This window comes from Mesocricetus auratus, unplaced genomic scaffold (assembly GCF_017639785.1).
Source record: "Mesocricetus auratus isolate SY011 unplaced genomic scaffold, BCM_Maur_2.0 Super-Scaffold_100011, whole genome shotgun sequence".
Classification (NCBI taxonomy): domain Eukaryota; kingdom Metazoa; phylum Chordata; class Mammalia; order Rodentia; family Cricetidae; genus Mesocricetus; species Mesocricetus auratus.
The window spans coordinates 74,204,040-74,345,728 of record NW_024429195.1 but is presented as its reverse complement, the minus strand read 5'-3'; the positions used below and the strand labels follow the sequence as shown (position 1 = coordinate 74,345,728).

The 141,689-nt window shown below is 45.3% G+C and overlaps 5 protein-coding genes and 1 pseudogene across 8 annotated transcripts in view; 3 read left to right on the top strand and 3 right to left on the bottom strand.

Annotated features, from left to right (window-relative positions):
• Window positions 1-22,118, top strand: part of Lta4h (leukotriene A4 hydrolase) — a 31,773-nt gene extending 9,655 nt beyond the window's left edge. The window contains exons 4-19 of one of the 2 annotated variants that reach the window (XM_005068000.4): window positions 1,978-2,046; window positions 3,512-3,616; window positions 4,510-4,562; window positions 7,669-7,741; window positions 7,969-8,109; window positions 9,911-9,934; window positions 10,393-10,463; window positions 10,919-11,030; window positions 11,554-11,698; window positions 12,414-12,517; window positions 12,939-13,009; window positions 14,913-14,967; window positions 17,473-17,568; window positions 20,292-20,374; window positions 21,205-21,309; window positions 21,900-22,118. In XM_005068000.4, the coding sequence (XP_005068057.1) occupies window positions 1,978-2,046; window positions 3,512-3,616; window positions 4,510-4,562; window positions 7,669-7,741; window positions 7,969-8,109; window positions 9,911-9,934; window positions 10,393-10,463; window positions 10,919-11,030; window positions 11,554-11,698; window positions 12,414-12,517; window positions 12,939-13,009; window positions 14,913-14,967; window positions 17,473-17,568; window positions 20,292-20,374; window positions 21,205-21,309; window positions 21,900-22,017 (1,425 nt within the window). In that variant the 3' untranslated portion in view covers window positions 22,018-22,118. The remainder of the gene's footprint in view (window positions 1-1,977; window positions 2,047-3,511; window positions 3,617-4,509; window positions 4,563-7,668; window positions 7,742-7,968; window positions 8,110-9,910; window positions 9,935-10,392; window positions 10,464-10,918; window positions 11,031-11,553; window positions 11,699-12,413; window positions 12,518-12,938; window positions 13,010-14,912; window positions 14,968-17,472; window positions 17,569-20,291; window positions 20,375-21,204; window positions 21,310-21,899) is intronic. The other variant, XM_013111920.3, reaches the window with a different exon arrangement.
• Window positions 22,119-27,179: 5,061 nt separating this feature from the next.
• Window positions 27,180-54,752, top strand: Hal (histidine ammonia-lyase). Of its 2 annotated transcripts, XM_005068002.4 has the most exons (20): window positions 27,180-27,821; window positions 28,353-28,413; window positions 28,517-28,544; window positions 28,845-28,919; window positions 29,011-29,083; window positions 29,191-29,257; window positions 29,790-29,827; window positions 30,426-30,551; window positions 32,544-32,683; window positions 34,603-34,650; window positions 35,279-35,426; window positions 36,593-36,688; window positions 36,795-36,853; window positions 38,236-38,316; window positions 40,640-40,705; window positions 40,823-40,988; window positions 45,040-45,174; window positions 51,988-52,096; window positions 52,198-52,267; window positions 54,061-54,752. In XM_005068002.4, the coding sequence occupies exons 1-20, from the start codon at window positions 27,575-27,577 to the stop codon at window positions 54,199-54,201; spliced, it is 1,974 nt and encodes a 657-aa protein (XP_005068059.1). In that variant the 5' UTR covers window positions 27,180-27,574; the 3' UTR covers window positions 54,202-54,752. The 2 variants fall into 2 exon arrangements, with proteins under 2 accessions (XP_005068059.1, XP_040610978.1); XM_040755044.1 differs by lacking the exons at window positions 27,180-27,821; window positions 28,353-28,413; window positions 28,517-28,544; ... (2 more) ...; window positions 29,191-29,257; window positions 29,790-29,827 and adding an exon at window positions 29,834-30,324.
• Window positions 54,753-59,222: 4,470 nt separating this feature from the next.
• On the bottom strand, window positions 59,223-73,796 carry Amdhd1 (amidohydrolase domain containing 1). The gene is made up of 9 exons (XM_005068005.4): window positions 73,189-73,796; window positions 71,687-71,793; window positions 71,044-71,108; window positions 69,131-69,408; window positions 66,409-66,634; window positions 63,093-63,217; window positions 62,686-62,779; window positions 61,642-61,802; window positions 59,223-60,588 (listed from the first exon to the last, which is right to left on the bottom strand). Exons 1-9 carry the CDS (start codon window positions 73,323-73,325, stop codon window positions 60,501-60,503), a joined length of 1,281 nt encoding a protein of 426 aa, XP_005068062.1. The 5' UTR covers window positions 73,326-73,796; the 3' UTR covers window positions 59,223-60,500.
• A 108-nt stretch (window positions 73,797-73,904) lies between these two features.
• On the top strand, window positions 73,905-127,110 carry Ccdc38 (coiled-coil domain containing 38). 2 transcript variants are annotated; one of them, XM_040755041.1, is made up of 16 exons: window positions 73,905-74,107; window positions 79,262-79,315; window positions 83,086-83,186; window positions 84,667-84,832; window positions 89,585-89,649; window positions 95,977-96,140; window positions 96,287-96,367; window positions 101,821-101,972; window positions 104,024-104,116; window positions 105,695-105,752; window positions 108,809-108,881; window positions 115,446-115,597; window positions 117,327-117,462; window positions 122,889-123,094; window positions 124,565-124,658; window positions 125,270-127,110. In XM_040755041.1, the coding sequence occupies exons 2-16, from the start codon at window positions 79,276-79,278 to the stop codon at window positions 125,381-125,383; spliced, it is 1,695 nt and encodes a 564-aa protein (XP_040610975.1). In that variant the 5' UTR covers window positions 73,905-74,107; window positions 79,262-79,275; the 3' UTR covers window positions 125,384-127,110. The 2 variants fall into 2 exon arrangements, with proteins under 2 accessions (XP_040610975.1, XP_021081624.1); XM_021225965.2 differs by lacking the exon at window positions 73,905-74,107 and adding an exon at window positions 78,071-78,233.
• On the bottom strand, window positions 98,697-100,862 carry LOC110340519 (annotated as a pseudogene).
• Snrpf (small nuclear ribonucleoprotein polypeptide F) lies at window positions 126,214-132,152 on the bottom strand. Its single transcript, XM_040755042.1, has 4 exons — window positions 132,022-132,152; window positions 130,197-130,322; window positions 126,838-126,902; window positions 126,214-126,351 (listed from the first exon to the last, which is right to left on the bottom strand). The coding sequence occupies exons 1-4, from the start codon at window positions 132,022-132,024 to the stop codon at window positions 126,285-126,287; spliced, it is 261 nt and encodes an 86-aa protein (XP_040610976.1). The 5' UTR covers window positions 132,025-132,152; the 3' UTR covers window positions 126,214-126,284.
• Between the last annotated feature and the right edge of the window lie 9,537 nt (window positions 132,153-141,689).

Genomic DNA, 141,689 nt, shown 5'->3' with positions numbered 1-141,689 from the left:
ATTAGTTGACTTGTAGGAACAGCAAGAGTGACAAGTGCTTTTTAATGCATCTCTCAGTCCCTCACGGTTGTGTTTTTAAGGAATCCTCTAGATACAAAATGAAAGACTTGAATTTTGTTTGCTGTTGTTACTGTTACGTGTTCTTGTGTATGTGTGCGTGTGTGTATAATTTACTTTCATTTTCAAAATTAACATGCCAAGTTTTATCTACCACATTTTCTATTTTTTTCTTCTTCTTTTTTTTTTTAAGAAAGGGTTTCTCTGTGACTATCTTGGCTACCACATTTTCTATTTTTTTCTTCTTTTTTTTTTTTAAGAAAGGGTTTCTCTGTGACTATCTTGGCTACCACATTTTCTATTTTTTTCTTCTTTCTTTCTTTTTTTTTTTTTTTTTTAAGAAAGGGTTTCTGTGTGACTATCTTGGAACTCGTTCTATATACCAGGCCGGCCTCAAACTCAAGAGATCCTCCTTCCTGCCTCTGCCTCCCGAGTGAGTGCTGGGAATAAAGTCATGTGCCAGCGTGTCTGGCTAGCTATGACATTTTGTTTTGTTTTTTGTTTGTTTTTGTTTTTTCGAGACAGGGTTTCTCTGTGTAGCTTTTGGAGTCTGTCCTAGAACTCACTCTGTAGACCAGGCTGGCCTCGAACTCACAGAGATCCGCCTGCCCCTGCCTTCCGAGTGCTGGGATTAAAGGCTTGCGCCACCAACACCCGGCTAGCTATGACATTTTCAAACAGTGTGTTTTAGTAGAGTCTGGGGAGTTTTCAAAATTTTTATATTATTGTTCAAATAAGCACATAAACTATGTTAGATATCATGATGGCATTTTTTTTTAAAGGAAAATGTATTTAGTAGCATCTGGGGATTTTTAGGAGGACTAGGATTTTTACCACTTCAGAGAGAGTTGTTAGTATGAATACTCCCTTAAGCACGGCACGGTGTCCTAATGATACCTGGCTTATAAACTTGCAGACCCTGTGGCCACTCTTTGTTGGAATCATGTCTCTGGCTGATGTGGGCACAAAGGGACATTCCAGACATGTAAGAATGGGTCTGTCTCGGTGGCCCTGAACGATCTGTTCTCCTGCTTTTTCCTTGTTTTGACTTTCCAAGTCTGTTGCACATGGAACTGTCAAGACAATAACTTTCTTCAAGTTGTTTTCTTGAAGACACTGGCATCCTATTAGATTTTAACTAGAGAAAATGGGTTTCTTGGGGAAATGAGTGTGAGTTATCTAATAGCTTATCGTAAGCTATTTAGAGCCCTGGGGAGGTTGATGTTCTAGGGACACACCTAGACAGTGTGCTAAGTTTACACATTTGTTTCACAGTAGATCCCTTTTCCCTCAGGGCGCCTGAGTCTCTCAGATGACTGTCTACAGTGCTGAACAGTTTATGGCACGTTTCAACAGAACTGTGAGGGTTCACCAGCTATAAAGTGTGTGTGGGGAGAGGTGTTGCATGCATGTATATGTGATCTGCATATGTACATGTGGAGGATATTGTTTACATGTGTATGGTGTGAGAGTGGGTGTGTGTATACATGGAGGTGTTGTTTCCGTGTGTATGGACGCCAGCGGTTGTCCAGTAATCCTCCTGCCTCCACCTCCCCAACACCAGGATTATTGGAGTGTGCAACAGGACCCGATTTACAAAAAGAAAACAACAGTAACCAAAAGAAAGAAAGGAAGGAAGGAAGGAAGGAATGGATGAAAGAAAGAAAAAAATGGGTATTCAGGTCTCAGGCTTGCCTAACAAGCATTTTACTCCCCGAGCCAGCTTCCCAGTCCTGAGATCTGATTATTTTAAATCCACAAATCTTTTTTTTTTTTTTGCTTCTTGCTACTCTAAAAGATCCCATGAGATACAAATACGATATTAATCTTTAAAAAGAAGATGTTGTGATTTTAATTATTTCAGTATAAACGGATTTGTGAGAAAGGGAGTAGCTGTTTCCTTATCTTTCTCCCCTCCAGGCCATCCACTGCAGAGCAGTCCTCCCATGCCAAGACACTCCATCTGTGAAACTAACCTACACCGCAGAGGTAAGCAGCACAAACCGATAACTGAACTAAGTAAGTAAATGTGGTATAAAGATGAGTGGAGCCGATTCAAGTTTCAGAGATAGAAACGACCCACTGAGTCTGTGGACCTCACTTTGAATCGCTAACGAAAAGGTAGTTTTAAACATTCTAAGTATGAGAATGGCAAATCCTCGTTTAAAAATTAAAATTCTAGATCTAAAGAATGCACTCTGCAGCCGCGGCATCCTTGTGCAGATGCCCCAGGCAGCATCTGTCGACTTGTGTGTGTGTGTGTGTATGTGTGTGTGAGTGTGTGTGTGTGTGTGTGTGTGTGTGTGTGTGTGCAGTTCCCTCTGGCACTGGCCCTGCTCCTTTTGGTGGGAGATGGATGGTATTTAATGAACACCATTCCGGAGACTGGGTCTCCTTAGACCAAGCCAATTACCCGTGGGAGCTGCTTCATTCCCCAGACTCTCCGTGGACCAAACATACTTTTTCAGTGCTATAGAATATTGCACTCGGAGGCACAGGACCTCCAAGTGCTGAACTCTTCTCTACCACCGAATTGTGTGACCTTGAGCAAGTCCAAATGAATTGTCTGTCACTGAGTGCCACTGTTGTCCCATGAATGTGTCATTACCTAAATGACGAGGGCAGCCGAAACCAACCTCTGCTGATTGACTCTGGCTCAAAAACTCTGTTCTGCATCTGTCTCTGTTGGATTTGGGAGGCCTGATCCATACAAGAACAGGCGTGTCAAACTTGTGCTAGGCTGGGCGCCTGCTAGATCACTTTCACTCGGGGGTTTCAGGGTTCAGGGGCTAAGGGACACACACCAGTGACCCTCTGTTTTGTGATTTCAAGAGAAAATGATTTCATAGTTTTCAGCCAAAGTTGTAGTTACTCCCCTTCAGAAAGTATTGTTTGTGTCCCCAAGTTCTAAAAGTAAGATGGCCAAAGCCGTATCCTTTGCCTTGCCACCATCGTCTTTTGAGTTTGTTTTAGGGGCATGGGAGGGAGCAGTTGTTGGCCATTTTCACTCATGGTGCTGCTGGTCTCTTCATTTTTATTACTGATTTCTTGCAGTAAGCATTTTGCCCATGTTTGGTAGGGAAACGAGACTCAGGGAGGTCACCCATCCAAGTCCCTACAGTTAGTAGCTGACAGGACTGATGTCCTAATATAATTTCTCCCCAAACCCTGCTCTTAGTATTCCTGGTCAGTGGAAAGATTCATCACATTTCATTGTTGAGATGGTTTCACATGTTGCTGATCCTGTTTACAAAACTCGTGTGTGTGTGTGTGTGTGTGTGTGTGTGTGTGTGTGTGCGCACGCGAGCACTCGCGCACGTGTGTTTTTAAAGTTCTGAGTCTGTGTTGTGGAGATAGTCAAGAAGTGGTGAAAAAATCATTTTACATTTTTAGGTTAAGATGCATAGACCCCAACTTTATAATTAGAAGTGACTTTTTTTCCCCTTCGGACTAGGTGTCTGTCCCAAAAGAACTAGTGGCTCTCATGAGTGCAATCCGAGACGGAGAAGGGCCTGACCCAGAAGACCCCAGCAGGAAGATCTACAGATTCAACCAGAGGGTAAGATCAGACCAGTGTCTGCGTTTCACCTCAGTTGGTAGTGAACTTCAAAGAGCCAGCACCTGTCCAAGGAATATGGAAACCCCGTAGACGTTAAACAGAAGCCCCTCCTCCCTGTGGTTGCACTTTCAAGGTTGCTGGGTGGACGCGGCGGGAGTGCCCAACTGCTCCTCCTGAGTCCAGTCCTGGAGGCTTGCCATTCTTTTAAGTCCTTATCCTTTGGCTCCGTCCTCGTCCCAGTGTGTGCTGTGACTGCCTGGAGTATCTGTAAACGGGGGAGTTAGCAGAAAAGAGCAGGGTTACTGCGCTGCAAGCTGAAATTCTGACACAGCCGGGAATGAATTGGACTTGTGTCTTTGACCTTGAGCGGACAGAATGGACCTGTCTGTATACTTGTGGGACTTGTGGGACGTGTTGTCTTCATTGATCTTCATAGTGGACAATGTTGCTTCCTTTTGGGACCTGTGTTATCATAGCATTGGTGTCTACTTATTGCTGGTTTAAAACAGGAAGGAGTTTAGGGGAGAAATGTTTTAAAAGTTGGAAGAAAAGGAATCTAAACATAAGGGAAAAGTATCTGGTACTTGGCAGTTACTCTTTGAGAAATGCTTAATGTTGCATGTATATTTGTGAAGCCCTGGTTTTTACATGTCAGTAACCTTCCTTTTTGTAGAATAAAGTGGAAATGGATGTTTTGATGTGTTTTTTTAATCATACATTTGAACTATTTGCCATTTAAAAATAGAACTATTTGGGAAGGACCAAAAGCAAGTCTGTTCATAGTAACGCTTGGAGATTTAAAGGAGAATTGCATAATTTTAAATTTGAACTGTCTGCCTACACCATTTCTATGCATTGACGCAACATGTGCCTTGTGTGTTTGTCTCCTATAGGTTCCCATACCGTGCTACCTGATCGCGCTAGTTGTTGGAGCTTTGGAAAGCAGGTGAGCTTGTACGCAAACTTTGAGGTTTGTGAAAGGACCAAAACTTAGATAAGTTGAACTGCTGGCAGGGTTGATGGGTAGAACATTGTGTGCTGCCCAAGATGGCAGGCTGACAGCTTTAGGGAAATTAAAATAGAATTATAAAGTGTAGAAGAGTTAATTTTGACTACGGAAGTCTTTACCATTGCATGGTAAATTTTCCAAATGTAAAAGGAGCACACTCTTACTCGTAGATTGAGAGCAGGAATTGGATGTGATCTTGAACAAGCCATGTCTCATAGTCTCCATTTCCTTCTTGAAATTATAACCTGCCCTCCAGCCCCCTAGGTAGCTTCGTGAAGCAAGGAAGGTCCATAAAGCCCTTGGAATCCTAGGAATAGTACAGAGATATGGGATTTTGCTTAACGGCTTACCAATAGTAAAGTGCTCTCTTCTTTTTTTGGTTGGTTGTTTTGTAGACAGCCTCAATATGTAGCCCTGGCTGGTCTGGAACCCACTTGTATGCCAGGCTGACTTTGAATTCAGAGATCTACCTGCCTCTGCATTCGCTGTGATTAAAGGCATGTGTGACCACACTTGAGTTTCTTATTTCAAATTCTTATTCATGTGTGTATGTGGTGGGTACACTTGTGTGTGTGTGTGTGTGTGTGTGTGTGTGTGTGTGCATGGGTGTGGTAGTGCACGTGCACTTGGGCATGTGTGTGGAGATTAGTGGATGACTTCAGGTAAACTGTCCACCTCCTTTGAGACAGTGTCTACTTACTGATGGTAAGGCTGAACTAGCTGAACTAGCTGGCTGGCAAGGGTCATGTGATCCTCTGCCTCCACCTCTCCAGCAGTGGGATTGCAAGTGCACAATATCATACTTGGCATTTTTACACAGGTTCTAGGATTTGAATTCAGGTCCTTGTACTTGCTAGGCAAGCACTTTACTGACTGAGCCCTCCTCAACCCTGTTCTTACTTCTAGACTACTGAAAATTAGAATGTTTATAATAGTCATCGTCTTTTAGCTGCTAAAAATGTGGACACCATAGAGAAGTTGGGCAACCCAGAGCCAGGTTTCAGCTCTGGTAGTTACTAACTCCATCTTTGGAAACCTCACTGCCTCTGAATTTTATTTCCTTCCTCTGGAAAAAGGAAGGAGTGCACTCAAAGGTTGTAAAGCTCCAGGCCTGTAGGAAGTGATAATATTTTCAGTAAGTGATAATAAGATTGTTTCGGCAACTGTTGATGAAAGCTGTTAGTAGGTGCTCATTCTCATGCACTTATCTCCTGGACTCCTCAGCTGGGGTATCTATGAATATTTGTCCTTGTTTTACCAAGGAGAAACTGACAGTCAGAGTTTTTAGGAACTTGCTCAGTCATATAGTTAGGCCTGTCCAAGCCAGGACCTATGTCTTGTTCCTTTTAAGCCCGCATAGAATAGCCTGTGTTGTCTGTTACTGACTTGCATGACACTATTGAGTGTTTGAAACACAGCTCATCCAAACTGCAATGCTCTATAAGTAAAAATACAGGCTGGATTTCAGAAGACTGTATGAAAATGTTTTCACTAATAGTTTTTATGCTGGCTGTGTGTTTAAATAACAATTTAGATCTACTGGGTCAAATACATAGTTTTGAAATTCATTTCATTTAGTTTCTTTTGCATTTTTTAAAAAAATTGCTATCAGGAAATTCCAACCTTCATCATAATGTGTGTGTGTTTGTAAACCTTTCCTAAATGTTTGTTGGGTATCATTTACAACTCACTCACTCTACAGACCATAACCTGGTAGTTCACAGAAATGCAAATCTGGGTAAAGGCTCTTGTAGGCAAGCCTTGCAGGCTTGAGTTCCATCCCTGGAGTAAGGGTAGACAGAGAAATCCAACTCTACAAAGTTGCCCTCTGACCTCCCTGTGTGCATGCTGACATGTGTGCATGCACGAACATGCACACACAATAATACAATTTTAAAAGTAAAAAATGCAAATGATTGGGCCTTCTCTCCAGCCTTCTAAACCAAAATTTGTATTTTAAGAATTCTCCAGACACTCAGTCTGCCCAGTAAATGTCTAGAGAGTTAAGTTAGAAGGAATGTTCTGTTGTCTCTGTGGCAGAATACCATGGTGAAACCTTCTTTGGGGGCCTAGTGTCACAAAATTTTAAGCTGAAGTGATGATGCACAGTTATAATTTATGATTTCTTCTTGATTCTATAATTAAGGTAAAAATCACACAGTTGTTACAGTCTTGGCCATTTTCAAGTGGGGTTCAGTGGCATGAAATATAGCTACCTCATTGTAAAACAGATCTGCTGAACTTCATCTTGCAAAACTGAAACCCTGTCCCCCTTAAGCATCTCTACCCCACCCCAGTCCTTGGGAACCACTGTCTTGTTTCCATGCTGTGATATGACTATGTGAGTTACTTTATATAAATGGAGTCATGCAGCAGGTGCATTTTGATGACCAGTTTATTTCATTGAACATGGTGTCATGATGGTCACCTATGTACTTCTTGCTTTTTCTACTGATTTCTTTGAGGGGGGGCGGGGTTCAAGACCGGGTTTCTCTGTGGCTTTGGAGCCTGTCCTGGAACTAGCTCTTGTAGACCAGACTGGTCTGGAACTCACAGAGATCCTCCTGCCTCTGCCCGCCGAGTGCTGGGATTAAAGGTGTACGCCACCACCGCTCAGCTCCTACTGATTTCTTAACATGGTGTCCAACATAACTAAGTGTGTAATCTATCTCTATTTTAGATTTATTGTTGTTAATTGTTGTTGTTGTTCAGTCTCTGACTGGGTTTCCTGCATCGTGAGATTGAGAGAGTAACCCATATCCCCAGAGGTCTTTCTTAGCTTGCAGCCAGGAAGCTAACACCACAGTTTTCCTTTAACCTGGACTGTGTCTCATGGAGTGTTACAGATAAAGCTTTTGCTGTGTGTTTAACAGCACATTTGTTATCTCAAGTTCTTTGACTTTACCCCTCCCGGGGAGCACATGATCAGTCTTACTTTGCAAGGGTTTGTTATTACAAGATGTCTAGGTCCTTCTTAGAATCATGTGGATAATTGACTTGATTTTTTTTTTTTTTTTGATGATGATGCTTTTCCGTTTTGTAGGCAAATTGGTCCAAGAACTCTGGTGTGGTCCGAGAAGGAGCAGGTGGAAAAATCTGCGTTTGAATTTTCTGAGGTTGGTCATAGATAGCCTTCCTAATAATTATAGACAGGAGATGTAAGGCTTGAGAATACTGCAGTCACTTTGAGGAATAATAGTGCAAGCATATTTGCAGTTGCTCCTTTCTGTTTAACCTTTCAGTAAAGATTCTTAACTTGCAAACTTCACAGAAAGCTATTTGCACTTTCAAGAAATTACCGTTGTGACCATTAAGAGGAGATATGTACACATTCCTTTTTCAGACGGAATCTATGCTTAAAATTGCGGAAGATCTGGGAGGGCCCTATGTGTGGGGGCAGTACGATCTATTGGTTCTGCCCCCATCTTTCCCTTACGGAGGCATGGAGAACCCTTGCCTTACATTTGTGACTCCTACTCTGCTGGTAAGAAATATTTCTTCATTTGAAATGGAGATCTCAAATATAAACCTAGATGAGGGGCTGAGGAGTAGCTCAGTGGATAAAGTGCATGATTAGAGAACTTGAGTTTGACCTCGCAGAAGCCATGTAAAAAGGCAGGGCATGGTTGTATACATTTGCAATCCTCAACTAGGGAGGTAGAGACAGGCAGATCCCTGGGGCTCAATGGCCAGTGACCCTAGCTTTCTTGATGAGCCTGGAGCCAATGAGACACTGTCTCAAAATCCAAGGTAGTCAGTACTTGAGTAATGGCAGCTAAGGTTGTCCTCTGAACATACACAGGCACACACACACACACACACACACACACACACACACACACACACACAGACACATACACACACCTTAGACTCCTAGTAATGTTTTTAATTTTCTTGTCTATATAACCCAGTTTCTAATTTTTTAATGATTCATTTATTATGTATAAGGTGTTCCTTATGCATATATGTCTGCAGGCCAAAAGAGGGCACCAAATCTCATTACAGATGGTTGTGAGCCACCATGTGGTTGTTGGGAATTGAACTCAGGACCCCTGGAAGAGCAGCCAGTGTTCTTAACCTTTGAACCATCTCTCCAGCTCCTCTGTTTGTAATTTTATTACTGGTTGTGGTTAGCAAAATTTCATTTTTCAAAGGAGAATGACTTGGTTGTTGGAAAGGAGATATTATATTTAGGGTATTTTGAAATGTTGAGGGTAGCGGTGCTATGCAACAGCAATCCTGTGATGAATTATGTGTCTAGATAAAGGAGCCACATTCATACGTGGTAGTCGGGTACTAGTCAAACAAAAACTCATTGCCCATCATCTAGGAGAAGATTAGACTACCACATATCACTGTTTTATAGACCTTGTAAGCTACTTTGACTACTTAGAATCAAGCAAGGACTTAACTAGCAGCTAAGTAAGTAGACTGTGATATACCATAGAACACATTGGGCTGTATATATTTTCTTTACTATGTTGTGAGTTATAAGAAAGGAGGGAGTGGGGAGTTGGTCAGTGCTTAAAGTCCTTGTGTGAAACAGAGATCATAGCTACTGAAACCCACGTCAGTGTGCTTGTCTATAGTCCAGCCTCAGAAGGCAGAGTTGAGATCCCCTGAGCAAGCTGCCTATGAAGACTCTCCATAACAGAGAACTCTGTGTTTGATTGACAGACTCTGCCTCAAGAAAAAAAGTAGAAGAGCCTTTGGGTGTCTCATGTGCATGCATGTCTGCAAATACACATGCACCCATAGACACACACACACACACACACACACACACACACACACACAAACCAATAAGGGATAGAAAGTGATAGACATACAAGATGGACACGGGGACGTGTTCTCTGGAATTAGAGAAAAGCCTTTTAGCCCTACTGGTATTGAAAAGTTTTTGTAGTCAGGGAAAGAAAAAGAATGCCACTTTTTCTTTCTCTATTTGTTTTGTTTGTTTGTTTGCTTTGTTTTGTTTTGTTTTTAGAGACAGGATTTCTCTGTGTAACAACCCTGGCTGTCCTGGAATTTCACTGTGCAGACCAGGCTGGCCTCTAACTCACAGATAGCCATGTGCCTCTGCCTCCTGAGTGCTGGGATTGAAGGTGTGCGCCACCAGTGCCCAGCTACTTGTGCTTCCTCAGCCCCTGTCTCTTGAACCTGTTACCCCAGGACACAAACAGCGGCCCATCAGGCCAGTGTCTGAGATGTGAAGTTGGTGTCATTTAGAAGCAGCTCATCGTCTGACGATGGAACTAAGATTTTCTTTTCTCTCTCTCTTGTAGGCAGGTGACAAGTCACTCTCCAATGTAAGTAAAAATTTCTTGTTAACAATCTTAACCCTCAAGAAGGTTTTAAACTACCCATTGTATCATTAGGAAGCTTCTATTGTAAAATAAAACTGGCGTTGTCCTCTTCCTTAGCAATGAGATTTAATAGATTAAAGGAAAGTTTAGCCATATATAAATGATACATGATCATAAAAACAAATACTACTTCCTGTGTATGAAATATTTTAATTGACTTATGTGTTAATTTAATTTAATTATTGCGTAGGTTTTCTTTCTTAGTAGTAGTTGTGTCTAATCCTTTAAAGTATTCTATACATTTTTGGTCTTTGGTTAAATTGCATTTTCCCCTGAAATAAGTAATTCCCTGAATGTGTCTTTAAAAACATTGAATCATGTGAATTTAAAAGAACGTATTTAAATAAGGACTTGTTTTAGGACGAGGTAACTGTTCTGATCACTTAACGCTGTTCCCTCAGGTTATCGCGCATGAAATATCTCATAGCTGGACAGGAAACCTAGTGACTAACAAAACTTGGGATCACTTTTGGTATGATTTTTTTTCCTTTTTGTATTGGTCACTGTTGTTCATTTTTCTCCTGCCACTCCCCCCCCAACCCACTGTTTCCTGTGTGTATCTTATTTCTCTTCCTTGTGGTCACTGCGATTCACAGAGCTTTTAAGGATTCCGCAGCTCTTGTCATGGTGGTAGACACAGTCTAGGTGTGCCGTCTATTCCTGCACTTACTTTCTGCCATTACTTCATTTTAACACATAAACTTGTTAAAAACAAAGTTACCCCACACTTTTCTGGGCTGCCATCTCCGGCCTGGGCTTGCTGCTGTCTTGGGTGACTGCTCCAGCTCCTCTAAGCAGCAGGGGCTGAGAGATGTGTGGGCCACGCCATGTGTCCCCTCCCTAGGAAGACCAAAAAGAAAATGCCTGCCTGATGAAAAGGCTGTGTCCTCTCCACTGAGACAGTACCCATTTTTTGTTCGTTTTCAGGTTAAATGAAGGACATACTGTCTATTTGGAGCGACACATTTGTGGACGATTGTTTGGGGAAAAGTTCCGACACTTCCATGCTTTGGGAGGATGGGGAGAGCTACAGAATACGGTGAGATGGGCTCTTAGAAGCCTTGCCAGCATTGAATAGTCATTACAGCTGGGCTTATGAAGTGTCTTTTAGCAACAAGGAGGCCATAGTACAGGTGTGGAAAATGAAGCAGGTACCATATGATAATCGGTTGACACATGCCGCTCGCTCATGACCTGTTCCACACTGGGAGCCGAGGAACACGTAAATTAACAGGGCTGACTATGTCATTGAATTTTATGTGGAATACTTGTGAATTTTTAAATGCTCTCCCGCAGATCTAAATTTGTAGCTCAAGCATTGAATCTTTCTAGTCTTTTCATCAAAGTAAAGCCTGTTATTAGCAAGAACTCTCAGAGACACATCTTGCCCTTCTTATAACTACATTCCACTAGTAGTAGCAATGTTCTGTGTTTCCAGTCAGGAGGCTGAAATTCTAGAAGTCTGTTATAGCCTTGAGTGAAGAAATACTTTGTTTCCAGCTTGCTGGCACAGTAATACCTCCCTTTTTCTGAGAACACTCGTTTTATTCTTTGGATTGCAGATAAAAACTTTTGGGGAGTCTCATCCCTTCACCAAGCTCGTGGTTGATCTGAAGGATGTAGACCCAGATGTAGCCTATTCCTCCATTCCCTATGAGAAGGGCTTCGCCTTACTCTTCTACCTTGAGCAACTTCTTGGTGGACCAGGTAAGTAGCTGGCATTGTCTGGTGGGTGGGTTTTTTGTTTTTGTTTTTTTGGTCTTGTTTATTTGTTTCGTTTTGTCCTTTTGGAGGGTGAGGTAAAGAACTGTTTCTCTTTATTTCATATTTCCAGTTCATTCTGATGGAGACACCTGTATTGCTTTCTGTTGTTGCCTCTATGCATAATACTCTACACAACCCCTGAATCTGTATAATGTGGCTTGGCTTTTTAAATCCCATTATACTTTAAGAATTAAGGTAATAACATATACTCATTGTCAAACTTCCTATAATCCAAAGGTTTGTGAGTGATAAATGAGAGACCTCATGCCCCTCCCTCCCAGCCCTAGGGTCACCCAGTTAACAGTTTGATGAGTGTGGCTCCAGGTCTTCCTGTAGGTGTGAACAGTTAATCACACACATAAGAAGCTTTTAATAACAAAATAGGGATCTGGTGGTCGCTCTTTCTCACCTGTGGATTCACTTCCCACCCTGCAGTTAACGGTGGTCAGTGAAGTTCTCTTACCTGCAGTAAGCTCTGTGCCAACTGGAGACCCACCCATCTCCTGTCCCGAGCATCCTTTCACTGTCAGAAGCTCTCCTGAGTGTCCTCTGTGGTTCTCTGGTTACTACAACGTCAGCCACCAAAAACAGGGCAGAGAATTGCCTTTCGGTAGAGTGATTTCTTTTCTTTCTTTTTTTTTTTTTCTTTTACTCCTAGAGGTGTTTCTAGGATTCTTAAAGGCTTATGTTGAGGAATTTTCCTACAAGAGTGTAACCACTGACGACTGGAAGGGTTTCCTGTATTCCCACTTTAAAGATAAGGTTGGTTTTAAATTCTTATTTTTAGTGCCCAGTGTATCTTTATAAAACTATTTACTGGGCTACTTGAACTACTTAACCATAGCATTGGTTCAGAATTTGCTGCAAGATTTTGTTTATCTATTTATTTCTCTTTCAGCACACTAGTAATGACTGTAAATTTATATGTTAATTAGCTAGATTTAATCATTCCACATTGTTTACATATATCAAAATGTCACATTGTATTCCAGAAGAAGACATGATGATGATCTATTGCTTAATATTAATTCTAAAAGTAATGAGACTTGACGTTATCTTGACGTGGCACAGCAGACTGAGTTGCATGTTTGATCACTAACAAGTTTATTTCAGTTGCTCGTCTGTTCATTTGTGTAATAGGAAATGTCATCCTATTACTGACTGGATGCTCTTCCTGTTACAGGTGGATCTTCTCAATCAAGTTGATTGGAATGCCTGGCTCTATTCTCCTGGCCTGCCTCCTGTCAAACCAAAGTAAGTACTCTGTGCTAACATGTTTGCTTCATTCTCCAAATCCAAGGGTATTCAACCTTTTGTTATTGCCACACGGCATACTCATTTACAGATATGTTAGGCTGTAGGCATAGCACTCTCGGGACATGTGCCCTGAGGGCTGAAGGTTGGACACACCTAACTAACCCTAGCAATTTCTGAGTATCTGGAAGGACTGGATGCTTTTCTTGAACTGTTACCAGTCAGCAAAGAGGGCAAGGGGATTTAGATTTCTGGATCTTTCCCTGAAGCCAAAAGCCATTTCTGTGCTTTGCAAACAGATTTGTTAATTGATTGGAAGTGTTATGGGTGTGGAGTTTCCACATGAGGGTGATGAGAGACTCAGGAAAGAGTAAGCTGTTTTCCTGAAGCTTTTGTGAAGTTTAGGTGTGATGGTTGCCTTTGGCCCAGCCATTAGGAGGATTATGAGCTCAGGGCCATAAAACACACACATTTTCAGTAAGAAAAATATCATTTTACAAGTATTATATTTTCATCCCTAATTTCAGAAGTGACAACTTAAGAGTTGGCAATGACCAAAGTGTTTTGCCCAAAATGGCATAATTCATAAGTAGTAAGCATTAAAAGCCTGGAGCCTTTACCTACACTGTCTTTTAAACTCAGCACCTTCCTGGAGTCAGGGCGCTGCCTCCTAGACTTCAGGAGTTGTGGGGGGGGGGGAGGTGTTCCAGCTCTGCTGCCTCCTAGACTTCAGGAGTCGTGCGGGGGTGTTCCAGCTCTGCTGCCTCCTAGACTTCAGGAGTCATGTGAGGGTGTTCCAGCTCTGCTGCCTCCTAGACTTCAGGAGTCATGTGAGGGTGTTCCAGCTCTGCTGCCTCCTAGACTTCAGGAGTCATGCGGGGGTGTTCCAGCTCTGCTGCCTCCTAGACTTCAGGAGTCATGTGAGGGTGTTCCAGCTCTGCTGCCTCCTAGACTTCAGGAGTCGTGCGGGGGTGTTCCAGCTCTGCTGCCTCCTAGACTTCAGGAGTCGTGCGGGGGTGTTCCAGCTCTGCTGCCTCCTAGACTTCAGGAGTCATGTGAGGGTGTTCCAGCTCTGCTGCCTCCTAGACTTCAGGAGTCGTGCGGGGGTGTTCCAGCTCTGCTGCCTCCTAGACTTCAGGAGTCATGTGAGGGTGTTCCAGCTCTGCTGCCTCCTAGACTTCAGGAGTCGTGCGGGGGTGTTCCAGCTCTTGGTTGCTCTTCCTTTGAGTCATGGAAAGTCCTTACCAGCTATTCTCCCACTAAACAACCCAGTTTAATTGAGGTAGGGAGGCGAACATCAGAAGTTGAAGGAGAAAAAAGATGTCATGGCCATATGTGTTTGAGAAGCCTCTTGAGAGTAGGGGGTGAGAAGAAAGTGGCAAGGTGGCTACCAGGAGTGCGGTCAGAAGAGATGGGGTGACTCCCACATCCTCTGATTTTGACAGTGCTCCCAACACCTGTGTGTATTGAAATGTCTCTCAGGCTCATCGGTCCTCTCCATTTCCCACACCTCCACTAACGTTCAGTGTCACATTAGCTCTCTCTCCTGGAAGACTGCTGCAGCCTCCCGAGCTGGGCACCTAGGTGTTTTCTGGCCTCGCTCTGTACCAGTGTACACAGAGAGCTGGAGCAAACCTTTAAAAACACAGGTGTGACTAGGGAGGCAGAGGCAGGTGGATCTCTGCACGTTGGAGGCCAGCTTGGTCTACATGATGGGTTCCAGGACAGCCAGGGCTTTATCTATGTGTATCCAGTGTGGTACCCATTTGAATTTGGGAATTCTTAGATGAGTCAAGTAAACTTCCTGCTTTTAACACTCACGACCCTTTATCTTTAAAGAAATTTAAAATTTTAAGCATTTATGTTTATAGGATATAATCTTTAATATCTTTTCATTTTGCAGTTATGATATGACTCTGACAAATGCTTGTATCGCCTTAAGTCAAAGATGGGTCACTGTAAGTAGTGATGCATGGTTTTCAGCTCTTTTCTCAATTGTACAAAGATGTCTTTGTGGGGGGGTACTTTAAACTGGGAATAGTTGTAGTTGTGAGTTGTTTCCCTGGGCTGATCTGTCTTCACCCCCATTGCTCAGGAGATGTTCTTCAAATGCCTGTGGGTAAATCTGTATGGTCTTGGGCGAGTGTTTAAAGCCAACTGTGGAACGGGAGGAGGAACTGAGGGCTTCTGCTGGTTGCTAGCTGTTGTTCCTTTCTACAAAAAGAGGAGTTTCCTCGTGTATATATATATGAGGGTGTACACACACACACACACACACACACACACACACACACACACACACACACACACACGCACACACACACACTGAAATATACTCCGAGGGAACTCAGACTGGGCATGTACGCTGGATGAGTCTGGAATGGAAATAAGAGAGAACTTAACAATTTCATTGTCTTGGCAGTTGCAACAAGTGTTGATGCTGCTCTCTGAAATTCATCATTTCTTGGCAATCTTCCGCATGCAGAATTCTGTGCTTGGCCCTAGGAAAGAAGCAGAGACAGACTCACTTGCCTTTGGGTTATCCGCAGTTTAGTGAAGGAAATTAGATGTCTGCACAAATCACTTTTCTGCTGAGCAATGAGCAGCGTGTGAAAGAGGCAGATGGAGTCATGGACTCAACAGAGCCCCCCCCCACCCTGTGAAGAACTGAGATGCCCCCATCCCATCACGGAGGGCAGGAGAGGTCGAGGGGGACATTCTGGGCTCCAGGAGTGGTGGCAGGTTCTTGTTAAAGAGCTCCATCAGAACAGCCCCACACAGCTGCCCCCTGCATTGGCACCGTCTTTCATCCCTGGATGAAAGGGCTCATCGTGCAGCACAACAGGCATAGGTGTTAGGAGCACATCGGCTCCTTAGTCTGGGATGCATGGGGAGAAGAACAAGGACCAGTGGTGGGATGGTCAGACTGTGAGCGCGTCTTCCCCATGGCCTGGGCAGTGGTGGGATGGTTCAGACTGTGAATGTGTCTTCCCCATGGCCTAGGCAGTGGTGGGGATGGTCAGACTGTGAGCGCGTCTTCCCCATGGCCTGGGCAGTAGGCAGTTCCTTTCACAGAGAGATGGGAGGTGCTGAGTATTTGACACTGAAGAAAGCTTTTGCTGCGTTTGCTTATTTTCCTGTTCCTTCCATCAATCTGTCACTTCCTCGAGAGCAGGAATTATCTCTGTTTTTCCGTGTCCCCAGGACCATCCTCCTTTATTAGGAACTTAGAGGGAAAGCAAGATTGGAAGATAAATATGCTTATCAGGCTAAGGAGTTGAAGATGTCATCTGCAGGCCGCAGGAGAATCTTTGAAAATTTTGAATAGTAAATGAAGTGACAGGGTCTTATATTGAGACCATTAATCTGTCAGTGTGGTGGGGGAGGGTCAGCTAACGTGGAAAAGCCAGCCTGGATAAGAAGGCCAGCTAAGGGGACATCAGGAGTCGTTCCTGTCCATTCAAGGGTTCTGCATTTACAACAGTGCAGATGCAAACACGGGTTGGCGAGAGCTTAAGGTGTGTTTTGTTTTGTTTTTTAACTAGCTAAGAAGTCAGTGGACTGACAATGCAGTCTTTTGGAGAACTGGCTGTTTGTGCACATATGTACCTTGGCAGTGAATACTTTACCTGGGGTGGTGTTGAATTTGCTGGAAGGAGTTTAGTAACCAACACCCGCATAAGAGGCAGGCAGGCATGGTGGCCCACTCTGTAATCTCAGCTCTCAGCAGGCAGAGACAGGGGGACCCCAGGATAAGCTGGGCACCCCAAGGGTATCCTCATTACCCAGACTCTGAATGAGAGAACATGCCTCAAGAAAGTGGAGAGTGAGACCTCTCTCCTGGCCTCCACATGCATGTGCGTGCGCGCGCGCACACACACACACACACACACACACACACACACACACACACACACACACACACGCACATATATATATACACACGCAGATACACACACATACACGAACATACACATACAAATACACACACGTGTACCCAATGCACACAATATACATGTAAAAATAAAAAGGAGTATATACATAGCAAACAAGTGATAAGTCATGAGACCAACTGTAAAGCCTGGCTGTGTGCCACACACGTATGAGAAGCAGAGCCATCTTGGCAACCGTGGAGCACCTGCCCCACTCTCATTTGACCTATAAAATGTCACCTCTGTGTCAGTTGGCTTCTTAAGTGAGTTGGCATGCTTTATGTCATGTTTCTTTGCTTCGGAAATCACAATGTCTGAAAAGCAATAAAGGGTGACAGTTCCTGCGTTCCTATTGTGAAGTCTGCCTTTTCGTAAGTAACATGGATTTTAGGAACCGTCCGCCTTTTAGGTTGTGGTGACTCAATGTCGGATTGTGTAAGCTCAGATGTAAATGTATTTACACTTTTACGTGAGACTAGCAACATCATGAAATCATGCCTGAACAGGAATAACCGGCAACGTTTATTTCAGGCCAAAGAGGAGGACTTAAGTTCATTCAGCATCTCGGACCTGAAGGATCTCTCGTCCCATCAGCTGAATGAGTTCCTGGCACAGGTGCTTCAGAAAGTGAGTACCAGCTCCCACACTGGAGCTGAACCTGGACACAGGCACAGTGTGGGTGCTGTCCCCAGCACAGAAGAAAACACTCACGAGGAAACTCACCAGGAAGAAGTTGTGTAGTCCACTTAAAAAACTTTTTAAGCATGTGCTGGATTATTATCTGATTAGTACTGTGCCAGATCAAAACATGTGTAAGAAAGGATAATCCTTGTTCCAGAAAGCCACCGGGAAGGGAAGGTATGTGACGATGGTAAGAGCAGGGGTGTGGTTTGGTGTTAGCGGAAGGGTAGCCATTCAAGTTGTGACGATGGTAAGAGCAGGGGCGTGGTTTGGTGTTAGCAGAAGGGTAGCCATTCAAGTTGTGACGATGGTAAGAGCAGGGGCGTGGTTTGGTGTTAGCGGAAGGGTAGCCATTCAAGTTGTGACGATGGTAAGAGCAGGGGCGTGGTTTGGTGTTAGCAGAAGGGTAGCCATTCAAGTTGTGACGATGGTAAGAGCAGGGGCGTGGTTTGGTGTTGGCAGAAGGGTAGCCATTCAAGTTGTGACGATGGTAAGAGCAGGAGCGTGGTTTGGTGTTGGCAGAAGGGTAGCCATTCAAGTTGTGACGATGGTAAGAGCAGGGGCGTGGTTTGGTGTTGGCAGAAGGGTAGCCATTCAAGTTGTGACGATGGTAAGAGCAGGGGCGTGGTTTGGTGTTGGCAGAAGGGTAGCCATTCAAGTTGTGACGATGGTAAGAGCAGGGGCGTGGTTTGGTGTTGGCGGAAGGGTAGCCATTCAAGTTGTGACGATGGTAAGAGCAGGGGGTGTGGTTTGGTGTTAGCGGAAGGGTAGCCATTCAAGTTGTGACGATGGTAAGAGCAGGGGTGTGGTTTGGTGTTAGCAGAAGGGTAGCCATTCAAGTTGTGACGATGGTAAGAGCAGGGGTGTGGTTTGGTGTTAGCGGAAGGGTAGCCATTCAAGTTGTGACGATGGTAAGAGCAGGGGGTGTGGTTTGGTGTTGGCAGAAGGGTAGCCATTCAAGTTGTGACGATGGTAAGAGCAGGGGTGTGGTTTGGTATTAGCGGAAGGGTAGCCATTCAAGTTGTGACGATGGTAAGAGCAGGGGCGTGGTTTGGTGTTAGCGGAAGGGTAGCCATTCAAGTTGTGACGATGGTAAGAGCAGGGGCGTGGTTTGGTGTTAGCGGAAGGGTAGCCATTCAAGTTGAGGGGGCATCAGCTGATGGAACCGCATTAAATGAACAGCAGGGCTGGATGAGGAAGCTCACAGAGCCCCGAGGGATCATGGGATAAATCTCAAATCCTAAGTCTAGACATTTAGATTCTGTTCTGGCCAGTCGGAAGGGGTTAAATTGGAGTCACTTTGATTAGATTGCGGGTTATGAAAACTAGCCAGCAGGAGATGTCAAGGCTATAAGGGGGTAAGTTTAGTTGGCAGCTCGAGGGAGTGAGGTGGTAAGGGAGGAGAGACCAGAGCAGAGGAGAGAGACCGTGCAGCATGAAAATGCGGTGTCTTGTGGCTCGCTGCATTTGCAGGTTGGCAGGAAAGAATCCAAGTAGATTTTAAGTTCAAACCCAGATAACGGGCACAATACATGAAAGTAAAGGGAAGTCTGCTGTTGAAGGATCTAGAGAGGGGTGGGGATTTGAACCATAATTTCCTTTAGGATAGCTGGGATTGGTGCAGAACGTGGCAGAAGATACTGAGGCTGCAGAGTAAGAGAACGTTTGTTTTTAGTGCACCGGGCATCAGCTGTATAGCTTTCTGTAGTGCTGTGTAGCTTTCTAGGCGTGACCTAGGATGGAGAAGAGGAAAACCAGATGGGCTGATGGGAAGGGGTGTGGCAAACTGAGAGCAGGGATGTCTGGGAGGTGACCATCATTGGCTGGCCTAGTAGCGTGGATTGGGAATTGAAATATCCATGTGGGAGCTAATATACTAACTTGGAATAGGCCTAGCGGTTAGTGAAAATGGAGGTGGCTGGTGCATAGGCAGTCCTGTCAGGTAAGGAGGTCACAGTGGGGGAGGGGCAGCCCCTCTCTAGGGACCTTAGCATGTCCTCTGTAGGGATCTCAAATTCTGTCTGTCCAAGTTGATCTCGTCTCCTTTCATTTTCCAAACTTGTTTCCCCCTTTAGTGTGGGTTAACATGAGTGGAGGAGGGTCATGTATCCCCTGAAATTGTACCTAGGCATTTGCATTTCTATGGTAACTGCACCCCACCCCGCCAAGAGACCATACCACTCATCTCAAAGGGGCCCATGATATGGAAGGTTAAGGGCAGCCATTTCAGGAGACAGATAATCTAACAGTGATCTTACAGGACTAGACAGAGATAAAGCCCATCAACAAAGGCAGCCAACGACGAAAATGTAGGGAAGTATGATCTGTCTAAAGAGTGGGATAAATTTAAGCTATGTAGGATGGGAGGGGGAAGACCCTAAAGGGTTCTGGAATGATCTAGAAAGTCTGAGGAGGACAATAATCCACCTTTGTTTCTCTAAGTTCTCCACAAAGTAGCTTGTCCCCGTGCCCGCAGGAGAACATCCTGCTCAGGAATTAGTTGCTAGAGATTTACGTTAGTGGGCATCTGTTTCTTTTACCCTTGTCCAGCATACTTCTATATTATAAGGTATTTAGGACTTTAACGTGGCTAAGAATTTCTCTCCAGCTCCTTTCTTCCAGGGAATCCTGTTGAAATGATCCGTCATATTTCTTCATTTTGCTCTTAGGCACCTCTCCCATTGGGGCACATAAAGCGAATGCAAGAGGTGTACAACTTCAATGCCATTAACAATTCTGAAATACGATTCAGGTACATCATTTTAACTTGTCTCTGTGGAAGAAAGCGGAATGCTAGTTTAAACCGTGGAGAAAGGGAAAGCAGAGCCTGAGAGCCCTTGAGTCTTGAAAATCCCCAGTCACATCCAGCTGCATATATAATCATAGTGTATTGAAGGGACAGTTGTGATATATAACATGATGTTAATCTTTTTGCTAGACCTTGTTCCAAGCTACCCTCAACGTAAAAATTTAGAATGGAGAGTTCAGTGGTAAATAGGTTTTCTTTCCCAAGTAGCCAGGTCAACTCTGAATGGGCATGGCTAGAAACCTTTGATTCTGTAATATGTTAACCATCCTTAATTCAGATTCCTAGTGTAAGGTTTAATCAAAGTTACTCCCTTCAGAAACTGACTTTATAAGCCACACAAACACTTCTATAGGCCAAGCCTAACACTTGATCTTTCCCAAGTGCCAGCTCCTCCTCCTTTTCTTCTCCAGTTGTTAGCTGTGTGTGTGCAGGTGTGGAATGGAATAATGGTGTAAAAGTGCACGAGGCTGTGTGTGCAGGTGTGGAACGCTGGTGTAAAAGTGCATGAGGCTGTGTGTGTGCAGGTGTGGAATGCTGGTGTAAAAGTGCATGAGGCTGTGTGTGTGCAGGTGTAGGATGATGGTGTAAAAGTGCACGGTGGGATTATGATGCGGTTGTTAGCTGTGTGTGCAGGTGTGGAACGCTGGTGTAAAAGTGCACGGTGCGATTATGTTGCAGTCGCCACCTCTGCAGCATCGTGGATGTTTAGGAATACCAGTCATTTCCTTCCCTCCTCATCTTCTCTCCCGCACCCCTAAACACCCCTCTTTCAGATGGTTACGGCTCTGCATTCAATCGAAATGGGAGGAAGCCATTCCTTTGGCTCTAAAGATGGCAACTGAACAAGGAAGGATGAAATTTACGCGACCTTTATTCAAGTAAGGCCAAGTCGGACTGTGCCTCATCGTTAAGCGAGGGATGGGAAGCAGACGGGGAAGACATTTCTTGTTAAATACGCCTGTAAATGGCTGCGCCTGTAGCCCATGGTAGAGCCCGTAGCATGCCCGAGGCCCTGGGTTCACTACCTGGTCCTGCCTGACGGGAAAAATAATGCTGTAAAATGCCACCTAAAGCATAATTTTAAGTGTGATTTCCAGAATAAGGAATTGATACTTAGGACCACTAAAGTTTTAAAATAATGTCATTAGCTGTGTCAGAAGCATGATGTGTGATTGGCTACTATAAGGCTAGGCAAGATGAAAAGGAAATAAACTCAAGACAGTCTTAGATACACAGAAGATTTTTGAAAGTAAAAAGTTTGGTAAGTGGGGGCAAGGAAGTGTCTAAAATTAAATACAAAGAGAAATGTGCACGTAAAGCAAGCTCATTGAGTCAAGTGTCGTTTGATACTGGAGTGATACCTAGCTACTCTGCTGTGACCTTGAATTTAACCTCGGTATTGACATGATTTTTCTTTCCCTCTCCATCTCTCTTCCCTTCGTCTCTCTCCTTTCTCTTTGCTCTGCAGGGATCTTGCTGCCTTTGACAAATCCCATGATCAAGCTGTCCGCACCTACCAAGAGCATAAAGCCAGTATGCATCCCGTGACTGCGATGCTAGTGGGGAAAGATTTGAAAGTGGATTAAGGACCTGATTGTTGCCAATTTTAAGAAATTTCTCTCTCTTTTTCTTTTCTTTTTTTTAATTGAACCTGTGAAGAAATACAAAATTTTAGCTCTCATTGTAATTTAAAATGTCTTCATTTTTTTTTATTATTTTCTCATGATTTCACTAAAATTCTCTACCTTTTAAAAATAATGTGGTATATCCTTTGTAAACTTTACTGAACTTTTAAGTTTTAATAGTCGCACTAGGCTGACTTTGAACTTACCGCCCTGTTGAGGGAGTCAATGCAATGGAGAAACTAATGTATTTATTAACCGGATAAAACTTACGCACGAGCTGGGAAGATGAGAAGCGTGGCGGGCTTCCAAGAGAGAAAGATTTGCTTTCTCGTCTCCTTTTACATACCACCTGTCCCATGCCCTTGTCCACACCCTTGGGGCGTGCACAGTATTGTGGGCCCACCCCTACTCCATCCCCTTCTCAGCCTTCCACTTGCTGACATTACAGGGGTATGCTACCACACCCAATAGAAGTTTCAAGTTCTTATATTAGGTTTGTCTTTCTTTTCAGGGTAATCACAAAATATTTGGACACATTACTTACCTAGTGTTGTATTGACGCTCTCTTGGCATAGTAATTATTTTTACATTTGAATTTGCCCACAGACCAACACGTCAGCATGATCAGTGTTTTGCTTTTTATCCTACTTTTTAAAATGTGTATGTGTGAGTGCATGTGTCTGTGTGTAGGAACACATGTATATGTGTGAGTGCATGTGGCTGTGTGTAGGTACACATGTGTATGTGTGAGTGCATGTGTATGTGTGTAGGGACACATGTGTACACATGCACAAAGGCCGAAAGGGCATCTCCTCAGGCACCGTCCACTTTTTTTTTTAATACAGGGTCTCTCCCTGGTACTAAGTAGGCTAGGCTAGCTGGCCCACAAGCCTGCCTTTACCTCAGTAGCCCTGAGTTTACAAGCATGTGACACACTGTCTCTTTAAATGTGGGTCCTGGGGTCAAACTTCAGTCTTTGCAAGGCTGCATTATCTCCCTGACCCGAAGTTCTGCTTTTTAAATAGCTTAAACACGAACCCTTGGATTTGCTTATCACCAGCCAGGTTGTGATAGGATAGGTTCTCCTTCCAGTTGTGCAAGCCCTAGTAGGAGCCTGTGCTTCCCGGCTTGGGTTCCATCCTGCTGGTCTTGTGTACTTCCCTTACCCACAATGCACTCTGGACCCCTCCCACCCTGGGTTACACATGGACAGACCTCCACAATTCCAAATTCTCCAGCTGAGCCCACTCCTGGTCAAATAAACTCTAGCCAAGGGGAGGAGTGTTGTCTTAGAGTGTAAGCTTGGATGAGCGTGTATCATTACTGGAGCCCCCCCCCCCAAAACTATGAAGGTTAAGAACACTCCAGAGATGGGGTGGGCATCAGAAGTTCCTGCCCAATCCTGGAATCCTGGCGGTCTTTGCTCCTCTTCTCCCTAACAGTTGTGTTCCCTTGGTGGACTTCTATACCATGGTGTAATCCTGTTTGCCTGCATGTGACTCTCACTTGCAGCTCTTCTCTGGAACCGCAAGAGGGCGCCAAAGACACATCCCACTACAGGTTTACCTAGGACCAAGGAAGTCTTCACACTGGCTCAAGTTGAGCTGATAAATTATGTCCCGAGTTGTCTCTGTCAGATCAAATACACAGAATCACCAGAGGAAGTAAAACATAGGAAGTTTCTAAATGATGCAAAAACCAAACACACATACTAAACTGATTATGCTAACGTAGGCTGGGAAAAGAATTCCACCCACCTAGCCTTAGGTGGTTTTAGAAAAATCTCAGCAGGAGAGACACTTGAGAAAGTTCTCAACATCACTAGCCATTAGGGAAATGCAAATCAAAATAACTCTGAGATATCATCTTACTCCTGTCAGAATGGACAAAATCAAAAACACCAATGAGTTTGTGTTGGAGAGGATGTGGAGAAAGGGGAACACTCCTCCATTGCTGGTGGGAGTGCCAACTTGTTCAGCCACTATGGAAATCAGTATGGAGATTCCTCAGGAAGATGGGTCTGAGTCTACCACAAGCCCCAGCAATTCCACTCTTAGTTATATATCCAAAAGATGCTCATTCACACAACAAGGAAATCTGTTCCACTATGTTCATAGCAGCATTATTTGTAATAGCCAGAACCTGAAAGCAACCTAGATGCCCCTCAACTGAAGAGTGGATAGAGAAAATGTGGTACATTTACACAATGGAGTACTACTCAGCGGAGAAAAACAATGGAATCTTGAAATTTGCAGGCAAATGGATGGCACTAGAGGAAACCATCCTGAGTGAGGTAACCCATACACAAAAAGACAAACGTGGTATGTACTCTCTCATATATGGATTTTAGACATGAATCAGGGGAGTGTCAGCCTACAATCCCAGTGCCAGTGAGTCTGGGAAACAAGGAGGTTCCCAAGAGAGATGCCTGATACCCCAGAGAAGTGGAATGAGGCAAGATCTCCTGAGCAGATTGGGAACATCGGGGGAGGGGAGAGAGAACCAAGAAACAGAGAGGGGGATAAGAGGAGGGGAGAAGAAGGCATGGGGGAGCAGGAAGGTTGAGTTGAGGTAAGAATAGAGGAGAGCAGGATGAGAGATACCAAAATAGATGGAGTCATTATAGGTTTGAGGGGAGAGCTGACACTAGTGAGATCTCCAGAGGATAACACCAACTGGCAAACTAAGCAATAGTGGAGAGACTACATTAATAGCCCCTCCTTGATGATGGGGTTGATGACTATTCTATATGCCATCCTAGAACCTTCATCCAGTGGCTGATGGAAGCAGAGACAGATATCCACAGCTAAACACTGAACTGAACTCATGGAACCTAGTGACAGAGATGGAGGAGTGATGAGCAAAGGGGTCAAGACCATGATGGTGAAACCCACAAAGACAGCTGACCGGACAAGGGGGAGCTCTTGAATCCCAGACTGATGGCTGAGAGGCCAACAGGGGATTGATCCAGACTCCATGCATGTAGTGCCAGGGAGGAGGCCACAGAAATCACTGGGGCCTTGGGTAGTAGATCAGTGTTTACTATGGTTTATGAATGAGCTTTGGGAGCCCATTCCAAATAGAGAGATGCTCTCTCTCAGCCTGGAGACATGGGGAAGAGCCTAGGTCCTGCCCTGGATGAAATGACAGACTTTAGATATCCCCCCCAAGAAGGGCCTCACCCTCCCTGGGGAATGATGTGAGGATTGGGTGAGGGGCTGGTGGAGGGACAAGGGAGGAAGGGAGGGAGAGGGAGCTGGGACTGACATGTGAAACATTCAGTTTCTAATTTAAATAAAAGCATAAAAAAGGAAAAATAAGATTAAATAAAATTTTGTTCTTGTTCCCCCCCCCCAAAAAGAAAAGTCTCAGCAGAAACAGTAGAGTAGTCATCCTCCTGGCTGGAGAGTATGAGGAGAAAGAATGGCAAATTGGCTATGTGACATCTGGGGCCTGTGTTTAGAGCCCTCACATGGTTGAGAGGGACAGGTTGCCAGAAACGGGATCATCTTGGGATTACTCAGAATCTGGGCCGACCTGGGGTGTCAACAAGAGCACCAGTAGTTTGGGCGACCTTTCAACCTGAGGGGTAGCTGGGCATCTCGCTCTCTATGAGTCTGCGCATCTCCAGACACCGGGCCCATGAGCACGCCTGAGTGTGAACGGACCTCATTTCGTCTGCAGGACCTGGCACAGCGCCTGACACCTACCGGGTGTTCAGAAGGGACTTGGTGAATGAATGAGTGAATGAATGAATGAGGGCAGAATGGAGGTGGTTCACAGTTTTCCCAGAAATGTAAAAAGGTGAGACATCTGTCTGGGAATTAGATGCAAGTTGAGGAGAAAGGAAGATGTGGGGCGTTCCCCTGCAGGAGCATGAGTCAAAGGGTGGGGGCCATTCATTGTCCACATGACCACAGGACTTGTTGCAACAGTCTGCTGGGGTAAGCAGGTGGCAGTCCAGCATAGGGACTTGGGGCATGGGTTTCACCCCAAATATAGGTGTAGATTCAGGCTTACCAAGGACCTTGAAGTTACTAAGCATGACCACAAGAACGACTAGGGTAACTTTGTAAGTAGTATGATTCAAGAGAAGAAAGGGTTAACTTAAAGTTGGGGTTCATGGGCAGAGATGAATTCATTAAGGCCGTGTCCTGAAGGTGGGATACTGGAACTTAAGATAGCAATAACATCTCTATCAAACTATGATGTTGCCATTTGCGGGGCAAAGTCGGGGTGTGGCTGTATGATGAACACGCTTCCATTAGACTCATGGTGAGACACTGGATTCGGATGTGGGCGTTGGCAGAAGCAACTGTATCTCTGTTCTAAAGTAGAAACAGGCCAGGACTTCTGTTGGAATGATCGGATTTCTCTGAACTGACATACTGCTAAAGTGCACACAAATCTGTATCTCTTTTCACTCCGTCAGGGTCCCTTCCTTAACACTGGTGGGAAAGAGTTAGGTAGGGACAGGGGGTGGCAGATATTTGCAGTGAAGAGGGTTAGTTAAATTGGGGATATCTGGGTGTCAGGATGAGGAATATTCACAAAAGAACATCTTGTGGATGTTAACGCCCATGTCCCCTCGAAAGTAACCCCAAACACTTCGGTGGCAATCCCATCCAGCAGGCGCTGATCCTAGGGTTGACACACACGATTTAACTTTGTCTTTCCAGCCCATTGGGATAGGTAGCATTATCTTAATTTTATAGGTGATAAAGCTGAAGCCCAGAGAAGTCAAATAGATCACAGAGCCAGGATTTATTCCCGATAAACACTGCAAAGCACAGCGATGAGCAGCTTGCCTTTGGATGAGGAAACACGCTGATAATTCGCTCACCCCCGGGGCAGTAAACCGCGCGTACATGTAGACACACCTGCAGTTTTGAAAATGGTCCCTGGCCTTCTCAGCCTTCTATTGTGGAGTGGCAGCTTCAGAAGTACAAATCAGTGTCCGGGGAGGCATTGCTCAACATGCTTTTGTGAGCTGTATAAATAAATGAATGAGGATTGCCACACTCTCGGGTGTCACAATTGACCGAGGGGATGCGTTTTACCAATTGAGTAATTCCCTGAAGAGGGGAACATGGTGTTTATGAGCAGCTCTCAAGGCAGAACTCAGAAAGGGGGAGAGAATTGGGGGCCCTAGTAAGGAGGGTTACAAGCAGGGCTCAGGCCTCCGAGGTAAGAGACCCCCTTCTTTCGGCCTGCAGGGCTGCACTGAAGGTGGGCTCTCCTACCCCTATCCCTCTCTCCAGCCCCTAGTTCAACTTCCAAAAAGGCCAAAGGAACACCAGAGACAGCAATAAATATTTGTTCAAAGTGTGAACGAGTAAAGGCGAGGGAAGGGGTGTGTTTTGAAAATCCATTCTCAGCCTCCCTGCCAACCACACCCCGGCAGGCACTGCCCTCCCAGATAAAGGATAAAGGCTCTCCAGTCTGGAACAGCAAGGAAGGACCCAGCACTTGGTTGCAGGGGCCCTTTGCTCAGAGGGGCTGTTAGAGTAGCCGAGCCATGCCTAGGTACACGGTGCACGTGCGTGGGGAATGGCTGGCGGTGCCCTGCCGGGATGGGAAGCTCACTGTAGGCTGGCTGGGCCGCGAGGCTGTGCGCCGCTACATGAAGAACAAACCTGACAACGGTGGCTTTGCCTCGGTGGACGAAGTGCGCTTCCTCGTGCGACGGTGCAAGGGCCTGGGCCTGTTGGACAATGAGGACCTGCTGGAGGTGGCCTTGGAGGACAATGAGTTCATAGAAGTGGGTGAGTGACCCGCGGGGGGGTGAACGGGATGAACTACCGCGGCATGGCCTGGAGGAAGTCACCCTCGTGTCAGGGAAGATGGTGAGAGAAATAGGCTTGAGTCTCAACCTGGGGAACCTCAAGCTAAGCTTCTCATCTGCCTTGTCCTCAGCCGGCAGTAGCTGTAGGGAGAGGGGCAAGTCCTAAGTGACAAGAGTCTGCCCTTGAACCCAAGGCTGCAGACTGAATCCCCTTGCAATTACAGAATCATTCTGCCATCAGGTTAACCTTATCAGACCGGTGCTGAGATTTCAGATTTAAAAGAAGTGACTTCCGGAGTGGAAGCAGGCTAAAACTCATCTTCCACCGATGTCCCTCACCTGCCTGTCTGCTGCTTGCTTTCCTGTATAAAGACACCAAGGCCATGGGGGAAATGCAGGAAGTCGCGTGCCTGCAGCCACGGCTATGCAGTGCAAACTCAGAGTGTGGAGGGGCCAAGCATGGGTCGGGCAGCAGCCCAAATGTGGCCCCTCTGTCCCCTTCTTGTTTCAGTCATCGAAGGCGATATAATGTCTCCGGACTTCATTCCTTCACAGCCAGAAGGAGTTTTCCTGTATCCTTTCTGATTCCGTTTTGGTCAGCAGTGGGGGCTGGGCCTGCACCATGGTGGGACGGGCTTTTCCACACGGCCAGGATGCTCCTTTACCTGGCTTCAGATACAGCAAATACCGGGAGCCGGAAAGGGTAAGCTGCCAGCTACTTTTCTTTTTGTGCGGAAAATGAAGTCCGGTGCCACGATGCCCCTCCCCCTTAAAGAAGAGGGGGTGCATGCCTGAGTGACTACCACAAGTAAGGCCAGAGTGGTACGTCTGGGAACCTGGCCTTGCTTTCCTGACTTCTCTTGCCCAGTTTCCTTGTAAGCCAGGCATGTGCTTAGTTAGCACAACAATAATAAAGTATTTTCGTCGTCAGACCGTGTCCAGGGCCACCCCATAGCACCCTACCCCCACCCCGGACTCACAGTGATTCACTCCTTTTGTCCAGTACATTGCCTTAGATGGGGACAGTCTGAGCACAGAGGATCTGGTCAACTTGGGAAAGGGACATTACAAGATAAAGGTATGCGGGGAAGGGAAAGGAGGGCAATCCCCTTCCGTTTCCAACGGCCGTGGGAGCCTTTCACATGCTCGCTCTGGCCAACCTTTCCTAGCTCACCTCAGTTGCTGAGAAGAAAGTGCAACAGTCTAGGGAAGTCATCGACAGCATCATAAAAGAAAAAACAGGTATCTTTTCCTCGGGATGCCCTAACGTTATCTTTACCCACCAGCCTACCAATGGAACACCTCAGTTAAATTGAATCACGAGGGTGTCTGCTCATTTTTTATTCCAGTTGTCTACGGCATCACCACGGGGTTTGGGAAATTTGCCAGAACTGTAATCCCTGTCCACAAGCTACAGTAAGTCTCAGGTGCATGCATTCACCACCCATCTGCCCCAACTTGGAGACTTCTCTTCCACGGAGATCTCTTCGCTGAACGCTTGCTTTAGACCAGTGGTTCTCACCTTCCTAAAGCTGCGGCTCTTTTAACAGTTGTTCATGCTGTGGTGACCCCCAACCATAACATTATTTCATTGCCACTTCATGGCTATAATTTTCTACCCTTGTAAATCATAATGTAAACAGCTGACTGCAGGATAGTTGATATGCAACCCCCACAAAGAAGCCGCAACCTATACATTGAGAACCGCTGCTTTAGACCAAGCACTGGGTAACAAATTCTCACTCAACCCTGGCAGACAGCCAAGCCCCTCATGTATCTTGGTGAACAGCGTACCCAGCTCATCCTGACAGAACCAGATCAACTGTTTCCTTCACTGCAGGCGGCTGCCCATCTAAAGTCTTAACTGTTGTTCCCTTTATAATCCCAGCTGAGGGAGCGTGTTCACCCAAGGTGTCTGACTAAGATGGGTCTCATCTTTCTCTTCCAGGGAGCTTCAGGTCAACTTAGTTCGTTCACATTCTGCAGGTAAATTGTTTCTGGTAATGCCAATACCAGATCACATGCTTGACTAGCTCCCAGACACATCAGCTGGTGTGTTCCAAATGTACTCCAAGGGCTGGGCGCTGGGACGCAGGAGTGTAAGCAGATAGCATCAGCCTAGACCAACATCGCACTAGAGCTCAGAAAGCAGAATGGGCCTGGTGGAGGGATGGGCTTGAGATAGGAGCATGTATCCAATCCTACAAAGAGAGTGTGCATCCAGGGGAGAGAACAAAGACTAGCATTTGGGACGTGAACCAGTTAGGATGAGCCCTGGGCCCATCACACGGAAGGAGCCTTCGCCAAGGCCTCTCTGCGGTATTCTGAAGGCATTTGGGCAGGTAAGATTCAATGAAGGACTCTAAGGAAGGAATTGAGAAGGAGAACCTGGACCTCTATCTTGGTCTGGACATGGCTTTGAGGAGCCAGACAGGCAACAGGGAGCACCATCCATCCAGCTTCAGAAAGCCAAGAGAAGACTGGTAAAAGTGGGGAGATCCCCAAGAGGTGCGGGCTGGCAGGGGGGGAGGGCTTTGTTATTGCTTTCTTTTTCCTTGAAGAAAATGATAATTCTGCTTTGTAGGCGTTGGGAAGCCACTCAGTCCTGAAAGGTGTCGGATGCTCTTGGCTTTGAGGATCAATGTTTTAGCCAAAGGATACAGCGGGATTTCCTTGGAGACCCTGAAACAAGTTATTGAAGCATTTAATGGTGAGGCAATGAATCCCTAGTTTGGCCTTTTGGGGAAGTTGGCCACACCCCAAAAGTAGATTGGGATGACTAGATGCCAACACTAAAAAGAAAACAATCAAGATGAGTGTAAAACGGGTTTGGCCAGAAGGAAAACCGGCTTTCAGGTAGCAAGAATGGTAGCTGTAGTTATCCCCATAAGCGTCCACCCACCTTGTGGTAGCTTTTAACATAAGCATGAGACCCACCAGGCATGCCAGGACGTTCAGGCCTTTACAGAGTTGTCTACTCAATGGTGCCCATATATGAAAGGAGAAATTGCACCAAATCATCCATGAACATAATTCCTGGATTATGTCCACCCCAAAGACAGTGGTTCCAGTTGGTAACCGGGAAACCGAACTCTTAATGTTCCCCCTAGATGATGGACAAGTTGTAAAAAGGTAGGTCAACATGTGAAGAGGTTAATAATTGACTTAGCCATGAAGCCGTTGTGGGATAGGATGTGATGCAACGCAACCCAGTCCTAAAAGGGGAGACCAGATTTGCAAGGCTCAGGAAGCTGTCCCTTCACACAGCAAAGGGTAAAACACGAGGTCAATGGGAATCCTAGGGATCCTTGTGGGAAAGTGATGGGAAAAGAAATAAGGTCTCAGCTGGGCGGTGGTGGCTCACGCCTTTAATCCCAGCACTCAGGAGGCAGAGGCAGGTCTGTGAGTTCGAGACCAGCCTGGTCTACAGGACGAGTTCCAGGGCAGCCTTCACAGCCACAGAGAAAGCCTGTCTCAAAAACCAAAAACAAACAAGAGATAAGCTCTCATGTCATGCAGAGAAGACCAGATGCTTGGGTTCTTATGCACATGGCACAGGAGTGAAGGTCACAGTCTACAGGTCATAGGGCTGGTGATCACAGCACTCACCTACAAGCTCTGCTGCACCCCAAGCCTCAAACCCAAGATGGTTGAACTCCAACCTTGAACACACCCGTGCTATGATGGATGCGTTTAAGGCATTTCTGGATCCCTGCTACTCCGGAAATTGCCCAAGTCGGCTATAGTCTGGAATCTGGCCCAGGCTGGCACTGATGTGTCTAACTGACATCATTTAGCAACAGCTGTGGAAACAATCACCATCAGGACTTCATTTTAGGAAACAGAAGCCTCCTTTTGGGGGGTAACTTTTGGGGAAATTTCTAAAAAATAGTACATGTGTATGCATAAGTGATCAGTGTATGGGGTGGTAATTGGACAGAGAAAGAGAGAAATTCTGTGAATTTCTTGTTAAAGAAATTTGTTAATAGTACTTCAGTGTGCCACGTCCTTCTAGAACCATCCATGACTTTTAAAGTAAACACAGTTTTTAAGCATTCTCCAACAGCCTTTAATGATTACATATAATCACATAAATGTCCCTTAATTCTGTATTTTGATTATTTCTAAATTTTTGCTCTTATAAACCAGAATGTGATGATCAACAGCTAACTTATGGTTGTGTTTCTGAGATACCGGTAGAATCCTAGGAGTGGGGTCGTGACAGCATGAGCACCAGGTGCTTCCGACTGGATGCCTGTCCCCATTTTTCTCTCCTTCCTTCCTCTCTTCCTCTCCCTCCTTTCCTTCCTTCTTCTTCTTTCTTCTTTTCTCCTTCTTTCCACACTCCCCTCTTTCATCACAACTCAGCTGCTTCTCTCTTTCTATCTCTCTGTTATTCAAGACAAGGTTTCTCTATGTAGCCCTAGCTGTTCTGGAACTCTCTCTGAGACCAGGCTGGCTTTGAACTCAGAGATCCACTGGCCTCTGCCTCCTGACTGCTGGGATTAAAGGTATGAGCCACCACCGCCTGGCTCAGCTGCTTCTCTTAAGCATTAGTTGTGCCTGAGGAACGGTCATTCTTGGATATGTATGCTACAAAGTGACTCTAGACCCTGTCGGCAGTGAGGGCTGTCTTCACTGGCAAGGCAAACCGCAATGGCTTAAGCACTCTAGAGGTCACTGATGCCTGCTTCTCTCGCAGCCTCCTGCCTGTCCTACGTCCCCGAGAAAGGAACTGTGGGCGCCAGTGGGGACCTTGCGCCTCTCTCTCATCTAGCCCTGGGACTCATTGGAGAAGGAAAGATGTGGTCCCCGAAGAGTGGCTGGGCTGACGCTAAATATGTAAGCCTCACATAACGGCTTCATGCGTAGGTATTCTCAGCCGGAGCCAGGAGACGCTAGTGTGTGATTCGTCACTTAGTCTTCATGGCTGTCCAGGTACAGACGAGTCAACTCAAGCCTTGGAGTCAAACTAGGAAGGATATTGGCTTCCACATTCCCCTGCCAGCATTCAAGATCTGTGGATCTAGATGGGAACGTACAGTCACTCGTTTTAATTTCAGGAATTTATTCTGCACTCAGAAGGCTGCTGGCGCCCACTGTGGAGGTTGAACTAGGTCACAATTGTACTGGGGAGCTTGCATCTTACAGGTGGGAGTTGTGAAAGACAGAGGTGTGGTCTCTAGAATGAGCTCGTCAGAAAGGCATGTTTTACACAAAGCTTTAACGTTTCCTTCATGAGCGAAGCTCAGCTGAGCAGCCTACCACATCATTTAGTGTCCTTTATGAGCACGAGTGAGAGGTACCCAAACAGCAAGTGAAAGAGACAGAGGACCAGGGCTGGAGAGATGGCTCAGTGGTTAAGAGCACCGACTGCTCTTCCAGAGGACCTGAGTTCAGTTCCCAGCACCCACGTGGCAGCTCACAGCTGTCTGTACCTCCAGTTCCAGGACGCCTGGCACCCTCACACAGACATGCAGGCAAACACCAGTGAACATAAACATTTTTTAAAGTTAACAAAAAAGGGCATAGGACCAAGGAGGAAGAAGAAACTAGACCGTCCTTTGTGGAATCCAGGTTCCAGGTCATCTGTCTCCTGTGCAGGCTAACTTTCTGTCTCTGTGGACAGTGTTTCCTTAGTCTTCCCATGGCAGCCGGCCTGACCTTAGTCAAAACCAATCCCAAACACATCCTAGTTAAACGTCTAGCATTTTGCTCCTCTCTATGATAAAATTCAGTCATAGTGCGGCTTCACCAGGGTTGTTTGCCGTGTGATCCCCACAGCACCCCCTTCCCAAGGCTCTCCACAGGGGAAACTAGAGTTAGCCGCAGCTGGAATGTGCTCTGAGCTTAGCAGCTGCCTCAACACCTTGTCTTCCATTTTTTTTTCTTCTGGAAAGTCCTCTAGGAATCTGCCCTCTCTGCTCCTCTGCTCTTTTCCAGGTCACCCAAAGAGGTGGTTATGTTTTATTTGTTTCCTCCATATGCCCTCGAGCTTTCAACCTATGAGTGGCCTAGTTTCCCTGAACTTGTCAGTCAGTCTGCTGCTCCCACCCCAGCCCAGCCCAACACCTTGCAGAGAGAAGTTCTCAGGCCCTGAGAGGCGGACGCAATGAAGTGACACTGGGTGACACTGGTCTGTCCTTCTCCTGCTTCAGCTCCCTCTTCCCTTCCCCCTCCAGGAGAACCTCAATGCAGCAGCACCCTTGTGTTACTCGAGAGAAAGCACGTGCTGTCCCCTTCCTCTCGGGAACCTGGCTCTACCTAGTTGAGGGGTTGCCATAATCTTCTCCTCCTTGGTGTGCATGCATTTGCTCCCAAGCCCTACTCTGAGGGTCTGTGGGAGACAGAGGATGCAGAAACAAGGGTAGAGGGTGATTTGGGGATCATGCTTTGGATGCAGAAGCATAAAGACAGGCATCCCGGAGCCCTGTCTTACCCAAGAGTGGGCATATGTAGGTGAGTCTCAAAGTTTGATGCTCAACACAGAGGAACTTGAAAGCAAAATGCATTCTATAGGCACCCGAGTCCTTGGTTCAAAAAATCCATAAGTTATCCAAATGTCAAGCCTACTTTCCGACTAAAGAGGCGTAGATGCTGGCCCCGAGAGCCTGGCCAGAACCACTTTATGTAGGCATAATCTTTTATGAGACAAACTTTGGAACTGAAAGTATTTCACTGGGCTCCAAATAAAACAACAACAAAAAAATAAGCTGGTATTTCAAGCAATAACCATGTTTATGCTTTCAATCATTCAACAGGTCCTAGAAGCCCATGGGTTGAAACCAGTTGTTCTGAAACCCAAAGAGGTTAGTCAGTCAAGAAAAACTTGTTTGCATCAACAAATCTTTACATATGCCCTGTCTTAATCCTTAATGCCAGCCTCATTGGTTCCTTAAAATAAATGCAGCTTATGTGTTGAATGACAGTTGCTCACCAAAGAAAGGGATTCTCCGTGAATGTTTAAGATTAGTCATGTCACAAGTCCCTGAGGTTTCTCGAAGAACATAAATTTCAAATATAATTTTCCAAGGAGCTTGATACTATCTGCTCAGTCAGCCCCTTAAGATGCTCTCAGTCACAACTTTGGACCAGGATAGTCTGAGGATGTCTTGTCTATGATGGTGAGAAGTTAATAAACACAGCACAGAGGCCTGAAGATGCTGCACGAATTCTGCACTGCATGGCCACATGGCTGTCTTGACAGGGGGACAGTCGTCAGGTACCCTTTGGCCTGATCTGTGCTGGTGATTCCAGATGTGATGCCACTCAAGATCACGAATGTGCACCACTGGTCCACACTTGCGAAAACTCACAGACCCACGGCTCAGCCGGCTGGCTCGGTTCTCTCCTACAAAAGCAGACTGTACCAGATCCGCTTGTCTGCGGGTTCATTACGATGAGCACAGTAAGAAACTTGTCTTCCTTTCCCCACAGGGCCTGGCGCTCATTAATGGCACGCAGATGATCACGTCCCTGGGCTGCGAAGCTGTGGAACGAGCCAGCGCCATCGCCCGGCAGGCTGACATTGTGGCTGCCTTGACCCTTGAGGTGTTGAAGGGCACCACCAAAGCCTTCGATACCGGTCAGCAGGTTCTGTGTGGCTACTCCTTCAACCAGGGCGACTTGCTTGATATTTGTAGGCACAGAGGTGGAGGGGGGTGGGTGGCAGGGAAGAGCGAGAAGACCCAGGTGCTCCTAGGATACCCAGGACTGCCACAGCTTCACTTGAGTTCTGCCGTATTCAGTCCTGTAACAATTACAGTCTGCAGACAGACACTGACCTGGAGAGCTAAGCGACCTGCTCCAGGTCACCCGGTGACCCAAGCATGCCAACTAGGCATTGTTTTAGGAGTCAGACTCTGGTTAAAAAAAAAAAAAGGGGAGGGGGTTGATGAGAGCTCTGTAGGTGAAGATCTTGTTTTGCAAGTGCAAAGACCTAAGTTCGATCCCCAGAACTGACTTTTTAAAAATTGGGCATGGTGGTGTGTGCTTGTAATCTCAGAGCTCAGGAGATGAAGACAAGCAGATTCCTGGGGCTTGCTGGCCAGCCTAGCTTACTTGATGAGTTTTGGGCCAGTGAGGAACGCTGTCTCAAAATGAAAACTAAGGGGAAGGAGAAGATGGGCAGCCCCTAAGGAATGGCACCCACGCTTGTTCCCTGGCTTCTATATGTATATTCATAGACACTTAGCATTTGTGTGCTCATGCATGTATAGACAGACAGAAACACACACACACACACACACACACACACACACAGCACGCACGCAGGTGCACACATACAGAAAGAGACAGTGGAAGAGAGATTATGATTGCCCTGATAAGAAAACCGGGAAAGCAAAGTGATATAAATGTCTGTATCTTATCTAGAAATTTATGAATGTCAAAGGCTCTGTGTTAATAAGTAGAGCAAAATATGTCCAAAAATGACTCGGTCAAATTAAGCCACTATACATGGTTTCTGTGGTCTTCAGTCTAGTTCCTTTAAGGGTGGGTCCAGGGTCTTGAGTTAAGTTTCTAGGTGTGTTCTGCAAACAGTTTGTACTCCTACATGTACAATAGAGACGATCAAGTAGATAAAGGAAAATTTAACCTCTGGGTTAAGTATTTAATCCTGCATGACAGGTGAGAACACCCAGGACTTTAGAGGGTTCTACCAGCACCGTGGGTGGTCCTGCACCCTCTGTGCAGGATTCATTCTAATACCAGAACTGCTCAGACTTTTTTGCCTCCTTCAATTGATTGCAGATATTCACGCTGTCCGCCCTCACCGAGGGCAAATTGAAGTTGCTTTTCGGTTCCGGTCACTCTTGGACTCAGATCACCACCCATCAGAAATCGCAGGTCTGAGCAAGTTTGTTTTGAGTGGGCTCACTGGTGCTATGTGCCCTGAGGAGACCAGTAATATGTTGCCTGTTTTTTTTCCCTCCTCTTACCCATCCTTGCACAGAAAGCCACAGGTTTTGTGATCGCGTCCAGGATGCATACACCTTACGCTGCTGTCCACAGGTAAAGTCAAGAGCCAAGAGACCAACAAAGGCTCTTTCCCCAAATTCAGAGGGAAAACAATAGAAAAAGGGTAAGGTTTTAGAAAACCATGCCATGGACAAATGTAATCCAAATCTCTCTGCTGCTACTGTTAAAAATGGTGTATTTTATACTTCTGTTTCTCCTGTCTTTATCAACTTCTTACTGGGTTGGCTAAACCTCCCATATCTTGACCTCCTATGTTGATGTACTACAATGTCTGAGTAGCATTGAAGAGTCCCACTGGCTCTTCCGTAGAGAAAAATTACAGTCAGTCAGTCAGGGATGTTCACAGTTCTGTCTTTCAGAATTCAAATACCTTATCATCATCTGATGATCAAATGTAAAACATTATAAATGAGTCTCTGACAAACTTTAAGTGAGAAATGGGTGCAACCTTTACATAATCTGACTGGTGAACAATTATAATCACCTCAAGAAATGATTTGTCACTCAAGTTCTAGTCAAGAGAATAAAAGGGTGTTTTCCCTAGAGTAAATTCCCCACTCCTATTTGACTAGTTTATTAAACAATAAGCTAATCAAAAACTTCTATGGGAAAGAATTACCAAATTTAACTGAACCGTAAGAATGAGTCCTGTTGTAAGAGCCCCTGCCACTAAGAGTGATGACTGGCTCCCAATGATGGGCTCCATTGTTGATGTCTTCCAGATACTAATCCAGTGGGTTCCCCAACTGTGAAATCGGTACTTTCTCCCATTTTGCAACCAGGACCTGATGAACAGGGCTCAGTACCTCCTTGTCCAAGATCATAGCACTAGATCCTTATCTCCTGGACTTCTGGGAGAAGCCAGGAAGTGTGCCATGGCTGTCCTGGGGAAAAGTGCAGGGTGGCTGCTTTCCTTGTGATCATCTTTAGTGTGAGCTTTATGTCTCATGACATCAGACCCTTGATGGCTATACCATCTGGGTGACCTCTGTGAGTCATGTCCAAGAAATGCTTAGAGTTTCTTATTTACTTCTTATGAACAGAAAGCTAGCTTCCGTTGTCTTCTTTCCAAATCTCTGTTTCAATCAGAAACATGACTTGCCTACATTCTAACACTGGCGCGGAAGTGCAATTCTTTGTGGCTAGGGCTGGCACTTTCTCCTATACCACGGTGTTTTATATATCAGTCTAATATACTTTCTGTATTTATTTTATGTATTATTTAAATGTATTTATTCTCATTTGCTTTACTGAGAACTTAGCAGTTGTCTTCATATCCTCAAGGAGCCAATTATACTTTTTGTGATCATAACTGCCAAAGCAGTTATAAGCAAGAGCCTGAAAATGGTATCTTACAAGAGTATTGGCATTCTTATTGGATATTACTAATATGCCTTACTTTTATTGTGCTTTAGATCCATGGCGTGGTGAATGATACCATAGCATTTGTGAAGGACATCATTACTACAGAACTGAACAGTGCTACAGACAACCCTGTATCTTTTGAATGTTCTACACATTTGAAATTTTCTCTAGCTGGCTGTGTTAGGATCTGTGCTGAATTATTCTATCTCGTAGGTAGATGAGTAAGTCCCTGAGGCTGAGCACTTGGTGGCTTCTTCTTGGTCAGAGTCAGTAAGCAGACACATGAGCCGATTCTTAGGTTTTGAGTTTAGCATGATACCCTTTTTAAATTGACCCACAAAAGATAAAGCAGCATTTGTGGATATGTTTCACCAAGACATTGACTGAAAACCCACTGGTGAGGTTGTTGAGGATGTGATTAGAGTATCCTAGACTAGCATTCCCTTCTGTGGGCTCCAGGCTGGCCTTCCTTTCTGCCAGCTCCAGGCTGGCCCTCCCTTCTGCATCCTGGTTCTAGTGATTCAGGATGCATTGAGCAGAAAATGACAGATTAACACATCAAAATATTTCCAGTGACATAAGGCTTCTGCATCCTCAGGTTTCTTTCTGGCACGGGTTTGACTCAGGCCACAACATGGGTCTCTGTACACACAATAAGAATGCTTTCGTTCCTTGTGGAGGGTTTTTTTTTTTCTACCATTAACAGGATCACTTTCCCCTAGACAGCGTGTTGTTGTCATTTTTCTCTTTGAAGCTGAGATATTTAGTCAGGGTACAGTCTTCACAGAGGCATCGCTGCCTTTGAAAACAGGTACCCTCTTAAGAACACTTCCTTCCCATTCCACAGGAGAAACTACTGAGGGACCAACATGAGAGTGGTTCTCAGCCCTGATTAAATAGATGGCGGGTTACCCAACAGCTTGGCAGGCTTCTCACCCCAGGTTTGAGTGTGCTTTTTTTTTTATAAGTCTCCTTTGGGATTTCGTTTTATGTTCTCTGAGATGGCTTCATGGTGAGTTCAAATGAGCAGTCAATAATCCTTGGGATTATGAATGTCACTCATACCAGAAGGAACAATGGTTTTTATGAGTGCTGTGTGGTCTATCTAACTCATGAGTTTGTTTTCATTGATACGGGGGCAATGCTATACTGGCTCAGTTAAAAGGGAAAGGAGTAACATGAATTTACTGGATATGGATGACAGTTTTGTATTTAATTTTCCCCCAGCCAGAGCTTTAGCCGAAAGTTCCCCACTTTCTTAATAAAGTATTCAGTGCAAAATGCTGGGTGTTAGGAAGTCGAGAGTTGCTGGAATTCTAATAACCAACAAAGTTGGAAAACAAGAGAATGATACAACATGCTTGGCTTCTAAATTAGAGCAGCAGTCAGTCGATGCAGGGAACAGAGGACAGAAAGAAGACTGTATATGTGAGGGGTTGGCTGTAGGACACTCTTCCCATTGCAAAATCTTTGCTTGCTCAAGTCCCTAATCTACTTGTGAATAGCCTTCTTCCTGTATGCTTTTAAATCCTCTCTGGATTACCTGTGACACCTAACAATGCAAACACTACATAAATAGGTGTTTTATTGTATTATTTAGGGAATAATGACAAGAAAAAGCTTGCTCACATTCAATATAGACACGATATTTCTTCTGAATATTGTTGGCCACAGATGCCAATCTTAGTAATGAATGTAAATAAATAGCTAAATATATTGTTCATAAAGCCCAGAGGGGAAACATAAGCTTGTGGAACCAGAATGGAGGGTCTTTTACTATCTTTGCCCTTGTGCCTCCTAGCTTAAGCAAAGTGCGTGATAGACTGGAACTATCAGTGGGGATGATCACACTCCATGAGTTCAAAGTTCCCTCCTGCTGAAGTAAGTGGGTCTGCAGGACATGTTGGCTATTGAACACTCTTGTAGGATCTCAGAGGACAGCGGGAAAACAGTGCCAGCACTGATTATTCCAGACGTTTTGGTGAGTGCGCTATGAGCCAAATCTATTCAGCAGCTTCTTCTACAGAGCATGGGTCCACAGCTCCACAGAGGAAACAGAATACGATTTCAAACCAGTGGCTCATGTTCATAGTTTTAGCTCCTGACGATAAATGTTAAATTGGCAGATTAGAAAAATTATGGGAGTTGACATATCTGATCTCAAGAGAAATTACTTGTACACAATTTACCTTCAGAGGGTGTGTGTGGTGTGTGTGTGGTGTGTGTGTGTGTGTGATGTGGTATCTGTGTATGTCTGTGTGCGGTGTATGTGTGTGTGTGTGTGTGTGTGTGTGTGTGTGTGTTCCTGTCAACAACTGCTTATGGGAAGACTTGTCATTTCCTTATATCTGTACGATGACTGCCACTTCAATACTAAAAATAAGCAGATGGGGGTAGGAGTTACCTTTGAAGTGACCAACAATGTTATGTTCAAGCCTTAACCTTTTTTGAAAGATGGTCTTTGCCAGTCGAGGAGAGACAATTTCAGGAGGAAACTTCCATGGTGAATATCCAGCCAAAGTAAGCTTTCTCTGAGTGTGCTCCTAACCCTGGAAGTACATTCAATGCTTCTGAGTGTGCTCCTGACCCTGGAAGTGCATTTCAATGCAGGCCAGCTAAACTGAGCTGTCCTTTCAGGCCCTGGACTATTTGGCCATTGGCGTCCATGAACTTGCAGCAATCAGTGAGAGAAGAATCGAAAGGCTGTGTAACCCCTCCCTCAGCGAGCTGCCTGCCTTCCTGGTGGCTGAAGGAGGGCTGAACTCTGGATTCATGATAGCCCATTGCACTGCAGCAGCCCTGGGTAAGGACAGGAGCCTCAGAATGCAAGCCTGCCCACCACAGGCTTTCCCGGTTCCCCTGAAAGCCTGAACCTTTGCCCTGGAGTGACCACTGATGTTGCTCCTTTCATGCACATCCTAGCAGGTTGAATCTTGCCATTTTCTTAAGAAAATAGAACCTAAATAATGTAATGCTGGAAGATAGTAATGCAACGTGAGGCATAAATGGACAATCGCCCCAGGTGCATCTGAACGTCATCAATGTAGCTTTTTTTCCCAAAGACTGTCAGAGGAAAAGAAAGACAGAGATGATTATAGTTGATGGCAAAAAGTTGAGCCAAACCAAATTCCTTAAACTTTGAGAATCTATTAGAGCCACTATTCACTAAAAGATTAAGATGCTCTGAAAACAAAAACACCTCTAAGAGGCAACATGCCTTCTGGAAACTGAGCTGGTTTCTGATTTGAGATGGCAAGGTACAGGTAACTAATGCATCACAACAATGTCTGCCACAAAGTTAGTGCCAGTGGCCTTGCTTATTTCCCCTCAGTCACAACAATGCCAGGAGGGAGGGAAGGAGGCACTGTTATTGTCTCCACTGGCCAGGTGACTAATCGGAGACCCCAGAAGCTGACTTTCCCAATATTGCACAGTCGTTGGATGTAGAGCAGAATTCAAACACAGCCATATTGGTACCCAGCATTGTGCACTCCTAAGGACTCTTTTATCACCACCACCACCACCATCACCATCATTTATGAACTTTAGCAACAGGTGCTTTCAGTTTGCTGACTTAAATCAAGTCATCAGCTTGTTATAAATTAAAAATGAAGTTTTTAAAAATCTCAGCCATATACGAAACAACTTAAAAATCTTCAATGACATATGGAGAAAAACCAGACATTAGTAAATAAATAGACTAAGCAACAAAACCCTTATTTGTCATTGTCCAAAAGAGACATCTTTAGGTTAAAGTGTTTATCTAACCACATGCTTCACAGACAAGGCAGATAGTTCTATCTTATCTGGTTAAGTGACAAAAACCAAGTCCTTAATGTCTTCAGCTCCCATCTTATTATTTCCTGTTGCTGCAATGCCATGCCATGTTTTCCTTGTTGGATGACTAAACTGCTTGATGGAATGGTTGATAAGCTGCTGTTTATTCAGGCCTGCCCTACTCGGCATAACCAGATGAGTCCTCCATACTTGGATCGCCTGCTCGCATCTCTTTGCCTTCTTGTGGTTTAGGATTCTCTGGGTATTCGGGTTGTGATTGAAGTTACAACACTTGGAGGTGGCTACTGGCCTTGGGTCTCATCTCCTTGGTTCTCCTTACCCTCAGCATTGCTGTCCTCTCTAGGCTGTCTTCCGGGATGAGGGCCCCTATGGATTCATGACCCGTAACCCCAAACACAGCCTGTCTCACTGGTCTACCTTGCTGTCTTTCTCTGTGTCTGTCAGCACCCTCTATCTAGTCTTCCTGCATGACATGGTTGTATGGAATAGGGTGGTTCCAGCTTGTAGAAGGGGGGGGGGCAGGGGAGGGAGAGGGACTCTGTCTAGAACAGTATGGGCATTGTTGGGCCTGGCCTTCTGGCTCCTCATCTTTCCCTAACTCTCATTATTCTGGTAATCCTAATGGTAGCTGCATGGAGGACCTCTACCATATAAGAGGGTCTACCATGGTTTTAATAGACTACATAGCAACTGCCTGGAGCTTGAATTCTACCAGGGCCTGTAACCTTTCCTGCCTCTGCATTCTTCTCAATTAGATCATACCCATTTCTTACAATGAACTACTTTTCTGTTCTGAAAAACCTTCCTTCCCAGCCAGGTGTGAGTATGAGGCTGCTTGGGGTTCTGGCCTACATGCTGTTGGTTGCCGTGGTGGTGGCTTGGATGTACTGCTGCATCTATGGCTCCTTGGAGGGTGTGATGGTCACTGGGTCGCTAGGACAGTGGGGTTGCTCAGGGCTCTCAGGAGTCCACTCTCTCTTCCTATTGCTGGTTGATACCAAGAATCTTGTGTTCATCAGTACAAATCTAAAATAGAGTAGTCATATTTGGCAAACAAAAATGTAGGATGCCTAGCTCTATTTGAATTACTTGGGACCCACTTGTTTCAAAATTTAGCTGAGCATCCCGTATTTTCTTCAACAATCTTGCCTCAAAGGGCTAGATAACATGATGGCTAATTAAAAGCATCAGGTGGAATTTAAACCCCAGATCTGCCATCTGTAATAGTGTGGTGCCAGACCTCTTCATTGGTTGATACTGTTGACCTCAGCTCTCTGCTGCATAGAGCACACAATGATAACTGTATCTTAAATCTGGCTGCCTTAGGTTAAATGGACTAATTATATGTATAAAGTGTTGGATCTCTGCTTGGCCTCATGAGTGCTAAATAGTAATTTCTGCTTGATAACAGTCCCTTTTAGGGAGACAGTTCCTCCAGCTGGCTAGCCCTAGCTGAGAGGTAGGCCAGGCTGACCTGGAACTTAGATTCATCTATCTGCCTCTGACTTCCCAGTGCTGGACTTAAAGGCATGTGATACCATGTCCAACAATAATATACCCTGAAGCTCTTCTCAGCTAACTCTTCTCTCTAAAACTCAATACAACCAAGAGAGAACCACTAATACTCCTTCTTTGGCCCGGCATTATCCATTTGCTCACTCCACTTGTTTCCAAAGACACCTCTCGCTTTATGGAGGTCGTGGGGCAACAGTAACTGATTATGACCTTGGGGAAGACTGGCTTGAATGAGTTCAGCCTTGTAAGCTGCCACTGAAGATGGACGTTCTTCCTGAAAATGCTTCGTTTATTTATTTAGTCATCCTTTTACCTTTGTAAAACTTACTTGTAAGTTTGTGCTTTCTATAAAGGTTCCTGTCAGCACAACCCTCGTTTTATTTTACCAGGATACAATTTTTAGTGCCAGAACCTGAGATATCTTGTACAAGCCAGGACAAAACTGGTCCCCCAGTTTAAACCTAGATGCTGGAAGGGTAGGATCCCTTATGCCAATGGTTCTTAACCTTCCAAAAGCTGCAACCGTTTAATATAGTTCTTCATGTTGTGGTGACCCCCAACCCTAAAATTATTTTCATTGCTGCTTCGTAACTGTAATTTTGGTATTTTTATGATTCATAATGTAAATACCCATGTTTTCTGATGGTCTTAGCTGACCCCTGTGAAAGGATTGTTTGATCCCCAGGGGTCACGATCCACAGGTTGAGAACCAATGTCTCACATCATAGTAAAGAGCAGAAGCTATTTTCTAGGTCAGTAGAAGAGAGAAAAGACTTTGAGTTTGACCTTTCCTAACATCTAGAACTGGGAACTTGGTTGGTGACTTGGGTCTTTGTTCCTTAAGGTATAGTCTTCAGCGTGGCATGTGAAGGATGCCATATGGCATCACACGGGAGTTTATTAAAGCACTGGGAACTCAGAACCCATCCCAAACTCAGTATCTGCAGTGTAGCAAGATTATTGACTAATGTGGGAACTTGGGCTTGAGAGACCCCAGTATAGATGCCCCTCACTGTCTAGACATTGCTGCTTATCAATGAAGACCTCCTTCAAGCCCGAAACACCTACTTGCATGGTCTTGGAATCATCTCAGTTACTCAGTATTGCTCAAGATCTGCAGGCCCAGCATTGGTTCTCCATGCTGTCCCTAAATGCTAATGTGGCTCTTCTCCCGATGTGAGCAAATTGTTCTTGAGTAGCTGAACTCATCCATCACGCTTCCACCCCACCCCATCCCCACCCATCTCCTGGGCATGCCAAATGCTTCTAGTGTTCTTGGCATGGTTTGTAGTATGAGCATTCTCACATTCTCATTGCCACCTTATCTCAGAACTCACCGGGATCTTAGGACCCTCCCCACGTTGGGAGAACATTGACCCATGTGTTTTTCCACCGTGGCTCTGAACCACCCGGTGCTTGGGTCATGGTCAAGAGCCCCTGGAGTGGTCCTTCCATGCTGTGAAGACTTTGGGGGAGCCGTGTAATATTTTGGCAGCGTTTCTTTTTAGGGATGTTGCCTCACTTGCACTGATCTCTTGCAGTTTCTGAGAACAAAGCTCTGTGCCACCCTTCATCCGTGGACTCACTCTCCACCAGCGCCGCCACGGAGGACCACGTCTCCATGGGAGGATGGGCAGCCAGGAAGGCCCTCAGGGTCATCGAGCATGTAGAGCAAGGTAAAGCCTGCACTGGGAGGCAGACCTCACTGGTAAACTAGTTTTCTGGGTCATTCTCAGAATGGAATCACTGCCCACAAAAGCAGTCTTCTTCAGAAACTCATTTGAAACTTGGGTCCTCTGGCCGCTCCCAGAAACACTAGAGAGAAGAGGGGACTGTGATGAAAGAGCTTTCTAGGTGACTGTGTCCCTCACTGAAGATTAAGAACTAAGGAGCTATGCGGAGATAACCTGACTCTTTGTAGAGCTCCATTTTAATGAGGTGGGGGTTTGTTTGTCTGGTTTAGTATCTGAAAGTGCAGAGAAGAGAACCATGAACCCTAGCAAGCCACAACTGATTCAAAGGCCCAAACATTTGCCTCCTGGTTTTTGTTTTCCCAAATTATTTTCAAGCAAATCTCTCTGCTGTTCACATATAGTTTTTCTCTCTTCAATACAAATAGTTCCAGGCTGGAGAGATGGCTCAGTGATTAAGACCATTTAATACCCTTATAGAGAACTAAGTTTGGTTACCAGAATCTATGTCAGGTAGCTGCCTGTAACTCCAACTCTAGAGGCATCTGCCACCTCTGGCCTCCATCTACACACATGCACACACACACACACACACACACACCATTAAAAATAAGTATTTCCTTGAGATAATTACAGCATCTCTCCCTTCCTTTTCCTCCTCCAAACCCTCTTATATACCCTTCATTTCTCTCTTTTAAAGCCATGACCTCTTTTTTCATTGTTGTTACATGCATATATGTATACACATATATATTCCTAGGTATAGCCTGCCAGGTCTGTATAACGTTAATGTATGTATGTTTCCGGGGTGTTTGGTACGGGACATCCGGTTGGTGCGTTTCTCCTTGGGGAATATTTATTTCCTGCTGCCGCACTCCTTAGCTTCCTGCAGTTCTCTGTGTGGGGGTTTTCCCCGTGCACATGAACATGACTATGGTGTCGTCTTCACCTAACTCACGTTATCAGTGATTTCCCCTCAGCCACACTTGTTTCCTGTCTACCACAGTGTTTATCTAAATGTCCACACACCCGATGGCTCCCCACTTGACACGCAGCTCTGACCAAACGTCTGAAGAGTTGCCCTTATCTATCCCCACCTCTCCTATGTAACTAACCCTTCAGCACCAGCTTGCAGACACAGCAGATCAAGTCATCACCTCCTCCTCCTTCCTATCTTATGCAGCTGCCACACATTACAAAATAGGGCGAGCATCTATCTGCAAATGTAATTTAGCCCACACCATGCCCCAGCTGGAAACTTGCCGGTTACTTTCCAGCACTCAAAACCATATCCACCCCACTTCCTTAGGCCTAGAAGCCTGGCACGATCTGGCATCTGCCCCTCAATGCCCCTTCTCTCAGGCCCTCTCCTTCCCAGAACTGCAGTATCAGTGTCAGCCTGTGGTGCCAGCGAACACATTACCTGCAGCTCTAACTCTAGGGACTTCTGGTTCCTTCTCACTCCATCACACAGCTGCCCAAACGCCTCACATATCTTCCTTGGCTCAGCTAGAACAGCAGCCTGCATTTTTCCTTTGTTGTATTTTGTTCTGTTTCATTCTGATAGCACTCAGTGCCTCTGGTACAGTTAGGCTGGTTTGTCTTTCCACAACGCCAAGGATCTCCTCTGCCTTGGCCATACGGATAGAAGCACCTGGTTCAGATATATTGCTCAAATGTTCGCGTGGCGGTAAGTGGTTACCTAGTCCATCAGTGCTGTTCTCTCTTTTTATAACATGGAAGGGAAATCAGCAACAGGTAACTAAGAACCAGCTGTATTACAAACAGGCTCATTACTTAAGTTTGCTTTGATTACAAATGTCCAGCAAATACCTTCAAAGTCTGGAATCCAGCAGTGCTGGCTGTAAGTGTGAGAGGCTTATCGCATGCCCACTCACGTCCTTGAATCAGCAACCAGCATGCCAGTGTGGGCCGTGCAGAAAGGTGCCTGCCACTTGAGCGCAGCAGGTAACACAGTGGGCGAGGTGCACCCATCTCCTGCTACAGAAACCAACCTCTGTTCAGAGAAGCAAGCGCTTGCCAACCTGACTTCTTTCTGGTAATTAACAAAAGGCTGAAGGGCAGAGTTACAGGAGGAAAGTGTAGAATCTGATCAAGTCTGAGGGGACCAGAAATGGCATCTCCAAAGGAGAAACCATGATTAAGACCTGAATAGCATATGGCCGTGTGCGTGCGTGCATGCGTATGTGTGCGTGTGTGTGTGTGTGTGTGTGTGTGTGTGTGTGTGTGTGTGTGTGTGTGAATTACTGTTATGAAGGAGAGAGAAGGGGTACGCAAGAAGTAGGTTGTTTCAGGATGCGTTACAATGATGACACGGGACATCCAAGGACAGATGCCAGAGCTCGGGGAAGAGCTGCTGGATGACTGACAGTCAGTGCTCTGTGTAGAGGTAGCTGGAGTCTGAAGTGCAGGAGCCTGGCCTTGATGAAGCAGTTGCATGGGAATGGACGAGGACTTGAAGTACAATGGCGACTGGAAGAAGGAAGGAAACCCCCTCAAAGGGAACGCCTTCAAGAACACAGGGCAGCAGAGCTCCGAAGTGAGGGAGGGGTGAGAAGTTAAGACAATTCTAGAGACAAGGCATGCATTTAAATTAGCCCCTTGGTCAGGTCTAAAGCACTAGAGTGTTTCAATGTATCTAAGGAACACATACATTTGCAATATAGCTAAGGACTGCTGTCATTTATTTGCCCAGGGTAGTTTTATTCCTTTTTAACTCAAAGTAAATGTTTTTTCATATAGCATATTCTGATCACAGTTTCCCCTCCCTCATCTCCTCCCAGATCCTCTCCACCCATCCAACAACATGCCTTCTTTCTCTCTCCCTAGGAAACAGAAAGGTCAATAAAACAAATAATAAACCAGAGTAAAACAAAGCAAAGCAAACAGACAGAAGAAAAAGGCCTGAATACATACACACTCAGAGACACATATACACAGGCACAGAGATACACGTGCACACACAGAGATACACATGTACACACAGAGATACACATATACATGTAGAGACACACATACACAGGTGGAGACACACATACACACACAGATACATGTACACATGCAAAGACACACATACACACAGAGAGACACAGAGACACATACACAGAGACACACATATACATGCAGAGATACACATACAAAGGCAGAGACACACATACACACAGAGATACATACACACATACACAAAATCCATGGAAACACAAAAGCAGCTCCAACAATAACACTGAGTTCATCTGTGTTTGTTGTCTAGTGCTGAGCATGGGTCTTCCTTAAGTGTGGTTTGTATACACAGTGATGTTCCCTTGAAGAAAACTTTTTCCTTTGCAAGCAGTTGACAATTGGAGACAGCTTCTAGGTTAGGGATGGGGGCTTGTGTCTTCTGTCTCTGTCTCTGTCTCTGTCTGTCTCTCTGTCTCTCTGTCTCTGTCTCTCTCTGTCTCTGTCTCTCTGTCTCTCTCTGTCTCTCTGTCTCCCTCTCTGTCTCTGTCTCTCTCTGTCTCTCTGTCTCTGTCTCTGTCTCTGTCTGTCTCTCTCTCTCTTAGTTCTGGCTCGAACCTGTGCAGCCCTAAGCATACTGCCAGTTCTGTTGTTCTGTTGTATCTGGAAGGCACTGTTTCCTTGGTGTCTTCCATCCCCATTCTGCCTCCTCTTCTGTAAAACCCCCTAAGGCGCGAGGGAGGAGGTTCCCATGTAGAACCGAGTGTTCCAAAGTCTCTCACTCTCCACATTGTCCAGCTGTGGGTGTCTGCATTAGTTTCTTTGTACTCCAGGAGGAAGCTTCTCTGATGATGGCTAAGTGAGATGCTAATCTGTGGGTGTAGCAGAACGTCATTAGGAGTAATTTATGGCTATGTTCCTTTATTAGAACAATAGTATCTGGTTTTCTCTAGGGCCATGGCCTCTCTAGTCTCAGGGATTTTGCCATCTGAGCAGGATCAGGCGTGGGCTTCATCTCATGGACTAGGTCTTGAATCCAATCAGAAAGTGGCTGGTTACTGCTTTGATACCACTATTCCACCAGCGTGTCGTGCAGACAGATCATACTGTGGACTGAGGGCTTACAGCTGGCTTGGTGTTAGTTTGGCTTTCTCCTCCAGTGCCGTGCAGAGTACATTCCAGTGCAGTGACTCCTAGCCAGTAGGGGCAAAGGCTCCAGTTAGGCACCAGCTCAACTCCCCACATTCAAAGAGAGTTGTGGGTGTTGTCTTCTGCAATAGGGCCTTACCGGCAGTTTATGGAAAGTTACCAGTAGCCTTGGAAATAGCCTGAATTGTTTGGGAGTTTCTATGGGATTCCTTGGGGCAACAACTCCATTAGATGTAGCCCATTCCTGGCACTGGAGGTTTCACTTACTGGTGTGAGAAGTCCAGCAGTTGGGACATTATCTCTCCCATTATTTGGTGATTTCATTTAGATTTCTTTCATATATATGTGTGTGTATTATATATGCACATATATTATACGTCTTAAGAAGCTTCTGTTGTACTAGGCTTCCAAATGACCCCTCAAATGGTCCTTAGTATTTGCTGACTCTCCCCATATTTCCTCCCTTCCCCTTCTCTGTTTAATCCTCCCATTGCTGTCCCTCGCCCTGTCTCTCCATAACAATATATTTTATTTCCCCTACCTTAGGATTCCCTTCCCTCCCCCACCGCCCTGACCCTTACTCTATACTTAACCTCTGTCATTATAAAGATAGAAGCACCCCTATTGAAGGCTTAAAAGCTACATGCTTAGGATAGTTTTAATTCACGTGAATTCCACTAAGAAGAAATTAATTCTAAGACTTGATGGCATTGCCATGATTCCCCCCCAGATATTTTCAAGCTGCTTGGATGACAGTTTGCACAGTTAGGGTGGCCATTGGGCTTCTTTTTAAAAAGCACTGTATAAATGCACCCAGATGGATGAAGATGCCCCAAAGCGCACAGCTCATGGGCTTAGGGGAGGGGGGGGGGCAAAATGTGTCACAAGCAGTAACTTAGGGTTTTCTAAGTGTTTCATGCTCGTCTTTCAAACGTGTGCTCCCCTGTCATGTTCTGTCTGCATCTGTACCTGTCACAACACCGCTGCTCTTTGGAGGTAATAGCACATGTTACTAATATGCTTCATACACTCTCCACCTGAACCTGATCTTGTGACCCATTGTCTCCCTAGGGAGGCATGTACGGTAGTCCCATTTGACAGCTCTGCCACCAAAGCAGAGGTCGGTGTTCCCAAAGCTGCACAGCCTCAATGTCAGTGATGAGATCTAAACCCAGGTTCAAGTCCACTATCTTCATTATTCCCCATCAATGTAAGAAACAGCTCTCACCCCAGAGGGGATCAGAGGCGGTTTGTTCTGTGAATGGTTGTGGCTCAGGAACACAGATTTAGGTCATTTAGGTTGCCCCAAGTTTCATGTTCCAACATGGTAGCCATTTGTGAAGTTTCTGTAGTTCCAGAACAAAAGAGCATCCTAAATCCAGGCACATTGGTGGGAGCATCAGGTAGGTGGGTTACTGCAGAGCAGAGAATTCTCTGTCATAGCCTCAAATGCTATTTGGTGCCATTCTTAGCTTGGGAGTTGGAGGGAGATGCTGATATGCTAAGTTAATGTATCCCAGAGGTTTTCACACAGTAGGCATGAGGACGGTATATCGAACACAGAGATAATCTGTGGATGGCTATTAAGTGGACGAATGATGACCCAAGATGGTTCGGATTGGATCTGCAGCATTCCAGCCCTCAACAGTCACTGTGTCCTAATCAGCCCATTAGCTTTTCAGAATCTTTAGCGTAGGCGTGGCTCCCCACCACACCCCGCTGAGAACTTCAGTTCACCGTGGCTAGCCCACATGGTCTATTAAAACTATTTCACTTCTGGCCCTTTCGGCTAATGAAGCACATGACAAATTCAGATGAGTACAGAAAGGCCACAAAGGAGAGAATAAATAATCTACTCCACCAGAAGTGTCACATCATTAGTAAAATTGGGACTCCAAGCAGGGATGGGGTACTCATGTAGACCCCCCCATCCACATGACACATCCACTAGCTGACAAGCCTTGGTGAAAGGGGGAGCTGGCAGATTGTGCCAATGAGGCCTAATGGGCAACCCCTTAGTGAGTTAGGAGGACTGGTAATATATCCTGGTAAATGTTTTCAATTCTCTAGCTCATTCATGAAGAAACAACCAGGAGGTTAGAAAAAAAAAAAAAGAGGTTTAAGCTGAGTGGTGGTGGCGTACATCTTTAATCCCAGCACTTGGGAGACAGAGACAGGAAGATCTCTGTGAGTTCAAGGCCAGCCTGGTTTACAAAGTGAGTTCCAGGACAGCCAAGGCTGTTACACAGTGAAACATTCTCTCAGCACCCCTCCCCAAAAAGAGGTTTAAATTAAAAGTAACTCAGGCCTGGAGCTATCTACAGCTCAGTTGATACAGTCCTTCCTTCCTTAGCATGCACAGGCCTGGGTTCAATCCCAGCACCACATAAACTGGTTGTCATAGGTGCATACCTGGGATGCCAGCACTAGGAGATGAAGGCAGGAGGATTGAGAATTAAAGGTCTTCCTCAGCTATAGAATGAGTTGGAGGCCAGCCTGGGATACTTGAGACCCTGTCTCAAAACAAAACAATAACAAAAAACTGAAAGTTCGGTGATAAGGCTATTCTATCAATACACAGGAGACCAGCTGTCTGTGTAGTTGACTCCTAACAGTTGCTACTCTAGGTGGGTTCAACTCCATAAGAATGAGGCCAGGCTTTAACCTACCATTGTTTCCATACTCTTTTAGTACTGGCCATTGAGCTTCTTGCTGCCTGCCAGGGCATAGAGTTTCTACGCCCCCTGAAAACGACCACTCCGCTGGAGAAGGTGTATGACCTGGTGCGCTCTGTAGTCAGGTAAAATCAACAGGCCTGAAATGGGAACTCACCCACTTCCGAACGGTGGGTCTCTGCAGAGGCAGGTTTGCGACTGATGGCTTGATCTGCTTTCTCTGCAGGCCCTGGATAAAGGATCGCTTCATGGCCCCAGACATCGAGGCAGCCCACAGGCTACTCCTGGAGCAAAAGGCAAGCTGACCTCTTTCTGGCTGTGGGAAAGTAAAGTAAGGCTGGGCGTGGAGAGTTGCTCTTAGCTGTTCTCTCCTAATCATTCCTAGGAGTAGAACACGAGGGTAGAGAGTTGATTTCCAAGGTGACTAAAAGCCATTTGGTAGTTCCCCAAAGGCCCAGCTTGAACCTAAATACTGACTATGGAAGAATTAGAAGCGGAAATTGGCTTTAAATGGAGTGTGGAGACGGTAGTCAAGAGGAGACTATGAGGGTGGTAGCTCATTCCCCTTCTCTAAGATGTCATCTGCCATGTCAACAGACTTTCACATAGCTGCCACCACCAAGTGAAGAACACACTGTGAAGTCCCAGGTTTCACCTGCCTGGCTTGGCAAGATAGGTTTTTTTAACTGATTATCTCCTTTGGTTATGTTGGCCACATATAGACTGTATCAACTGACTGATACAGATGCATAAAAGACTGGGACATATTTTAAAATACATACATATAAAAATGCATAATCCTACGCAAATTAATATGTGTGTATATTTTACATATGTATCTATATGTGTCTAATATAGATGTATATGTATGTAACACATATATACCTCTTACATATATGTCACATATATTTAGATAGAAATTCACACTTTTTTTTAATGCTTTAAACCTTTTGAGTCATTAGTGTCCCATTTCCTGAACTCATTTCATTCCCTTAGAGCCGTGACTCTGTTCTGGGGGAACAAACTTGCCCTTTAAACTTCACATCTCTGATCTCGGACACCCTATATATATCCTTTGAGGGGACACGTTGTCCGTGAGGGTTAGCTTATGAAGAATACATGTTCTTTTTTGGGTTTGTTTTAGACAGTATGCTATGTAGCTCAGGCCAGCTCATGCCGGCCTCAAGCTAATGGCAAACTTCTTCCTTAGTATATTCCAGAACCAAGGGAGTTAGGATTCAGGCAGGATCTACCACACTAGCTAAGAGTATATTTTGTTGTGAGTTCCTAGAATGGTAAAGACTCCCTGGATGTCAGGGGCCACTAGCGGAAAGAAAGGAAACTACAAACCAAAAATGGAGACTTAAGAAAATAGGTTGGCACTAAAGGCATGTGCCACTGACACCTGGCATTAGTCCCAGCACTCAGGAGGCAGAGACAGCCTGATTTCTGTGAGTTTGAGACCAGCCTGGTCTATAAGAGCTAGTTCCAGGATAGCCTCCAAAATCACAGAGAAACCCTGTCTCAAAAAACAAAAACAACAACAACAACAAAAGGTTGGCAGATGAGGAAGAAAACCTGGCCATGTGTGAGACAGCCTTAGCATCGCATGCAAGCTCAGCTTCCATCCCATAGTTCTCAGGTGACTCTAGTTTGTCCCAGGTGGTGCTTATGGCCATATTTGCATAGAAACACAACCTTGAGGAATTCACTGTGCCATCTTTTAGCTTCCAAGTCTTGTGCGCTGTCATGTCTACCATACCAGAGAGTAAGCATCTGTCCGGAGTTTTGCTCTGAGCTGCCAAGGTTCTGTTTGGGTTTTGTGGATTTGCTTGTTTTGCTGTGGAGTAAGAAGCAGCTTAAAAACCTTTACAACGTGAGCTTGGTTTTGGACTTTGTGTTTTAAAATCCTTTAATGTATCAAGCAATTAATTGACACAGACTCTGTGTCAAATGGCTCAAAATAAGCAAGCAAGCTGTTTGGACAGCTGGGAGGGGGCTTTGATTCCGGGGCGAAGCTCACGTTTCATCACAGCGTGTGGAAACAACCTTGTCCGTATTTTGACTTTGTTCCTTCCTTGCCTCTCAGGTTTGGGAAGTTGCTGCACCATACATCGAGAAATACAGAATGGAACATATTCCAGAATCCAGGCCGCTTTCTCCAACTGCGTTTTCATTAGAATCACTGCGAAAGAATTCAGTCACAATCCCAGAATCTGACGATCTTTAATGGACTTCCTTGTGGTCAGGCACATCAGACGTGCCTGAGCCCAACACAGCACTGGTGTGCTGAAGGAACAGGAACTGCCAATGCTCTGTAGAACTCATCTCTTTTCAAACACTCTCTGCTTAGACCCGTGGCAGCAATGCAGTCCCTGACCCAAGAGCCTTGTTCTTGTTGCTATGGTTTGAGCAGTCCTAACTGTCTTAGGGTTGTGTAGGCTTCTTTCTTGACAATATAAACAGAGCACTTACTCTTCTTCTTCTTTTTTTTAATGGTCTTTCAAGACAGGATTTCTCTGTGTAGCCCTGGCTGTCCTGGAACTCACTCTGTAGACCAGGAGGGCCCCGAACTCACAGAGATCCACCTTCTGCTGCCTCCCAAGTGCTGGGATTAAAGGCTTGTGCTACTACCGCCCCTCCAGGCTATTTACTTCTAAGAATGGCCACAATTCCCTAGGCCTATTTTTACTCTTAATACTAGGGAAATCAATTCAGAGAATTCTTCTTTAAAACATTAGATTTTGTGAGCTTTTTAAAGAAAAAACTTGTCTTGAGAAACTGTCTACTAGTTGACTTTCTTTGGCTGATTGAACTATACCCTAACCTGACAAATATGCTTCAAGTCAGAATTTGTTCTTAAGCCTCTACTCCCTCTATAACTCAATCATAGAAAGGGGAGCTACTTCAGGGATGCATAACTGAGTGTATAATGAGGATCCAAATTGAGGTCTGATCTCAAGCATCAGTGTCAAAAGCCAGGTGTGGTGGTGGGCACCTGAACTCCAGCTCACTGATCAGCCAGTCTTATGGAAATAGTGAATTCCAGGTTCAGCGAGAGACCCTGCCTCAAAACAATGATGCGGAGAATGCTAGAAGAAGGCATCTTACATTTACCTCTGGGCTCCGCATGCGCCTGCAGGAGCAACTACACCTATACACATATACACATACACATTGAGAGGGGGGGGAGGGAAGGAGGGAGAGGGAGGGAGGGAGGGATCTGAAGGCATTAACTACAGAGGTTAACAGTCCCTTTTTTGTTACCTGTGTCCTCTTAACTACAGGGGTGTTTAAACCACCCCTCAAAGAATGAAAAGGAGTTAGGGGGTGAATATAAAAGATTGCCTTTGCCTAACTGTGCCTTTCATGTTTCTCAAATCAGGACACATATCTTCTAAATGCTTGATGATATATCAAGTTGAAGTTCCAAGTCAGTCCTATCATTTCCCAAAACTTAGTACTCCATTCACTTGTTGGTAATAAGTTTAGTAAGAAGCCTCCTGTTACACAGACCAGGCATTCGCGGGCAGGGGTGGGAGTCAACCCACTGCCTGCAATAGGTAATCATTAAAATGAGCTTTGTTGACACAGGTCAGATGGGGCCTTCCGATGTATTGCTCAATCTGCTTCTCCCCCAAGTAGATAAAGAATCTTGTGGGAAGGCCTTGTGTAATTGTTCAGAAGGGTCGCGTGACCTCTTGATATCCCAAGGTGAAGATCTATGACTGCACCTGTCACTGTAAACGTGTGCAAAACCGTGTGTGTGCAAGCGTCTGAAAGCATGGTTAGAGAGGCTGCAGTTGGTTAACAAACGCACTTGCCAGCACCCCTCCCTGGTCAAGACTACAGGGGCCCAAGATGAATTGTGCAGTCCATTGTTACTCTACAGAGCATCTCTTGTTCACAATTACTGACTTCAGCAATTCAAGAGGTGAAAGTGGGCCCAAGAACAGGCTTAAACTAAATGCAGGTTATTCTTCATGTTAGTTTTTGCTGAATGTGTACACACACACACACACACACACACACACACACACACCAAGCTGCAGCTGAGGCAGTGAACCCCAGCAGAGGGCTGCTCCCACTCCCGGTTTGGAAATGCTGGCTCCCTGTCCACCTCTGACTTCCTGTGACAGATTTCACCTAGGTTACTATGTAGCTCTGTTAGTCCCCAGTCCTCAAGAGTATATGGTAGATAGGGAGCAGACTGTGTCAATGCCTTGCTATCATTGTGCTCTTTGACTGGGGAGAAATTGAACTTAGGCTTATGTGTCTGTTAAACACATGTTCTGGCACTGAACTGCACCCCTACCTCCTACTTTTATTTATTTTGAACAAAGTTTAGCACCTAATATTTGCTTTCCTGTTGCTGTGAGGAAACCCAGGGAGCAACAGCTGCTTGGTGGAGGGAAGGGCTTCTTGCAGCTTACACTCCCATCCTTCAGGGAGTCGGGGCAGCAGTCTGGAGGATCACTGCCTACTGGCTGTTGACTGCCTCACTTTCTAATCATCTCACACAGCCCAGGCTCACCTGCACAGAGTCTGTGCCACGCAAAGTGAGTTGGGTTCCCACACCAATATCAATCAAGATAATACTTCCCAAACATGGCCACAGGCCAATCTGATGTGGGCCAGCCCACGCTGAGAATTCCCAGTTGACTCTAGGCTGTCAGCTAAGGCTGACTAGGGCACGCCTCTACCTCTTTAGACAAAGCGATTGTAGCTAATCAAGTTGCTAAGAGTCAGTCAGGGAAGCAGAACAGCTGAGCCAGTGCCTTTGCTGTGGAGGGGTGGCAAGTGAGTCCGGCATATCAGGCCTCCCTTCCCCTGGGCGCTTGTCTGGGCTCTGTCACATCAGGGCAGGAGGAGAGGGTGACTCCTCAGGCATGAGGTCTGCCAAAACTGTGTTCTTACATTTGCTGATTCCCTGTGGCCAACACAAGCCACCTGGCAAGTCACAGCCTAAGACTATAGGGCCTGGACTTATGGCTTAGTAAAATTGTGATCATTATCAAAAAAATCTACCCAATTTACAAAATCTAATAAATACTTGAAAAGAGATACTTTTCATACTATTATGCTTGTGTTTTATTTTTGGGTCTGGCCATTATAACACTTTTTTTTTTTTGTTTTTGGAGACAGGGTCTCTCTTTGAAACAGTCCTGGCTGTCCAGGCTGGCCCAGAACTCACTGAGATTGACCTACCTCTGCCTCCCAAGTGCTGCGACTAAAGGCATGTGCCACCGCCTGGCTGTAATTCTCTATTAGGCATTATGCTATCATTAACCTGTAAGTCAGGACCTCTTCGGGGGTCAAACAACTCTTTCATATGGGTCGCTTAAGACCATCAGAAACCACAAATATTTACTATGATTCATAACAGCAAAATTACAAATTATGTAAGTAATTATGCATTACAATTATGAAGTACCAATGAAAATAATTTTAGTATTGGGGGTCACCACAACATGAGGAACTCTATTAAAGGGTTGCAGCATTAGGAATGACTGTCATAAACAAATAATCAAAAACAAACAAGCATTTTGCCCTTTTTGGGTTACCTTTGTTAAAGGCGCTGATTTATTAGCTGTGAGCATTGAAAATGAAGCAGAGCACACTCATGGCTTACAGATAGACCTGCTTAGTGTAAACGGGTCCTCTCTGCTGCCGGCTTAGTTCAAGAAAGGCCTTAGACTGCAACTGAGCTAATGACACAGAGCACTTTACTGGCAACTTTTGAAAAGGCATTTTCTCTCCCTGGAGCCAGGGAAGTCTTCTTTCTCTTCTGCTTGACCTGGATGAGGAAACACAGAGCTGGCCTGTTGAGTGACAGCCAGATCCAGGGCATTGCTGGGTGGCAGAGCAGAGGCAAGAAGGGATCTGTGTCATCTGGTGGCTGAGTTGCTGTGTATACCAAAGAGGCTTTCCCTGCTCCTGAATATCCAATGATGAGCTGGAAAGGCTGCTTTCTCTTCCATCCCTATTTCTCTACTTCCCTGCATCCCTGCCTCCCTTGGTACGGAATTTAAGGCCCTATACCTAGGCAAGTGATCTACCACTGAGATATATATCCCCAACTAGCCTTTTGGGGTTTTTGTTTGTTTGTTTGTTTGGTTGGTTGGTTGGTTGGTTTTGTTTGTTTGTTTGTTTGTTTGTTTTGATTTTTCGAGACAGGGTTTCTCTGTATTGCTTTGATGCCAGTCCTGGAACTCACTTTGTAGACCAGGCTGTCCTCAAACTCACAGAGATCTGCCTGCCTCTACCTCCTGAGTGCTGGGATTAAGGGAGCAAGAGTTTCAGGCTGTCTGGCATTGGCTGTCCTTTCTATGTCCATCATAGCCCTAATAGGATCATAAATTCCCTGAAAGCAATGCCCAGCTTAGAATTAGAACTTCAGACAGGAAAGGAACAAGCTCTACATGTTCCAGGCAGATGAGACAACTCACAGTGATCAAAACCTCTCTCTCTCTCTCTCTCTCTCTCTCTCTGTGTGTGTGTGTGTGTGTGTGTGTGTGTGTGTTCAAATATATTAGTTTGCCTGTCCTGCACAGCACCCAGCCCACACGCTCTCTTCTCAGAAGGGCGATACAGACTCCCTTAGGTGTAAACTTCTTAGCAGGCAAAAAACTAAATTGAATTGAACTGAGATGACCCATAAATCTTTACGGTTCCTTTTCTTTCTCCTTTCTGAGCTTTTTTTTTTTGTTTTTGTTTTGTTTGTGTTTGAGACAGGGTCTCACTATGTAGCTCAGGCTACTAGCCTGGAACTCATAACCCTCCTGCCTCTACCTCCCCAGTGCTGGAACTTTAGGTGTCTGTCACCACCCTGGCTCTCATGTGGTGGAGGGTTGTCTTTGAAAGGGACTAAGGCACCACACCAGGCGTTGGTGGCGCATGCCTTTAATCCCAACACTCGGGAGGCAGAGGCAGACAGATCTCTGTGAGTTCGAGGCCGGGCTGGACCGACAGCCTCCAAAACAATACAGAGAAACCCTGTCCTGTAAAAACCAAAAAAAAAAAAAAAAAAAAAAAAAAAGCCTGGATTTGACCCCACCTATCTTCTCCATCTTCTGTGTGTGGGTGTGGTTGCTTTCTTACCACCCCCACTGCAAATGGGCCAGAAGTTGACACAGCACCAGGGGTGGGGGCAAGTGCTCTCCAGAGTTGGGCCACACGATTCAGGACTTGAACAGACAGTACTATGAGCTATATAAACCTCTTCACTCCACAAGTAGCACACCCTGGGTATATTGTTCCAACAGCAAAATTTTATTAATGCGGTATTTTGATTTCCACTGAATATAACAACACCTCACTAATTCAGGCTCTGAATTTGGTAATGGCATAGCAACCAATGCTTGTTTGTGAAATCACTACCTTGTAAATAGGACAGTGTTTGATAATGTTATGATTACAAAGATCATGGAGACACTTTTACAGGTTTTTGAGTAAGCTGATGTGACATTAGAAATACCAGTTATACAAATAATCATTCACTCTGCAAATGATTTTGTGATTTGCTCTTTGAACATTTCAAAACACTCTGTAGGCAACACCGATGATCTGCTTCCGGAGCTGTCAGGAAGCAACAATGCTATAACAGCAAATATTTATTGAGAGCAACACAATCTTTTCCATGGCTTTGTGATATGAAAAAATTTAACATAAAGATTTTTTTTAGAGCTACCCTAGGCATTGATTTAAATGTGTTCATGTAGGAAAGTTTCCCTGTCTGTGCAAGACATCACGTCTTGCGCTCTGTAGTGGTTTCATTTCAAAGGCTGACAAGATGTTAAAAATGGAAGGCCAGCCGGGCAGTGATGGCGCACACCTTTAATCCCAGCACTCGGGAGGCAGAGGCAGGCGGATCTCTGTGAGTTCGAGGTCGGGCTGGACCAACAGCCTCCAAAACAATACAAAGAAACTCTGTCTCGTAAAACAAAACAAAAAAATGGATGGCCACCTCTGCCCCAGAAGGCCTTTTCTGACTAGAAAGCATCTCATAAGACAAACTGTGGAGAGAGAAGATTCTTTTTGCTTCTTAGGAAATGGTACTGTTGGCCTCATCAGGACAGATCACTTACAAAACCAAAACAGAGCTCTCAGGCTAAGTTTGTCTCTCCCACAGAGGAATGTCTGAGCTATCTCATCATACTTATCACAGAATATCTGTAGCCAATCTTGGGAAAACAACTCTCCATTTCATCACAACAGGTTTGCTGTTTACACATCCAAGTACACGTACTCAAGTCAAACAGGTCAATCCCTTGGCTTTTCAAGTGAACAGCAGAATGTGGCATATGATTAGGCTTAAGTGACGTAGTTCTTGCAAGCCACTGAAGTCCTCTAACTTATGTGGACTTATTTGATACAGAGAAGGTGTCTTCTCCTGTCTTCCAGATCTATCATTTTCAAAATATATTTTTATCTTACTACATTTATTTGTGGAGGGGATCCTGTACATACCACAGTCAGTATGTGGAGGTCAGAGAGTAACTCTTGAGTCATCTCATTGTTCCAGATCTGTTACTTTTTATAGACGACTTTTCCCTTAGCTATAACATAATCTATTAATTCATGATGGCCTCCAAACTGGTAAATCAGATGTTCCCATCTGGAAAAAAAGCAAACAGTTGCTTCAGTGAATATAAATCAAAAGCATCATTTAAAATGAATTCTGCATGCATGTGTGTGTGCACGTGTGTGCATGTGTGTACTCATGTACATGGGGGGGTATACCTGCCCACACGTGTCGGTGCGGTGCATTTGGAGGCCAGTGGGCCACATTAGGTGTCTTCCTTGCCCACTTCACTGCCCACCTTGCTTTTCAAGGCAGGTCTGTCACTGAGCCTGCAGTCCCTCAGTTTGGCTAGACTTAGTGGTCAGCAAACCCAGGGAACACCCCCCCCCCCCCCCCGCCGCCCCGTCTCAGTTTCCCAGTGCTGAGTGCACAGGTCCATCGTGCCAAGCCTGCCTTTTGACGTGGGCACTGGGGCTAAACTTCAGGTCCTCACAGTCATATAGCAAGGGCTTTAGGAACTGAGCCAGTTCTCCAGCCCCTGAACTTTTAAAAAGCGTTTCATGAGTGGCATGTGCACATTATCTTTGATGGAAGAAGGAGTGACATAATGGAGCTGCTCTCCTCCATAGAGCATAGGACCCAAGGGCTGTGGCAGACTCGTGGGAGTCAAAGAAACATAACATTGCCAGCATCCAGATTTAGATGCTAGCATCCAACTTGTTGGAGACCTCGGGTGAGGACTAAGAACTCAGGAATACAGCAGCCAAGTGGAAGCATTGAGAGCCATTGGATTCCGTGAGTCAAAGAAAGAATACGTCAGAGCCAGAGTGGCAAATGGGGCTGTGAACAAGCAAAAGGTCAGGAGGCAAGCACGAACTCAAACACACAGCCCACAGGCAAGTCCGAAGTCCAGGGAAACAGCAGGAAGTGGAGGCCGAGAAAGATGCAAGGCTTGGAGACTTGCTTGACTGTGCAGTTGAGGACCTCAAGGGAGACCTTCTGGCTGGAAGACGGTAAAGACAGAGGGGGTTGGGTCTCCTGGAGTCTACCTAATAACAGATGGAAGGGTCTAAAGCTTGTCTACATGGATATCAAATACGACAGCTAATGTTACTATGGTTAGTCCTAGCTTGGGAGGCCCCTCACCTGGACGCATTGATGATGACGAGATCCCCCTGCTTGCCAACTTCCAAAGATCCATGTGTGTGAGATTTCCCCAGCGCATAAGCTGCATTGATGGTGGCAGCGGCCAAGGCCTCCGGCATGGACATTCCCATGTTCACACAGGCCAGGTGCATGACCATCGGCTGAGGCAAGAAGAGGAAGCATTGGAGAACAGCAGAGCAGCGGCTGCCGGTCAGGCTGCTTCTCCCCACAGCACAAGTAAAGACAGTTACATGTGTGTCTGGAAACAGTAGCCCAGAAGCCCAGAAATAGTTTGTGCTTAGTATGCAAAGGCCCCAGGGTTTACTCCACTTCCCTTCTCCCCCACAAAAAAATATAAACACATATATACATGTATAGTGTGATATATATTATGTATAGTATACAATAGTATGTACTATATGTAACAGATATAAATAACATATAGCATACATAGCTCAGTTGTTATGGGAAAATGCAAATTTACACATAATATATATTTTTTTGGTTTTTCGAGACAGGGTTTCTCTGTATTGTTTTGAAGGCTGTCCTGGAACTCGCTCTTGTAGACCAGGCTGGCCTTAAACTCACAGGACATATGCCTGCCTCTGCCTCCCGAGTGCTGGGATTAAAGACGTGTGCTACCAACGCCCAGCTACACCTAATTCTTAAACTTTATTACTAAATAGTACTGTGTATTTAGTATTACCAGTTTTCAAGACCCTTTGCCGTGTAAGAAGTTTTCCTCCACCCTTACCAACGAAAGCCTCACTGTCTCTGTCACACCCCAGGAAAATGGCTTATTACAAAACCTTAAGTCTCAAAGCTGAATCAGAAGGCAATTCAAATCAAGATGGATCTCTTCAGTCCTGGATGCAAAGGTGTGCTCAGAAAAACTCAATAAACCACTGACTATAGCCTTTTCCTCTTTCTTCCCAGGGAAATACTTGTAGATTCCTAAATACATTTTCACAACTAACAGAAAATGTAAACATTTATATGTTCCACGGTTTACTCTGTTCAGAAAAACATCTGAAAAGTAATTACCATTGAAAAGCAGTACGCATTGGGATTGAAATCACTGCCCAGGGCAACTATGACTCCCTCATCTAGCATCTTCCTGGCTCGAGGCTGCTTCAACCTAAGGGGAGAAGGAAAAGGTGTGTCAGTCTCCAGCTGGAACTTCCGCAAGAAGTTCTAGAAGCGGAAAGAAAGTTCCGGGGTAAGTGGTGGAGGAGGGGAGCACCAGCACCCCAAGCATTTACGGATTTATCTGTTGTTTGCACCATTAGGATGGACTTCGTCCTGCTGCTGCTGCTGCATCTCTTGGCACCTGAGTTTCTGCCATCAGGGTTCTCGAAAGCTCCTGTGGAGCGATGCTTGGGCACCCCTGAAGTCTGTGTCCTCACAACCCGCACTTGAAGGCGACGTGTCAGCTTGAGGAAGGTCCTTACCTCAGCATGTAGGCCGTGGTAGGCAGAAGGACAGCCGAGCAGCCAGCCGCAGCCATGGCCGTGATGCCTTCGTCACTTACTTCCTCCAGGTGACTGATCGCCTGTGCGCCCAGTTCAGCTCCCAGCTGGGCAGAGTGGGCGAAAAGGAAAAGGTTCACCACACAACAGTTTAATACATGATACTGCCTCCCCTGCTCTGTGAAGAAATCTCGCCAACCACTTCCCGTGAGCACAGGCCCCCAAACAGACATAGGGTTTGCCATGAGCAGCCATTTGACAGTTAGCATGTTGGTAAAAACTAGTCTTTAAAGCGGGGTATGGTGGAGCACATCTGTGATCTGAGCACTTGGAAGGAGAGCTGCCAGCCTAGGCTGGGTACATAGTGAGTTCCAGGCCAGCCAAAACAATAGAGAGAACTTGGTTTTTTTTTTTTAGAAAAGCAAACACATAAAAAAATGAGCCTTAAACACTACTGATATTTTCTGAATCTTAATTCCCTGCCCCTCAGGAATCAGAATAAAACCTGGGAATAATCTTGGTAATAAAATCTAATTACGCTAGCATTCACAGAAACAACAAATATGGCTGTCTCGGAATACCATCCACTCTGGGGGGGAAAGTCCAGTTAGAAAAGAGCAAAAATATTTAAATAATTTGAGGCTATCAACTTGAAAATGGTTTTTCTTCAGAAAGGAACACTGGGGACGTGATAGCCAGAAACAACTCAGGAATGACTGTGGAATGACTGGGGAAATCTTACAGTGGCCTCTTCTCAGCTTGGTCTGCCGTATTCTTTATTCACACATACACACACAATTCCAAGCTGAAGACTAGCGTGTCTTCAACAACCCAAGGGAAAGAATCCAGACTGCCACTTGCTGTCACACTGTGGCCACTGTGGGAGGCTGTCATATCCCAACCAGAGGGAGGCGCTGACCTCTGTATCAACAGTGTGCTCCAGTCTGAAGACATCTGGGACCGAGGATCTGGGAGGCCTGGTGGTCCACGGGAAACTCCTTAGGGGGTGTCTCTCTCTGACTCTGCACTCACCCTTGCTTGCCAAATCTGATTTGCTTGTTATGGATATTGGGTTCTCTCAGTTTTATCTCTGACCAACTGACCACACAGGTCACATTCATTCAACAAAGTCAGCAACCATTTACTTGCAAAAGTCTATCTGTACCCCAAGCACTGTACTGACCTCCAGGGATAGGGAGTTTCAAGTATTGGGTACAAGTTTAGCCAGTGGGGGGAAAACTAGGGAGAAGCCACAATCTAACATTAAGGAGGTTTGGGATGGCGACCCAGAGAAGTCACAGTTAGGGTGAAACATGGATAGAGTATGAGTTGTCCAGGTTGGGGAAACAGCATGCTCAAGGCATAGGATGTTAACAGCAGTCTGTCGTGGTTGGTTTGTGGCAGAGTTACAAGAGAGAAAAGGGGAGAGTTAAGGAAGACCCAGATCTTGGTACCCATGTACACAGGCAAGAACTCACAGGAAGAGCAAAACTCTAAGCCTTGTCTTAGTTGGGGTGACCATTGCTGTGATGAAACACCATGATCAAAGCAACCTGGGGGGCATTTGCCTACGTTTCCCCAGCACTGCTCATCAAAGGAGGTCAGGACAGGAACTCAAGCAGGAACCTGGAGGCGGGAGCTGATGCAGAGGCCGTGGAGGGGAGCTCCTTCCCGGCTTGCTCACCATGGCCTGCTCAGTCTGCTTTCTTATACCACCCGGGACCATCAGTCCGGGGGTATTATTGCCCCTCATCAATCAGTAATCAAGAAAATGCCCCACAAACTTGCCCAAGTGCCAGTGTTATGGAGGCCTTTCCTCAACTGAAGTTCCTTCCTCCAAGATGACTCTAGGTTGTACCAGATTGACCAAAACGAAACAAAACTGACCAGCACAATTATTGTCTTGACCAGACTTAAGATCATGTTGGAGACAATACCTACACTTGTGGTGACAGCATTCCCATCAAGGTTCAACGGAGGGGTGAAGAGTCTCCCTGAATGTGGGTGACACTGTCCCACAGAATTGGCTTAGACTGAATAAATAGGAAATAACAAATGGGTTCTCTGCTTTCCTGACTGTGACTGCAATGTGACAGCCTCCTCATGCTCCTGCTGCCACATCTTCCCCACCTTACAGACTGGGTCCCCAAACCACGAGCCAAAATGAGCCCTTCCCTTCCAAAGCTGCTTCAGCTGGGCGTTTGTCACAGTGAAGAAAAGTAGCTAATTCATGTGCTAGCCAGCACATGCCACAGAGTTAGCAAATGAGATCGCAGGAATGCTTCTCTTCTCTATGACTATAATAAAAGCCACAGGAGACCATAAAAGAAATAATAAAGCCCCGGGGGGGGGGCACAGTGCTCAAGCACCTGCTTAGCCAGCTCAGAGCAACAGTCACCACGGGAAATGACCGGCAAACAGAAACAAGCTGAGTGAACGAACGCATGTGTGCGGACGAGCCTGTGTCTAGCTATGGATGCACGTGTGAATCTTTCCATGTGTGAGTGTCTGTGTGTGCAAGTGTGCATGTGGATGTATGTGTGTCTGTATGTGTCCTCTGTGGTTGTGTCTGTGTGTATGTCTCCGTGTGTGTTTGCATGTGCCTGTGTCTATGTGTACAATTTACATGCACGTCTCTCTGTGAGAGAGTCTGTGTGTGCGTGTATGTGTGTGAGTGTCTCTGTGTTATGTGTATCTGCTGTGAATGTATATAAATGTGCATGTGTGTGTGTGTGTGTGTTCCACTGCATGTGTGTGTGTGTGAATGTGCGGAGGTCAGAAGACAACCTCAAGTATTGTTTCTCAGGCACTGGTCACATGGTTGTCCTTCTTTCCTTCCTTTCTTCCTTCTTTCCTTCCTTCCTCCCTTCCTTCCTCCCTTCCTTCCTTCCCTCTTTCTTTCCTTCCTTCCTACCTTCTTTCCTTCCTTCCTTCCTCCCCATGGACCTTTTGGGGGGGCAGGTCTGGAATTCACCGAATATTCTAGTCTAGAGCCTCAGGATCTGCTTCTCTCTCCCTCTCCATGGTCAGGATTAGAAGCACATACCACCATGCCTAGACGGCTTTACACGGTTCTTGGGGATCAACTCTGAGTGTGTACTCCCAAGGCCAGCATTTTATTGGAAGAGCTATCTCCCAGTCCCCCAAGAAAGTTTCTAGAGAGGTCAGTTGTCCCCAGGCTCAGCCAGACCATAAACTTCCCACTCTACCTTTTCAGAAGGGTATTCCTAACTCTGAACAAACGAGTCCCTTTTTTCTGTAGCGCCGGTGTGCAGGAAAGAGCCAACTGTCATCATACCTCGGCAGCCTTCATCGGGTGGAGTTCATCCCCGTGGAAGTTGATCTGCAACCCCATCTTTTTTCCACCTTCAAGAATCCTTCTGGTGGTATCCAGATCAAAGACACCCTTCTCACAGAACACATCTATGTTGTCAACGTGTAGTTCCCCAGTTCTGCGGAGTTCCTTCAGCCTCGGCAGGTGGTTACTGATGATGTCATTAGCGGCTTCAATGGCAGTTTTTCCTCTAGTGGAAGGAAGTGAGGTAATCATGGGCATATTCTTTTTTTTTTTTTTTTTTTTTTTTTTGGTTTTTACGAGACAGGGTTTCTCTGTATTGTTTTGGAGGCTGTCGGTCCAGCCTGGCCTCGAACTCACAGAGATCCGCCTGCCTCTGCCTCCCGAGTGCTGGGATTAAAGGTGTGTACCACCACTGCCCGGCGGGCATATTCTTTGTATATGTGATATATATATACATATATATACATATACACTTTAATGTGCTTATTCTTAGTATTTGTGATATGTAATATATTGCTTAATAATCTACTTAGTACATATACTATATATTCATTAAAGACATATATAGTTTATAAAGGAAGGGCAATAAAAAGTCCAGAAAAGAAGTCAGAGCAGCTGGCAGTTGCACCATGCTCACACAGCAGGGGCCGTGATGAGACTTCTGTTTGAAGGAGCTCGTTATACATTATACACAGATATATAAACTGCCCAGCCTCCCTGGGCTGTGTGACCTTTGGGGTTGCCAGCAAGGGCTCTGACTGCAAAGCTGAATTTCTCTATCAAGGACACATAGAGGACACCCTGAGCTCTAACTGTTTCTTTTCTTCTCTATTCACAACTTTCCTGTAGCCTTTTCCTGAGGTACCCTGCCTCTCTGACAGGAGTAGCTGGCGCAGAGAGAAGAAAGCCTTGGGACCGTCTGTAAAACTTGGGAGTTGTTAGCAAGGGCAGAGCTGTTGAAGTCAGACAGACATAGAGCGCCCCAACCCCTGCTCTGTCTGTAACTGTAGACACATGGCTGTGATCTGCACATCAGGGGGAGTCAAGAGGCTCACTGGCAGCTGAAGACAGTTTCTAGAGAACTCCAGCCCTGTGTTTGGCACAGTGGCTCTCACTCAGCAAAGCATGTAGGTGGACCAGCAGAGGTCAGCAAGCAGGGTATGTGTGTGAGTTATTTCTGCTTCTCGGGACACTGGCATAGAACAGGGTGTATACAATTCTTTATCGCATGCGTGTTGTTCTGTTTGGAACAGTAGGAAACACCCTTAAACTCACTTAGCAGTTCAGCTTTGCTCAAGCTCAGGTTTCAGTATTTAAAAACAATTAAAAAGCAGGCTGCGCCACACTTTATATTCCACTTGAAGCCATCCACAAGTCCCTATCAACAGACTCGTTAAAAGTCTCAGTTCAAACTCTAGTACTTTCAAATTAGAAATGCTAAAAACTTGGAACAAAGATAACTGAAAATACTAAATATTTATATTTCTTTTCATCATAATCAGCTATATGAATTTTTTGAGACAGGATCTCACCATATAGCCCTGGTTGGCCTGGAACTTTCTGTGTGAGATCAGGCTAGCCTCAAACTCACAGAGATCAGCCAGCTTCTGCCTTCTGAGTGCTGGCATTAAAGGCATGCACCTTCATGCCCGGAGGGTTCTTTTAATACAAAAGTTCAGTGTTAATTTTTTTGGTTCCTCTGGTTGAAGATAGCAAGTGAATATCAGCATTAACAATTATGTTCCTATATAACACAGTGGCGTGGTGATTCTGTATTCTTTTAAACCACACCAAAACAGATTTGAAACTTTTTCTCCACTAAAAGTGGTAAGTGGAGTCATTCATGATAGTGTGTGACTCAGCCACTCCACAATGTATGCACATTTCCAAACAGCATCTTATATATAATAAGTATACACAGTTTTAAATGGTCGAATAAAAACACATTTTGAAATTCATAAAAGAAAAAGTTAAAAATTAGTTGAAATGATTTAAGTAGATATTGTTTGTAGTGTAAGTCTATGACAGGTGTATGTCCCAGTCATCCAGCTGAAGAGTTTGGAGACAGCCGCCCCCTTTCAGATCTGGACGGAGTACCTTCCTTTCTAGAAGTTCCGGGGCAGAAAGGAACTGCACAACTAAGCTATAAGAGACAGAGTTCTCTTCATAAAGCCAAGTAGCAGAGATTCTTTAGATAAAGGTAGAGGCTATTAAAAAAAGTCACATTAACAAAAGGAAAGTATTTGCTTTTGAATAAACAGATTAACGAAAACCCTTCTGCAGACACTGAGACTGCACAATTTGATCTGCCAGAGGAAATAACTAGTGATTTTTACAGTGATTTAAGCTAATTGATTATCCCGGGAAATTATTTGAATTAGTAGCTGTGATTTGAAAGGACTCGCAAGGTGGCCATTCTTCATGAAAAGAAGGCTTGAAGAATTTCCTCGGTTTCCATCCTTTTAAAGGACTACTGTAGAGGCTGTTGGAACCCCTTCCTTAAAACCTGGGCACCACGACTTGGCCTTTGGAAGCAGAACATCTTTCTAGAACTTCTCTCGATGGTCTCCTGGCAAGCGATGACGTGCTAGAGCGCCTCCACCCTCCAGAGAACACAGCCCGGACTCTATTTCCAACCTGAGTGACAGCCGCGCCCCTCCCCCGTCCCCACCCCGTCCTCCCCACACCCAGTACCCCCATCCGCTGCTGCCACTGAGATTACTTGGGGACTGAGTGAGCCCCGCAGTAAGTGGCAGAGAGGCCCAGGTGCAGCTCCCGCCGGGCGCGCTCGATTACGCGCAGCATCTTGAGCTCGGTCTCCAGGTTGAGGCCATAGCCGCTCTTGCATTCCACCAGCGTGGTGCCAGCCCTCATCATGCAGTGCAGCCGCTGCTGGAAGGAGCAGAACAGTTCCTCCTCCGAGGCTTGGCGAGTGTGCTCCACCGTGAAGTTAATCCCTCCTCCGGCCTGGTGAATGTCCATGTACGTGGCCCCTGCCAACTGAAGGCAAGGCTCATTCGGAGGGGTTACAAGCAGGTCTACCCAGCCTACCTCCATGGGGTGATGTTAGAAGATGATTCAGGGGTTTGGCAGTAAAGAGCAGGTGCTGCTATTGCAGAGGACTGGGGTTCGGTTCCCAGCATCCACGTGGCAGCTCACAATCACCTGTGACTCCAACTCCAGGGGACTCTCTCTCTCTCTCTCTCTCTCTCTCTCTCTCTCTCTCTCTCTCTCTCTCTCTCTCTCTCTCTCTCTCTCTCTCTCTCTCTCTCTCTCACACACACACACACACACACATACACACACACACATACACACACACACACACACACACACACAGTTAAGATAAAATCAATTTTACAAGATGGTTAAGAAGCAGCCAGGCATGGTGGAGGCCTGTAATGCCAGTCTTCAGGAAGCAGAGGCAGGGGATCATAAGCTCAAGACCTGTTTCGGCTATATAGGGAGTTACAGGTCAACCTGGGCTACAGCAGGCCCTATTTCAATCAATTGGTTTAAGAAGCAATAGGGCACGGGCAGGTGAGCAGAGGGAGTCCCAAAGAGTACTGGGGACATGGAGATGAGCCATGTGGTGGGTGGAGAAATGATCAGCGGAAGGCGGTAACAACTAATTAAACTCACTATATATAGGAGTATTTCTGTGTTTCCACAGTGAAGTTGGCCCCAGTGAAAAACCAGCCAAGTGTTAGCTCATTCTACATCCTTCAACACGGTTGAGAAAATGAAGCTTAGGGAGTTAATCTGATTTCTACTAACCAAGACCAAGGATAGACTCCATGTCATTTGGGTACCAGAATTTGGAGCCTAATTTCTGTCACTCAAGCAAATAGTCTCTTTCAACAACCCCAGTAGTCACTACTTATGTGGACAGCAGGAAATGTGGTCTGCACCAAGCCCAGCATCCCCTGATAGTCTGCACCCTCTCTTCCCAGACATCAGTTTCTCCATCACAGGGTACCAGCATTTGGACCACATTCTCTAAAGTGACTTCTAGCTCTGAAACTCAGTGCAATAATAAAATTGCCACAAAAGTAGTTCCAGTTTGCTGCAGAAGGCACATGATAGCCGGAGAAAGGGATTCTTCTTCAGTTTTCCAAAATTATTTGTCACTGCTAGACTATGCTGTTTTTCTCCCTTAACAGTGTGATAACTGATTCATTAGGAGCTAGCTATGGTTCCTGTAACTGATACAACCATGTTTTATAGTCTGAGGGGAAAAAAAAGAAAATAATGTAAGACTTTTTATTTGGCTAGTAATATATTTTTCAAGTTCATCTGCAGTAAATAGTGAGGTTCAAAATTACAAATAATGGTTTTGAATAAGGGGATGGGGGTCAGCCACCAAGTTGCTGAGCTCTGTTCTAAAAAAAAAAAGTCTATGGTTTAAAATCTTCAGATACTCCTTTTCTTAAACTGGTTGCTAGCTCTACACGTCATACAAAGGTTTGGGATAGTTCCAATTAAGTCTGTCTTATTGCCATTTGCATTAGTCATTGAGACAAGTAAAGATGTCCATTAAAAAGATAGGAAGCATAGGTTGACCATGCATTCGGTCATTAGAAGGGACGCCCTGTTTGTGCTTTATTGAGTTACTGTCATTCATTTTGCAGTTACCTTCATTGCAAACTCATGAACTCTTTCACCAGCCCATACAGGATGTGTGTGCGCGTCCACCAAACCTGCAACGGAAGTTGAAAAGGGGACAATGCTTAGACGGTACACCTGACTGTATCACAGCGCTCTGAGAGCACGGTGGTGGGCCGCTTGGAGGAGGGAGACAGTGCAAGACTTTGTGAGGTTCCCTCTATGTGGCCAATCTAGAAAGTTCTAGTAGAGGAGAGTAGCTCAACACCAGACAAATGTCCCTCAGAGATACCCAGCTTGCTTATCAGTAACTGCTCTCACCCCAAACAAACCTTGAAGCCAGGGTGGCAAAACTATTAATTGAACAAAACTGAGAACAAAGACTAGAAATCACACAGCGTGCCGCTTTGAGAAGGAGCTATAAGGAAGGTGCACGTAGCTTCAAGAAATACCTAAAGAGAATCTGTGATTACTTTACAAGGGTGCTACAGGAAATCACATTGGCAAAGCGAAACTTCAGTACTGGGAGCCCCAGATACTTCTGAACACTGTGGTTAAGACTTTAAAAAAAAAGAAAGAAAACAAACCAGTCTGCCTTTCTCTTTTCCACTTTACTGTCCTAGAGCCACTGTTAAAATCCTTTTCAGAGCTTTATGAAGAAGAGCGTCAGTACCTGGTAAGACGCATTTCCCAGAGCAGTCAATTCTTTCTTCAAAAGTTTCTCCAGAAAACTGTCTTTGGATAACGTCAGCAGGGCCAATAGCTTTTATAAGCCCATCACTGGAAAAAAATCAAGAAATAGTTATTCAGTTTGGGGAAATTTTTCTGAAAAATCTGATCGATGATTTAAATGCACTTTTGGATGCCCTGATGCTAGCTGGAGTTTGCAGTATCTCTCTTGACCTGGGTTTTTAGGATGCCCTGATACTAGCTGGCGTTTGCAGTATCCCTCTCTTGACCTGGGTTTTTTAGGAAAGAGACGGTGTCGACAGTGAAGACAAAGTCACACCAAAGAGACTGCTGTTTCTTCTCCAAGACCAGCGCTCCACTGTACCACAGTATGAGACCTCTGGGCACGCAACTCCTCTACTGTCCGAGGCAGGCCCCGTTGGCACCAAGCTGAACTAACCTGTAGCCACAGGGCAAGCAAAGGGTCCTGCAGAGGGCGGACTGTTGAAGCACACTGCTTCGGGAGTGCCCTTGTGTTTTAATGAATTCGGCCCTAAGATGGAGACTCCTGTCTGCATCAGCTTGTGCAGGAGGTGCTGAGAGCACCGGGCTCTCCTCATGACCACATTAACCACAGGGCTCCCCACCTTCTAAGAATGTGGGCTGTCCTGTAGTGGTAGTTACTAGTGTCGTGTTTGAACAAAACACACACCAAACAACGCAGTTATTAAAGGAAGCTAGAAATCATCTTCCAAAGGCGTTAGGGTTTTGTTGTGTCCTTAAGTAACCATTAAACATTCTTAGCTGAATTTTGAGGCTTTGCCATTTACTACTAAGTGGGGGGAAAAAACTACCAAATAATACACATGTATCCCTTCTCTTTAAAAGGTGTGGGTATTTTAGCGTTTTTTACTTGCTTCAGAAAACAACGGAAAAACAAAGTGTTTAAACTACTTGTTAGTTTGAGTGAGTTCGCAGGTCAGCTGGTGTGTGTGGGTACGGGCAATGTGTGTTGATACAAGGTCTCATTTGGTGGCCATAGAACTCATTCTATATATCAGACTGGCTTTAAACCACCAGCCTCTGTCTCCAAAGTGCTGGTGTTAAAGGCATGCGCCACTATGCCCGACTACATAATGCACACAACAGGTATTTTTTGGGGGCGCCGGGGCAGAGGGGGGGGGAGAAAGATGTGATGTTACTGTTATATAAAGTACCAATTAGTTGTTTGTTTTTTGAGACAAAGTCTCGTCAGCAAACTCCACAAGCAGACCTCTCCTTTTGTATCCCTAGTGTTGGGATTACAGACCTGGGCCAATAGGCTGTATTTTAGGGAGAAAAAGGCTACAGCATTTTCTAGATTCTCCAGCCAAGCAGGACTTTAGAAGCTGTGATGGCATCGATGGTCATCGATGAAAGACGCTATGAAGGTGTTTTGCTGGAGAAAGAGTTTTTAGCTCCGGGACTCCCCCCCACTCCAGCCTCCCTCCCCCTCCCACTACTCACGTTCCCACCACCAGGCTGGCACCCTCCAGCACCGCCAGGCTGCGCAGCGCGGGCCCGGACAGGAAGCGCTCGCCCTGGGCGCACACCAGCACCACTTGCCGTGCGTTCTCCAGCAGGAGGCGGTGAGCGTTCGCCATGGTCGTCCTAGCTGCTGGCCGGGTGCAGAGGACACTAGAGCCCTGCCAGCTGTGGCTCCCGGGAGGGGCGGGGCAGCGCGGGGCGGGAGCTCCCTGGCAGCGGTTGACAATGAATGACAGGAGCAGTGCCAACAAGAACCTCTCTTAGCAATAAACTTTTCTGTGGACGCCACTCCTTTCAGGTTTTAGGTAAAGGCGGTAAAGATTACATCCACCACCACCCCCAACCCCTAGCTTTTGAATCAAACAAAAACAAAAAACCCTGAAATTTAGTCTCCGGGAGAAATCAAGTTGGACTAGGTAGATGCGGTGGCCAGTAGTCGGTTAGGGCGCACACAGGGGACACCAGTGTGGGGAGTCTCTCTCCGCCCGATGCGTGCGTGTGCGTGTGATTGTGTGTGGTGTGTGTTTAAAGACAGAAAGACCCACAGAGAGAGAGAGACACACGGTTCCGCGGGAGCGTGAACCCGAACCTGCGGTGGAGCCTCAGGAACAGAGGAGTGCGGGAGAGCTGTGCTCGCGAGGCGGCCGGGGCACGGGCGGAAGGCTGCGGGTGCCGGAGCAAGTCCGCGAGGCCTCCAAGCAGGGCCGCGGGTGCCGCGTACTGTTCGGTTGGCCAGCTGGACTCGGGTCCTGCTACCAGGCGGTGGTCCCCAAGATGAAGGGGACCTGGGGCAGGAAAGGATGAGCTGAGACACAGGATCTTGTTTGGCGCCTCTGTTTAGTTTGTCCTTACTGCCTTTGTGAAGGATAGTTCTCAACTGTGATCCAAAGTCGCTGAGGTAAAACCGGTTTCCATCCAGGTATCTAGCATGCCCACTCCACGCGAGTCTGGTAGCCTCTACACCTTCACTCGAGGTCGTTGACAGCATCCAGTTTGTTTAGGAAAGGCTGGCAGGCACCAGGATTTGTTCAGATTCGGTTTTGTTTTTGTTTTTAATATTTAAAAAAATTTTGAGACTATAATTTGATCATTTCCCCCTTCCCTTTCCTCCTTCCAAACTTCCCAGGTAACCCCTTTGTTCTCTTTCAAATTCATGGCCTCTTTTATTTTGTTACATATACAAGGTGTGTTAGTATTCCTAAATACATAAATACAACCTGCTTAGTCTGTATAAATGTTACGTGTATTATATGTTTTGGGAGCTTTTCCCTTTTTCTTTTTTTAAGATGAAGTCTCACACTATGTAGCCCTGGCTGTCCTGGAGCTCTCTGTGTAGACAAGGATAGCCTTTAACTCAGAGACCCAACTGTCTTAACCACCACCACCACCTCTCTGTCTCTGTCTCTGTCTGCCTCTCTCTCTCTCTCTCTCTCTCTCTCTCTCTCTCTCTCTCTCTCTCTCTCTCTCTCTCTCACTCACACACACACCCACACACACACACACTGGGATTAAAGGCATATACCACCAGCCTTATTTTATTTGTTTTCTATGGTACATTTCATACAAAGACAGGAATGTTACTTTCCCTGCACAGCAAACATTACAACAGAAAGAAAAAAATGACAGAAATAATAATAACCCATGAAAATAGGCTTATTTTGCAAAAACACAGAACACAAAGGTTAATTTTGGGTCACCTTAAAAATAAAACAGACAGAAAAATGTCTTTAGATGAAGAGATTAGAAACAAATATCCTTTAGCTCCACTCCATGTCTGTAATAAAAGAGAGATGGGGTAGAAAAACAAAAAGAAAGAAGTTAGAAAATAAGTAGACAATGTGAAGGAAAGACCCAAAGGCTACTCACAATGTAGAAACACAACCACAATCGTCCATGATGCGGAAAAGAAAGGGAAAGAAGGAAGGAAGAAAGAAAGGAAGGAAGGCAGGAAGAAGGAAGGAAGGGAGGGAGGGAGGGAGGAAGGAAGGAAGGAAGGAAGGAAGGAAGGAAGAAGAGACGTTAGCTAGATGTGCTGGTCCACATCTTTAGCCCCAGTATTCAGAAGGCAGAGGTAGGTAGAATTCTGTGAGTTTGAAGCCAGCCTGGTCTACATAGTTAGACATTGTCTGAAAAAGAAAAAAAAATGAAGCCAAGGGGGAAGAAGGAAAAAAGAATTAGCAGAGGACAGAATCACAGTCACTTATGCATAGACAATTAGTGAGTTTTCATATTATAAAGTTTCTGTCAACCTGACACATGGGGCAGGCAAACACACACCGGCAGATTTAGGCAATCCCAGATATAAAGGAAGGGTTCAAACTAGGGTCCAGCAAGCAGGCCCTGCTTCTACTTCTGTTATTTCTCCTCTGAGCTGACCTCAGGAAATCTACTTAAAATTCCCCAAGGCACAGTTTTCTTAGCCTTATATAGGTGTGCTTGTTCGGATTTTGTGGATTTTTCTGACCTTCAGATAAAATGTAAGTCACTAGGGCAACGCTCATGTATAAATAAGTTGTGGCCATTCCAGTTGTGATTCTTTTAATGCTGTTTTCCTTGATTGTCAGTTAAGGATTAGACTTCAGGCTATAGAACAGTTTCTCCCCTGGCTTCACAGACCACACCTTGTACTATGCCTATGGTTTGTGTATTCCTGGGAAGCACATAAAGAAATTATATTTTTCCATGCGTGTTTATTTATATCAATGGGTGGCTTGAAAGAAAGTATCTGATTAACCATACAAGGAGGCATCGCCTGAGAGGGTTTTTAGCTTAAGAAGAAAAAACCTGAGCATTGGCGAGACTCAGGTGTTAAGGTCCTCACTGTTCTAAAGAAGCCAAGTTCAGTTCCCAGCACCCACATCAGGCTGCTCACAGCTACCTGTACCTCCAGCTCTAGGAGATCTGATGCCCTGTGGGAGTATAAATGCAATTGACCCCAATAACCCCATAATCTCATAGGGAGGGGCACTATTCGGAGGCGTGGCTCTGTTGGAGTGTGTGTGTGGCCTTATTGGAGGAAATTTGTCTTCCTTTCTCAAGATCCCCATCACACGTGTGCCCTCTATCCAGGAATAGCCATCACATACCCTCTACAGACACTGCACTCATGGGAGGACACACACACACACACACACACACACACACACAGCAACACACATGCATGCACACACATACACTCACACCATTTAAAACTATTTTAAAGTGCCAAAAAATCTCAGTGCTAAGCAGCGGCTCCATAGCAGTCTCTTTACAAAGCTGCACTCTCACCCCCCGAGTCACATGGGGACTCCCTTCTGCTAGCCTTCCTTCCACTCGACCCTTGACCTTTAGTAATGCCTCTCAGAAACGCCCACAGAGAAGTCCTCAGGAAAGCAGCAAGCCTGACGGTGGCAGGGCCCTCGCCATCAAGCTGCCAGGCATTTCCTCATCCTTCTGCTGCAGCTCTGACCTAGTTAAAAGAGGCAGGCCCGAGAGGAGGCCAAGGACTCAGGGGTTCCTGGCTTCTGGGTAAACAACAAACTGCTGGCTCAGATATATCCACACCACCCAAGGCCACAGCTCACAGCTTTTCCTCCTAGTGTTTGTCCAAGGTGGGTGGGGAAAAAACGAAAAGGCATTGGGTCAGGGAGAATGACATGGATGTGGGAGACACAGTGTGTGTGTGTGTGTGTGTGTGTGTGTGTGTGTGTGTGTGTGTGTGTGTGTGTGGTCTTATATGTGTATAAAATCTCCACTTAGGGGATCTGAAAACTCATTCTCACTGAGCTGTAGGCACAAGGTTAGGAAAACTGGAAACAAACTGCTTCCAGCAGTGAGTGTCTGGTGATGAGTGTTCTGGCTAGCTGTATTTAAAATGAGCCCAGAACTCTATGAGTAGACCCATGACTTCCCAGGAGTCCTAAAAGTAGAGAATCTGCACTTCTTAAAAAACGGTGGCTCCTGGTCACACTCCACAGCTGTAGGCTGCAGTGTTTCTGAGCTCTTGGTGTTTTTCAGTGGTTCTTTAGAACAGTGGTTTTTTAACCTTCCTAATGAATCGATCCCTTAATACAGTTCCTCGTGTTGTGGTGACCCCCCCCAACCATACAATTGCTTTCATTGCTGCTTCATAACTGCAATTTTGCTACTGTTCTGAATCATGTTTTCTGATGTCTTAGGTGACCCCTGTGAAAGAGTCCTTTGACTACCCCCAGAAAGAGATCGTGACCCACAGGTTGAGAGCCACCGCATTGCAAGTTGGATATGAACTAAAGACAAGTGTTTCCAAGCACTTGCTTCCCAGTGCAGTCAGTTTTCTTGGCACAGAACTTTGGCTTAGCCACTGTGGTGATTTCTTTTACACGGGACATTGCCTCTTCCTGGTTAGAGCTAGCTGGCTCTCTCCCGCCTCCCTTTGTTCTTTCTCAGGCCTCCTTAGTCATTCAGGAGATAAATCCCCAAGGAAGGACAGGCACAAGGAAGGACTTCCAAAGACTGTAGCATTTGTCATCAATTTTCCTGTATTCATGCGGAATTTTAAAAAATCATTAGCATGATATTTATCTTCACAACTGAGTTATTTTCTCAAGATTTTTTTTGTTTTCACTTTTTAAAAATTATTTTATTGTTTGGCAATTCTTTTACAGCTGAAGTAAGTACCTCCCACTGTTAGTGTTCAGGCATCAGGCCTGCCCTTGGGGTTCTGACAGGACACACCCTCAGCTGCAGCCATTTAGAGCACCACCTGTGCACATTCAGTACGTTCCTCTTTAAAAGGGCCCTGCCCACCTCCCATCCTTCTCTGTCTCCCTCTCCTTCCTCTCTTTCTCCCCTTCTCGCCCCTCTCCTCTCTCCTGCTGCTCCTATTTCCTGGAGGCTGGTCTCCATCCTCCCTTTTCTCCTTTTTATGATCCCTTTCCCTAATAAAAAGCCTTCTGCTTGAACCCTGTCTCTCATGCTCTGCTTTTCTTAAATTACAACATCTACCAGGCCTTACCACAAGCCTGCCTGGAGTGGAAGGAGCAGGGGCAAACCCATTTCTGCAGGTACTGACTTACCAGAATCCGGAAACCCAGGCTTCACACGCAGTTTTCTCCACCCACGCCATCCCTACACCTTGGGAGTGTATTGATTGGTTGACTGATTGACTAATGTTTGATTGATTGATTTTTGCATGTGTGGAGGTCAGAGGACATCCTGTGGGACCAAGCTGTCTTTTGTCTGTCATATAGTCCCTGGGATTCCAACTCTAGTCATCAGGCTTTCTTGGAAGCGCCTTTACCTTCTGAGTCATCTCATTGCCTTATTTTTTTTTTCATTACAATAAGTGGACACCAGGTAAAGAGTGACCCCAGCATCATGGTAACAGCCATGTGGCAGTTTAGTATATGGCATGCCACAGCCACTCAGTCAGTTCCCAAGTTATTAAATGGCACCAAGCAAACAGTATAGCACATACAGTTTTTTATTTTATTTATTTTTTATTTTTGCTCTTGGGGCTGATTATTTCGTGGGGTATAAGTTCCTAGAATTGGAATTGCTGGGTGCAGGAGTTTGTGAGGTCATAGTCTTAAAATGCAGGAAAGTTGCTGGAAAGCCACTGATAGCCCAATTTAGCCACGTTTATGCAATATATACAGGATTATTTGTTTTGTTTTGTTTCTTAAAGAATTTATCGTGTTTTTTCAGGTTGGAGAGATGGATCAGTCATTAAAGAATAGACTCACAACTAAAATGTCACAATATTTTGGTTTTTAATTGTCTCTGTGTGTGTGTGTGTGTGTGTCTGTGTCTGTGTCTGTGCATGTGAATGAAGATGCCTAAAGAGACCAGAAAAGGGTGCTGGTGCCTGCAGAACTGGAGTTACAGGCAGTTGTAAGCCGCCCAACATGGATGCTGGGATCCCAAGTCAATCCCTCCAAAGGAGCAGTTCAGCCTCTCAATGGATGAGTCGCGCCTCCAGCCCCTATATGCAGACTGTTTACACTTTTTATTATGGGTCTATATTTTATGTCTAGTCTATCCACTTGCATCTATGGGATTTTTAAAAGGTGTATTTATTCTCTTTGAACAGGACCAGGAGCCAAAATGTCATCCCAATTTTTGAAGACAGCAATGAGTTCTGGAGGTAAAAATCAATCAGCCAATGTGTCCTTGCTATTTGCCTGTATGATTAGGCTCTGTGGTGACTAGGGGGTAAGGGAGAAAGCAACATGCCAGCATAAGAAAGAAAAGGAAAGGGTGTTGCTGAGAAGGTCTGATTAGTCAGAGTGTGTTAGCTTGTCACAGTTAGCTGTTAACCCAGTTACTGTCCTGTAGCATGAATAATAAAACACCCAGACACAGATATTGGGGTTAAAGCTGAAGAACAGAAAAGCAAGGTAGCCAGCCACAGCTCTTACCTCTACCTCAGACTAACAGGGGCGATCCTGGCTTCATGAATCTTCAGGCTGCAATGCTCTTCAGCAAACCTCAGACTGCTCCTGTCTTATATTCCTCCCTAGTGTTGGGATTAAAGGCACGCCGTCCCAAGGGCTGGGATCAAAGGCGTGAGCTCTGTTTCTCTTTTAGACTGTTTCACTCTCATGTAGCCCAGTGTGGCCCTGAACTCACAGATCCCTCTGCCTCTGTCTCCCGAGTGCTGGGATTAAAGGTGTGGCCACCACTGCCTGTCCTCTATAGCTAACTAGTGACTTAGGTGTGTGGCTAACTAGTGGCCCAGTGTGTGTGTGTGTGGCTAACTAGTTGCCTGGACTCTGTGGGAACCTGCCTTCTTCCCTCTGCTATCTCCTCCCCTCATCCTCCCACTTGACGATAGACCGGGAGTTCCAGTGCCCTGACAGAAAGAATCATTTGGTTCTCACCTCCAATTTTGACAAAGATTTAATACCTAGCACGGGTCCTGGGCACTCTCTAGACATGCTCCTCGCTGGAACTGATAGAATTATCAAGCTTGACTACAGTGACAGAAGGAGAAACCATCAGCTTCAATGTGATTCTACTCCCTGAGAGAGGGAGAGGAGAGAAGGAAAGAGAGACAGGGCAGGGAGGTGATCTGAGAAAGGAGGGGCTGGAGAGATAACTCAACGGTTAAGAGCACTGGCTGCTCTTCCAGAGGTGCTGAGTGGGACCAGGATTTATCCCTGGTGCACAAACTGACTTTTTGGAACCCATTCCCTATAGTGGGATACCTTGTTCTGCCTCGATGCGGTGGGGAGGGACTGGGTACTTGATATGTATGCCAGGCTTAGTTGATGCCCCGTGGGAGGCCTTACCTTCTCTGAGGAGTAAATGGGGATGGGGGGGGAGTGCAGGAGGAGGAGAGGGAGGGGGACCTGTGGTTGGTATGCAAAATGAGTTAAAAAAAAAACAGAAAAAAAAGGAAGGAGTGTGGATGCTTCTGGGAAATGCTCCATAAGCAGTCCATTTTGAAATTCTGTTGGCTCTCCCTTTAAAATATGCCCAGAGCCCACGAACTACTTCCCCCCAGCTCTGCTCACCCCCTCCCCAACTGTAATTCTCCTGCTCCTAGTTACTTCTCATTCACATGCAAAGACTTGAAACCACATCAGCAAATTCACTAGCAATCTGTCTTGCTGAGCCAGGGCATGCAGGACACTAACTGACCTGCCTCTGTCTTCCCTTGCACCCCCTCCCCCACCATGGCCTCCTCCTGCCTCAGGACCTTTGTGCTGACTGGTACCACAGAACTGTTCTTCCTCAGATCTGCCACTTGAGCAGTGGATCCGTCCCGCCACTCAAAGTTGCTTGCCCTGGACCCTGTCGCTTGTGTTATAAAATCACTTGCTTGTTATGGTTATTTTCACTATCTGTCCTCCCATGTCTACCACTTCAACTCAGTATGAGGGCAGAGTCTTCGTTTTGTTCTTTGCCTGGTGCACAGAAGAGACCCTTCGTGGGTATTTATCGAATGAATGAATGAATGAATGAATGAATGAATGAATTAGAACCAGGTAAGCAGAAAGGGGCAAAGCTAAGAAGGGAATGAGTCTGTGTGTCACAGACAGGCTAGTAGTCCCCAAATATATGTATATTATATTCCTTGTAATCTGTGCATATGTCACTTTACTTGATTTAAAAAATATACTTTTAAAATGTGACAAAGGAGCTTGGCTTGGGAAGAATATTCTGGATTACTGAGTGGGCCTGGGATCACCCGAAAGTCTGCTCACGAGGGAGGCAGGTGTGTGGTAGACAGGGAAGGCAGTGTGATGGTGGAATCTGAGGATGGATGAAGGGGCTATCAGCCAGGGCGTGCAGGCGTTCTCTAGCAGCAGAAGAAATAAACAGTTTCTACCTAGAGCCCTCTGAGATACACGCTCATTGTTAAGAGACTCATTTTAGACTCCCCATCTTTAGAATTTCCAGCCAGCCAAGGAAGTTTGCAGTGCTGTCACAGCCTCCACAGGACACAAATAGCCAAGCACTGAAAGATGGCTTCTTAACTCAGATGTGGATCTTCAGAGCAGCCTGGAAGAAAATACAGCTGAGCTTGGGTGCAGCTAATGCCTCAGATGCCCAAGTGACAAGCTGTAGATCTTGGGCCCAAGGTTCACATGGCTCTATAGCCTGCAGAAGGACTGGGCAAGAGGCTAAGGGTGGATTCTAGTATACACTATGGGTGTAAGGTGTTATTTGGGGTGCAATATTAATTTTACCACCAAAGATCAGTCTACCCAGAACCTGAAAATAGGAACATATTTTCAAAAAGAAAAGGAAAGGAAAATAAAAAGAAATGAGAGAAAGGATCATGGATTTATGGTCCATCTCAAAGGCCATTTGCTGTGGCGTACTCCTTTAACCCTGCACTTGGGAGGCAGAGGCAGGCATATCTCTATGAGTTTGAGACCAGCCTGGTCTACATGGCGAGTTCCAAGACAGCCAAAGGCTACATAGTGAGGCTGTCTTAAAAATCAAAACACCCCCCCAAGTAAATACAACTAGTGTCCTTATAGGAGACTAGAGGGGAGGAGAGTGTGAGTGGCTGTCTAGCCTGCCAATGACTTCCCTTCGAGAATATCAGTGGCCCCATTGGATATCTGTGATCCATCTTTGTTCTGTTGTAAGGGACACAGGATGGGCTCAGGCAAGGTTGTGTTCTTAGATCCGAATACAGCCCCAGTGGGAAGGCACTTTGCTATGAGAAAGGGGCTCCGGTGACCATGAGAGCACTGCAAGCCCGAGGCCCAGTGGTGGTAGAGCCCAGTCCAGGGTGAAGGCTGGAGCCCAGGCAGGCTGACAGCATCAGCCCCAATGTGTCAAGCATGCATGGAGATGAGAGGTGAAATGAACCAGGTCTAACAGCGAGACACTCTGTGTGTGTGTGTGCGCGCGCGTGCGTACACAGGAGGGAGGCAGAGGGGGGCGCAGCGGGGTAGATATTTCTCCCTCCTCCACCGCCGTTGTCCTGCTTAGGCCCTCTGTGGATTGGTGGATGCCCCTGCCTCTGTCCTCTGTGGATTGGATTGGCGGATGCCCCTGCCTCTGTGGATTGGTGGAAGATGTGTCCCAAAATGGCTACACCACATCACATCCCGCTGGTGGCTGGGGGGTCCAGTGTCATCTCCACATCTCCCAGAGTGGTCTCATTGTTCTACTAAAGACTCCTTAGCTATCGGTGGTTCAGGTTTCCTGGGGCACTGAGCCCTGAACCTGTGCCATAGATGATGGCAGGAGACCCAGGAGACCCAGGACCTATAGTTCCAGCTTAACTGGCGGGTAAGATGCGCTTGCATCCTGCCTTCTCAGAAACCCCTGCGTCCCTTTTCTCTGCTCCAGCTGGGGAGAGACTTACTAAGCCTAGTTCCTTATTAAGTGAACTAACAGCTCCTTCCCTCCCTCCTTACTCCATTCTTTCTTTTCCCTCTCTCCTTCCAGACAGAATAAATGATGACGCAATCAAACAGGAACGACCCTACAAGATCTTTTTCAAAGATCTCTTCCTTTTCAAGGAAAATGAAATGGCTGCAAAGAAAAAGGTAAGGGTTTTTTGTTTTGTTTTATTTTGTTTTGTTAACTAAGATCAAAGTCCCAAAAAGGTTACAATCTTGTGCTTTTAGTCATAGTTCTTACCAGTTTATATGAGTTAAGACATGGTGTTGGGGTCAGGCTGGGTGACACATGTCTTTAATCATAGCGTTCAGGAGGCAGAAGGAGGAGGATCTCTGTGAGTTGAAATCCAGGTTGGTCTACAAAGTGAGTTATGGGACAGCCAGAACTGTTACACCAAGAAAACTTGTCTTAAAAAGCAAAAACAAACAAACAAACAAGCCGGTTAGTGGCAGCACATGTCTTTAATCCCAGCACTCTGGGGGCAGGGGCAGGCAGATCTCAGTGGGTTGGAGACCAGCCTGGTCTACAAAGTGAGTTCCAGGACAGCCAGAACAGAGAAACCCTGTATCAGAAAGAAAAAAAAAAAGAAAAGAAAAGAAAAAGAAAAAAAAAAAAAGACGTGATGTTGGCCTGTGGTTGGTTGCACCATTCTGAGAAGACTGCTTGCAGAGGACAGGGCTAAGCATGGACCTTCAGAGATCGCCACCTAGTGGGGGGAAGCAGCTACACCATCACCAGTCAGTGTGACAGGTATGGTCAGCCCTACTTGATGTTGTCGGACACCTACAGTTTTCATATTGCTACATTTGTGAAATTGGGACTAGCTCACACAGGTGGCATGCCATGCATCATTGGCCAAGTACAAAAGAAAAACGCATCTCCCCACAGAACTGACAGACAGGTCATAGACTCAGAGATGTGTAAAGGAGACAGAGCATCTGCCCCACTGATGGGAACGGAAACGATGAAGGGAGAAACAGAATTCACCGTGGTGACAGAAGTTGAGTCCTTAAGAGCAATCCCAAAGCTGTCAAAACTGATATGGGTAAACAAGTCTGTATGTGCTTTGGTGAGAGAGAAGCAAGGAAGGGTAGAGAGGCGAGGAGGATTGTTTTTAGAGTAATTTGAAACAAAGTTAGATCAGCAGCGGCCTGAGACTCAGTTTTTCTTCCCAAAGGTACCTATTAAAGGGCTGTCCTGGCCCTAGTATAATGAGTAATATATATGGAAAGACTATATCTTTCTGGGGGCTATTTTTTCTCCAGGTGTTGGTGAGCCTTTGTTGAACATAATAGAATATTAAACTGAGAGAAGCTGAAAGAAATCCAAAGGGTTGGGTTCCACTACCTTCTGGGAAGGACCATCTCCTCTTAAGTTTTCAGTCCCAGCAAGCCAGTCTTTGTGATTTCCCTGGAAAGACATTTTCCTGTCTCTGGGGTAGTTTACTAAAGGCTCAACCATTAAAGCATGTTCTTTCTTTCTCCATATAACAAGGAAAGGGTTGCTGTGTACATTGCTTTCGGGGTGTGTTCCCAAGCTGCCTAAGGCCAAAGGTCTTTGCTGTTGACATATGGTCACCGTTACAACAATATGTGACTCTGGTGTATTCAAACTCCTTTTGCGCAGGAAAGACTCATGAGCCGCAACATGAAAATCTACCAAAAGACGACATTTTCATCTCGCATGAAGAGTCGCTCACACCTCGGCCAGCTGGCTTTTTTTGCTGAAGCAGGCGGCGGCTCCTACGAAAGTTTGGGGCTAGACCCCACTCTTATTCTCAGGCTGACAGAAGGTAAGTCAGCGTTACTCGTAGTTTTAAATTGTTGTTTTTGATATTTGCTATTCATCATAGGTTTGGGGAGATTTTCTGGTGGTGAGAGAGACAGAATCTTTGCTGGCTAAAATAGCCAGAGACCACAATGCAGACACTCTTTTGGGGGGTGGCTTCCTCTGTGTAGCCCTGGATGTCTTGAAACTCACTCTGGCTGGCCTCGAACTCAGAGATCCATCTCCCTCTGCTGGGATTAAAGGTATATGCCACCCCTGACCAGTTAACACAGACATTTATCTTTAAAGATTTATTTATTTATTGTGTATACAGTGTTCTGCCTGCATGTATGGTTATAGGCCAGAAGAGGGCACCAGATCTCATTATAGATGGTTGTGAGCAACCATGTGGTTGCTGGGAATTTAACTCAGGACCTTTGAAAGAGCAGGCAGTGCTCTTAACTGCTGAGCCATCTCTCCAGCCCCAACACAGACATTCTTAAAGCCAAAAAGAAAATCTGTATTGCTGCCCAGTAGCTGCAGGGGAACTTGCCCAAACCATGCAGCCCAGAGTGGCTACTGAGGAAAGGGACATTGAGTTTATCAGCTCCTGTAGAGAAAGCAGGTCAGGAGGCTGCGGAGAGGCTTAGCAATCAAGAGCACTTGTGACTGTTGTGGAGGACTGGGGTTCGGCTCCCAGTACCCACACAGTGTCTCACCATGCTACGACTCCAGTTTGAATGGATGGAGTTCCCTCTTCTGACTTCCTCTTGCACCAGGCAAGTGCACTTACATGAATTCAGGCCAAATATTCACACACATACAAACAAATACATAAATATTAAGAGAAAGAAGAGCTGTCTAGATAGCTCAGCAGGTAAGCGCACTAGCTGCTCTTCCAGAGGACTCAGGGTCTGTTCTTAGAACCCGCATGGAGGCTCACAACTGTCTGTAACTCCAGTTCCAGGGGATCAGGCACCCTCTTCTGGATGCTTCGGGAACCTGGAAAGTATATTGTGCACAGACCTACATGCACGGGGATAAACACTTTACACACAAAATAAAAACAAATAAATCTTTTAAAACACATGCCAGGCATTGGTGGCGCATGCCTTTAATCCCAGCACTCAGGAGGCAGAGGCAGATAGATCTCTGTGAGTTCGAGGCCAGCCTGGTTTACAGAGCGAGTTCCAGGATAGGCTCCAAGGCAATACAGAGAAACCCTGTAGCAAAAAAAAAAAAAAAAAAAAAAAAAAAATCAATCTTTTAAAAACACCTAGTTTTTAGTTTTGCTTATTCTGTTATTTGTGTGTGTGTGTGTGTGTGTTTTGTCTGTGTGTAAGAGGGTGTAAGATCCCCTGGGGTTGGGGTTAACAGTCAATTGTGGGGGTGCTGGAAATTGAGCCTGGATCCTCTGCAGAAACAACAAATGCTCTTAATTCCTTAGCCAACTTTCCAGGCCCCAAATACATCTTTAAATAAGAAGCAGCAGGCATCTTGGAGACGCATATGTAAATGAACAACAGGTGAAGGCAGGCAATAGTGAGGGTGTGGCCACAACACCAGATCTTGGAGATACCTAGGTTCCATCTCGTGCCTCCATTTCGAGTCTTGGGCCATCAAGAACATTTAAAGTGATAAGTGACATGTCAAAATGTCACAGAATGTGCAAACAAGCTGAGTGCAACAATCCTGTGTCTTAGTTAGGAGTTGCATTGCTGTGAAGAGACACCATGACCAGGGCAACTCTTATAAAGAAAACATTTCATTGTGGTGGCTCGATTACCGTAAATTTAGAGGTTCAGTCCATTGTCATCATGATGGGGAGCATGGGAATAATTCAAAAAATGCTAGGCAGGGCACCCAGTGTCCTCCTCTAGCCTCTGCATGAAGGCAGAGGAAAATACACACACACACACACACACACACACGCACACACGCACATGTGTGAACATGCATGCATGCACACACATGCATACACACACGCACACAAAGAAAGATGAAGAGACAGAAAGAGAGATGAGGAAGAGAAAGAGAGAAAATCAATTGAACTTGAATCTAATCAAGTAAAGATGAGGTATCGAGGGCCACGTGAAACATTATCAAGGTGTAGTGTGCCAGACCCTATTTGTGGGAAATCCTACAGGGAAATTGGGTTGGCTTCCTGAACAGATGAATGGTGGGGGTTGGGGATCAAATAGTGGGAGAAATTTGGGGGTGGCTGGGATATGAAGAGATGAATCTCTATCACATGGCCAAGCTGATCTGAGTTTAGATTATAATTGTTAGGATCTATGTTTTTAAGACAACTGGGAAAATGCAGCCCAGGCTGAATATGAGGCAGTGTTGTGGAATTGTCAGTTTATCTGGGTTAAGAATGGTAGGAGCATTATTTTCTAAACTCTCTGGTAAGGTTACACACTAACGCTCTTAGGGATGAAATAGTTAAAAGATTTTTTTTTACCAAAATATTCTAGTGGAGGAAAAGGAGCAATATCAAGAGGCAAGACAGACAAAATATCAATGATGTTGAAGCGACTGAACGTTGGGCTACACTGTTATGAATATCAGTGATTTCAAGATGGTGCAGTTTTTAAAGTATTAAAAAAGATAGCTGTCTCTAAGTGATAGTTTCTTGGGCATGCTGCATTTGATTTGCAACAAAACGCTGCTAGATGTTTTTGCCTCCTCTTTGCAAATGGAAATGGCTCAGTGAGGTTGAGTCACCCAAAATCTCTAAGCAAATGCAGAATTCAAGTCAAAGCCTGCCCGACTCCCTTTGGTTACCTCCCAATGACTATTTGTTAATGACTATATAAATTTTTGTTGCCTTTATGACTGATCATAAAATGAAATTATTCGTTCCAAGTGTGTTGTTTGAGTAATAGCAGCTAGCAGTTATTAAGAAACTCCTGTGTGTTTTATGTTCTATGGCCTCATTTCCTTTTCCCAACACCGTTGTGCAAGAGAGGGATATTCCTACCTGGGCTACCTTACGCTTTCACAATAAGCCACATGGAAATTCCAGTGGCTTCCAATCCCAGAGGTTTCATTTTCAGTCGTTTGCCCTTTGAGTCCCTGCTGAAGGAACGGGCCCTGTCTAGGACACTGCAGGGGCTGCAGCTAAGGGCTCTCGAAGCTTCTTGGAAGCCACGTAGCTCCATGCCTGTTTCATGACCAGATCATGGTGATGGCCATGAGTTGAGGGTAGGAGAACAGTCTTCACACAGATGAGGAAACAGGCATGGAGAGGGAATGGATTCACTCATCTTTCCCAGCTAGTTAGAAGTGGAAACCAGTGCATCTTTGGGGAGACATAGCCTACCGGTGCAACTCAGACCCACTGCTTATTTAGGAAGTATTTTTCTATTTACATGGTTAGAGAGAGACTTTATTCTATGCCACATTCTGTTGGCTTTCACACAAAGCTAACGTGGAAATGTAGCATTTTCCAAAACGAAGAAAATTTGAGTGTTCTTAGAATTCCTATTCAGTTTTCTGAAGGGTAAAACTGGTCATCTTTTTCACTTTGGTTGCAATTTTGGCTTGTGATCGCCAAAGACATGTGGCCTGAGGACATTAGGATCTGGGTCAGTCTACAAACACAAACAGAACTCTATATCACATTTGGTCCCCTTAAAGGCTCAGAGACCATTGCAGAAAAATGGAACAAAAACACTGTAAGAGCCTGAGGTCAGAGATATGTCTTCTAGATATGCTGGGGTCACCACACCCATGAACACACAGCAACTATGGTCTCCTCCACAAGACCTATACAAGATCAAACCCGCCAACATTCTAGCATGGAGGTAGGAAGATCTCCTGAGAAGCAATCCGCAGATGGTAACTTCTTAGGGAGGGTGGGTGCTCGGACACCCCTTGGGGAAGTGGATGAAAAGACATAGCACCAACTACAAAGACACTGGTAGTCGACTTGTTTATTACGGAAGTTAGGCCTACCTTTATACCCCCTCCCAAGGTCCCATTGACTCGGGCGGCTGACTCTGCAGCGTTGTCCTTTCCTCACTGCTGCCTCTGGTCAGGTGTCTCTGTGTCAGCAGTCTCTGGGTGTAGTGGCAGGCTTGGCTCAGGGAGAAGCGCCTGCCGCGCATGCTCATGTGGGCTGGTTTGGGCAGGACGACTGTGGCTTGGGTAGGTTGACCAGCAGTTTCTCCTACAGGTGAGTTTTCTGTAAGCCTCTTCCTAGATCAGCTGTGCTTCCGTGGAGGGCCCACACTCATGAGTATGTGGGCAGCACAGATTGGACTCAATGAGTTGATTTTTAAAGGTTTTTTTTTTTCATGAGGGCACAAAGTTGGAATGGGTGAAGAGGCAGGGGTAGATCTGGGAGAATCGAGGGGGAAGTGTGAAGGTGACCATGATCAAAATATAATAGTTGTATATGGAATTCTCAAAGAATCCCATATTTTAAAAAGCTTTAGCGCAGTGGCTTGTGGGGGCTCTGCCCATCTCTCTCACTTCTTGGGCAAGCATTTTGGCATCCCTAAGCTTTAGCACACAAAGGGGATGAGATAATAATTAATTAATTCATGATCAGATAACATATTTAAAATCCTTTAAAAAAAAGCTTCCTGATCTATTCAAAGATGCAAAATAAGTGGTAGCTCCTACTGGGGCAGCTTGAGTGCCAGGGAGACGTCATTGGAAAGCAATGCTCTTTTGCTTAGTCTCCATACACAACGTGTATGATCACGTGGCAGCTCTTGCTCTGTGCAGTAGCAAACTAAACCTTCGTCTGTTTCAATGTTCTCTGCAGGAGCAGACAGAAAGAGGACTTTGCAAGAGTTTATTCATGACCAGAGAGACAGATTTCTACTTGAGGTATTAAACGTAACTTCTTTCTCCCGTTAGCCAGGACACACCCAGCATAGCATTGTCAGATACTTAGCCCGGCGTTGTGTTTTTCCATGATGTGCTCCAAATCCATTGGCTGGACAGAGTGGCTCATCCCTGCGTTCATTTACTTGAACAGTTTTTATTGAGTACTAATTATGTGCCGAGCCATTACAGAAGTCCCTCCCTTTGGAGAACTTACATTCAAGTAATCTATACCAGTAACCCAGGAAGTGGTCTGTATTTCTGGGGGACATTGGGCCACAAGAGCTCTCTTTCCCCTCAGTCTGAGAAGAGTCTCCGTAGCCCTTGAGAAGCCTACTTGGATTTAGATTTTGACATTCTGGTTGACTATGGTGGGAATCAGAACATTCTGGGATGTTCCAGCTCTCTCTGTACCTGCTCATACCAGAGAGAAGTGGAGTGTTACAAGGAAGAGGAATATTAAAATCAGCCAGGAGAGCCACCCGAGGCAGGGTTTAGGAGCACTGCCTACCCCACCTCTGGTGCCAACTGCATCTGTAACATCAAGCTCACAGCACAGCCAGCCAGGGAAAAGTTCAAGTATCTTACACACTAACAGAGGGTTTTATCCAATCATCAGTAACCTTGAGCTGGAACCCAGGCCATATGACACATACTATTTATGACTCTTTTATACCTGTTAATTTACCATGGACAGGGTAGACACTGTACACACAGCTGTGGAAGAATAATTACAAAAGGAATCAATGGGATATTGTTTACACCTCTGCTGTCAAGTCCAAGCATTTAAAAACAGTCTGTTTCTGTTAAGGTCTTGAACGCTAGTGAGTAAAGGAAAATGCATCTGATCTCTCCTAATTTCATAGCACATGCTTTGGGATATAGGCCAGAGTGAATGCTTTCCTAAGAGGCTGCTGCTATCATCAGAGCTCACATGGACCACATCACACAGCTGTGAAGGGAACCATGTGCCTTTGTTTGCTAGTATTAGTTCCTGGGTGTGATTTTTGGCCTTCATCAGAAACCTTGGGGATGTACCTAATGTCTTGGCTAGGTACCTGAAGATGGCGCTTGGCAGAGTCTCTGGGACTTCAGTGCATTTGGAGTAAATGCACTTTGTCCTCTGCTCTGGTGTTTTTTTTCAAATCCTTCAAGCAGATTGATAACATGTCCCAAGTGATATAATAAAGTCAGTTTATCATTAAAACTGTAGCTAGAAAAAAAACTGACCTTGCCAAAACAATTCTGGCCTTGTCTTCTAGAAGGTGGCCTATGTCATACCTCATAAGGGTGTCTTTAAGGTGAGTCTGGCCACACCTGCCAGTCCAAGGGTGGCCATGTCAGAAAAACCAACAATGTGGAGGCTTGGGGTCATACCGAGAGGGTCTGGGGACTAAAGACAGGTCAATCAATTAAACCTGTCTATGGAATGAAGCTTCATTTGGAAACTCTGGCCAGGGAAGTTAGCTGATTCCCTGGTTGACTATAGCCATGCTTACTGTTGCAGATGCAGGAATGGAACCACAGGCAGGCTCCAGGGGAAGGGAGTCCTAGAACCTATGCGTCTCGAGTGCCTCTAAACCAGTGGTTCTCAATGTGTGGGTCACGACATATCAGATATTTACATTATGATTCATAACAGCAGCAAAATTACAGTTATGAAGTAGCAACAAAATAATGTGGCTGGGGGTCAGCACAGCACGAGGAACTGTATTAAAGGGTGGCGGCATTAGGAAGGGTGAGAACCGCTGCTCTAAGCCCTGCCTCATGGCGCCTTTCTTCTGGCTGATTTTAGTGTTTCTTTCCCTCGTAAGAAACTGTATCCAGGGGTTCTGTGAGATCTCCCAGAAATCTGAAGCCAATTGAGGGGCTCCTCGAGTTTCCTATTGGTGTCAGCATTGAGGGCAGACTTAGGGATGAGTAACTTAATTTTCAAAAACTGAATTGGTCTCATAGCATCTTCCCTTAGTTCCTCCACCCCTTTCCCCCCCCTTCCTTTTAAAAAAGTTTATTTGTGGCAGATTTGAGGTACAAAAAGTCTCACTTAAAACATAAATGTCAATGTATTTTGAATTATTTTGAATTTAATACTGTGAGTGATTTTATGCCAATAATTTGACATGGGGCTGGGTAGTGGTGGCGCACGCCTTTAATCCCAGCACTCGGGAGGCAGAGGCAGGCAGATCTCTGTGAGTTCCAGGCCAGGCTGGACCGATAACCTCCAAAACAATACAGAGAAACCCCGTCTCATAAAAACCAAAAAAAAAAAATAATAATAATAATTTGACATGGATGGAATGGATTTCTGGAAAGTTACAAACTAACAAAGCTTATCCAAGAAGAAGCAGATAAATAGCTTCATATCACTCTAAAACTTGAACTTGTAGGCAAAAGAAAGAAAAATCCATATTCGATGGTTATGTGTACCAGATACTTTGAGAGAACACCATTCTAATTTGACCTACCCTGTTAAGTAAAACTGAGTAAGAAGGAACATTCCTCCACGCTCGCCATGACAAGAACACTGTACTGATATCTAAGTAGCGCATAGGCTTCAGAAGAAAAGAAAGCACGGCCCACAGGGTGGCTTTGTGGGTAGAGGCACATGGCTCCAAGCCCGGTGACCAGGCTTCAGTATCCGAGACCCGCATGGCGGAAGGAGAGAACTGACTTCTACAAATTGTCCTCTGACCTCCATGCACCTATACTAGCTAAATAACTAAATGATAATTGCCTAAAGAAGAAGGAAGCTAGAGGCAAGCACTGGAAACAATTTTTAACAAATCTAATAATATGCAAAAGGATAATCCACTATGGCTAATTGGGGCTTACCCCAAGCATATGAAAGCAGCTTAACATTTGAGAATGGATGAGTACAATACAAATCAACAGATTAGAAATAAAACCATATAATCATCTCAAGCAATGCAGAAAGAAACATTTGTCCATATCCAAAGTGTATTCTTTTTTAATAATAATATTATTATCCTTTGAGAGTTTCATACAACGTATTTTGATAATTTCACACACACCCCGACTCATTCCAGATTAACCTTCACCTCCTTACCCACTCACTCTCATGTTCATTTTTTTTAACCTGTTGAGTCCGATTTGTCTTGCCCAACCACTCTTGGATGTGGGCCTGCCCTGTATGTGGTGGTCTTACACCGTTAAAGAGAACTGACTCTCCCTCTCCCAGGAGCTAGGGATGAGATATCACGCCCACTTCCAGTCCTCATGCTGTGGTTTTGTTTTGTTTGAGATTGCAAAGGTCTTATGCATGCTGTGGCAATTGCTGGGAGTCCGTGTGTGCAATGTTCCTGTTGTGTCTGGAAAAGACCGTCTGTGTTCTTGACATCATCCATACCGCTGGCTCTTACAATGTTTCTGCTCTTCCACAGTGATCGCTGAGCCTCAGGGAAATCGATGTCATACAGATGTTCTGTTCGGGCCTCAGCATTCCACAGTCTCTTACGCTCAGCTTGTTGGCCAGTTGTGGGTCTCTGTGTTTGTCACCATCTGCTATGTTTGTCACCATCTGCTAAAAAAGAAGCTTCTCTGGTGACAGTTGAGAGAGGCACTGATCTCTGGCCGTAGCAATATGCCATAGGACATGCGCTGGTTACATCTACGTAAACTTGACCCATGCTAGAGTCATCAGAGAGGAGGCAGTCTTAGTTGAGAAAATGCCTCTATTAGATCCAGCTGTCAATAAGCCTGTAGGACATTTTCTTAGTTAGTGACTGATGTCTTGGGCTCGACCACCGTTGGGCTGGTTGTACTGGGTTTTGTAAGGAAGCAGGTTGAGCAAGTCATAGAAAGCAAGCAGTATGCAGTTCCCCTCCATGGCCTCTGCATCAGCTCCTGCCTCCAGGTTCCTGCCCTGCTTCAGTTCCTGCCCTTACCACTTTTGATGATGAACTGTAACTGAAATAAACCTTTCTCTCCCCACGATGCTTTTGGTCATGGTATCTCATCACCACAGTAGTAACCTAGCTGTCTTAGTTAGGTTTTTATTACTATGAAAAGCACCATGACCATGGCAACTCTTATAAGGGACAACATTCCATTGAGGGTGGCTCGATTACAGTTTCAGCGGTGCAGCCCATTAGGATCATGGAGGGGAGCATGGCAGCGTTCAGACAGACGTGCTGCTGGAGCTCAGAGTCCTACATCTTGACTCAGAAGCAACAGGAAGTCAACTCACTGTCACACTGAGTGAAGCTTGAGAAAAAGGCCTCAAAACACAGTGACACACTTCCTCAAACAAGACCACACCCACTCCAACAAAGACACACCTCCTAATGGTGCCACCCCCTATGAGGTTATGGGAGCCAATTACATTCAATCTACCACACTAACGAAGACAGGAGTTGTTTCAATTTATATCTACTTAGCAGAACAAAAGTAGTAGGTTCTCCCCCAGGACCTATCTAGCCACAAGTTCTTGACCCCAGTAACAGGGCTAGGTAAGGGTTCTCCCCGGTGGAACAGACTTTAGATCCAATCAGAAAGTGGTAGGTGACTCAGATAATATCCATGCTACTATTGCACCAGTAAGCATATCTTGCCAGGCCAGTCAGTATGGTAGCTCGTAGAGTTCGTAGTTGGGTGAGAGTGCTGGTTACTTTTCTCCTCCACCAGCATGAGTGTCCCTTACCAGTGCCATGAAAGTTATCTAGAAGGGATGAAGCACCTGGGTCAGGACCAATTGATTTCCCCATGGTGGTGTCCTCAGTGATACATTCTGCCTCCATTAGGTTTCCATTGTGTGATAAAATACCGTGACCCAGAGCAAGGAAAGGGTCCTTCTCATCTTCCTCATGCAGGCCACGGTCCATCACTGAGACCAGGGGAGATTAGCTTGGGAACTCAATCAAGGCAGGAACCTGGACCTGGAGGCAAGAACTGAAGCAGAGGCCGTGGTCTTGCTCCCCATGGTTTGCTCAGCATCCAGGACCACCAGGACCACCTCAGGGGGCGGCATCCCTCCCTGTCAGCTGGCTCCTCCCACATAATTTCTTGTCTGTCTGTCTGTCTGTCTGTCTGTCTGTCTGTCTGTTTTTCATGACAGAGCTTCTCTGTTTCTTTGGAGCCTGTCCTGGAACTAGCTCTTGTAGACCAGGCTGGCCTCGAACTCACAGAGATCCGCCTGCCTCTGCCTCCCAAGTGCTGGGATTTTGAAGGCGTGTGCTACCACCACCCAGCCTCATTTATTAATCAAGAAAATGTTCTAGGTGGTGGGTGGTGGCACATGCCTTTAGCCCCAACACTCAGGAGGCAGAGGGAGGTGGCTCTCTGTGAGTTTGAGTCCAGTCTGATCCACAGAGAAAGTTCTAGCACAGCCCGGCATCAGGCAACACAGAGAAACCCTGTCTGGAAAACCTAAAAGAAAACAAAAAGGGAAAAAGAAAAAGAACAGAAAATGCCTCACAGGCTTGCCCACAAGTCCATCTTAGAGGAGAATTTTTTCAGTTGCAATTCCCTCCTCTCCAATAACTCTAGCTTGTTCCAAGTTGACAAAAAACCTAGGCAACACAGGGTCTTAGTTCTGGAGTGTAACCAAGGGCAATGGCAATAGCCCATAATGTTTGGGGACCAATGGGACCCCACTGATCAGCAGCTGGGAAAGAGCAGCACATTCCTGGCTTTGGGCTTTTATTTTCTAACATGGAGCATCTAGCTGGGGTATTCGCACTAAAGGACTTTGGAGGAAGCCGTATGGAAATCTGCTATTGCAGAATCTTCCTACAATATATGCATGCATACAAAGGGAGGAGGCAAGTCCATGTGGTATCACATCTCATATGCTGTACTAAAAAATAGTTGCCAAAACTTACACTTGAGAATCTAAATCAGTCTCTCTGGGTTCGGTTAAATAACCCACACCCTCAAGCCAACTTGGAGAAATCCAACGTTCCATCCTGGGAGGCCTGGTAGCTACAGACAGCCTGGGGTTTTTGTTGTTTTGTTTTTTGGGTTTGTGTGTGTGTGTGTGTGTGTGTGTGTGTGTGTGTGTCCAGAAGCCAAAATGCATCATGGGTAACAGATGGGCCTGCTCTTTGAAGAGCATGAGTGTTTCGACTAGTAGGGAGCAGCCAGCTTAGAAGAACACAAAGACTCTTGGTGAGAGCCAGTGAGAAGGCTTCTCTCCCCTCCTGATTTCCCCCACTGCAGTCTTCCTTCATGAGATAAAGGCCCAGCTGTGTGCATGCTACTATTACTCCTAAGGCAAGCAACTATCTTGCTGCAGGACCCACGAGCCTTTATGCAGGTTCTGTTGGAATGTTATCAGTGACTTGTGAATGCTCTTGTTTTCCATATTCCTAGTATGCAGTGTCAACCAAGAAAAGCACAATTCAAAAGTTTGAAAAACTCATTGCCATGAAAGAAAATCAACTCAGGAAAGCCGAGATAAAGCTCCAAGCTGATGCGTTATCCTTTGAAGAGTTCCTTCGGGAAAATGACCAGAGATCGGTGGATGCCCTTAAAATGTTAGTGTCTCCATTCTAGCCACACCCTTCACACACACACACACACACACACACACACACACACACACACACACACGTCTTTGCTGGCCTGTTTTAGTTTCTTAGAAAAACAAATACATAACTAATAGATCAGTGTTCCTTTTCAGGGCAGCACAGGAAACATTAAACAAACTCCAAATGACCACGGAGCTCAAGAAAGCAAGCATGGAGGTGCAGTCAATAAAGAGGTGAGGGGTGCTGTCCTCAGCCAATCCCGGGTCCCGTCATGACCCCTTAGGCCCAGCAAAGGCCAAGAGGGGACAGCCTTCCCAGCTGGTAACTTAGCATGAACAGATTTCAGAGTGAATACTCTGTCTATCAAGGATTTCGGCTGTCTAGATTTCAGAACAGAAGCCACTCTCTGAATGGGCTCCCTGACTCTCTCTGACTTGGAGATACAGAAGCAGAGGAGTTCATTGAAAAGAAGCAAAATGATGTCAGGAGTAAACACATTTTTTCTTCGTGCCTCCTCTTTGTTCATTGTGAGAGCTTATTCACCCACACTTAAGCATCTCGACTGGGATGCATTTGATGATCACCCTATATTCCTCATTGGCAGTTTTTGTATCCAAACCCCTTAGTAGAGTCTCATGCCACTGCTAAATTTAATATCTATACATAAACAATTCACAGGATCAGGGATGGGGGTGATAATTATTAAATTGTTAGTCACTCCTTCCCAACTCTTCTATGTTTAAGGAAACCCTGCTGAATGATTTTCACTACCTAAAAAGATCTTGTGGCTAGGCTACTGTGGGACACTAAGGTCATACTCCAAAGTATGTGTCCCAGATAGATTCAGGCTGTGTAGCCTCTTCTATTTAAAAGTCTAAGACTGAAGGTGCTTCAAAATAGGGGACTCCATCCCCACTTTCCCTGGCAATGAAACGTTTGACTATGTCCCCAGCATTTTTTTCTTACTTTTAAATCCTAGATTGTGCCTTGCTATATTGCCCAGGCTGGGCTTGAACTCACTCAGTAGTTCGAGCAAACCTTAAACATCTTGCTTCAGCTTCCCAACTAGCTAGGATTATGGGGAGCACTACCGGGGCAACTTAGGCGATACTATCCATTCAGTTATACACACACAGATAATTGTCTGTTATCCTACCCGTCTGGGTCCACGTGGAAGCGGAGCAGGGTCCATGGTGCGGTATTAATTCTGCGTAGTACTTGGTTACACCTCTAAACAGCCTTGCGGAGACCTTGCTCACTGCTTATGTGTCTCACCAGTCTAGAAGGGCGAGTGAGATAATGGAGCAGATGCAGGTGTAGAACCGGGAAATGAGAATCCCTTCCTTTCATGGAAAGATGGCTGGAGGACGGGAGGTATTTGAAAAGGAGAAATGACTTTCTCCGGAAACGTTTCCATCGCAGGCATGCAATCCTGCTCATCTGTTATCCCACGGCCTTTGTGACTCTCCGGGAGGTAGAATCAGGGGCTTCTAGCTCCCAACTACTGAGCGTGAGGAATTGTGTGCTGACCCTTAAAGGCAACTTATACTGGACTGAAGGAAGGCTCTGATGGATAAAGGGTGGAGGATGGGCGTTTGAGGCCATGCAGCAGTGAGAAGGCGCTAATGAGGTTACAAACGAGGAAGACTGGCTTGGGCCTTGGGGTTCCGCTTTGAGCTTTGCTTACCGGTCTGTGTGGAACATGGCTGCGATAAACCAGTACAAAGCTGGAGAAAGCAGCTTTGAATGTATTTGGCCCCCATAATCACATAGGGAGTGGCACTATTTGGAGGTGTGTCTTTGTTGGAGTGGGTGTGGCCTTGTTAGAGGAAGTGTGTCACTGTGGGGGCGGGTTTTGAGGTTTCTCATGTTCAGGATACCACCCAGCGCGTTAGTTGGATTTCCTGCAGTCTGCAAGAGGCAGCAGTCCCTTCTGCAGCACCATGTCGGCCAGCATGCCGCCGTGCTCCCCGCTGCAATGACAATGGACGGAATCCCTGAAACTAGAAGCGAGCTCCCTTATTTAAACGTTTTCTTTGTAAGAGTTGCCATGGTCATGGTGTCTCTTCACAGCAATAAAAACCCAAACGAAGACGCGTGTTTGTGGATATGTTCACTAGTGCCTGCTGGGGTGGAGACACTGGATCTCTGCTGGTTGTGAGCCACCCCAGCATAGGCACTAGGAACTAAACTAGCCGACAGGAGCAGTCTGCACCCTCAGTCTCTGCTCCGTGTCTCTGGATCCCAGGATGCTGTCCTGGCTAGTTTCTGTGTCCACTTGACACAGAGAGAAAGGAGCCTCGGCTGAGGAAATGCCTCCATGAGACCCAGCTGTAAGGCGTTTTCTCAGTTAGTGATCAAAGGGGAAAGCCCAGCCCACGATGGGTGGTGCCATCCCTGGGCTTCCGGTCCTGGGTTCTATAAGAAAGTGGGCTGAGCAAGTCAGGGGAGGCAAGCCAGTAAGCAGCTCCCCTCTATGGCCTCCGCATCGGCTCCCGCCTCCAGGCCCCATTCCTGTTCCGACTTCCTCCAATGACTCACTGCCATCTGGAAGTGTAAGCCAAATAAGTCCTTTCCTCCCCAACTTGCTTTTTGGTCATGATGTTTCAACATGGCAGTAGAAGCCCTCACTAAGACAAGCTGGTACCAGTGTAGTAGGTAATTGCTGTGACAACCTGACGATGTGTCTTGGGAGGATTGTGGAAGGACTTAGGAAATTTGGGCTAGAAAAGCCATTGAGCATTGAGACCTCGGGAAGATAAGAATGTTGAGAGCAGTGCAGAAGATGGGGCCTGGCTTGTGGCGTTTCAGAGGGAAGTTTAAAGACTATTAGGGCCGTTTGTTATTTTGAATTAAGATCCCGTGTTTTTGTTAGCTGGGGCTGAAGAATCGGCTGTGATTAACAAGAGACCAGAACTACTACAGTGAAACCTTTACGTTACTGGACCACTTGATGCTGGTCAGCTGGAGCTAAGAAATTAGCAGGGATTAAGAAGAGACCCGCATGGTTGAAGTGAAATCTGGGGAGTGTTTCCCCGAGAGCACAGAGCACCTGTGTTCCCTAGGTGGCTGTACCTTTGTGTTGGCAGCCTGACTTAGTTATGTGTAAGAGTCACCCAGGTGTACTGGTTTTGAAGTCATGAAGGGGTCATGGAGAGCAGCTGAGGGTTGGCGCTGAGAGGCCAGGAGAGCCATTGGTAAAGAAGATGCAGTCTCAGTGGCAGTTGAAGGCACAGCAGGGGTCATGCAAACAAGTTGAGGTTTGGCACCAAGAAGAGACCCTGTGAAAGGTTAGTGGTGAAAATGCAGCCCATTTGCAGCAAAGGACCCTGGCATTTTGAAGATGGCAGTGCCATGGGCTGACCACTGAGAACCTTAGCAGCCATGGAGGGGAGCCAGCCTAGAGCCTAGAAGACAAGCTCTGTGTGCTGGAGAAGGCAGAGCCAGAGAAGCGACCCAAGCCCTGTGGAGGAGCCTAGAAGATGGAGAGTGAATGGTTTCGCTTGGTTCAGATTGTGACAGTGCCCTGGTTTTTCCCCTTTGAAGAAAATCCTTAATTTTAATTTGCAAAGGAGCCTGCTGATTGAAGACTCGAACTTTTAAAAGAAATTAGATGTTGGAGTAGAATGGAGCAGACATACCTCACTGTCATGAAAAGTCTTATACTATTGAAACATCTTAAGTCCATACTCAAGAAAGCCTGATACAGGATATTTTAAAGAAACTTGAATTTTAATGTGTTTCCATTTGTTGTAAAGATGGTGGGACTTGTGAAGTTATTGGTGATTTTTTTAGGAAGTTCACCTTTTTTAATGTTGTACCAAAAAATGTATGAGTAGAACAAGTAATGAAACTGTCACAAGTTTACACCACTATCTAGTTCATATTAATTTTACTCTTCAAACAGGAAGGAGGTGGCCATTTAGGGAACAAGAGAAAACCAAAATTCTCTACGATTCTTCTGTGTGTACTGTACTCTCAGAGACGGCTTCACTACTGAGTGCAGGAACTCAGTTGTATATGAAGTTGAAGACTAGAAATGATAGGTCCATATCCCAGCGCGTTGTCTTACATTTCAAACAATGGTGCAGCTGCCAGCTTGTAATTTTTTGGGACTATAAACCAGGGCTATCTCCTGAAGCTGAACCAGAAGCAACTTCTTACATCCCTTGGGGTTTATAATATGTGCAGGAATATATGGATACCGAGGAGGTTCAATTTTTGGCCTCCACACAGTCACCGATGACCGAGTCTAGCAGGACTCCATCTTGACAACCCAGTATCTCTGTCATTAAGCATTTTAGTCCTTCAACATCTTCTCCTGGGTTAAGTTTACCTCCAGGAAATGTGAAGAAAGTTGTTTCCAGTCGTAGCAGTATCACACAGGGTAGCCAGTGCTCGTGTACAATCAGAACCCCTTCTACAGTCCTCCTCATCCCAATTTTATCAAATCCCCCCGCATGCACTGAAATCTGGCTGCAACAGAACTGTTCTTCTCATAGAGGGCCCCTTTGCACCAAAGGTATAATTGGTAAGCCGGTGAAGGCTATTGGTGCGCTCCAGGGTGATGGTCTGCTGAACGTACTTGTTGCTGAATTGGTTGACGCCCCAGGGCCAGCCTATGTTGGAGCGATTCAGCGAGTGGCACCACAGACACGCTGAACAGCTCCGATGCTGGCGGCTTGCAGAAAGTGGGGCCGGCAGAGAAGCCCGAAGGGCGGGCAGTGGTTATCTGCATTGGGCTCATCAGCCACTGCCCGCCATTAACAGTCGAACGCAAGAAGCTGAAGTTATTTACGATTTTAATATGAGATCTTGGGGATGAATACAAAAGGAAGGATTGTGGCTTAATAGTGATGTGTTTGTGTGTCAAGTTGACAAGGGGTTCATTGTCCTGGCTACTTTTGTGTGTCCACTTGACACAAGCTAGAGTCATCAGAGGAAGGAGCCTCAGCTGAAGAAACGCCTCCATGAGATCCAGCTGTAAGGCATTTTCTCATTTAGTGATCAAAGCGGAAGGGCCCAGCCCATGGTGGGTGTGCCATCCCTGGGCTGGAGGTCCTGGATTCTATGAGAAAGCAGGCTGAGCAAGCCATGAAGAATGAGTGGGTAAGCTGCACCCCTCCATGGCCTCTGCATCAGCTCCTGCCCCCAGGTTCCTGCACTGTCTGACTTGTGTCAGTGATGGCCTAAGATCTGGAAGTGCAAGCCATATAAACCCTTTCCTCCCCAGCCTGCTTTTTGGTCATGGCGTTTCATTGAAGCAGTAGAAGCCATAAGACAGACACCTGTTTTTAAATGCTGTACTGAGTGTGCAAGCATGGGTGTCGGGCATTCTGCACACTGCAGTCACATGCCAGACAAACCTTTGAGAAATGGCAGCTCTTCTTGCTTCCTCTCGTACCGCTGTCTTTTTCACCTTCCAATTCCCCCCATGTGGCTAAAGCTTAACAGAAATCGCCCAGCAGAGCAAGCCTGCCACCAGCCCACTCTGTGTGTGCTTGCGACTAGGCCTGTTTTAGTCAAAGAACTGCCTCTGGGTTTCTTTCTGCTCATACCCTTCAGAAGTGCATGGTTTGTGGCTGTGTTTACACGTTGTGTTAAATGTGCTGTTGAACCAACAAATAATGGGGGGGGGGGTTAATGCCTTCCCAGTCGTGTAACCACACCCTCATTTCTTTTGAAGTGAGATAGCCAAAACCGAGTTCCTCCTCAAGGAGTACATGAAATATGGGTTTTTCCTGCTGAAGTTGTCTCCGAAACATTGGCAAGTGCAGCAATCGCAAAAACGAGCCCAGGCATCAACGAGTAACCCCATTCTCCCAAGAATCATAGAAAGTAAGTCTCGGGTCTTAATTCAAGCTAAGTGGAAAACCCCAGATTCTAGAGTGTTCCGCTCAAAATCTGTTTCACAGTCAGAACTTAAAAATCAAAACCTGGACAAGGATTCCTCCTACTTTTTTTTTTAAAGATTTGTTTATTATTTTTATGTGGTGTTTTGTCTGCATGTATGTCTGTGTGAGGGTGTCGGATCCCCTGCAAATGTAGTCACAGACAGTTGTGAGTCGCCATGTGGGTGCTGGGAATTGAACCCACATCCTCAGGAAGAGAAGCCAGAGCTCTTAACTGTTGAACCATCTCTCCAGCCCCCCTCTTACCTTTATTCTCATGTATTATACACAGTGCTCTGCCTGCATGTATGTCTGTAAGCCAGAAGAGGGCACCAGACCTCATTAGAGTTGTGAGCCACCATGTGGTTGCTGGGAATTGAACTCCCATCCTCTGGAAGAGCAACCAGTGCTCCTAACCTCTGAGCCATCTATCTTTCCAGCCCTTTTACCATATATTATTAATTTGGAAACTCAAATTAGCTTCAGATAAAGAGCAACAAAAATGAACGCATAGAAAATACATTATTTATAGATGATACAATGATATCTCAAAAATTATTTGGTATTGGGGCTGGAGAGATGGTTCAGAGGTTAAGGGCACTGACTGCTCTTCCAGAGGTCCAGAGTTCAATTCCCAGCAACCGCATGGTGGCTCACAACCATCTACAATTCAATCTGGTGACCTCTTCTGGCAGAACACTGTATATGTAATAAATAAATCTTTAAAAAAATGATTTGGTATTATTAAAGGCCTCTATAGTAGTGTCAGCAGATAAAAAGTCAATTGTATTTTGTTAGCCTAATATACTAACTGGAATAAACTAAATTCACTGGAAGTGGTACAAATACTTTGAAGGCAGCAAAACAGCTTTAATGTGTGTGACCTGGAGATTTGGCAAATATAAAACTATGTTGTGTTTTCAGGTAGAATTGATATTCTAAGTTACCAATTTTCTTGAAATAAATGTGTATTTGGTGGAATTATAATAAAAATGTTGCTACCAAGGGATTTTCAGGGAGTTGAGTTTCATAGCAGAGAGGACTTTGTACCATGAGCCGGAGGCTCACACAGAAAGATAAATGCTTTTGACATAAGAAGGTAATGGGAGTGGGGGATTGATAATACTACTTTAAATGCTAGGTATTTAATACATTATAATTGCATATGCTGATGTGCCTCAGTAATTAGAACAGTGCTGCACTGGCGTTAGGGTGTCAGTGAAGGAGCAGAGTTAGAGCCCATTATGTAAAATCCAAGGAGAATCACATCAAAACAGAACGTTTTCTTTCCTGAAACACTGGAGTAGCTAGAACGAGGCTCACTTCCTCCTGAAGAAAATTCTGAAATAGTGGATAGACATTGGTCGCTGAGCACGTAGCAGGGTTATCCCTAGGAGAGGGGAAAGAAAGAAAGCACCAAGATTCTCAGCTGCTGCCTGAAGCCCTTCCAGGTCTCCATACAAGGACAGGAAGTATAGAGGGAGCCCGGATGATCCGAACATTTACACCACAGAAATTGGCAAACTGAAAATCAGAGAATTCATTCTGCAGGGAGCTGGTTGTAAGGGACATTAGTGATGACACTTGATCAAAGCTCATTAAATGATGTTGAGAAAGAGAAAAAACCAGAATGAAAGCAGTGATGCATTTTCATATAGCACTTTAAGAGTCAGTCGTCCTAGACTTCTCTCCCCTCAGGGCCCAGCAGGCCTCTCAGACGGGTATCAGTAGCTTCCGTGGAATTTTAGGAGCTGTGATGTTGGAAATGGACATCCCCTGAGCCCCAGATGGTCTGTTCTCGTCTCTTCTCCCTATGTCAGAGAGCAGCCCTCGCCATCTGCCAGATAAGATCGCAGATGACGGCTCCCCATCCTGCATCTCCACGGAAGCCCAGAGGCTTGAACTCTGCCTTCACACCGAGGCAAAGTTCTCATCCTCAGTAATTAACCCCCCCAACTCCTATCTCCCACAAACTCACTCTTTCTCTTTCATTTCTAGAATTTTCATTAGGTTCAGGTAAAAGAGAGAGCAGCGCCGAGTCAGACAGGGTATCCTTATCTGAAGAGCGTGGTACAAGGAAACCGAGCCAAGGTGAGAGCCAAGGCCTGTGACCGCTCTGACCGGAGCCTTCAAGCTGAAGATGGGCTTACAAGAAAGCCCTGCTGGCGAGTGGGGGCGGGTGATGCCCATATCACCTGATCTGTCAGCCAGCCATTCTGTTCTTTGTGATGCTATTGCAAACGCATGTCCAAGTGGACAAGGTCTCATCCTAGATGGCCCCCTAGATAGGTCCCCCCCAATCCTTTGGTTCAAGTCTGCCTTCTGTAATGACAGTCCCTTACCCTAGCCTGAGTGTGGTCAGTTGAGGGTGCTCTACCACAGTGAACCACTGCCCACCACCACTACACACCAGGGATTTAGGCCCAGAGTTTTAACATTGTTTGACCTGAAAATCAACACTTGCAACCATCAGATGCCATGAAAATATCTGAATCTCCATGTTCCCTTGAAACCCACCAGACCTGACATCCTGGCTTGAAGGATGTTTCTTGTGGGACAGTCGTCTTCCCTGTTGAGTGATCTAGCTCCCACAGGTCACCGTCCCTCCTGCACCCGGCCCCCTGTGGTCATCTGAGTTTGTGACCCCTGATCCAGGCTGACTCTTGGGATCCCCATCCCTACCTGATCTTGCCACTAAGCAGCAAGTGTATTTTGGGGTTAAGGCAAAAGTACCAAGATTTGTCTGCCCAGAAATCACCATGCCGTGTGAGCCTGATGAAGTGTTTTGTGTTTTATTTATTTTTTTTAACTTATGAGCCAATTGGAGCCTACACACAACATATTACTTTGCCCGGTTGGGAATCTATGGTAGTGTGTAGGATGGGGAAGAGGGGTGAATCTCAGAGGCTGCTTCTGAAATGTTGAATGTAAGCGTTATTCCATTTAAGTAGCACTTAAAATTGGTTTTAGCAATGTGCTCAGATACTGTTCTAAAAGGAAAACATTGTGTGATGAGGTATCTCCTCTTTCTCCCGTCCCTCCCCTCCCCTTCATACTTACTGAAGGCATGCAGTGAATTTCAGACACAGGAGGAGGGATGAGCATCGAGGCCTTTCTGGGAAAGGCCCAGCGTATAACCTCTGCCAGGTCACAGTGGAGCTGGGTTTTGAAGACTGAGTAGGAGCCTGCCAGGTAGAGGCAAGGCTCACTATGGGTCCCAAGTGGAACAGGAAGGACTACGGTGAACCTTAAGGTGTTGGCGGGTCCTTGGCGGGTGGATGAAGAGTCTCAGGACCAGCCCTGGCCCAGGCGTTATCGGGTGAGGCCCAGGGCAGGAAAGGCAGGTCTCTTCATGTGAAGAATGGAAATGGGCACCACTTTTGTATTCTCCTTAGTTCTATTAAACCCTGTGGTTAGAAATGGGGTTCAATCGTATAGGGAAAAGGGGGCCACGGCTAGCATTTTTGTTGCGCTCCTGTGACTTGGCTTGGAGTGCCTTTTCAGCTGAATGAAAAAGCGCGTTTCCCAGATGGTTTCCATTTTGATAAGCAGTGTTTTTAAGAAGAGGCATGCAGTACCTCACACCAAGTGACAGGGGCTCATCGCTAACAGCGCTCTCCTTTTCTTCCCCATCACCCGTGGCACGGACCTCACCTGGACACTGAACAGGACGGGGACAGAGGAAATCTGCTTTCAACACAGAGTCTAGGAAGGCCTCCGGGTTCATGTACGGTACAAACTTAGTAAACTCTGATGGAAACCGTGAATGGCTTTTTAGACAATAACTCTTTCCTCAACACAGACCTCATCTCCAAGCCTGTTGCCACACACACACAATGGAGTCAGTGGTGGCCAAGTCTGCATTCCCGAGGTGCCCCAGGATTCTGCTCTTTTTTTTTATTTTTTAAATTTTATATGCATTGGTGGTTTGCCTGCAGGTATGTCCATATTAAGGCATCAGATCCCCTGGAACAGGAGCTACAGCCAACTGTGGGCTGCCATGTGGGTGCTGGGAATCGAACCTGGGTCCACTGGCAGCCCCCCAGAATTCCGCTCTTTGAGTAGCACCCCCGTCACAGAAGACACTAGATCCCTTCTAGCTATTCTGCTAGCCTATGTACCTGCAGTCCCAGCCCTCATTTACCTTCTGCACTGGGACTATAAAGCATTTTTATTTACTCTTTTGTGTCTTCCCTAACTTGATTGTTAATTCATCTCACCAATTGCTCATCGTCAACCCTAGCTATCAATAGGTGCTTTGAGGAGATAAGTACCTGGGTCAGACATGCTGGCCTTGGGGAAGGAAGGGTTCTGAGCTAAGACTGCACTATCCATGACAATCCCTGAGGGCCACAGGGACATTTGACACCGATTCCAGGGATCCTGGGGTCACTCCACTTCTGTGGCATTTAGTTGGCCCTTGCTGTTTTTTTTTTTTTCATTAAAATTTCATTTTTGAGATCATTGTTAACTAGCAGGTCCCCTTTGACTCTTGACCCAGTTTCTTGCAACAGGAATCCTGTGCCAGACTGTAGTACAGTACCACAGCTGGGATATCGGTGTTGGCCCAAACTGGGGCAAAATGTTACCGATGGGGTTTTCATGTCTTTTTACAGCCACACCCACTTCCCTCTTCCCCTGGCAGCCACTCATCTGCCCGTTTCTGATTGTGTCATTTCAAGAGTGTGCTATAAGTAGGATCATGCAGTGAGTAACCTTTGGTTTTAATAATAACTAGCTCCCATGATCTGCCTATGTTAGACCGTGAGTAGTTAGCGCTCTTGTTGAATAGCACTCTGGTCTGAACACTGTATACTTGAACTGTTCACTTACTGAAAAATATCCACCTGGTTTCCAGTTTGGGGCTTTCTAGTTTGGGGCTATAATGAATAAAGGTGCTGTATGCTTTATTTGTTCAACTTAAAATTATTTTTAACCAGGATAGAGAGCTGTCTCAGAGGTTAAGAACACTAGCTGGTCTTCCAGAGGTTCTGAATTCAAGTCCCATCAACCACATGGTGGCTCACAACCATCTGTAATGAGATCTGGTGCCGTTTTCTGGCCTGCAGGCATACACGCAGGCAGAATACTATGTACATAATAAATATAATACATACATAAACTGTTTGAAAATAATGTTTTACATATGTGTTTGGCCTGCATGAACACTTCTTTGCCCCATGTGTGTGCAGGGTCCCTGAGGCCAGAAGAAAGCATTGGGTCCCCTTGCACCTGGAGCTGGAGACAGCTGTGAGCCGCCACCCTGTGGGTGCTCTGCAGAAGCACTAACTGCTGAGCCTTCTCTTTAGCTCCTTGTGCAGCGTTCTGTGTGAGGACAGTTCTTATTTCTCTGGATGAGTGCCTAGCATGCACAAGTGGGCTAGATGGCAGGGGTCTGTTCCCACAGTGTCTGCGCCATTTTACACTCCCCCCAGCAGTGCATATGACATGTAGTTTCTCAACAACTTGAGCCTTGGATCTAGCATGCATGCATGTGTGCATGCCTGTGCGCGCGGTGGTTCGTGTGTGTCTTCAGTGCCCATGGAGGTCAGAGGCGGGCAGTGGAGTCCTTGGCGCTGGAGTTACAGGCGATTGTGGGCTGCCTGATATGACCGCTAGGGAAGGAACCCAGGTTCCCTGAAGAGCAGCGAGTGCTCTTGGCTGCTGCGCTGTCCCTCCAGCCCCTGCCAACTGTGTTTTCACTATTCTGACCTCACTCTCCTCCCTGCTCTCATTTCTTTCTCTCCACTACAGCCTCCATCACCGACTACCTTCCCCTCTCCTTACTCCTGCTGGATTAAAACTCTAATGGTTTTCAGTTTATCTTTTATAAAAAAACCTTCTTCCAGAGCCAATTTCCAGGACACATCATTGTTTTTACCTACCCCCCGTGTGTGTGTGTGTGTGTGTGTGTGTGTGTGTGTGTGTGTGTGTGTGTGTGTGTTCCACAGCACACGTGTGAAGGTCAGAGGACAACTTCATGACTCAGTTCTCTTCCTCCCACCATGTGGGGTCTGAGGCTTGGTGGCAAGTGCTTTTACCCTCTGAGCCATCTTGTAGGTTCAACACCATTATTCTGTAAGGTCGTATCTTATCGTCTGCCTACATGATACTTCCTTATGTGATTAGAAACTTCTACAAAGCGCAAATCTCTGAAAGAGACGGAACATTCCGAAGGTGGTGGACAGTCTTGAGTGAGCACTAGGGCCCATATTCTGAAGTCGTGTGTTGACCCACTTTGGTACTGACAAAACAGACATGGCAAGATAGGTAGTCACATGTTTCTTTAGAGAAAGCAAGCTAAATTTTTGATGCTGCTAAAAAAAAAATCTGTTCTGTGGAGCTTGGCGCTTCTGTGTGGTCTTGTTGCATGTGTGACTCTGCCTGGGACTAAATACGGTTTTCTTTTGTACAGTTGTGGAATTGTGGGGTGAGCAGTCCCCTAAAAATAAGTAATCTGATTAAAAGAATCTGTAATAGGGGTTGGTGAGATGGCTCAATGGTTAGAGCAATGGCTGCCCTTGCAGAGGGTTCGATTCCCAGCAACCACATGTTGGCTCATAACTCCCTGTAACTTCCATCTCGGGGTATCTGGCCCCCTCTTGTGACGTCCACAGACACCAGACATGTACGTGATACATTGACATACATGCAGACAAAACACTCATACACATAAATAAAAATTAAATAAGAAAATTCTGTGATAGGATTCAAAGTCAATTTAAGAGCAAAGACAAACCTACTAATGGAAAACAACTCAGAAGTGATTTTTTTCTTTTACAGTCGGCCTGAAAGCATGACCTCAGACGACAGTCTGGAGTTCTTCATAGAGGATGAGCTGCTGGAGTTCGATCTGGTAACCAGACTGTGTCTCTTGATTCCAGCTGTATGTGGTCTCCATGTTCATTTCTTCTGAAATACCCTGTTCCAGACATATTACACATTTTCCGGAAGGAAATATGACTTGATGTTTTCAAACCCTGCCAGTTACCCACCGTTGTCACCAAGCATCTATGAGAAATATAAGAATCTATGCCAGCTCTTTTGAGAGTGAGGCAGGGGAACCACAGATTTCAGGCCAAAGAGGCTGGATGTGACAGAGCAGGCTTGCAATCCCAGCCCTTGGGAGGCAGAGGCAGGAGGCTTGGCAGCCCTGGGTTATCATCCATAAATGGCAAGTGGGAGGCCAGCCTACAAGAGTCATCTGACTCAATAAAACAAAACCAAAGCAACAACAAATCCCAAGCCAGCTGGGGCTACATAGTGAGCCCATGTCTCAGAAACAAAACACAAAGGAAATAATTTGGAGCAGATATAAAATCAAACTCGCCCTATAAAAACTCCAACTCTTCGATTGCTTAGTGTTTGTGTTGTGTGCGTATTTAAGGTTGCCTGTGTGTGAGCGCTTGTGTGCCTGTGCTTGTGGAGGCCAGAGTTTGTCCCGACCCTCGGGACACTCAACGTAGGTCTGGGGGACGCCTAGGAAAAAGATGAAGGACAAGAGATCCGAGGAAGGACGACAAGACAGGATTCCGATCAAGTCGACAAACTTGACTCATCCCAAAGGGATTTATTATATAGGGGAAGTGATGAGAAGGAATGGGGGGTGTTGACTGCAGCTGTAAAGAAGCTGGCAGGGCAAGAGGTCAGTGGGAGGGGTAGAGCATCCTGTGTTGCCTGGTAACCTGACAGCAGGGTCTGATCCTGTCTATCACAATTTATTGTCTTTGTTCAGGCCTACCAAGGGAGTCTCCATTAAGCTAATCTTTAACTGACGGATAAGCCGTAGGCCTGTTTCTTGGAATTTGCTTTATGTCAGAAGAGGCAGTGTTTCTGCAGTGTGGCCTGGAGTCACATCTTCTCTATGAGGACGTGATGATGCTATGGCTGGATTATGGCGGAGGACCCTGACAAGAGTTGATACTGGGGGTATTCCTTAATTACACTCTATTTACTGAGACAAGGTTCCTGGCTGAATCTGGTGCTCACTGATTTCAGCTACCTAGCCAGCTTGCCCTGGGAGACCCTCTGGCTCTGCCTCTTAATGACTATGATTACAAGGGACGAGGGTTTGAGAGGCTCAGGGGCTGCCATGCTCACCCATCTTTTTTTATTTTATTTAACTTTTTACACATGTTACTCCCACCTCCCTCTCCCTTCCCTCCATCCTCCTCCCCCGCCCTCCCAACCCCTCACTCCATCCCCTCTCTGCTCCCCAGGGAGGGTAAGGCCTTCCATAGGGGATTTTCAAAGTCTGTCATAATCATCCCAGGCAGGGCCTAGGCCCCTCCCCCATGTGTCCAGTCTGAGAGAGCCTCTTTCCATATGGAGTGGGCTCCTAAAGTCCATTTGTGTGCCAGGGATAAATACTGATCTATTTATCCAAGGCCCAATAGATTGCTGAGGCCTCCTCACTGACACCCAGGTTCAGGGGGTCTGGGTCAGTCCCATGTTGACCTCTTAGCCATCAGTCTGGGGTCCATGAGCTCCCCCTTGTTCAGCTCAGCTGCCTCTGTGGGTTTCACCAGCCAGGTCTTGACTCCTTTGCTCCTCACTCCTCTTTGCAACTGGGTTCTAGGAGTTCAGTTCGTTGTTTAGCTGTTGGTGTCTGCCTCTGCTTCCATCAACCACTGGATGAGGGTTTTAGGATGGCATATAAGGTAGTCATCAATCTCATTATCAGGGGAGGGCATTTAAGGTAGCCTCGATGCCAGTTGGTGTCATTCTTTTAGATCTCTGAAAAATCTCACTAGTGCCAGATCTCTTCTCAGACCTATAATGACTCCCTCTATTATGGTATCTCTCATCCTGTTCTCCTCTATTCTTACCCTAACTCAACCTTCTGCTCCCCCATGTCCTCCTCTCTTTCTCCCATCTCCCCCTCTCTTTCTTCCATCTCCCTCTCCCCTACCCTCTCCCCATGCTCCCAATCCCCTCAGGAGACCCTGTCCCATTCCCTTTCTCTGGGGTACCATGCATATCTCTCTTAGGGTCCTCCTTGTTTCCCAGACTCTCTGGCGGTAGGATTGAAGGCTGGCAATCCCCTGCTCCATGTCTAAAATCCATAAATGAGTGTGTACATACCATGTTTGTCTTTTTGTGACTGGGTTACGTCACTCAGGATGGTTTCTTCTAGTGCCATCCATTTGCCTGCAAATTTAAGATTCCATTTATTTTCACTGTGTAGTACTCCTTTGTGTAAATGTACCACATTTTGTCTATCCACTCTTCATTTGAGGGGCATCGAGGTTGCTTCCAGATTTTGGCTATTACAAATAATGCTGCTATGAACATAGTTGAGCAGATGTCCTTATTGTATGAATGTACATCTTTTGGGTATATGCCTAAGAGTGGAATTGCTGGATCTTGTGGTAGACTGATTTCCATTTTCCTGAGGAATCTCCATACCAATATCCAAAGTGTCTGTTCAAGTTGGCACTCCACCAGCAGTTGGAGGAGTGTTCCCCTTTCTCCACATCCTCTTCAGCATAAACTGTCATTAGTGTTTTTGGTTTTAGCTATTTTGACAGGAGTGAGATAGTATCTCAAAGTTGTTTGATTTGTATTTCCTTGATGGCTAAGGATGTTGAGCACTTTCTCAAGTGCTTATCAGCCATTTTAGACTCCTCTGTTGAGAATTCTCTATTTGGTTCTGTACCCCACTTTTTAATTGGGTTACTTGTGTTTTGGAGACTTGCTTCTTGAGTTCTTTGTAAATTTTGGAGATCAGCCCTCTGTCAGATATGGGGTTGGTGAATATCTTTTCCCATTATGTGGGCTGTCATTTTGTCTTGTTGACTGTGTCCTTTGTCTTGGAGAAGCTTCTCAGTTTCAGGAGGTCCCATTTATTGTTGATCTCAGTGTCTGTGCTACTGGTGTTATGTTCAGGAAGCAGTCTACTGTACTAATTCCTTCAAGGGTACTTCCCACTTTCTCTTCTAAGAGGTTCAGTGTGGCTGGATTGATGTTGAAGTCTTTGATCCATTTGGACTTAAGTTTTCTGCATGGTGATAGATATGGATCTATCTGTTGTCTTTTACATGCCAGCATCCAGTTATGCCAGAACCATTTGTTGAAGATGCGTTCTTTTTTCCATTGTATAGTTTTAGCTTTTTTGTCAAAGATTAGGTGTTCAAAGGTGTGTGGGTTAATATCAGGATCTTCAATCCGATTCCATTGCTCTACCTGTCTGTTTTTGTTCCAATACCAAACTGGTTTTCAGGACTATAGTTCTATAACAGAGCTTAAAGTCAGGGATGGTGATGCCTCCTGAAGTTCCTTTATTGTACAGGGTTGTTTTGGCTATCCTGGGTCTTTTGTTTTTCCATATAAAGTTGAGGATTATCCTTTCAAGGTCTGTGAAGAATTGTGCTGGGATTTTGCATTGAATCTATAGACTGCTTTTGGTAAGATTGCCATTTTACTATGTTGATCCTACCTATCCAAGAGTATGGGAGATCTTTCCATTTTCTGGTATCTTCTTTAATTTCTTTCTTTTAAGACTCAAAAGTTCTTGTGATACAGGTCTTTCACCTGTTTGGTTAGAGTTACCCCAAGATGATCATCTCACTAGATACTGAAAAAGCCTTTGACAACATCAACACCCTTTCATGATAAGGGTCTTGGAGAGATCAGGGATAACAGGAACATACCTAAACATAATAAAGGCAATATACAGCAAATCGACAGTCAGCATCAAACTAAATGGAGAGGTTGTCCACTCTGTGTCTGTTCAATATTGCACTTGAAGTTATTGCTAGAACAATAAGACAACAAAAGGAGATCAAGGGGGATACAAATTGGAAGGGAAGAAGTCAAACTTTCACTATTTGCAGATGATATGATAGTCTACGTAAGTGACCTGAAGAATTCTACCAGGGAACTCCTACAGCTGATAAACACCTTCAGCAAAGTGGCAGGATACAAAATTAACTAAAAAAAAAAATCAGTAGCTCTACTATATATAGGCAATAAAGGGACCGAGACAGAGATCAGAGAAACATCACCCTTTACAATAGCCACAAGCAACATTAGATATCTTGGGGTAGCTCACCCATCTTTTACATGTGTCCTTTACACTCTGGTTCTCATCCTTACACAGCTAGCACATTACCCACTGAGTTACCGTCCCAGCCCATGATCACTTTTTTTCATTTTATTGGGTAAGCAATAAATAATCCTCCCTCAAAATACCCCATTATTGCTGCAAAACTGACTGTGCACTTACCTCAATCTACATACAATCATGAAGGCTTGAAAGTGACTTTTTTAAAAGAAACAAAATGAGGGCTGGAGAGCTGGCTCTTCCAGAAGACCTGAGTTCAATTCCCAGCATCCACATAGTGGCTCCCAACCATCTATGGTGAGAGCTGGTGCTTTCTTGAGTCATGCAGGCATACGTGCAGCTAGAGAACTCATGTACATAAAATAAACAAATCTTACACCACCCATTTTTACACAGGGCATACCTTACCCGGGTCATCTTGCTTTTAAACCGTGTGCAAGCACATGGTTGTCCATCTTCCCATTTTTCAGTGTGCAATGCAGCAATGTTGGCCACACATCCCATAGTGAGGCAGATTCTACACCTTCATCCGGCAAACCTGAAGCACTGTGCCCGTCCAACACCCCTCCAACCTGCAGCCCCTGGCAACTGTCTTTCCACTTCCCATTTCTAAGAGACTGGCTATTTAAATATTTAAATAAGTGGGCTACACACTAGAGGTATTTGTGTGGGTGACTGGGTTCTTTCACTTACCCAAATGATCATCAAAGCTCATTTAAGCTGGGTAGGGGTGGTGGCGGCACATACCTTTAATCCCAGCACTCAGAAGATAGAGGCAGGTGGATCTCTGAGTTCAAAGTTATCCTAGTCTGCACATTGAGTCCAGGACAGCCAGAACTGTTGCACAGAGAAACCCTGTCTCAAAAAGCAAAAAAAAAAAAAACAAAAAACAAAACAAAAAAACACAAGACCTCATTTAAATGTTAGGGTAGGTAACAGTGCTGGGAAGGGGGCTCAGTAGGTACAGTGCTTGCCTTGGGAGCATGAGGACCTGGTCTCCAGCCCCAGAACCTATTACAAAAACAAAACCATCAGGCACGGCTGTGTGCTTATAACCTAACCCTTGGGAAGTAGAGATGGGCAGACCCTGGGGCTTGCTGGACAGTCAGCCTCCTACTTGGTGAGTTTCAGAACTGCAAAAGATTTGTCTCAAAAATAAAATTAAAGTGGGCATTGCCTAAGGAACCACACCTGAGGTCTTCTGCAGGCCCCAGCACACGTCTATACATACCTGTACACACGTGTTCATAACCACACAAACGTAGAAGAGACTTTCTCCTTTTTAAGGCTGAATATTGTTCCTTTGTGTGTGTGTGTGTGTGTGTGTGTATATATACATACATACATACATACATACATACATGCATACATACATTGCATTTCCTTATTCACCCACCTATGAATGTTGTTGCTGCTTTTGTGTCTTGGCTACTGTAAATAACACATTATGTTAATATATGTCACTTTGAAAATGCTTATTTAAAACAATATGTATTTTTAAAAATCCAGGGCATATCAAATAATTAGCATTGAGAGGAAATGGCCCTCCATCAGTTTCCCATCTTTCCTTCTCCCCCTTTCCTGCCCTCCCCTCCTCTTCTGCCCCACCCCCTTTTCCACTCCTAGTCCTCATCTCTCCCATGCCCCAAATCATCTTACAGTTGGCCCTCTCTCCCTGGGAACAAGGTGCAGCCCCCTTACAATTCTGTCTGCCTCCCTCACAGTCTCTTCAAGCACTCTAGTATGGATTCTGAACCTTTCCAAAAGCATTTGTGTGGTCCCCAGTGTAGGGGAGGGTGGGGACCCCACTGCAGACCATGTGATATCTGCAGAGGTAACATCTTTGGGGAAGAGGCCTAGTGGAAGGAAGCTAGGTCTTAGGGAGTGTGTTCTTGAAAGGGAATTGGGGCCCCTGATCTGTCTCTCTGTGTCTGTCTCTCTGGTTTTTGTTTGTTTGTTTGTTTTGTTTTTGAGACAGTATTTCTCTGCAGTTTTGGAGTCTGTCCCGGAACTCACTCTGTAGACCAGGCTGGCCTTGAACTCAGAGATCCCCGTCTCTGCCTCCCTAAGGCTGGGATTAAAGGTGTGCACCACTATTACCTGGCATCTTCCTCTCTCTTTACCTCGTGGCTACTGTGAACAGGCCTCCACCAAGTGACCCCAACGTACTGTGCCATCATACATCTACAATAGTCCCCTAGCAAAAAATAAGTGGTTCCTCTTTAAAAGGTGGTTTTCTCCAGGAGTTTGCTACATGTGTGGAGAGTGGATGGGTGTGGCAGCTCCATCCCTATATTGTTCAGACAGGTCACATGGGCATATCTGAGACATGTCTCTTCACTGTTGGTTGCTTAGATGCCGGAGATTTACTTCAAGGAGCCAGAAGAGTTGCTCCAGGTCCTCACAGAGCTGGAGGAACAGAATCTCACCTTGGTCCAGTATTCCCAAGATGTAGATGAGAATCTCGAAGATGTCAACAAAAGAGAAAAGTTTATCCAGGATAAGATGTGAGTGATTTCTCCTGTTCAACAGTTACTAACCAGAGGCCACATCCAACTCACTCAAGGTGTCTCTTCTCATGGTTCAGACTGGGATTTTAATTAAAAATGGTTTACATGCTGGACACAAAATAGATAGAACTTACATTTGTACAGAATAGACTGGCTTTCAGTGAATTTTCTTCCTGTTTCCTCTCACTTGCTGGAAGAGTTGAAAGGACACCCACTGCCTCCATTCCATCCAGGACAGCTGTCAGCTGGCTAGCTGTCCCTACCTAGATTGAGTGGTAATAAATTCAGTTTTCCTTGGGTGTGAATCTCAGCAAAATGACTCTGATTTAATACTATATCATCTTGTGTCTAGCAGCATTGCAGGTCTAGTATAGAAGAGATTAGATGAGTCACAGAGTCCCCTCCCCTAAAATTACAGCTTCGAGAAAGCTTCAGTTGTAGAGAATAAAGCTTTGATTCTATGTGTCTGCAAAATGTGTAGAATTGTTTGGCACAGTTTTCTGCATTAGAAGATGGAAAATCTTTTTTAAGCACTAGGTCAAATTACATTTAACTTCAAAACCAATTAATCTGCCCAGAAGGCAAGAAACCCCAAAATAATCAATGCTTCCTAGCAACCTCCCCCTTCCCCCGCATTGTGCCCTCTTGCCCTCCTGCCTGGCCCAGTGTGTGGTGGCCCAGTCACAATCCTCCCAACAAGGCAGGCATGTTTGGGAGGGAAAGGGATGAGCGTACAGTCTTTCTCTGGAAGAGTTTTTTTTTTATGTTCTATCTGCATGTACACCTTTATGCCAGAAGAGGGCATCAATCCCACCATGGATGGTTGAGAGCCACAATGTGGTTGCTGGGAACTGAACTCAAGTCCTCTGGAAGAGCAGCCAGTGCTCTTAACCACTGAGCCAGGTCTCCAGCCCGTGTCCTGGAGAATTTTTACCAGAATCTCAAGGCAAACTGGTCGGGCATTTCCATTTTCCCTCAAGCTGGAGCGATTCTGATGATTGAGCCAGACCTGGGGACACTCAACAAGCTCGAGAGGCACAGCCTGTGGCCCTGATGCTATCTACACTCTTTGTGTTTGGGGTCTTGAGGGGAACCACAATAGCAGACAAGGGAAGGAAACTTTCTCTGATGGACATTAAAGCCTGCATTAAAGCATTTCTTTGCCTAGTCGCATCATGAGTATAGACCTGAGGAAATGAGGCAGGGGATAAGGCAATTATAGAACAAACATGATGACTTGAGTTTGAATCCCAGAACCTGCATAAAGCCAGCTGCAGTAAGTCCAGTGCTCCCCAGAAGCTCGGGAGCCAGACAGCTTGGCATCTGCTTTGGTGAACAAGAGGACCATTGAGATGTTCAGTCGGTGAAGGTGCTGGCTGCCAAGCCCACGTTCAGTCCCTGGAATCCACATGGTAGCAGGAGAGAGCCGAGGCCTGCACGTTGTCTCTGACTTCCACATAGACCATAGCACTCACCCCCACCCCCGCTTGAGTAAAACACTTTTTAAACAAGGTGAAAAGTGAGGATTAACATCTGAGGTTGACCTCTTGACCTCCATGGCAAACACGGGCTAGGCTCCCTTTCACACATGCATGCTCTCCTACACACAGGCTCCCACTCACACATGCGTGTGCACTCCCCCCTTCCCCCTCTATTTCTCTCTCTCAAACGCATTCACACATGCGTGGCCTTGAGTTACAAAGGTCCCCTCCTCCTCTTGCTACAGAAAGGACAACATTGAGTTCCTGCTGGAGCACAAGCAGATCCTTAAGGCCAACTGTGAACGAGAGGAGGAAAAGGCTGCGGAATTGGAGCTGAGGTCCAGGCTCTTCAGTTTCGGAGAATTCAATTCAGATGCTCAGGTACGTTCTTGGCCTGTGGTAACTTTGTCTCCTGGTAATAATCTGGCCTCCCTGTGTACTGAGCACTTGATGGGGGAGTTACGGCAGTCCACAAACGTTGACAGGAATGGAAAACCAACTTGGAATTACTGTGCCAATATGAAAGAGTCAATTTCCTAGGTAGGAACCATTTATGTTGACTTTGGAGTTCCTGTGAAATGTTGCTATAGTTATTTCAAACTGCAATTTGTCAGTGTATATTTGTGTGAAGGAGTTCACTGCCTTTGACCATTTTGGTGGCAATTTAAGTAGATAGTAACAGTGAACACACAGTGAAACCATACACTTAACACTGAATGGGAAATGTGCCCAGCACTGAGCCTAGAAAATGTGCCAACTTCTTTGGGCCTAAAAAGATTGGCTCATTTCCCAGGACCTGTGACACATCCTAGCATCCTTATCTGTTGACAAGTTCATCTCTCCCAGCTGGATGCAAACCCCACCACACAGGGACTATCCTGTTAATGAGCTCAGTGTCCCCATAGTGTCAATGCTCAATAAATGTTTGTTGAATGAATGATCAGGGTAGTTTCCAGATCCACAAGAAACACCAACTACTACTGGTTTCATGGAAAGACACAAATGAAATAAGAATTCAAAGCTTCTATATGGGGCTAACACTGCATTTACGATCACGAACTTGAACTTTTTAGGGAGAGGTATACTTGGGGAATAGGCTGCATTAGAAAACAAGTAACTATCCTCCCCTACCTCCAGTTACTCAAAGTGAAAGTGTTCATGGCTGGTAGGCACGCATGTCCTAAGGTATGACAGCACACGTCTTAGCAGCTATGGCAGGAAGCGATCCTAACAGTTCAGTTGTTTTTACTTTTAACCAACCTTTTCTTTTTTTACTGTGATACAATACACATAAAAGTTACCATCTAACCATTCTGAGTATGCAACTTGATGGCATTAAGTGCATTCATGTAGCATAACTGTTACCACAGTCTGTTTCCATCTCCATCATTTAAGCATAAGCTTCAGTATCTTAGCCATTTTTTGATGCACAATGTGGTGATACTGAATACATTCACACTGTTCTGCAACCAGTCCTGAGAATGCCTTTCATCCTGTACAAAAGCAGCTTACCCCATCCTCTCACCGCCCACATCTGCTTTTTGTCTCTGAATGTGACTCTCTCGGCAGTTCATGGAAGTGGGTATGTACAATACCTGTCTTTTGCCTAGAGCTCATGTTACAAAGCCCAATGTTCTTCGGACTCATCCAAACATGGCTGAATAATATTCCATCTTATGTCTTGAAAAACCAAAAGCAATTTTTTTGCCATCTTATGTACCATACCATTTACCTACTGGCAGACACTTAGGTTGTTTCTATCCTTCAATTCTGAAATAATTCTGAAGTTGACTACCCTGCACAGTAAAAGATAAATTATTTGTGATACCTAATGGTATCCACCCCTCAGCCAAATCCCTCTAGTCTCAGGGTAGGGAACTATGAGAAAAAGACATCGTCAACATTTTGAAACACTGAGTCAACTAAAAGAAGGGAGACTCTAGTTGGGAAAGGCCCAGGGCTCAATGCCCAGGTGGTAAGGAAACTGAGAATTGGTTTGAAAATTCTTTTTTTTTTTTGGTTTTTCGAGACAGGGTTTCTCTGTAGCTTTGGAGGCTGTCCTGGAACTAGCTCTTTTTTTTTTTTTTTTAATTTTTTTTAAGATTTATTTATTACATGTACAGTGTTCTGCCTACATGCCAGAAGAGGGCACCAGATTGAACTGTAGATGGTTGTGAGCCACCATGTGGTTGCTGGGAATTGAACTCAGGACCCTTGGAAGTGCAGTCAGTGCTCTTAACCTCTGAGCCATCTCTCCAGCCCCTGGAACTAGCTCTTGTAGACCAGGCTGGTCTCAAACTCACAAAGATCCGCCTGCCTCTGCCTCCCAAGTGCTGGGATTAATGAAAATTCCTTAAGATTATCCGAAAAAAAACGGTTGCAAGAGTAAAATTGGCATTCATGCACAATCTGCAGGTACACTCTGGAGCATAGGCTAGTAATTCATAGTTTTCAAAAAAAAATATGGAGTATGGTATAGAAGGCGAGGGGAAACTGAAAACTCAGAAGTGGGTTTGGTTTTGTTTGTTTTGAGACAGGGTCTCATAATCTAACACTGGCCTCAAACCATGTAGCTGAGGATGGCCGTGAGCTTCTCCTCCTACACTTCCTCTTGAGGCCACCCTACCCAGCTTGACAAAGTTCTTGGGTGCTTCTCATGCATGCACTGGACTAAACCCCTGGATCCACGAATGAGGTATTATATTCTTAGAGTTTTCCAGTTTCCTCCAATCCTTCCAATCTTAACATATACAAACATAGGCCTTTATGAAGAAACACCCATCATTCCTAATTTAAGTACCCCCCCAGATTTATTGAGGACAATATAGCACACCTAATTGTGGTATCCATAAATAATTAGGGACTTCAAACCTATAACAATGGGTATTTTTTTCTTTCAGAACTTCCACTCCTTAACAAATGTACTCAATTCTTTAAAAAATTTTTCTGACTCAGTATTTTTTTTTTTTTTTTTTTTTTTGGTTTTTCGAGACAGGGTTTCTCTGTATTGTTTTGGAGGCTGTCCTGGAACTCACTCTGTAGACCAGGCTGGCCTCGAACTCACAGAGATCCGCCTGCCTCTGCCTCCCGAGTGCTGGGATTAAAGGCGTGCGCCACCAACGCCCAGCTGACTCAGTATTTTTAAAATAAAAATTTAAACTCCAGAATAACATTAGCATTGAAAAACATGTAAATAATAAGTTTACCTCTCAAGGAATTTTCTCAAGTGAACAGTCCCTAGCAGCTCACAGGACTAAAATGAGGAACTAGATACCAGAACTTTGCCCTGGATCTCTATACTTTATAGGTGATCACTGTTCCGATTTCTCACCATCGATTCGCGTTGCTGTTTTGAACTCCGTGGAGACAGAACGGTGGCCTGTGTCTTTTCCTTTCATCATGTTTGTGGGGTTCACCCTCACGGCTTTCGTAGCAGCAGTTAGCGAGCGGCCTCGGGGTGAAATGTTTGCTGCCCGCTGTTCAGTTTGCTGAATGTGGTATCTCTGGTTTTATGTGTGTGAGCAACGAGCTCACAAAGTTCAGTCTACCGGAAAGAAACGGATTAGAAGTATGGACTTGAAGGGACACGTGATGACATCCAGGTGGCTGTCCAGTTTGAAATACTGTCCCACTCACCGTTGACAGGCACCTTATGTTATCCACGTACCCAGCTTTTCTTCCTGCCCGCTGGCCCTGGTGAAGGCTCAGCACCTGCTGCCAAGGCAGCCAATTGGAGCAGCTGCTCCTCCCACAGGGCTGTCTGAGCCTGCCCTCTAGTGGCAGTGTAGGCATTTGCACTGCCCTCTAGTGGCAGTGCCCTCTAGTAGCAGTGTAAGCATTTGCACTGCCCTCTAGTGGCAGTGCCCTCTAGTGGCAGTGTAAGCATTTGCACTGCCCTCTAGTGGCAGTGCCCTCTAGTGGCAGTGTAAGCATTTGCACATCTCCGATGTCACTAGCTGGTCTCAGCCTGGAACCATTTTCCTTGGCCATTTAGCTGCCCAGGACCAGGGACTCTACCTCATTTTCATAAGCTGCCTTCTTTCATCTCCTTAGCTGTTCATGTGTCCTCATCTTGTTTTAAGAAAGTACCTCATCTTGTATTTCCCTCTCCTGTTTGACAAGGGAACGCTAAAAAACAAAAAACACTATGAAGTCACCATCTGTCCATCCCCAACTCTGTGTTCAAGGAGCCTTCAGAAACATCCATCAGAATGAACACTTTCCTATCAGTTTTTCTAGAAACCAGAATACTTTAAATTCCCATGTACATTAGAGTAAGATCTTTTTTCTTCTTTCTTCAAGATAGGATCCTATTGATTGACCCAAACTCATGGCAATCGTCTGTCTCAGCCTAGGCGCTAGGATTATAGACATGAACACACCCTTGGGAATTTTTTTTAATGCCATGTGTTGTCCGCCCTCTTGGTGGGGTTCTTCCACTTTTCCCCTTTCATACTTGTCTGCCTTTCAGCTGTCTCCAAGGTTTCTAAAAAGAGCATGTGGGTCTATAAATAGGAAACAAAGTAAGTGTGGTGGGAACAGACAGACAGACAGACAGGGCTTCATGGTAAATAGGAGTTATGGTTTTCTTTTGTATTGGTTTGTATTTCCCAAGTTTAAAAAGACTGTTCTTTAGTATGAATGGAAACCCCGTAAGTGTTTACAAAATGAGACACTAGGAGCTTTCAATGCACAGGATCTTCAGCACGTGTTAAGCGGCAGATGGGAGCAACAAGCTGTTGGAAGGCCCAGCCCTTGGCTCTAAGTGATAGTGACTGAAGCATTTGTGGTCCCAGGAGGGTCTCCCAGTGGTGGGAGTCACATCGGCCTCAGGTGGGTTTCTCTTGACTGTATGGTGACTGTCATCTTCGTGAGCAGAGGCATGCAATCCTGAGTCAGGAACGCACATGGAAAACGATTTACTTTGCTGAGTAGTTTATTGAGTCCCTCTTGGCGACTATCAGCCAGTCAATGGAGATGAAGGATGATCCCTTACATATCCCGCATTACGTTATCTACCAGCTCAAGAGACTGCAACAGCAAGTAAAACAGCGTGGTGGCGAGGTGCAGGGATTGGTGTGCTTCGGCCCAAACTCTCTTTAGGCTAGAAAACAGCAGTGGCTTCCCCATGGAGAGCTCTAAAATTCAACTCCTAAAATGCTCCGTTTGGACAGCCTAGGGATTTGTTTGCTTGAACACACATTTCTCTGAAAGAATGCACTCATTTATTCAGCAAACATTTATTAAGTGTGTAGCTATGTGTAAGACACTGTTTCAGGTGTGCATGGTGGCAAAAGCAGTAGTCCCTGACCTCTGCCCCCCCCCAAGGGGACTGGGCACGTATGCAAATAACTATCGTGCAGCATGACTTTCAGTGAGTATAACGCAGTAGTAAAAATGGGGGAGGAACATACATTATACCACTGGTGGCACAAAGTGATTTTAAATGTGTATTTTATCTGCTCTCGGAACACTTACAGAATCTGGTACACAGTAAAATGTGAGTCAAATGATATTGTATATATACTTTTGTAGACACACTTGTACATACTGTGTATACTCTAATATAAGCCAAGGTGTCACTATAATAATGATGTGACTATAAATACAACACAAATATTCCCTGCTACATGTTCTCACTGCTCTAACTTTTAAAGAAGCATTTAGGGGGTTGGAGATATTATACTGAATAATAATGACACTTACAGGACTTTTCGTTGTAACACTGTAGAATGGAATTTTGGATTACTGACAGTGAGCCACTGTATAGTGATGGAATGTTTTCTGCTCTCTCTTCTTGAGTTCAGGAAAAGCTGATAGACTCACTTAGTAAAAAGATCAATGAAGTATACAGAGTCTGCATCGGAGATGCTGAGGTTGGCAGCCTGAATGCAGTTCAAAAACTGGTCAAAGTAGAGTCTCGCCTGGTGGAACTCAGTGACCTCATTGAATCTATTCCCAAAGAAAATGTGGAAGCAATTGAAAGGATCAAACAGAAGGAGCGGCGGCAAAAGTAATGACAGTCTCCGCGGCCAGTGGCCACAGCACTGCTAACGATCTCTAGGTGGCAAACATTGTGGCGTGGGATGCAGTGAAGGGTCAACCGATGCCCGCCTTCCCTCCCAGAGGGTTCTTGGGAAATGAATGTGTTGTTACTACAGGTAACAAGCATTCTGAACCTAAGGAGCTGGGAAAACACAGCTCACCAGGGACAGGTGACCTAACTAGGATGGCTGTGGGGAGGGTGTCTCATACTAAGGACACTGCTCAAGGGCTGTCATGGGCAGGGACTGCGCCGTGGGGAAGGGCCTCTCATTAGAAGACCAAGGCAACTTGGTGTATGGAGGGAATGGTTCAGAGCTATTGGATGAGGGTTTCCCCTTGACAACGCTTAGCTGCTACTTGGCCCTTACATAGGACTGTCATCCCTGAAACCTCACCCTTTAACTTCTACAAGTTAAAGATGTTCAGGCATTTTGTTGGTAACTATTATCACTATAAACATTCACATGGGGAATGCTGATGAAGTCACAATATTCATGTTCTAGCAAAGGAAAACAAGGAGAGGCAGATGAGCACTGGCTCCAGGTGTGCCAGGTATGGGCACGGAGCCTGTCTCCTGCCCTTTAGCTACAACTACTGTGAGCTAAAGTCGGGAGCATCTGTCTAGTCTACTTCTTTTCTTTCTTTTTTTGAGGCGGAAGTTGTGATACTTACTTCCTAAGGTTGATGCATCAAATAACCAATGTAAAAACACTGAGCATGTTTGACACATACTAGCCATTAATATTGTTAATATTGTTGATGCAGAGGGATATCATTTCTCTCCATGAAAAAGTGAAGGTGACTCAGGTAGCTCTTTACAGAATATAAAGGCATTTAATCTAAGGGGAAGACGACTCCTGCCAGATGACCTCTTGAGAATTCAATTACAACTTATTGTCAATAGTAACATGCATGCAGTTGTAGTTTCCAAAAGAACTTTTTCTCTGTGGTTTAGATCAGTAGTTCTCAACCTTCCTTATTGTTATGAACCTTTAATATAGCTCACCTTATTTTCATTGCTACTTCGTAACTAATTTTGCTACATTTATGGATTGCAATGTAAATATCTGACATGCAGGTATCTGGCCTATGACCCCTGTGGAAGGGTTGCCTGGCTCCCAGGTTGAGAACCGCTGCACTAGTGCACATTTAAAGAAATTTTAAAGGCAGGCAGGCAGGCGGCTGGGAGCTAAAGGGGCTAAGGTGTAAAGTGCTTCGGTGAGACGGAGGGGGCAAGACACGGCCTTACTTCTGACCTAACTGGGAAGAAGTCCTCCAAAACGGTGAAATTAAACGTCTTAGCAGAGCCCAAATACATCCCAAAGCCTTCATTATAGGAATCCTACACTTTCCATTACCAAACAATACAAATGGGGGAGATGTTTTGCTTTTTATGAATTACAATTTCTAGTAAGATATTCCTCCTCCCCCACAACAGGCTGCGTGAAGAGAAGATGAAAGAGAAGCAAAGACACCAGGAGGAGCGGCTAAAAGCTGCCCTGGAAAGAGCAGTGGCACAGCCCAAGAAGAAGGTTTGTGTTCTGCCACAACAGGTCCCTGTTCAGTCTGAAAGGCCGTGTCCCTTCCGAGGCACATGGGATTCGGATCTATGATCAACAGAATATTGGTGGTCCCTCACCCATACCCCTAAGTTACAAAAATTCGCCTGTAATTGCAAAACAGAAGCAAAGGGAGAGCACCCTCCAGAGAAGTGTGATATATGAATCACAGGTTTCCTTAAACCCTCCTAAAGCAAACTTCCCAAGACCCAACGAGAACACCGATGTTTAAAATGGTTTTCTCAAAATTGGCTTAGCAAAGCAACCTCTTGCAGCCATGGAGGAAAGCCCAGGTACATCACTAACGATGACAACATTAGTGTCCAACAGGGTTTAGACATTAGCCAGCCTGCTCCTTCATGACTCTCTGTAAATCACTCCACTGACACAAAAAGCACTCGCTGTCTTCTGTTATTCCATGGGTGCTCAACTTGCCACGCATGCCGGCCATCTGTTAGGTTATATCTCCTGTAACTTTTACTATTTTGAACCCTTTTAATCATGTAACTATTCAAGTTAATACTGACATAATACATAGTACAATAGAAAAGTTATGCCAAACGAAATTCTTTTTCCTATTTCAGCTGGGAAGACGACTGATCTACCGTTCAAAACCTCCATCTGCTACCAAGCACGAGCTACTTTTAGTCAGTGATACAAGAACAAAATCACAGGAGGAAGAGTATTTTTTTAGTTGAACAGGAGCATGAAGACATTTAATTAGCAAATGTTTTATGTGAATGTTGGCATTCAATGATGTAATACGTTCTAACAAATTCCAGGAAGGCAGACCTTTACCCTGAGGCTTATAGGAGTAGGAATGGCAATTGTTTCTTCTGTTAAAACTATTACTCATTGGTATTATTCCATGAGCTAAGCAATACTGCATTTTAAGTTGTCACATCCAAAGTCAATATACTAACATAATTACATGAATCGTATTTTCTAAAGCAATAAGGAAGTTCATGGCTACAAGTATACATTTTAACAATGTGTACTGTTCTTAGAATAACTGGACAGGTTTATACAGACTATGGTCTTGAATGATGAAACTGGTTATTTCACAGTAAGTTCTCAAATACTTATAAAAAACTTATTAGTGAAAAAACCACACACCTTTAGCCTAAATGTCAGTTTGTATTATGCACTGTCTCCATAATTATTTCAGTTTTCATGTTTTGCCTTAGGTGCAATATGTACATTATTTAATCTTTATTGATATAGAAATAATTAATACTATATATATGTAAGTACTAAGAAAGTATTTAACTTTATGCATGTTACAAGTGGTTTGAAAACCTTAAACACAGCTGCTTTAAGTCTCAGTACAATTACAATGGCTGAAACTCACCTTCAGAAAAATTCTAAAGTATAAACTTATTTATCTTTTGTACAAAAAAACCAGCAGTGGGCTTATAAAAATGAAACTGGGTGGCTTCTAAAGCATTAGTTCTACGAATTATCCGTCAATTATTTCACCATTTGCGCTCTGCATATGAATCTGCATATAAATAGTTCACAAGTCAAGTTGAAAAAAACCCAAATCTTTATTGTATAGAAATACATATATATAAAAAAAAACCCAAAACCCCAAAGATGCTATTCTCTCATTTCCCCATCTTCTTCCTCTTCTTCCACACCTCTGATATAAAGGACATTATTACACCTGTAACAGAAAAATGGTCCGTTTTGATGTTTCACTCAAACCAGACATGATCGTTTAGACTAGATACTAAACTTACAGCTTGCCATCCTCCTGTTGGTGCTATACAGATGTGTTTAAAAGCACACAGCACGTGTTTTTATCATCGTCATCACAATTACACCTCTACAACTTATCAGAATATAGGTGGTTACTCATTAAACACAACAGAAATCCTTAGCAGCTAGACTCAACTAAAATTCAAATCCAAAGTCTGTAACCCAGGACACTGAAACAGGTTATGGCTAAGGACCAGGAAATGTAATCAACAGTAGGAAAACCTGGAGGATGGATGAATTAATCTCCCAACAAATTCGGTAATTTTGAAGGCTTCTAAAGTCTAGATGTAGAGTACTGTTAAGTCCTTTGCTTTTTTTCTTTAAAGTAATCCCCCAACTAAAGGACTAAGCAGATCACCAGTAACTCCTCACACACAAATGCACTTATTACCTTATTAGAACTTCACCCAGATGTCCAGACAATGCACCATCTATGTATTCTTCTGTATTTGCAAGCTTTAGATAAAGAGAAAGATGTTAGTATACCTACTCCCGGTGAGAGCACATTAACTGAGACCACTCTACAACAACTCAGACTGTATCTGTAATTAGTATGTAGAAGATTAGCTTTCTATTACTCTTGTGTATCTGGATCTTCTGTATTCATTAAGACATGCATGGTACAAAACTAATGTATAATAAAGCTTGTTCCAAAGCCGTTAAACCTCCTAGATATTATTTCTAGTGGACATCAAAGTGACTAAAAAAAGCTTCCAATTTGAGTTACAGCTTTTCAATTTTCTGAAAACTCAATCCCAAAGAATCAGACATTAACTTTCTCAGAGCAAAAACATGAATCACATTATTCAAATGTGTGTACAAAAGCTATCACTAAAATAAGATCATGTACTGGGGGAGGAGGTGTCAAGAATGACCTATAGAATTACTTCAGCAAACTTTTCTAATTTTAAATTAAAAATGTTTAGCTGTCACTCTTATAATTAAAAAAAAAAAAAAACACCACCAAAGCCAGAATAAGAGAAGGGCTCCTCCATTAGCAGGTGGTGGGCAAGGAAAGAAAAATAGATGTAGTATAAGGCATTTCAATCCTGCTAGGTGTTTCTTCTCTCTAGGAAACAAAACACCCAGAAAACATGTCACCAAAATCATTTGTGAGACTAGTCATTCTGTAAATAACTGCTACCAGAAGTAATCTATTAAGAGCCACTAATTAAAATTTTTTTTTCTGAGGCAGGGTTTCTTTTTAGTTTTGGGGGCTGTCCTGGAACTGGCTCTTGTAGACCAGGCTGGTCTTGAACTCACAGCGATCCGCCTGCCTCTGCCGTGTGAGTGCTGGGATTAAAGGTAAGCCACTAATTTTATATGTAATTATTTTTGACGCGTCCCGCAACGCTTAGCTGGCTTCTAAATTACAACAATGCCCCCAAGCCTTCACTGCTGCTGAAAAGGCTCTCAGTGCCTACCATTCCAAACCACCACCTCCTCTGGCCTTCTGTGCCCTGGACACACCACGCATGGCCCTGTGCATGAGGTTTGCATCCTCTGCCCATGTCCCCCACATGCTCATGGTCTCTTTAGGGAGGCCAGACCATCTTGTTTATCACTGCATACTCTAGCCCCTTATTTTATGTCCTAATTAACTGTGACATCATCTGCCACCCCTGAAACAAGCTCTAACACAAGGACTTTGATTTGCTCATTGCTATAGTCATAGGAACAAACAGTAAGTCTTAGCGACTGAAGCAACTCAGAGATACATCTTGTAACTCGGGGAAGCTACAAACTAGAAAATCAAGTATTAGGCAGTTTGCCTTTTTTTTTCCAAAAGGGTCTCATGTATTCTCAGACACAGCTTTTGTGAATGACTCAAGAATTACCCTAAACAAGAACTTCTGTATTCTTGTTACCTGGATTTCTGGTTAAGCAATCCACATAAGCAACTTTTAAAACCTGGCCAGAAACTACAACTAAACCAACACACACAAAAAAATAAAAAACAGGCAAAGGTAGCACATGCCTTTATTCTCAACACTTGGAAGGCAGAGCGGGCAAATCTCTGAGTACAAGACCAGCACAGTCTACACAGCAAGTTCCAGGCTAGTCAGGGTTACAAAAGGAAATTTTGTCTCAAAAACTACAAATAAGTAAATACAAAAGTAGGCTAAGGATGTGAATACACATTTCTCCAAAGATGGTAAGCACATGGCTATTAACTCAAGATCATTGGAGAAATGCAAACCAAAAGAATACACCACTTCTAATCCAAGAGAATAGTATTTTATACAAAAAGGGAGAAAAACCTCATAGAAAACAAGTGTCAGTGCACATGTGGGCAAACTTGAACCCTTGGGCAGGTGCTATGCAAAACAGTATGACAGCTACTCCAAAGACATTAAACATGGAAGGAACCAGTACTCCTACTCTTGTGTGTATCCTCAAGAGTTAAAAGCATACTTAAAAAATTACTTGTTTGGGGCTGGAGTTGGATCAGGGGTAAGAACATTTGCTTTTCTTCCAGAGGACCTGAGTTCAATTCCTAGCACCCACATCGTGGCCCATAGCATCTGTAGCCCTGTACCAGGGTGTCCAATGCCTCCTCTCTGTACATACATACATACATGCTGGCAAACATCCACACATAAAACGGAAATGAGTGAACAGGCTGAGAATGAATGAACTCAGTGGTGCACGGCTTGCACAGCACGTATAACCCCAGGTCTGACCACCAGTACTTACGGAACCAATGTGGTCTATGCATACAACGGCATGCTACTGAGTCCTAAGATGCTATAAACCCTGACATTCTATAACACCGGCAAATGCTGAATGAATAATCACACCAGACAAAAGAGCAAAACGCCTGTCTGGAGGCATTCACGGAGAGTTGGTTCCAGAGCCTCTCAGACAGCCAAGGATGTTTGAGCTCTTTATTCAAATAGCCAAACATCTCATATAACCTAATGTCCTAGATCAGGCATAACCCAGTTTGATGTATTACATAAATAGCTGTTATACTATACTGCTTATGGGGTTAACAAAATCTTTTGATCTGAAGTTAGCTGAATCTGTAATCCATCTACATGAGGTGCTGAGAACAGACAAATTCAGAGACAGACAATGCTTACGAGGGACTGGACTGGAGGAGGCAGGTAACGGTGATTTTCTAATGGGTCGAGTTTTCCACTTGTGAATAAAGAAAACATTCTGGAAATGAATAATGATGATAGCCACACAACAATGTGACTGACTGTACTAACTCCACTGAATTATAGCACTAAGTGCTGAAATAGACACATTTTAGGACGTCCTTTACTGCAAGAGAGACTGGCCGAATCATTTACAGGAACTAAGGCACGCTCAATTATCAGTTCCTTCGTTCCAACTGTCTGTCCCATGAAAAATGCTTTCAGTGAACTGCTTTCACACCGTGTCTCTAAAATTCATTAAAACAGCTTAAAAATTCCTCCTAAAACACTCTGTGAAGGAGGAAGTGCTGAGCAGGTTCCTTTCTGTAGTAAACTAGTTTTTCCTTTGGATTGGAAACCAAATGCCAACGCTCTCCTTCCTTTGGCTGCCATAGACGATGACAGGGCTCTGGTCTAATACCGGACTTAGTACCACGAAGTTCATCAGTTTCAGCATCCTCCTTGAAGTATGCGTCAACCCTGAATCCTGCTATGTTTGTCAATGTGATTGTGTGTGTCATCAGAGGAAAACTCTGGAGCCAGGGGAAAGAACAGAGACGGTCTTACCGCTCTTGTAACCACTCTGCACTACTCCCCAACTTACCTGCATGTTCATGTAGCCATCTACAGAGACCAGGTAGCCTTTATATTCCATCCCCCACTTGAGTTTCACCATCACTGGCTTTCCTGTCAGTCCATTGAGGAAAGGCTTGGGATTGAGGGGTAAACTCTGTATAAAAACACAAAACAAAAAAAAAAAACCAGCATTCAGTAATTTTTGCCTAGCTCAGCCTCTACCCTCCACCCTCTACCCAAACATCAATCAAGACTTGATGGCATCTTGATTTGCTGGCACTCTACAACTTGAAGAGTGTCTCCAGTACCCATTTAGTCAACCTCACACTCAACTCACTGAAACAAGATCTAAGTCATGAAATTAAACCCTGACCACCAGGGAGGGAGGGAGGGAGGGAGGGTGTGTCTCGAGTTTGGTCCCAAGCACTGCTGAAACAATAAGAACCCTGAATCACTACCCACTACTCTAAAGAAATAAAGGTCATGGCCTGAGATGATCTCTGCAGGCCCAAGAAATCAATTCGGTGAGCGTGCCAAACACAACGCTACAGAAAGATGCAGAGGGCAGACCACAGTTGGCAGACTTTCACTGTGGGAGGCAGGGCTGGGTCTCCATTTTTTTTTCTTTTTCTTTTTTTTGGTTTTACGAGACAGGGTTTCTCTGTTTGGGAGGCTGTCGGTCCAGCCTGGCCTCGAACTCACAGAGATCCGCCTGCCTCTGCCTCCCGAGTGCTGGGATTAAAGGCGTGCGCCACCAACGCCCGGCTCCATTTTTTTTCTTAATCATGAGTGCCTTTTAATGCAACCATACCAAGCTTTCTCTGCAAAAGCAACATTCCCTTGAAATTCAGGGGACAGGACCCCCCCCCACACACACACCAATCTACTCATCCATCACTCCAAAGAGAATAAGAAACTTGGCTACTAAACTCCAAGAAGGGGTGATCTTGGGGGACACTGTCTATAATTTATCATCCACACAGCAACTACTATTTTCAAGGCATCTATCAAGAAGCCATGTTAATAGCTTACAAATGCTCCAATGGTCTCCTGCTGCACTTGAGGTAGACAAACTTCCTAACGGGTGTTGAGAGACCTGGAAACCGAACCCGGGTGTTGTGCAAGCGCCAAGCGTGCTCCCCACCGCGGAGTCAACCCTCCAGCACGTGTGAGCGCGCGAAGGCGTCCCAGTCTTATTTCCGAACCACTATTCTGGCAATTCCACGCCCGTCCATTTCAACTAGCCAGGTTGCTTTCTAGTTAGGGCTCACGTGTGTAACCCTCGTTCGCCTGCTCTTTCTGTCACTTGGCTTTCCGGTTAAATGGCACCTTTTTGGAAAGGGGAGCTCCTCCACAGCGCCCTGAGAGAGGGGTGCTCCTCCACAGCGCCCTGCGAGGCACTCACCACTACTTTAATTGTTTGCTTCTGTTGTCATTTGCCCGCTGCCTGCCCGCCGCCCCTGAGAAAGCGCAAGTCTGCATCTGTCTCTGCACCCCCTACTCCCCGCGCCCGGGGAGGAAGCGAGCGCAAGGGGAGCCCGGGCCGTCTGTCCCGGAGGACAATGAGCTGGGGCTGTCCGCCTCAGGGAAGGACGGAAGCACTCCGTGGGGCGTGTTGAGCAGAGAGCGAACGCTCGCCTCAGCTCACCGCTTCCCAGGTAAGGCTGCAACAAGCTCAGGCTCCGAGCCGAGCGCGCGCTGCGGCGCCGCCCCACACAGCCCCCGTGCGCGGGAGAAGGAGCGGGCGAGCGAGCGAGCGGCCGGCGCTTCCTGCGGATGAATGGGAGGCGCTGCAGGCGGCTGGCCCCGCGCGGCCGCCCGTCCCCTCACCCCGCAGGGCTCGTCCTCCTTACCATCGCGAACACCGCGAGCGCCGCACCCCGCTAGCCGCCGACCTCGCCGCTGCAAGCCCCTCGTGACCCGAGCAGCCGCCGCCGAGCCGAGCCGCTCGACGCTAAGAGAAATGGCCGCCAAAACGGAAGCGTCACCTTTCACCTCCCGCCTCGTTCTCTCGGCTCCTGTGATTGGACCCAAAGACGCGCTTGCTGATTGGAGGAGATGGCGGGCGCTGTCTCCTGGCAACCAGCGTGCCCGGCCCCTCCGCCAGGTATGAAGTGGGGGCAGCTGAACCACCCGGGTTTCTCTGCTTCTCCCTCGAAAGCAGACGCGGTTTTGGGGTTGGTTTTTTGGTTTGTTTGTTTTTCTGTTTTTTATTTTTGTAATGCAGGTTTACTGTGTCCTTCAGCTGAATGACTTCGGGTTCTGGAGGTCCCTGGTCATGCTGCCCCAGATCCAGTCCGCGGAAAGCGCCCTGGCATGGTCCCCCTCGATGCCAGTGCACTCTAGTCTAGAATGCCCGCTCGCCGGCTTTTAGCGGAAGCCAGGGAAGGCACTGCGTGAGCGCCCAAGTGAAAAGCTCCGAAGTGGGTCAGTACAACACTGAGACCAGGTCAAGTCGGGTCTGGATACTGTGTGGGTGCCTCTGCCGCGCGACTGCTAAGCAGACCCAGAACCAGAGGCCAGGAGCGGTCCCTTTACGTGTGTTTGCCAGTAAGGGTGCAGGGAACTGACCCATCGCGGGTTCATCGCTATGACGGAAAGATACCGAATCCCGCTAGATGTTCCCATAACCTCAATGCTTCAGATATCGGTCCTCTTGTGATATGAAACCCGTGTAAAAAGAGCACTTTTTTTCGGGAAATCTAACCCTATATGAACCTGAAATTTGTTTTGCATGGATTTCCCAAGTAACTCAAGATTTCAGACTTGGCCTAGACCTAAAGACTGTCAGTTACATTTTTTAAATATGCTGACACATGCTGGAGTGTTGGCTCTGCGGTGGAGAGCGCTTCTCACTACTGTAGAAGACCTGGGTTCGATTCCCAGTACCCACATGGTGATTCACAACTGTCCAAAGTTTCAGTTCCAGGAGATTCATCTCCCTTTTTTGACTTCTGTGGGCACCAGACACACGTGTGGTGTGCATACATATATGCAAAATAAGATTTAAAGACAAATCTAAAAAATAAGAAAAAGTATGCTGATTGTCTTAGAGGGATACATTCTGAGCAGAGAGCAATCTTAGCCCTGACTTTTACGTGGTAATAGTTACTGGTCCTATTAATACACTCTAATTATTAAGTCTGAGTTGACAAATCCGTAAGTCTTAAACTCAGAACCCTGGAGATACTTAGTCTAACTTCTAATTTAATTCTGAAGGTGATGGAATACTGGGAATTAGACTCATAACAGATTCGTGTTAGTATTTTTCTCAGTCCATTAAGCTATCTGCTGTCATCTGCAAAGGACTTCGAGTGCCTGGTAAAACACAAGAAGTGGGGGCTGGAGAGATGGCTCAGAGGTTAAGAGCAGTGACTGCTCTTCCAGGGGTCCTGAGTTCAATTCCCAGCAACCACATGGTGGCTCACAACCATCTACAATTCCATCTGTTGTCCTCTTCTGGCATGTAGGCAGAACACTGTATATGTAATAAATAAATAAATCTTTAAAAAAAACACACACAAGAAGTAAGTAACGAAAGCAGTGGTTCTCACGCTGTGGGTCGTGCTCCCTGGGGGGTCGAGTGACCTTCTCACAGGGGTCACCTAAGGCCATTGGAGAACACAGGTATCTACATTATAATACATAGCAGTAGCAAAATTAGTTATAAAGTAACAATGAAAATAATCTTATGGTCTGGGGTCACCACAACATGAGGGGTCACAGCATTAGGAAGGTTGAGAACCACCGCTCTAAAGAAACATTTAAATGAGAAGAACACTTCACTGACAGGCAGATTCCCAGGGTGGTGAACGAGGCGGAAAGGCAGGAGGAGGAAGGAGACCCAAACGCTAGGGTTTATGCTCATAAGCCTGCCATTGCTTCTTCAATGAGACAAAACTGGTTGCTTAATCTTATGGGACCATATCTGTAGCGGCTTTGTGGAAATGTGAGTTGGAGAACATCAGAGAGGGAGGGAGGGAGAGGGAAAGAGAGACAGAGAGAGAGAGAGAGAGACAGTGAAACAGAGAGAGAGAGAGAGAGACAGAGAGAGACAGAGAGAGACAGAGAGAGAGATTGATTGGTGGGTTCTGCCTGTCAGTCAGCCCCCTCCTGTCTCCTAGCGCCCCATGGAGAGTTCCCACCTTCCTCACTGAGGTGAAGATGAGAAAATCGGCAGATCTGCGGTCTCACAGTTAACAGGAGTGTGGATGTGGCAGAGGGAACCTCCAGTGCCAGTTCCAGGGGAGGGAACTTGAGACCGCACTGTCACAGCAGAGGCGGCAGCTGTCCCCTGTAGCCAAGATCTTGGAGACAGATGAACCCGAGAAGATCTGAGTTGACACACAAGTGTGTTTATATGTGAAGGTTATAGAAAAAGGGATCAGAACAAGACTCTAGAATCGTGGCGATAAGCTACTTAATAGATGTGTGACTGCTGACATGGCCCTCCACCTGTGCTACCAAATACCTTTAAAACGCGGGAAAGGCTGCTTTTGGCTCATGACTTTCAGGGTCTCCGTCCACAGCTGGCTTGTTCCATCACTCCAGGCCTGTAGCAAGGCAGAACTTCATGGTGCCAAGAGTGCACAGTGAAAGACCCTGCTCACCCCATGCCAGCCATGAAACGGATAAAGACGGTGTTAGGAACAAAATAGACCCTTCAAAGGCATCTGTGTCCCCAAGGATATACTTCATGTGCCTGGGCCCTTGACCTGCATGATTACAAATGCCACCTCAAGTAGCAGCTTCCCACACGCGACTCAAGTGCTGGGATGCCACACTGGGCTGGGCTGCCTCCTGAGAGCCCATTCAGCTGTGAGCTCACCAGTGGCTGGTCTGTTGGTAAGGGGAGCACCCTTGTAATCCAATTACCTCTCCATAGCGCCACCAGCTGGTGTATGTGTGTTAGTACTGATTCGAGCCATTTACGAGTTTGAGGAGTAGCTCATGGTTTTGACTTTCATTTCCCCAATGACTAATGCCAATAAACATCTTTTCTCATGTTTGCTGGCCACTTAAAATTGTTGAAGAAATACCCACTCAAGTATTGCATACATCTTTGTATGTTGTATCTTTGGAACCCTTAAAGATATTGGTTAATAAACTAAAAATTAAGCCAGGTGGTGGTGGTACATGCCTTTAATCTCAGCACTCAGGAGGCAGAGGCAGGCTGATATCTGTGAGTTCGAGACCAGCCTGGTCTACAGAGTGAGTTCTAGGACAGCCAGGGCTATCCAGAGAAACCCTGTCTCAAAAGAATTTTTTAAAAAACTAAAAATTAAAAATGAGACCTCATGGTTGCATTTTCTTCACTTACACTGTGAAAGGTTTAGACTAGATCACAGTTCAATCTCATTGCTATTATTTTGAACCAGGTAATATTTATTGATTGATTGTGTATATGTGTGTGTTATGGGTGTAGGTACATATGTATATGGGTTCAGAGCACACGTGTGCAGACAGGAAGAGCTCATTTGGGAATTCTCTTTCGCTCTCCACCTATTCCTTTGAAACCGGGTTTCTCTCTGAGCCTGGAGCTAGACTAGGAGCCAGCAAGCTGCAGGGGCCTCCAGTCACCACAGCCCTGGGCTTCAGGCATGGGCAGTCATACCTGACTTTTCACATGGATGCTGGAGATTTGTGGTGAGGCATCCCAATCCCTCCCAGATGACTCTTACTGCCGCTATTGTTTTGCGCACTGTCTCTAGCAAACACCAGTAGCAATTTCTTTCCCTCTTGTAAAAAAACAAAAATGCCAGATGTTCCCTAGGAGATTCCATTGTCCCAATTTGCAAACCACTGGAGATTGCTCATAAATAAAGACCCTGGGCCCGAATCACTTTGCTGGTAGTATTGCAATTTTGAAACTATTTTCATTATTAGTCAAAAAGCTGGCATACTGCATGTTTATTTTAATAGAGATTGTGTACACCCAGAATGCATCTTTGCTTTTTATTAGAATAACATGGATTTGAAATAGAAGTACTGGTTGATTATCATAAGTCTGTTCAGAAGTTTTGGGTAGCATCTAGCTGATTTGTAAACATGGAAGAACAAATTATCAAATCATTTCTATTTTGTAAGTTACAGCTATGGTTTAGGAAGACTGTAGCTAATACACTTGGCCATAAGGAGATCTGGAACCACTTAGCTGAAATGCCAACTTTGAACTCAGTCGGGCTCTTTGCCTCATTTCCACAGGGTGGCAGTACTGAGTTTGGAGTAAAATGACTCTTGGATATTGGGAAGGTCAATCATCTAATTGAGACCTTGTCCTGCACTTAAAACAAAGCACAACTTAGCACAACACAACACCCCATATAAGTTTTCCCACAGTCCCCTGTACCACATAGTCTCCCTACCTCAAATGTCTCCAATGAATACAGTTTTTAAGAATAAACCATTTGATTCTATTTCTTCATCCATCACCCATTGCTATCCCCTGCCTCCCTGACTGCGAAACAAAATGAGTATCTGGACCTGTGTTGCGATGTTGATGCTTTGCATCCTCGACCGGCCACCCGTTGCCAGCAGCCTGAAATGAGTGTCCCATTCTGTCCCACAGACCACAATGTCTGTCCTTGCCCCCACGAGCCATCTTTTCACACATGACATTCTCTCTGTCAAAGATCCCTTTCTTGCTCTTTTTTCTCTGCCTGGAACATTCTTCCAATGCTGCCTCCATATTTCACTTAAACGAGTCTCCCCAGCTCTGGGATTACAAACATGAGTTCCCATACCTGGCATTTATGTGTGGGTTCTGGAGATCAAACTCAGGCCTTCATGTTTGTGAGGCGAGCACTTTAACTGAGCTCCCTACCTCACCCTGGACATTTTTCTACCTGAACTGGTAAGGATTCTCAGTCTTCAGCTCTGTTGTGCAGGCACTATACAATCACAATGTATCTTGTTTTAACACTACACTCCATTTCAGAGAAGAATTTGTTCATGAATGCATTTGCAGTGTTCCACAACACATAGCACTCCACCTCAGCTCTCCTCTCTACACAGCACATAGAACAGAATGGCATCAAATTCTTGCCTCAACCACCCAGATGCTCAGATTACACTTTCCATTGTGTAGCAACATTTTAATAGTTGACTAATATTTGATATTAGGATTGTACCTTATTGTTGGACATTTAGGTTGTGTCTTTTTTTTACCACTTTCAATACCAGTCTGGAAATACTAAAAATGTGTATTTGTTCATCAATCCATCTCTGTGTAAGTCTTTCAGAAACATGGATACTTCTGTTCTAGTGGCTGAATATTATGGTTAAACATAGGATCCCAGAATCCTGACGACCTGCTCTCAAATAACTGACACAGATGTTTATATTAATTGTAAATGCTTGGCCAATAGCTCAGGCTTATTACTAACTAGCTCTTACATTTTAAGTTAATCCATGTTCCTTATTCATGCCCTGCCATGTGGTGGCACATTTATTAGCATGGCACATTCATCCCCCACTCCATCTGCATGTGGCTGATGATTCTTCTGACTCTGCCCTTCCTCATCCCATCATTCTCAGTTTGGCTTTCCCACCTAACTATATCCTGCTCAGCTATTGGCCAGTCAGCTTGTTTATTAAACCAATCACAGTGTGAAGGAAGATTCCACAGCAGACTGAGCTCCTCATTCATAAAGACAGGCTAACAACACTTTCTACCTCCCAAAGTCTAGACAGATTTAATCAGTTAGAGCATTCCTATTCAAAGTCCCAAAATAAGTTGTTTCTTCCTTGAAGTCTTCATTTATTCAACAAGTATTATTCACCTAATGCCACCATGTCCCAGTCACTGTTGTAGGGACTGCACACAGTTCCCAAAGGAAGGAATGATACATAAACCATTTCCTGATGCAATGTTGACTGAACGTGGTGAGGCAAACGGAAATGTCAGCTGGATGGCCCTTCTAGATCTCTGGGGGTGTCTCGGCAATGAGCTGGCCAGGCTTGTGGCTTCTTCTTGCCCTCTACAAGGGTTCCAAGCTTGCAGTTCTGGGCAGCTGCTGTTCCCAGCACTGGAATGTGACTCTGATGAGCATCTGGCAGCCATGTGTAGACTGTTCCTCCTCCATTCACGTGGGTGAGGCAGGCAAGGCTGCTTCCGGAAGAGGCCTTAAAGTTCATGCCACTCTCAGGAAGTGCCAGGCCTGTGGTGGACTTGTCTGCCTGTAGATTCCTGACTGATTTGTGTGACTTTTCCGCTCAGTTGGGTGTGGTCGCCAAGATAATGTTACTCCTTACCAACGTGGAGTGAATGGATGAACTAGGCTCAACTCTGATCAAGCTTATTCGATAGGCATGCTAAAGAGTAGAATTTATAAATGGGAAAAGCAAAACCCTCTGCCTTCTTACCATAGCTCTCCTTGTGGTCCAGGAGCTTGAGAACAGATGCTGCCTTTTGCTGGGCACCAAGATCACTTGCTTTGTTGTCCTCTTGATTTAGATTCCATGATGATTTCAAGGGAACCATCCATTCCCTATTCTTACAAAAAGAATGAGGTAACATTCATAGAGGTGACATTATTTTCATTTTAAAATCATTTCAAACTCATTAATAGCGTTCCAAGTACAGTACCTAAGACCTTTATTTGTCCTGATGCATTTAAGAGTAAGATGTCAATGGGAAGCTCTGCCATCCCAAAATGCTGCAGTGTGCATTCTATGAAGGACATTTTCTTAAGTAAGCACTGTACAGAGTGGAAATTAGGGAAGACAGCATCACAGTGTTACCATTCCATATGACATGGATCTGTGTTATTCTACTAATGGTCCATCCTCAAGATTCCCATGTAATTATTTTGTCCCCTTAGTGTCACTCAACAAGAAAGAGTTCCTTGACAGTGCCTTGGCTTTCATTACTTCATTACATTGTTGAACATCTCTCGGCCTGGGCTTACTTGGTATTTCCCTAAGACTGTATTCCAAATGATGTTCCAGCATTCTTAGCTGGAACATCATAGTGCTGCATTCCTATCTTGTACCCAATTGAGTGACATCTCTAATTAAAAATAAACCTTTCTTTCAACATGTTCTGATGATGCTTTCCCTCTCCAACATCCTCCCAGAATCTCCCTATGTTCTACCCTTCCAACTCCAAGCCTTGTTTCTCTCTTTAGAAAATAGACAGACAAAAATAAACAAACAAATGAATAAGCGAATAAAACTTTTTATAAAACAACAAAGAAAAATCACAGGAAACACACAGAGACACACACAAAACCAAAACCCATTAAAAACACAAAATCAGAAACCATAAATCACAAGCCAAAGACCAGGAAGAGCACTTATACCTGCAGTGCTCACAGAGGCCAGAAGAGGGCACCAGATCCTCTGGGACTGGGGCTACAGGTAGCTGTGAGCACTGAGAACTAAATGACGTCTTCTAAAAGAGCATTAAGTGTGGGCCAGGAGAAATGGCTCAGACGTTGGGCACTGGCCTTCCTTCCAGAGCATCCGGGGTTGAGTCCCAGGTCCTACATGGCAGCTCACAACAAGCGAAGACAGAATTTCCGAAGAGAGCATGAGCTGTTAGGACACAGCTGCTGCTAAATCAAGACAGATAGGGACTTGGTGACTCATTCTGCCCATTGGATTAGGCAATGTCAGGGCCATTGGTCAGTTTTATAAGAACATTTCAGTGAAGTGCTAACTGAATACTTGATCAATATGGTTTTTGTATTGTGTGTTCGGTTTATGGGGGTCCATGGAAGAAACCGGTCACTCTAGGATGATTTTTAGCCCTTGTGACTGCATGGGATCAGCTTCTGGTGAACTGATTGTAGCTTTGCAAAAGGCTATTTTATTGTTACAATTTACACCCTAGCAAGTCAATTTCCGCATACCAAGGCTGAAGCAGGAGGGGTTTGAGGCTAACCTGGACTCTATAGTGTGTTCCAGGCCAGTCTGGACTACAAAGCGAAGATCTTGTCTCAAAAAACCAAACAGAAAAAAGAATAAAAAAGTATTAATATCATCATGACCCACATATAGTGCAATAGCAGTGGACAAGATAGTACAGACACAGACTGGATGGATATACTCTACGTAGGACAGGAAGCTTGTAGAGTTTCCTAGAGTCAAATATTACCCCGCAAATCCTCATGCTATCTCACTGCAGGGAACCTGGGTGGTGCTTACCATCCAAGACACCAGAGAATATGTCCCCACGCATTGCAGAAATGGTACAAGGAACTGTTGAGGCAGCATTTGACCTTAACTGCAATGTTCCAAAGAGCTGATATTTGTCCTTGGGACGAGAACCATCTGAGACAGCAAAAGTAGCTATTACTCCATGCCCATCTTAGCTCTGTCATTACTCTCTATCAGCCTCCAGGCTGCATAATTTTTTAATTAGCTTTTAAGGCAGCATGCAAAATGACGGGTTCCCTTCTGATGGTTTCATAAATACTTTGGTTGCTTTTAGATTTGTTTTTTAAACGTTTATGCCATGAATGTTCATGTTCCTACGGAGGCCTAAAGAGGACATCAAGATCCCTTGGAGCTGTAGTGACAGGCTATCCTGATCACATTATATGGGTGATGGGAACCAAGCCCAGATAGTGTGGAAGCAGGTGCTCTAACCACTGAGTGTCTCTCCGCATACTTTATTCTTAGTCATCTCTTTCCCACTCTCGTCTCCTGTCCCCAGACCTGTCTTTCTGGTCCCCTTCCTCTCTCCAGTAGTCCCCGCTTCCCCTTTCCTGTTGTATGCATTCATTATCTTCTTTATTACTTATGATTATAGAAATTCTGGGAACAATTAAACTTGGCACCGCTGCCCCTTTATAAGGTCCTTCACCTCCAGGACTTTCTGTTGTATTAGTCAAATGAAGGGATGATACATATAATCCTAGAGACCTTTCCAGTGTTAATATAATATTATTTTATGATCATTTAATAACTGAAAATAAAGATTAAAATACAGAATATAATGGAGTACTATTCAGTGGAAAAAAACCAATGGAATCTTGAAATTTGCAGGCAAATGGCGGCACAGAAGAAACCATCCTGAGTGAGGTAACACAGTCACAAAAAAGACAAACATGGCATGAACTCACTAGTATATGGATTTTAGACATGAATCTGGGGAGTGCCAGCATACAATCCCATGGCCAGAGAGTCTGGGAAACAGAACCTTCATCCAGTGACTGATGGAAGCAGAAGCAGACACCCACAGCTCAAAACTGAACTGATCTCCTGGGATCCAGTGACATCGAGGGAGGCCTGATGAGCAAAGGGGTCAAGACTGGGCTGGTTTAATCCACAGAAACAACTGACCTGAACAAGGGGGAGCTCTTGGACCCCAGACTAATAGCTGGGAATCCAGCATGGGACTGATCAAGACCCCCTGAATGTGGGTGTCAGTGAAGAGGCCTAGACAATCTATGGGGCCTCAGGTAGTATTTATCCCTGGCATACAAATGAACTTTGGGTGCTCATCTCACAATAAGGGATAATCTCTCAGCCTGGACTCTTGGGGGAGGGCCCTTTAGATGAGTTATTGAACTGA

Bases quoted from the DNA above. Each gene is read 5' to 3' on its own strand.
- Hal (XM_005068002.4), top strand. From the start codon at position 27,575: ATGCCTAGGTACACGGTGCACGTGCGTGGGGAATGGCTGGCGGTGCCC. The intron at 28,545-28,844 runs GTAAGCTGCCAG...CCTTTTGTCCAG, and splicing joins AATACCGGGAGCCGGAAAGG to TACATTGCCTTAGATGGGGA. The intron at 35,427-36,592 runs GTCAGCAGGTTC...AATTGATTGCAG, and splicing joins CACCAAAGCCTTCGATACCG to ATATTCACGCTGTCCGCCCT.
- Amdhd1 (XM_005068005.4), bottom strand. From the start codon at position 73,325: ATGGCGAACGCTCACCGCCTCCTGCTGGAGAACGCACGGCAAGTGGTG. The intron at 66,635-69,130 runs GTAATCTCAGTG...TCCTTCCACTAG, and splicing joins GGGGCTCACTCAGTCCCCAA to AGGAAAAACTGCCATTGAAG. The intron at 62,780-63,092 runs GTAAGGACCTTC...TTCTCCCCTTAG, and splicing joins ACCACGGCCTACATGCTGAG to GTTGAAGCAGCCTCGAGCCA.
- Ccdc38 (XM_040755041.1), top strand. From the start codon at position 79,276: ATGTCATCCCAATTTTTGAAGACAGCAATGAGTTCTGGAG. The intron at 84,833-89,584 runs GTAAGTCAGCGT...TGTTCTCTGCAG, and splicing joins TATTCTCAGGCTGACAGAAG to GAGCAGACAGAAAGAGGACT. The intron at 124,659-125,269 runs GTTTGTGTTCTG...TTCCTATTTCAG, and splicing joins TGGCACAGCCCAAGAAGAAG to CTGGGAAGACGACTGATCTA.
- Snrpf (XM_040755042.1), bottom strand. The intron at 126,903-130,196 runs GTAAGTTGGGGA...CTTTATCTAAAG, and splicing joins ATGGCTACATGAACATGCAG to CTTGCAAATACAGAAGAATA. The intron at 126,352-126,837 runs GTAATAAGTGCA...TTTCTGTTACAG, and splicing joins CTGGGTGAAGTTCTAATAAG to GTGTAATAATGTCCTTTATA.